The sequence below is a fragment of the Gambusia affinis genome, linkage group LG20 (genome assembly GCF_019740435.1).
Source record: "Gambusia affinis linkage group LG20, SWU_Gaff_1.0, whole genome shotgun sequence".
Taxonomy (NCBI): domain Eukaryota; kingdom Metazoa; phylum Chordata; class Actinopteri; order Cyprinodontiformes; family Poeciliidae; genus Gambusia; species Gambusia affinis.
In genome coordinates, this window is record NC_057887.1 from 2230635 (window position 1) to 2352530 (window position 121896).

The following is a 121896-nucleotide window of genomic DNA, read 5'->3' on the forward strand; positions in this document are numbered from 1 at the left end:
GAAGCGAATTTTGCATCAACCTAACTAAGACTGTGAACAGATGTGCCATTACAGTACTGCCTTGTAGTGTTGCTAACTTCTCCGGTCATAATGTTATGCCTGATCAGTGCAAAATGCATGGATAGAAAATTAGAAAGAAGCAACAGCATGTAGATAAATATTGATTGAGCTCAGACTGAAAGTAATGTGATTATGTCGTTAATATTTTAATTCACAGATAATGTCATTCAACAGCATTTACACACACATAAAAAAAAAACCCCATAACTGAACATGTTGAACTTATGAAGGGAAACAATGCACAGCCATGTGGAACACTCATCACAGCCCGTGGTTATGATTTACAGTCAGCTCGTATTACAGGAAGCCTTCTACTGGTTAAACTGGCAGCATCCTAACAGTTCACATGTGAGATCACAGAATTCTACCATTTATTCCCAGTTATGCTTGAAACCGCAGTGTGTACATCAAAAACGCTCCCTAAGTCCTCCGACCACAAACACGAGCAAACGCAGCGGAGCCTCTGTGTACCTTAATACGCCTTTGTCTCCGCTCGGCCACCGTGGTATCCCTTAATGTCTGCAGAGAACGCGGCTTTTTGGGACTGAAACGCTGCTGCTAATGCGCGTATTTGTTTTGCCGCCATAGTGACTAAAACCCAGGCGTAGGTGGGAACAAGACTAAGCAGGGGAAACAGGAACGAAGAGATTCAGGTGATCAGTTTGGAATTAGGAGCACTGGGGAATAAATGTCAGAACGTGGCACAGACTGTATGCGAATCCGTCAGCGGCGGCTCCGGAGCTGTTTGTTTTCCCCCCTCGCAGGTATCCGTCATTCCCATTCTCAGAGACACAACAGACTCACAGCCCTGCAGATGTATTACATTTCAAAGCCAGGCATGACATATAGACAGGCAAGAGCAAGTCTGAAGCAATATAAAGTTCAGTGGTGAGAAAGAAAAAAAAAAAAGCCAATAAAAGTCTTAAATCCGCATCAAAAGAGCTACCTATTGTGTTTGGTGCAGACTGGGAAAGATGTGTTTAATTAAATTTACTCTCTTGTGGCACCAGCTTTTTTTTTTTTTTTTTTTTTTCTGGCCTCTGCAGTCCCTGAATTACACACAGTCCTCGTAAAGCAGCCAGAAGTATATTTTCTTTTGCTGCTGGCCTGGCATGCCATCTATTTGGACCTGAGAGCCAGAGGGAAAAAGATGAGGAGATGATGTAGTTTAAGCGTCTGGGTGAAACTCCTCCACTCAGCTGGACGTGAGCTTGGGGAGTTCGGGCCAGGGGAACTGTGGAGGGAAGGTGGTTCAGCCTCCACCCTGACTGACTTCCAACCTCCCTCCCCACCACCCCGTTTTCTCCTCCCGGTAGAACCATAAACCCTCCGCTCTGCTCCACCTCCCCTCCACCCCTCGGTTCACTCCTGCAGGGGCCAACGCCAGATTCAACACAGCGTCCATGAAACAAACACAAACTCCCACTGCTCTCCTCTACGTGGCTCGCTGCGGTTGTGCAAGACGTTTTGGTCGAGAATCCTTGTTTATGTCGCAACCATAATACAGCAGAGCTACAAAGAGAAGCTGGAGCCCACGCTAGAACCACTCAAAACATTACTGACCAACTTCTAAACACTGAAATTGAGTCTCGCTGCGACGAGAAGGCCTGTTGGCAACGTGAGCATGTCAACCTGTGTACTTTCCTCGTTCAAACCGGAGTCTTACGCTGCGCTATGATCTAGGTGTGAGTCACCTTTCAGCATAAAGTCATGACATTTGAGTCTATAGATCAGGTTGGATGAGGCTCTGGAAGGCTGGTCCCTTCATGTCCCCCTCCATAAACCTCCAGCACGCCTCCCAGTCTAAGCACTGCCACTCTGTAATTGTGGGGAAACCACAGCACACAGCCCCATATATAAATACTCTATTCTCCTAGCCTTGTCAAAATAAAAGTTGTATGGAGAGGGGGTAGAAGGAAAGAGGACTTTTTAGGTGGCCCTCACCCCTACTTTGGAGCTATTTTGGAGCCAAGTAACTCTGCACCTATATGGGCGAAGCGCCACAGAACAAGTGTGACACACGGAGACACGCTGAAGGAGGTTCCTGCTCCTGACTGACTTTGTTTGAGCGCAGCGTCTAAAAATAAGGCCGCCACCTTCTCTTAGAGTTGTGAAATCTAAACCGAGTGACTAAAGGCGACTTGCTACAAGCACATATGTTGACACGTATTGTAGCACTACCGACCTGGCGCCTTTGTTCCAACACACTGACGTGACGAAGTCAAAAAGGCATGAAGGCAAAGACAGACACAGAGAGAGAGACAGGTTTGTGTACACAGGACAAGCCGCTCGATGAGCCGGCAGCTTTGATCTGCACTTCCAGGGAGAGGAGACTTCCTCGTCCACTTTACATCCCACTCACCTGTCTGCCCACAGCAGGACACGTTTCTTATAAGCTACTGAAAAAAAGCTGCAGTGATGATTCTTTGTTGATTCGTAAATACAAACACCATCAGTGTTATCTGACCAGGGCGACAGCAGCTGTGTTTGAATTGAAATTACAAAAATAAATCTGCTTTGCGGCAATTTCGGACAAAACTTCATTAAATGTTGTTGCTCCAGGGTGATCAACAGCAGTATGTTACTACTGGTGAAAATGAAGAAAAAGACGACAGGAAGTAGCACAAGGATGATATTTTGTTTTTGTTGTCCAGCTGTCTCCACCAGAGCTCTGACAGCATCACACAGTTCATAAAAAGTTGTGAGTCATTCCAACGTGTTGGATCAATAACCGTTCTGTAAAATCGTAGCGTACAATTTCCCCAAACCACAGCCACTCCCAAGTAGGCGGGGCTTGTCGCTGACCTTTAGTGACTTACAAGCTTATTCACGGGTGATTTCAATTTAATTTCGTTTTTAATGGAATTGCCTCAATTGCGGAATTGTGTTCTTTCGACTTTAGCAGAATATAGAGAAAGATTTGAGCTCGTTTGTAATGAAAACACAGATAGTGGCTCAATGAGGAGAGTAGTTGTCTTGGAATTGAAGAGATCAGCTTCTTCCCCTGACCCATGTAGTTTAATCACTAGTATGGAGCTACAATATACTTTGGACAAATTTCTAATTACTCAGTATCTGGATGTTATACATCTACCTTGTAGTATACTCATCATCATGATTAACATCTGGATGTTGTGTGCTCATTTTCTAGGCTACTAGATGGAATATAGTATGTAGAAGATAGATGTGATATTCTCAGCTTCTAGAAGTCACATTGAAAACACAGAACAGGCCTGAGCCTTCCCACAACACACCAACAAGTCATTCAGTATGTCACAAACGAACTTATTCAACATCTGAAGGTCTAGAGGCTCGGGTTAGATCAGTGTTCATTACTCAACAATAAGAAAGAGACAGACAGACAGGGCACAGGACAGAATCTGAGGATCAAACCCCTGCTGTCCGGAAAAACACAAAGAAACATTTTACACTGTCCAAAAACCTCCTACGTTCTCTGTGATGATGTGAAACCAAGTGCTCCTTTTAGATGTTAACTGTTTTGTGATAAACTTCTTCACAGCAATGTACCTACAGGACGAAACCTCAGTGAATTTACAAGGACTCCAGAAAAACAAAGAAGCTGTGATGTCGGTGATTTTGCCTGTCGGTGTGACACATCAAAACAGCTGAGTCATCAAAAGCTACTGATGTGGTTCATAAAAATAAAATAAAAAAAATCCATCCAACTGTAAAGGTAAGATAATGTTAGTTTGGTGTTATGAAGCTGCTGGGTGAGGTTATGAAGTGAAGAGTGATCACATTTCACAACCAAAACAACAAGAAGAAAACACAGAGTCACTTCTGAGGTCAGGTCTGCTGTCCAACACAATGACAGAGTTCTGCATTCTACATGCACTTCAATATTATCAGGTGTTTTAGAAGACAGAAAGAAAATCAAAAACTGAATTTAGTTCATTATTATTATTATTATTATTATTATTATTATTATTATTATTATTATTATTATTATTATTATTATTATTATTATTATTATTACTATAAATCCTGCTGTCTATAATATGTATGTTATATGGCCAATGTGGACAACTAGTACCTATTCAGTGCTTTTCTATATCGTATCTTCTAAACAGAGCGCTACCTTCGACCTTCATTAGATCCCTGAAAATAAAACTTCTCCAGCCATTCCAACAACATCTGTTCATTTTTCATTATGAGCCATAACTACTGAATGACTAATGCAGAAAGTTGGTAAGCTGCTTTGATTTTGCTTTATTCTGTATTAAAACATATAAATAAAATAGATGGAAAATTGTCAAAAGGAAACTACAGATTTGTAATTGCCTCTTTAACTGTTTATTATTAATTCTGCAGTGTGTATGTAAAAAATATATGTATTTTACATATTTGTTTAAACAGTCTCTATGTCTCGAGAATGTACTATGAGACAGAAAATCTGTGAAATAAAATGAGCTCCACCTCTTCCTCCTCCAACTTGGCTAGAAACAACCAATCAGAGCCAGGAGGCGGAGTCTTTGTGTTGTTGATTAAGCGTCATTCTAGTTGTTTGCTATGCTACAGCCATAGTTCCACACAACATAGCCTACCACAAATGCTAAGGCTAGTTAGAATGGCCAACAATGATGGCAGATAAACAGTTTTCCTGGAATGATAAGTTGTTTTTCCACCATTAACACATTGAGCAGTGCATACTTGAGGCTGATTGTCAGCACTAAGACCTTCCTCCTAGCTGTGATTGGTTGTTTCTGCAGATGGCAGCAGGAGCACTAGGAGGAGGAGGAGAAAAAGCTCCATCTTTTCTCAGATTCTCACGCTGTCACGACATGGTGAGATTTTTAACACATTTATATGAAACATATTTTTGCTAAAGTTACATAATGAAGCTGTAAAGAGTTGAATATAAACACAGTCAGGCCAAGCCACCAGCAAACGCTGCTGCTTTGGGTCCCTGAAAAGGGAAAAAGGAAGGAAACACAGACAGAAGTGAGGCCCCAGTGTTTGGTTGTCTATCAGTGACTTTAGGTAAACTGCTGTTGCCTCACTAGTTAAAGACACAATCACTTAAAAAAGTCTCAGCCTCATTGTGCCTTCAGGACGCAGATACTCCTAGGAACTGCAGTTTCCAAGCTTCTAAGCAGAGCAGTCCTCCTCATCCACTCCCCCACTCATCCCCCCAGACTAGCCAGCAGCAATTAGCAATTAGCTGAGCTCATTATAAGATCTTCTTAGTGTAACACTGGTAAAAACATTGTTAAAGGGTACATAGAGCAGCCATGCTGTGATGACTTCCTGAAGGCGGAGCTTCAGGCAGAGCAGGAGTTTTTGAAGAGTCAGTAGTTAATTTACAAATGTAAATATTTTGCAAGTCATATTTTACATTTAAAGCATTTCTATGACATTTGAAGGTAACATAGTTACTTGATTGTGCTATAAAATGGTGCTATGTGCCTGGAAAACATAATACTGGCCCTTTAAGGACTCATTCAAGGCTGGGATGGTTATTAGAAAATAATTGAATTCATATTTTTACACTGAGTTTTATAAATATAACATAATTCTGCATATAAAGAGAAGCCGTTTCATTACAGTCTTTGCTCCACTTCTAGGGGCTCCAGATGTTCCATCCATAAGGCCAGCATCCACAACATGAGCACATTCTGCCTGCGTCCCTTTAAAACCCACGAATGCACATCGCATCTTTCACACATCTCCTTTCCTTACTCTGCTTCCTCATACACATACAGGCAGGGGAGTCATGGGAGGAGGGAATGCGAGGAATGCTCCAAACCCCGGGCTGGTGTTCTGACTCGTCCCAGACTTCATGCCGTCACCGCCGGGGTCTGTGGCCAGACCTCCCTGTGCCAGACCCACTGGCTCCAACACCCGCCCAGGCCAGCCGAGCAGCAGCTCACGACCCATAATTAACCAGCAAGCCGCACTGTAGAGCACATCCCTCCCCCTCCCCATGCTAGTACAGCAGGGGCCCCTCAGAAATTCATAGGAAGACTGCATGGCCTTGCACTATGATCAGCTTCACATGTCAAAACCTTTTGCTATTCAGTGTTGCAAATTCCTTGGTTGCCATTTAATTACAGCTGGTGATCTCGATCAAAGTGACAGAGTTGAAAGTTTTTTGTTTTTTTTGAAGACCTTTAGATGACAGGAGAACGTTTGATTTTTGAAGTAATTGTGTTTGAGTCTCACTGTGTTCTGAAAGTAATGCCAGGGTACCTGTAATTCTCCCAGACTGGCATAATTACAGCCGAGACACGGAGGGCAGGCGGTGATCACCTTCATTCTTCTGACGGCTCCTCTCTCCTGTTCAGGCAGGAAGGACCTTCGTTCAAGGTGAGCCCTCCTCAGCTCAGTCTGGGGGAATCTCATGCCAACAAGGTCTGGTATGCACGAGGATTAACATCAAAGCACGGCAGAAACGGCAAACCAAAATGCAGCGTTTTCGTCACACGCAGTCAGTCAGAGTGATAGAAACGTCTCGCTGACTCTACCGGACACCAAGGGGAAAACTTCAACCCGAGCATCCTCTCTCCTGTCAGAACAGCATCCGTCCCGCTGAGGTGGGGTCATGGCTTGTAAATTTAACAGGGCTTCCTTGAGGAATACCTCATGCTTTGAAAGAGAAACAGGAAAATTGCATGGTAGACAGCCCACTCGGTTTTTCACCCCCTCTCTTGCACTGTAATTTGCTGCTGCAGCAGGTCGGCCTAAAATAACCTTAACCCAATATTCACAACATAAGACTACTTTGAGTGACGCTGGAGGTCTCCCCTTGGGTGGCGGCGGCGGACTCTCCTCATCCTGTGGGCGTTAAGAGATTCTTCACTCTTAAGGAGCATCAAGAAGCAAGCAGCAGAGCTAATTGTTTGATCTCCTGTCCATGAAGCATTCCCCTCATGTTAGTGCAGCCATAGCCCACACTGCAAAAACACAAAGTCTCACCAACTATATTTGGTCCAGTTTCTGCTGCAAATATCTTAATACACTTGAAATAAGGCATCACTAATTTACAGATTACCTTTCAGTTTGTTTTAATCATCTCTTAATATTCATGAAAAAATGCTATAGTTCCATTGGTATATCATTTCACTTATAACATGGGAAAATGTCTTCTTGCTAATATTTCTGTAAGACATTTTTAAGGGTCCTGCATAATTAAGTCCAAAATTTTTTAATCTGTACGTTGCAAAGGTTTTCATTGAGAGAAAGGTCAAGTTTTGATAGATTGTTGATGGGATTAATGACTTGGTGAGCCCACTGCCCTGGACTGGAGGAAACTCCACACATGAATGTTCTCAGGACAGCTGTGAGCAGGAGACATGACTCATGGCAGTGAAGCTTTTCCTTTCAAGACCTTTTTGCAGAAGGCCTAAATAATCTGAGGGATGCCCCGCTGGTTACAGCAGCTGAACATTTTTTTTCTTGCGTTGAAATGGTTTTGTTTCTGAGCTGCTTCACTCCAGACAACAGTCCACCATCCCCTGCCTCACTGTGCACGCAGACACACTCACACCTGCCGTTCCTCAGCAAGCTCTTGGCTTGCAAAATGATGATGAGTGTTGAAAAATTCAATTCAAATAACTTTATTCTAGAGGTGGGCCCTCAAGTCACATGACTTGGTCTTGAGTCAGACTCGACTCATTAATATTATGCTTCAGAATTGACTTGAAAGAAATGTCTTGAACTTGACTTTGACCTTTACACCAGTAACTTGGGACTTGAATTGGACTTGAACCTGTTTACTTGAAAAGACTTGATATTTTACCCAAAGTTATGACTTATAAAGGGGACCACATTACTTAATTCCACTCCTTCCGTATTAACAGACTTAGATCTCCTGTCTATCTTTCCATGCATTGCATGTGTGCACAAACTGCAGCACAACCAGTCAAATGAACAAGATTTAAAAATAAAAAAAAAATGGGGTAAAAACAAGAGATGAAGAAAGCACTCAAAGCAGATATGCTCCAAGTAGTAATTTCTTTTGGGTACATCAATTATGAAGTATTCAACACAAAACGGAGTGTAACAAGCAAAACCTGCAGGAAGAGGATCTCAGATGGAGATGCAACAACTTCCAACTTTGTTTGACATTTGAAGTTACACTAAGAAGGGAAGGCGGTACTTTTTTTTGCTGTGAGGTAGCTGACTTCATGTTGTTGGAGTCTACATACAGAATACAGGAGATTCACTTTGATAAACTCTGTGTTAAAACTGTATTTTGGGTTCTTGTAGCTGTCTCTGTCTCTGTCCCTCTGCCATGTTTTATCAAGATTTGAGATAAATACACATTTAAAAAAAGAACACATGGTCTATTAATTATATTTAACATATAAAGGACTTGAAATTCCAAGTTTCAGATTTGGGACTTGACTTGAATTTTGCCTGTCTTGACTTGAGACTTGTGGATAAAAACTTGAGACTTGCAAAACACTGACTTGGTCCCGCCTCTGCTTTATTTGTCACCGAGGGAAAATTTCAAGGCTCATGAGTACAAACAGACACAGGAGTGATGGCTCAGACAATAGAATTCATAAAATTCACACATACTAACAAATATATAAATATGTAGGTAGTAAACGGTGCAGTGTGATTTGTGACTGAGTGGCAAGAGTTCATGGTTGTGTCGGCAGGGCCAGCTGACCTCAGGTCAGTGATGGCTGAGTGCTCAGAAGAGCGAAGAACCCTCAGGACAAAACTAGCACCACTTCCTTCAAATGAAAAAATGAATCACTCTGATTCTTTTACTTGTGATCAACCAAACAATTCCCAGAGTTCAGAGTTTGCTTTGCCTCAGTAAAGCAGGGTGTTAAATATTAGGCTGCCAGAGCTTCTTCAAAGTTCTGGGAAATTTACACATGTTGCCTTCAGGGGCATGTGAGATGTCAGAGCCATGGAAAACTGAATGTTTTGGTTTGATTTCCTGTAATAGGGTTGGCATATTTCCCTTAGCCACTCTGCGTTGGCTGAGTGTGGAGGTGTTTGAGGCCTCAAGACGTTCAACCTTCATGAAACCAGGATCAAACGCCTTCAGATCAAAGATCTCTTTCACCACAGCGTCCCGACAGCAAGACAATTAAACATATCAACACCACATGTACATTAATATTTTTGATGAATATTCATCTGCACACCACTGTTTTTATTTCAGTCATTAAGACAGAGCATATCAGCTGCACTGTAAAAAAAGAAACAGTTCATTTTCATTAGCTTTACTTTGCAATGTGATCTCTACAGAAACCCAGACTTAATGCAAACGGTCACACAAAAAGCACACAAAGCAGATCAATTTGTGAAAAAACAACAACAACAAAAAAACAACAAGATTTTGCAAATCTTCAAACCTTTTAGTCATGACTGTGTGCATTAAGGGTGATGGAAGTCGCTGAAAAAGCATGATTGATTGTGAATGAATCCGCAGACCCATTTTGGGATATTTTTCAAGTCGGAACAAGAAAACCACTTATTCTGAGTGATGGGTATCAGAGCAGAGTGCCCATGATCTCACTGGAACCAAAGTTTCCAACAGGAAGGTTTCTCATCTCTCCTCTCCAGAACTTCACTGGATTTCCACCATCAGCAGTGACCAGAAATGTGTCTGGATCAGAACGTTTCTCTAGGGTTGGATTAACACATGACATGCTGGATTTCTGCTCCCCTCCTTAAATAACCCCAGTCAGGTAAAGCATAAATAAATAAATAAATAGATAAATAACATTGAAATGCGACACGTGACGCAGGTTTTTGTTTTTCTTAACCTGCATGTTAGTTGTGATATTGAGGTTTCTGACAAGTGAATCATTGGACTGGATTGAAGAATTTGTTGTTCAGTGCTTCAGGGGATTACAAACTTTAAAGGGGCAGTATAATGTGTTTTCCAGCCAGAGTTGATTTTAAAGCACAATGAAGTAGCTATGTTACCTTCAGTTGTTATAACAATGTTGCATATATCAAATATGCCATAAAAGCAATTACACTTAAACATCTTGAAATTGGGCTTCTGTCTCTTTAAAATCTCCTACTGTTTACAAAACTCCGCCTTTAGGAAGTCATCACTTCAGGAAGTCATGTGGGACAACTGAGGCTTTGTAGCTGTCTACTGATTGGAAGGTTGTAGGTTTAATTCCAGTTTCCTCCTGCCACATGTCGATGTACCCCTGGGCAAGGCACTTTGCCCCAAAAGCTTTAAACTGCAGCTTTGAGGAGTACCTGCATGTTGAGGGTCGTGCTAGGTCCACTCAGGTGTTTTGCACAGCTTAATGGTTGCCATGGAGAGTCAAGGATTTCTCAAACATTCATGAAAGAATCAAAGCAACACTCAATTTATGTTTTTGATGACATTACAACACCATGTAAAACTACAAAATTTTGATTTTACATAACACTGCCCCTTTGAAGTATTGTAGTTCCTGTTAATATCATCAATAAACCTTCAAATGTTCACGCATTTGTATGCCAGAATATACAACAACTGCCAGTAGAGTCACATTTTAAACCAGAAATCCCTCATAAAGTCATTTCTCATTCTCATACACACTGACTTACCTCACTCCCTCCCCATTCCACCCGCCCTGCAACCCCCAAAACTCACACACACCGCAGGCACCACACGCACACTGGTTCTCATATGGAATATCGTGGGTGGTGCTGGACCGGTAGAGGGCTCTGTAAATAGCTAGGGAGCAACCCCTCCATTTCAGCGACCCAAATTTCCTTTTCTGAGGTCGGCTGCCTGGGTTGGAAGTGCTGTGCAGCAAGCATCCAGTCGCCACGGCAAACCACAGCGGCCACGCTGACAGCACTTCACAGGGACCAAGGCATGGCAGGGTGACCAGATGGCCCTCCACACACATCCAACAGCATGAGCCGACTCGGCCGCCGCGCACACACACTCCATGCGTGAATTGTCTGCATGCTCGGCTGCGCCCAGCCATGCATTGCTGCACTCTCCTCACATGTGTGTACTCACAAAACTCGCGAGCCATGAATACAAAAGGCGTGCGGCGACGTTCTGCCTGAGACATGTCAGGAACAGAGACAGCGGGTGGGAAGATGGGAGGAAGTGGTGCGTGTTTGTTTTGTTTGCATCTGACTGGGAATGAGGAAAATCCTTTCAGCACTTACAAAACCAGGAACATGTAGGAGAAAACTTTACAGAGTAGAGATGAACAAAGAAACATCCATCCATCCATCCATCCAACCATCCTTACATTCATCTATCCATTCATCCATCCATCCATCCATCCATCCATCCATCCATCCATCCATCCATCCATCCATCCATCCAACCATCCATCCATCCATCCAACCATCCATCCATCCAACCATCCATCCATCCATCCAACCATCAATCCATCCATCCATCCATCCAACCATCCATCCATCCAACCATCCATCCATCCAACCATCCATTCATCCATCCAGTGAAGCAGTGCCAACCCCCAGCAGTCATTGCACAAGAAGCAGGATACATCCTTGCCAAATCACCATTCCATCAAAAGCCCAAAGACACAAAGGACAAACATCAAGGCATACACACACACGCACCCCCATCAACCTACACACACACGTAGAGAATAGGCCATTCTGACAGAGGATGGCAGCACCATGTGTGTTTTTAGGCTGTAGGAGGAATCCGCCTAAAGAAAACTTGTGCATGCACCGGCAGAACATGCAAACCCCATGCATGAAGACCTCAGGCTGCAACCTGAACACTGAAGCTTCGTGTTGCATGATAACAGAATGAACAACTGCACCACAATACAGTCTGAAGACAGAAACAGCATTTATGGCTTGACAAACAATCTGCAAGTGCAATGTACGGTTGTTGCATTTTTAAAAGGGAGTATTTTGTATTTTCCAGGCATATACTGCCATTTAATAGCTCAAATATCTTAAAGAAATTTAACTTTGCTTCAAAGCCTTGAAATTGACGTCTGTCTCTTTAAGAAGCTCCTATGCTTCAGCCCATCATGACAACAAGGCTTCTTCATGCCATCCTCTGATACCGTTTACTCCTTCATGTGGATATTGTTTTTAGTTCTAATAGGACTGAACAGAGGTGTATGATGTTGGTCTGATGAGCTCAGCAGATGCAGTTCCACCAGGTGTCTGCTAATTGCTGCTGCCGCTAGTCTGGAGGAGTTGGAAAAGTGGCTAGAGACTGCAGCTCAGAGGAGGAGCTATGGGGAAATGGGCGGAGCTTTGTGAGAGCAAAGTCTAGTCACCCCCAAAAGTTTGCCACGAGAGATTCAAGGATTTTTTAATTATAAAATAATCGAGGCAACACTCCAGGTATGTTTTTGCTGATGGAATAACATTATAACATGATACGAAGCAAAAAAACTTAATTCCTCCTATTTTTCTATCTACCGAGGTGAACACTAATAATATAATCCTGAAAAATTGGATACCATCCGTAGTATTACTTATAAACAACCCGACCGGCTGATCTCTGCCTCTCACCGATTAGCACTGGTTTGTTAATTTGCTTAGTTCAGTTTAGCCACTGCATTTAAAATGACAGTTTTCTTTTTCATCAAGTTCAGTTTTCTGTATCCTTCAAGAGAAGACAGTCTCTCATTTGCAATCTCAGTGTAGTTAAAAATCAGGGAGTGAAGCTAAGAGTTACTAAGACTTGGACACATTCAGAAAAACACGACCCCAAAAGAAGCTCAAACTCCAAACATAGCGAGAAGTTTCAGTAAAAGCTGCGTTTCCCAATAACTCTGTATGCACTGGGGCTGTAAACCTGTCATGACTAGTCTGTTCTTTTCTCTAATCCCAAAATAACATTTTTCAGTTTTAGAGAAGAAGTTCATGTGTTGCTAATCCTTAGAGAGAAATAGTAGAGCTTGTGGAAACAATGTTTAATTCATACTGAAAAGAGAATAAGTTGGAAGGAATTATATGAATGAAATAATTTTTTTCTTTTAAATAAAAAAACTATTTAGCGTTTACAAAGATATGCCAAATATAGAAATGCATCTAAAATTTTCCCTGTGATCAGAATCGGTTGATTTTCAATTGGAACGTCTTTGGACCTGCTGGTAATGGAAAAATCAGATGTACGGCACTCTTCTAGTACCTCAGTAGAGTCGCAGTCGCTATTTTAAATATTACTGAGATGAGAAGCAAAAAGCAGAAAGAAGTTATTTAAGCAGAAACAGGTTGTCCAGCACATGACTGCAGATAATTCAGCATCAAATTACTGCAAACGCTGGGGGAGCTGCAGAGTTACCACAGACCTCTGACAATCTGTTACCAAGGTGACTCACAGTCGGCCTTCAGAGTACTTTGGCAAGAGGAAAGAAAAGTCCTGTTGTAACACGGCAGACCGGCAGAATCACATGATGATCAAATAAACAAAAAACTGGTATGCTTAAAACATGAACAGCAATAAAATGGAGGAAAAACAAGTTATCCACAAGTTAGTAATTAACAAAAAAAAATGAGGGAGACAGTAAGAGAGAGAGAGAATAGTCAAAAGACTGTTCGGCTTCAGTCCCCATCTTGTCTGTCTGGAACTTTCTTTCCTCTTAGCCCCGCCCACATCACGTGACTAACATGAACATGCTAACGACTTCAAATCAGCAAAGTTCTATATGAAAAGCCCGTAACTTCAAAAATGCATACGGTCTTTACAAAATTTAATTTATCTGTGTTAATTTTTCAAAATCATATTTTCATCATATTATTCATGCATTTCTAAATGTTGCAGTTCCAAACTGAGTATTTAATTCACAAGCTAAATATGTAGTATACAAACTATTTAACTGAATATTTAGTTTGCAAACTTAGGCTATGACCAAAAGTCGAAAATTTAGAATTTTTCAAACTCAGAACTTCCCAATTTTTTTCCGGAATTTTTTTTGATGAATCTGAAATTTCGACGTTTTTTGGCAGACTTCTACTTCTCCTTCTATTTATTTTTTAAAATACGCTCCTTGTTTTCTAATATGCCATCGTTGAAACTAAATAATTATTTCCCAACTTAATATTGACTTTGCAAACTTATTTAGACTGCAACTAAATATTGGAATTCAATTTAAATATTTAGTTTGTCAACCAACTACTTTGTTCTAAAGTAAATATTTATTTTCTACCCTAAAAGTAAATATTTAGCTCGCTAACCAGATATTTTGCTAATATTTATGTTGAAAAATGGCTTGAAAATAAGTGGAAGTGGACTATCAAAATAAAACCTCGTCTCACTTTAAATCACTCATTGTGTGTTTGTAAGATGTTAAAACCAGAGTTGATTATTATGTGTTTTAAACTGATTGAAGAACAGCTAAGTGTCAGTAGAAATGCCTCTACAGTTTGAGGTTTGGTACTTCATACCCACCATGATCAGAATGTCTTCCAGGAAACAGGTCTTTTCTAAAAACACAGATGAATTACGAGAAACCATAAAAGACAAGAGCCTGGGCATCGAAGCAGCAAAAAAAAAAAGAAAACATCAGTGACTACCTCATGTCTGTCCTTCAAAGGCCTTTTGTTTGCAGTGGAGGAGCTGAATGTTGCCATTCACGTCCGACGTTTCTACCCGAGACAATATTTTATAAGCCCTTCAGAGAGAACCTTTAGCTTCCTTTTCCTGTGGTTTGGCCGAGGCTAAGCTGTCGGGCGAAGGGAACAGCCAAACCCAAATGTAGATGCTCAACTTGGCAGGCTCTGCTCAGAGCGTCCTGACCAGACAAAAGCAGGGAGAGGAATAAAGCCATTTATTTATATTCTCTGTGGTTTTGCGTGTTGGATACTAGACTTCCAGACCCTGAGTGAATACTCTGTCTGAAGACAAAGACAGATGGATGGCTTTCCGTCGACACACTTGAAGGAACTTTCTGGATTAATGTCAGATCCATATGTGTTAATGGTGTGTGAGCATTTGATGTGTGGTCCGCCTCCGTTTACCAACACCCCCCCTCCCCTCTTCCTTCCGTTTCGTTCTCGGCGCTGTAGGCCCGACTTTCACAGCATCATGATGTGGAGGACAGACACCTCCAGTGATGATCCACACCAGCAGCATTAGAGATCTAATGAAACCCGATCAGATCTTTTCTTTTTTTTTTTTCTTTTCTGATGGGATGACCTCACTGCTGTCAGCGAAGGTATGGAATCAATTTAAAGGAGCTCCCAAGAATCACTGGTGTGTTCAGATTTGTCAAACCCAACTACATCTGGGCCAACTTCCACTTCAGCTGCACACATACTGTACTGTTACAGAGACTGGGGGGAGGGGAGGGTGGGGGTTGTGACAAAAAGCGTATTCCACCAACGGAAACTGCTCTTATAGGTCTGTCTTACTCACACCCAAGCGCTATGTGGGAGAGCCCATAAATGAGTCAACCCTAGCTGTTTCTATACAGTCTTGGAAGCTGCAAGGGGAGTTGGGAAGGTGGTGGTGGTTGGGGGTGGTGGATGTGGAGGCCGGTGTGGGGAGGGGGGGGGGGTTATATATGTTCACACAAATCCGCACACACATATACGTTTGCTGTGGCTAACTCAACCTCTCTGGTCAGGAGAGGAAGCCAAGAGCAAGCAGAGCAGTGGAACACTGGGAGTCTTGTGCCTGATTTTGGAGCCTCTGGCTCTCTCCCGACCTCGCTTCAAAATACACTGCGGCTTCAAGGAACAGCACTCTCAGCAGTGGGGAGGCCAGGCATGGAAAATTCAAACACAACAAGAAAGAAGGGAAAGATGGGGGTGGGGGCGGACGGGGAGGGAGGCGAAATTTATGTGCTCATTCAGTTTCGTGGCGGTGAGCATTTTCCTAATGCTTTTAACACACTTTCTGTTCAAAGTGGGGCTTGCAGAGACAGTTTCCAAATCTGAAAGTGAAAGAGTTTAGAAAATGCAGCGTAATTGCAGTTGGTGACTATGGAAGTGATTCAGAAGTTAAAGCTGCAGGATGTCTTTTTTGTAATATTTGTTCAAACTGTGACACCTGTGAAAAACCAAACTCCTCTGCCTCATCCATGTGTTCCTGCAAAAACAGCCAATCAGGAGCCAGGAGGCAGGTCTTATCACTGTCAATCAATGTCAATCATCTTACTGTTTATCGTCATCAGTAGCCATGTTAACTAGCCTTAGCATTTACCCCCAGGCTCTGCTGTGAGAAAGGATATGTAGTGTAGCAGAGAGCAAAGGGCAGCGCATACCCTAGCATGACTGACAGAGCTAAGACCGTCCTCCTGGCTCTGATTAGCTGTCAATTTCTAACAAATATGTTAAAAACTTTTTTTAAAATATATGTTACCTTGTGCAATTTTAAAAGATTGGGATGTCTAACAATGGTTTTTAATAAATGACAATTAATATACCCTAAAAAAACAAATACTAGTCGAAACAATGAAATCCTCCAACTGTCCATTCAGAAAAGTTTGATCCTGCTCTGCTCTGTGAATGTATTTGAGCTCATGGCTTGTTGCTGCTGATCCAGTAATTAGAAGCATGACAGGTTGGTTTCTCTGACATCTCACCTGACTCCAAGCAGCATAATGACACCTTGTCGGGCTAATAGTGTGTGTTGCTGCTGCTGCTCCCTGTAATCGCTCCCCACTCTGACGCTGCTGGCTATGACTTCAAATATGAAACTGGCCATTGGTGACACAATCCACACAGGGACAAATACTGTGTTGTCCAGTGACAGAAACACACACACACACACACACACACACACACACACACACACGCATGCACACGCAGTTGTGTTTTCATCACTGGTGGGGATTTTACATTGACTTCCATTAATTTCTAGAGCCTAATCCTTGCCATAATCCTAACCCTAACCATCCCATACCAAACCCTTACCTTAACCTTTACCCTAAACCTATCCATCACAAACCAAACCACTAACCCAAAAACAACAATTTCTCTCATGGGGACCAAAAAAATGTCCCCACAAGGAGCAATGGTCCCCACATTGTAGACAGAAATAGGTTCCCATAAAGATATGAAAACCTGGTGTACACACGCACACGCCCATGCCCACAGACACACACACACACACACACACTCACACACACACAGATTATGCATCAGATGAGCTCAGCTGGAACTTTCGTCAGTCAACAAGTGACCAACTCTTTGTTGTTGACTTGTGTTATTGTGTTATTTTCAGTCAGTGTGTGTACATACACTCCAGTTAAGCCCAGAATGATTCACACGCTGAAAGATTTAGATTTAAAATGATTTTTTAAAAATTGAACCAAGAAGTTTTTTTATGAAGTGAGAGTATGACATGAGGCAGAAATCTGTCAAAGAATAATGGAATATCATCTCTGGAAAAAATGATTTTACATTTTATTGAAAAACAGCTTCAATAAAGCTGAAAAGATGTTAATTTTAATAAACTTTAGAAAAAAACTTGGAACTGTAAAGTTATGCAATAAAAACTAATTTTATTTGTTAACACCTCTTTGCTAAAGATTTGGAAACAAAATCAAACAAAAGTAATTCTTCAAGCTACAGAGAATGTGAGGCATTTGTGAGCAATTGAATATTCAAAATATTATCTAATATCTAAAGTTGATCAAACAGAAAAGTGTGTGAGGAAAAGAATGAGGAAAAATAAAACAACACGAAACCAACCGGGGTGTGTGACACCAGGAGCTCATTCCATATTCACTGGTGATTTCTTCTTCATGTCGATGAAAACCACAGCGAAGGTTTCTGCTGTCCTCTCATGGTTTTATTAGCGTGGCAGTGCGTATCTTGGGTTTCAGGCATAAAGCCAATAAAGGCCGACTCCTGCGACTCATCCAGCGGAGCATCTCTGGCCGGATGTTTGATCGTGTCTGTGTGGCCCCATCCTGTCTATCTCACTGCTAATCCCACTGCTTTGATACTCAATTAGAGAGCACAAAGTCAGCATTCCTCCAGCAGGAATAAAAACACATAAAGTAATGGGTTTGAGTTGGCTGCATGGATGTCTTAGCTAACAAACTAATTCTAAGCAGTTTATTTTATTTTGTTTGTGTTTGTTTTTTACAGTTTCATAAACCAAACTCAGACCTGATACTGCCTTGACCTGTAGAATTAATAAATCATTTAAACAGAACCTGTTTGATAGCTTGAAGTTTTCATCATGTCCCTATGAGGAGATGTTCTACAGGAGCTCAGATAATTCTCTGCTTGGAAAAAATAAACGACCCCATTACTGACATCACTTCCTCTTCAGCTAAACACCCCATAATCCTTCACTGCATCACTGTGACCAACAACCTCTGATACTGAAGACTTTGGACAAAATATTTAGTTGAAAAGACAAAAGTCTAAAAGAAAAACTAACACAGTTAGGAAGAAATCTTACTTACAGTAAAACTGTGAGGGAGGAAAGGAAAGAAGGAAGGAAGGTAGGAAGGTAGGAAGGTAGGAAGGAAGAAAAGAAGATAGGAAAGAAGGAAGGAAGGAAGGTAGGTAGGAAGAAAGGAAGGGAAGGAGGAGGGAAGGAAAGAAGGAAGGAAACAGCAGTATATAACTTTTCTAAATGTTTGTTTGTATGTCTTAACACTCTCACGATTTATTTACAGTATAACATGAGACAGATAATCTGTGAAAAATCAAGCTCCTCTGCTTTCTCCTGTGGTCCTACTGCCATCTACAGAAATTCACCAAAACAACCAATCAGAGCCAGGAGGAGGGGCTTAGTGCCGCCAATCACGCGCTGCTACTGGAAGTGCTAACAGGAAACAGGAAAACTGTTTACCCACTGCTATCTGTGGCTATGCTAACTATCCTTAGCATTCACAGCAGGCTCCACTGTGGGGAGTTAACTATAGTGTACCAGAGAGAAAGTGAAGTGAAATGAATTACATTTTTTCCACTTTAGTCACATGAATTGTTTGGACCTTATTGAACATGAATCACTGCTGCCTTCCAGGGAAAGCTGCACCCTGAACTAGTTTTAGTGATACTCTGCTTCCAGTGAGACCTGATATGGCATCTACCTATGGAAAAAAATCAAAAATGCTGCTGCTGCTGCTGCTGCTGCACTCTGCTCTCACGAACAGGATGAGTAATGCCCAAGGATCTGAAATCAAACATGTTTTGTCTGCAGCTCAGTCACAGTTTACACCTCAGCACACTTCAACGCAGAGTGAGTTATGATGCAGGGGCAGGCCTGTGGACGCCCAAGACTGACTGACTGACTGACTGACTGACTGACTGACTGACTGACTGACTGACTGACTGACTGACTGACTGACGAGCAGTGAGCGAGAGATGGAGAGAAAACGCAGTTTGGGAAATTCACACGACAGAAACAAGGAACAGACAGGAGAGAGAGAGAGAGAGAGAGAGAGAAAGAGGAGTGGAAGATGGGTTGGGGAGGAGGAAAAAAGGAGGGGGTATGACATGAGGGGCAAGTGAGTGAAGAGAGGATGAATGGAAGAAGGACGGAGGAGGGGAGTTGCTTCCTGTCGCCATTCCTGCCCACATACACAGGCGAAGAAAAGAGCGGCAGAGCGAGAGGATCTGGGCGGACTGCAGGCCACATGACATTCCCTCTCTGGGTCCCTCACTTTTCCCTCCGCACTGAGTGATGTGCACCCTCCCTCCTTCCCTTCCTCGTTCCCTCCCCCTTTCCCCTCCCTTCCTCAGCCCTTCAAAGCTTCGACATGTCATCTTCCACCACAAAAACAGAGGTGGGAAGACTTGCTGGCGCTACCGCTGCCTCAGGGTGTCTGGCACTAAAGCTGACTGCAAATACAGCAGGGAGAGGAGGATGAGAAGGAGGAGTGGGAGGAGTGAAGAGAGAGAGAGAGAGAGACATGAAGGGGGGAGAAGAAGATGGGAGACAGAAGACTCGGAAGAGAGACAGAGACTGGAGTAGCAAGCAGGACAGCGTGTATTACAGAAGACTCATAAAGCCCTGGGCGTCAGCGTGTGTGTGTGCGTGGATGTGTGTGTGCGCGTGCCCGAGTATGTGTGTGTAGCCAAGCTGTTATTAAGGTGGAGAGACAGAGATGAGTCCTGTCTGTTCAGTCTTTTTTTTTAAGGTGACACTGCTGTTCTGTCTCCGCTCTCTCACACAAACTGAGCCGTTTCCCTCACTGTGTGGCCCGTCGCCACAGTCACAGCCACAAGAGCACAATGATACCCAGAAAGGCCCAATCTCAACCAACGCTAATGGGAAATGTATGGAGACCGCAGGCATGTAATTGAATTTATCTTTCCTAATTCGTGGATCATTTCCTCCAGAATGCCGTCACATTTTCTGCGCCTCTAAGTGTGCGCCTGCGGACAGACGGTGCGAGTAAACTCTTCCAGGCCAGGCTGTTTGCGAGCCTGGATACCGCGAGATTTGCAGATTGATTTAAAGAGCAATTATGCACTTGGCTTTTGAACCTCTGAGGCTTTGGGAAAGAAATGGTGATTGGCTCCAAGACAAAGTAAGCATATCTGACCAGAAGGAGGCCTCGCCATGAGGAGAGAGTGCTGGAGAAGCCACAAGAGCCCAGCAAACAAGAACGTTGGTAACTGGGATAAGTACGGCCCTCAGGGGACCCCATGACCTCATAGCCAACAGATGAGCGCTGCAGAGAGGCTGGTAAACACCAGGCGTGATCACACTGAGGCAGCGGCGGCTAATGTACAGCTGAACCAGCAAGAAAGCCAAATTTAAACACTTTAGGCATTACTGCCATGAGCTAGAAGGAGGTTTAAATCGCGCTTATCCAGATGCTGCACATGAACCTGCATCACATGGACACAAAGGATGCTACATGCAGTAAATTCTTTAAATTGTTGATAACCATGTAAAAAAAACAATCCAGCAAATTGTGTGGATTAAAATTAACATTGAAATGTGACCATGACAAAAATGTATGATGGCCTATTAGGGCTGTTGTAGATTGAAGAAAAGAAAAGGAGGTGCGTGCTGTGGTGGCGCAGGGGGTTTGGAGGCCTTAGTCCTTGATGCAGATGTTGTGGGTTCGACTCCCGGTCCTGACAACCTTTGCTGCATGCCTTCCTCACTCTCTTTCCTGTCTGCCTACTGTCACAAAATACACAGGCCACTAGTGCCGCAAAGAAAAAAAAAAGGAGTATGATTTTCCCCTCCCAAAAAACTAAGATATTTTTTTAATTTGATAGAAAAAAAAACAAAATTCTGAGATTTATCTCAGAAATTTTCCATAAAAAAAACTACTTGGAATTTTCTTTGACTTTTGAAACTCTGACATCCTGAGGTAGGATGGAAACATGACATGACACAACGACCTGTTCCTCTTATCCATGCTAGTCAGATGTGTGCTGATTTTCATAAGTCAGGAGTTAAGGCACAAAAATAACTACCAGTCACATCTGCCCTATATTTACTTAAATGAATCTGATCAGCTGGAACTGAGACAAATGAGGCTGAAGGGAAACCAAAGTTCTTAAGAAAATAGCATTCCTAATCCTGACTCTGTTCAGGATGACATTACAACTCATTCAGATTTTTGCCGGTATCTGCACTCAATTTGCTTCTAACTTTCTATCATTCTGTTTTAGCAGAAAAAAAACCCAGAATGACTAAAACAAAATACCAAAAATAGTATCTTGTTGCTTTGATGTGTGATCTTTACTCAGTACTAGTCTATGTGATTAAAATTGATTTTTAGTTTCAGTTAAATACAGGTGTAAAACACGAATCAAAATTGGTTAAATTCATCATGCTAGCTTTGCAGTAACTGTGTTTCCATGGCACATGGAAACAGAGTCTTTCAGCTCTCTGGTGCAACCAGTCGGCCAGGCCTCACCGAACCGGATCTGTAGCATAACTAGAGAATTAGTGAGAGCATTTAGCTTTTACCTTGCTGTGGCTAATTTCCTGTCAATGGAAATTATGCATTTGTTTAAACAAAAGAAATCAATTACCAAACAGGAATCAGCTCTTGTCCAACACATAATCTACTGTCTCCATCTATCAGGTCTTGTGAATTGATACGTTTATTATTGTAACTATTGAAAATAGAAGATTTTCTCCTTTATCTTCTCACATATTTTCTGATAAAGCTCACAAACTAGATGGCATAACGATGCGGTCAGGCAGAATGTCATTGTTTAGATCCTCTCTCTGTAATCATTTGTACACAGCCAGCCGTCCCTAAATCACACTGGTTTGTGGCAGCTGACTGTCCAGCACTCAGACGTCATCTGTCCAGTCTGGTCTAACCAAGCTGCTCTGCTGCTGCCGGTGTTCAGGTTGTAGAGGCGTGGACGTGTTCTGTAAGTGTGACCGTGTCCAGATTGTTCCTCTTGTCACCCACTGTAAACAGTGCGTGTCATAGTTACGTTTACCTACAGCAATATCAATATCCACATTGTGTTCCAACCAAAAACTTGAATGAATTTTATTAGGCCTTCATGGGACAGACCGAAGGACAGTAGTGCGAACAGTAACTGGGAGGCCAAAGAAAAAGGAAGCCTGATTTTCAGCAACGCTACTGTTAAATCTGAAAAGTGTGGCATAGATTTGTGTTCAATTTGTAGTGTGTAACTTCCTTGTAGCTGCTTTAAAAACACATTCCCACAGCATGATTGTTCCACCACAATAAATCACCGTGGGAACGAGGTGTTCAGTGTTTTCTCCACAGCTCACACCGATGCAGCACGCCTGAATCAAATAACTGGGTCACTAGCACGATTCTAGACAACTTGTCTACAAATCTACATACTGATGAAGTGATTCAGTCATTTGATTCAGGTGTGCTGGACCAGGGCCACATCTAGAAAATGTAGGGCAGCGTCCTTACAGGACTGGAGTTGAACACCACTGAGACAGTGTTTTGCATTTAGGACATCATGTTTCATGTTCTAGTCTAACCAGAGAACCTTTTTCCACACGTCGTGTTCTCTATGTGACTTTTGGCAAACTGCTAATTTTCTTACCACTCTTTCTTAAATCCACTATACAGCACAACATAAACCTAGACAGCTACTCGGTTCATGTTGTCCAGGGAAATTATACCAACTACTTCTTTACAGGAAACGTTTTCAAGGAAGTGTCAACCTATTTCAATGAATGCTCTACGTGTATGAAGGGCAGCATGCCAGTTCATGCCAGTTCATGCCAGTCACTGCCAGTTACCAGTGAAAAATTTGCGGACGTAAACGAGAAAACACTGGCAGCAATTAACGAGAAATGCAACTGAGACAACCAATGGTGTAACTTAGTGGCAGAACTAATTTTGGAAGAATAAACTTAGCAAGAATTTTAAAAAAAAGGACAGTACATGTAACTATTTGATAAAGCTTTATCTCAAACTTCTTTAAAGAAAGACAACAAGTGTGTGTAGGAGGTGAAACGACTCTCAGATCTCCCCTCACCATTCAGCTGTCATATTTAAGAAGCAGCAGTTTCCTCCAGAGAGCCTTTCCACAGAGGAACTCCGGCGCTTGTTGGCAAAACGAGAAACATCCCATGCTCCTTGTGGCTGAGCTGATCCCATGACACCAGCCAGTCTCATGGATCTGTGGAGACAGAGCGGGCCACAGTACCAGCCCGAAGCCCCCAGTCTGAGCATGCAAGAGCAGACAGTGGTATTTCATCCTTGGAGAGCCTTGGGGAGCCGAATTTATGCCTCTCTGTGCAGAAACCACACTAAAGTGCCACAGGGCAGCAAATGGGAAAAACAACTTGAGGAACGAGCTAGCGAGGAGAATTTCAGAAGAAGTGCAAAACTGAAAACGCCAGACTTGATTTATGGTCGCTTTAAAAAAAAAAAAAAACAAGGTTGACTTTCACGGCTGTAAAGACGAAGAAGTCATTCTTTGTTCTGTTGGGAAGTCCTTCAGCACATCAGCCTGCAGCAGAAGTCTGTTAGTCTTCAAACTGCAAACACGGTAAACCCTAAGATCATTAATATTAGGGAACCTAGATAGGAATCATTTAAACATCATCACCGTCTTTGGTCAGTGGCATTTATCAAAATGATGTATCATTACTAAATGCCAGATTATTTATTACTTTCTTTAAATTCAGACGTTTACATACACTAAGACTTGTACAGCTTAAAGCACAAGACAGATTTATACTCTTCCGATCCACAACATCTGAATTAAATGTATCGTAGGACAACACCTCCAACACATTGTTTTCTTCTGTGACGTCGCAGCAAAAACAAAAATAATTCAGTTTAAATGATTCAGTCTGATTATTAAGCCTAATGAAGACGCTGCTCCTTTCCTCTCTGAAAAAGTGTTAACCAACCCCAGAACAAAAGCAAAAGATCTGAAGAAGACCAAAGAAGAGGCCATTATTACAAACAACAGCAGTTAAAATTCAAAACACAGTTTGCAAATGCAATGAGAAGCACAGATATTAGCTTCTGGAGTTGCATCCTGTGTTTGGCTTGGTCAAAATGACAACTGCAACATCTGAAAAGAAAAGGCAGAACATGCAAACCTGAGTACATTATTCTGACTCTCACGTTGTATTGCTGCTGGAGGGATTGGTGCACTTCACAAAATAGATGACATCAAGAGAAATGAACATTATGTTAAAGCAGCATCTCAGGACATCAGCCAGGAATTTAAAGCTTGGGACCAAATGATTCTAGATGGGCAATGACCCTCAGCGTACCACTGAGTTGGTTAAAAGTGGCTTAGGGACAACAAAGTCAATATTTTTGATTGGTCACCTTAAAGCCAAATGTGTGGTTAAAACAAAAAAGGTTGAAGAGCAAGACAGCGTACAAAACTGACATAGTTACCACAGGACTTTAAGGAGGAATGGGTCGAAATTCCAGGAAACTATAAACTGGTGGAAGGAAACCCAAAATGTTTGACCCAAGTCAAACAGTTTAAAGGCGACTCTACCAAACTGGGAGAAATGTTTCTTTTCCCAAGTATATAAAAACAACCACTAAAAGGTTATGCCTCGTTTTCCTACCATTTAACAAAAACTGATAATTGTGGTCATCTTAACTGGCGTAAAAAAAGAACAAATCTTGTTTAGCAAATAAAAGGTTGCATCTTTTACGACTATAAACCAGGACAAATAATAGACAGCGAAGATCGTGCAGCGTATATTTTAAACTATTACCAAAAGAGCTAAAAATGTGTTCAGAATTTATCTGTTATGTGGTTTTAGCTAATTTCACATTTCGCCACAATCATGTTTTCAGCTTTTAATAAGGGTTATTTAATGCCACTCAAGCAACATATAAACACATTTGTTTGAGGTGGCAAAATATTGCATGTTGGCACAAAGAGAGGAAAAAAAAAATGAACAAAAGGAGACCACAAAGATTAACCACAATTTGCAACATGTGTGACATCGATCAAAACAAAACAGGCATATTCTTTCATTTTCCTGCATGTCAGTCATGGAGACCAAACAAAACAAAACAGTTTTCAAACTTATAGAGCCTAATAAGGTGGTGGCAGGATTTTAGCTGTGTGACCAGAAACACGGAAGATGTTGAATGCATGTGTTGGGCAACACTGCCACCTGCTGAAAATAAATACTAACTGCAATCAGGAACATCTAGGTCGACACAGCGTCTCTATTAAACAATAATTCAACAAATTAGTTACATAGTTCAACTTTTATTTCACAAAAGAAAAGAACTTACAATTTTAGCCTGAAACACTTCAAAATGGACAGAAGGGGAAACATTTAAAACTTATAAATGTGACATACTAATCCTAATTCATTCATTCATTCAGGAACAATACTTTCACAATGCCTCAAAAAGACTGTTTACACTGGGACACACCAATGCAATAAATAGCAGTGGAAAATACAGAGTTACATAAGGTCAAATGAAGACCTGGTTTTTGGGATTTTCAGGTTTTGTTGTGATAGTTTCAAAATAAAGTGAATTATACAGGATTTCATCATCTACTGAATTATTATTCAATAACAGTTATTCACTGACATCCACATGTAATTCTACATATTTCTGATACATCCAGGTTTTTGTTTTGCTCTGCTGAAATACACTGTCTAGACATCATGGTTGCTGTTTTCGTGAAACGTTCCTTTATTAAATTTTTATTTTTTCATACACTTTAATCCTTGAAGTCTCCTACTTGACACATTACAAGCAAAAATTGTAGTATACTTTATGGTTATTTCAGAAGGTGGGCCAATACAAAGTGGAATATGATTCTGAAATAGAACATTTCAGAACACAATTTCAGTCTGTTGATGTGGAAAGTCGCTAGTAACAGATTCCAAAGGATTTGTCTTTGTGATCAAATTTGAAAATTCTTGATTTTTCTTTCCACTTCACTATTAGCCACTACTTTTTTACTCAATCACATAAAAGCTCTTTAAAATGCATTCTCTCTCATGGTGGCAGCATGTTGGAGTAGCTATATTAAATTAACTCTGATTTGTTCCTTTTGTTCATAACTCTTCTGGAGGCGTTGCATGTTTGAACAATTATTGGCTCTGGTTGGGAAGCTGTGCAACTGGAGAAATGTTTTTGCTCTTACTTTTTTTTTACTTAGGGACAATTGCTTTGATGGGTAACATAGCATAACTTATTTTATCACCCTAACCAACGTCAAAACAACAAGTTAATGGTGGGTAACTATGGCAACCAGTGACAGTTTAAAAGCCCACTGATCCTTACTGCAGTCATTTTGCACACATCATCTTACTAAAAACTCCATCAGACAAGCCCACTCTGAATATCAAACAAAACTGTGACATCACAATGTGACATCACAATTGGCCTCTCGCGATAAACGACATATCGATTAATCGTACGATAAATTAAAACTATCTACGTCATTTTAATTATCGGCGTTATCGTCTCTTCCAGCTTTTTTCTCTTTCTTTTGATAACGCTAAATGAAAAAAGGCTCAACTCCGGTGCTCTCCACTGACCCTCCCTTCCTCATTTCCTTAGTGTAATGCCCAGCGCACACCACAAATCTTAGTGCTGTTGGTCGATTGTCGGCCCATTTTCAAAATCTGAGACCACACATTAGCCGACAGAAATCCTAGGTATAATGGTTCGGGTTCGATGTGCCGTGTGGTGTCCAACAGTGGACACAACATAATGGCTACAAGTCCAGTTAACTAATTTTAAAACCAGGCATTAATCAATGCTTTACTACAATCTATCTGCAACGCATGTAGCTCTAGTGTCAGCATAACGTCCTGACTGAATGAAAATCATTATAATCGATTTATGTCACGTTAACGAAGAACAGCTGAAAAGTTACCGGGTTCATCAACGTAGCGATTTCGCTCCAACTCCTCCCCTCATCATTTCTATATTCTTTGTACGAAATGTTTTATAACCATTAATGTTGTTTCCACATATCATCTCCAACGTCCGCTGGACTTCGGGTTGCGCTGTGTCAGCTGTTTGGGTTTCCCCTCTGTAATTTCCCCTCAGAAAGCAGGAGGAGAATCCGGCTTTTTGATTGGCTACCTGTCACATTCAACAGGCTGCGTTAACTGTCCCAGTCGGGGGAAACCCCTGATTTAGATCGGAGCGGCCACAACGATCTAGCATAACACACCACACACTACAGGATGATCACAAGAGACAATCTTAGAACAATCACAGTTCTAAGATTGTCTTAAGGGGAAAATGTAGGTGTGAACTAACATGTAGTGTGAACTATTGCATCAGGTAGTCGGATGTGCCCATTTTCTCTATTTAAATCTAATGATTACTGAAGGGCAATATGGTAAACAGACTTTATAATCTGCACTCTTTTGGTTGAATGCAGTATTTATTTACACTTTGGCTTTATGTTATTTCGTTTTTATTCAAGTACATTTTTGTTAATGGAGACTGAGAATCAATTTTATTTTTATTTTTGGTTGTTTTGTTTATTTTGTTTATCAGTTCCAGTGTTGGGTGTTCTTTTAAAAATAAACTGTATCTATCTTTGGCAGGAAATCGCATGCATTATTACGTCATTTCCATTAAACCAGTGTAAAAAGGTCTTCAAACAATACTATCATCTATCGCAATAGTTTTTTGAGACAATTAATCGTTCAGCAAAATTTGCTAACGTGACAGGCCTACTCACAACCATCTATTTTCATCACAACCGTTTAGCAGCCGTTGATGGTACGTTTCTCTAGAGAATTTATTAGCAGTTCACAGCAAGATTTTCAGCTTTGTTTGGTTCACATTTCTTTGGAGATTGACATCAAACATAACGTGAAATCTTTACCAATTTATCTTAGAACCTGAGACAAATGAAGGTTACAATGCAGTCCAACCAGCATAGAGCAGAAGAGGTTTCATTTGACAAGATTGTCGAAAAGGAATTACAGCCACCCAAGCCACCAAAACGCAAGAAAAAGAAGGTATCATTTGCAGTCTGGTGGGAGCTGTACGCACCTGAGGAGCTAAAGGTTTCTGCAGAAAATATCGAACAGCAGGACGCTTCACTGATGGTTAAAAATTAATCAATTGCAAAATCACAGGAGACAGTGGATCATAAAGGGGACAGACCAACACCCGAGAATGAGTCCAATGTGAACCAGGTACCATTTCAAACCAGGTCGGAGGAACACGTCCCTGTTGACGAAGAGATTTCTGCAAGAAGTATTGAAAAGCAGCACGATTCACTGATCAGTGAAGAGTCCATCGCTAGAGAGGAGGAGACAATCGATATATCAGAGAAGGAACAGCCAACAAAGACCAGGCGCAAGAAGAAGAAGAAGATACCGTTTCACATCTGGTTGGAGAAACAAGCCCCTGCTGATCTAAGCATTTCAACTGAAAGTACTGGGATGGAAGACGCTTCACCAGTTACTGAAAAAGCATCGATCTCCATAGTACTCCGTACTAAGCAAGACACTTCTCTGCCTGAAAAAGAAGGTGATTAGGCAGAATCCTTGAAAAAGGAGATTTGCGGCGAGGAAACATCACTGATCACTGAACAAGATTTCATCTCCAAAACACAGGAGACTCTGGATCAGCAGGAGGAGAAACAGCCACCAAAGACCAGACGCATCAAGAAGAAGAAGATACCATTTCACATCTGGTTGGAGAAACAAGCCCCTGCTGATCTAAGTATTTCAACTGAAAGTACTGGACCGCAAGACACTACAATTGTTACAAAAGAGGAATCAATCTCAGTACTGCAGGAGACGCCAGAGAAGGAAGAGTCCTTTAAGTCTTGCACTGAAAATGTTGATAAGCAGGACTCTTCTCTGCCTGGAGAAGGTGATCAGGAAGAATCCTTGAAAAAGGAGATTTGCCCAGAGGAACCATCACTGATCATTGAACAGGATTTCATCTCCAAAACACAGGAGACTCTGGATCAGCAGGAGGAGGAACAGCCACCAAAGACCAGACGCATCAAGAAGAAGAAGATACCATTTCATGTCTGGTTGGAGAAACATGCCCCTGCTGATCTAAGGATTTCAGATGAAAGTACTGGACCACAAGACACTACAATTGTTAACAAAGAGGAATCAATCTCAGTACTGCAGGAGATGCCAGAGAAGGAAGAGTCCTTTGATTCTTGTGCTGAAAATGTTAACAAGCAGGAATCTTCTCTGCCTGGAGAAGGTGATCAGACAGAATCCTTGAAAAAGGAGATTTTCCCAGAAGGACCTTTGATATCTACAACACAGCTGGTCACCAAAAAGAAATCCATCTCCAAATCAGAGAAGAAAGTAGATCAAAAAGGGGAGAAACATTCATCAAAGAACAAGCGCATCAAGAAGACGCCGCTATTATGGAAATCTTTCCCCGAGCCAGACGCTTGTGTAGATCTAACATTTTTGACACAAAATAGTGACATCAATAACAATCCTCTGCTGGAAAATCCAAGTTATCAGGCAGCTTTGCCCAGCAGAAGAAAGAAGACGTTTTGGAAAGTGTTCCCTGAATCAGAATCTCACATTGACCTAAATTTTTTCGCTGAACATATCGAAGAGCAAGATGTTTCAGTTCCGGCAAAAGACGGTCAACAGGTAGCTTCCTTGGAAAAGCAGTGTTATTCCAAGCACACTTTGATTTCCACAACAAGTCAAGTAAACTGTACGTATCAGGCCAAATCTAAAGAACCTGAATTAGGAAATATAGAACTGCAGAAATACTTGATGAGACAGCTTGATGAAATGTTCGACATAAATCGAAAACTAAGTGCTAAACTCAAATACCAGAACGATCTGTTGAGGAAAGTTCTCTCAGAGCAAAGACAAAACAGGAAGTCAACTGGGTGGGGCCACGAGTGGGTTGAGTGATTGGTGGGAATTGGAAAAAGAGTTACTGTTGTTATTAATTGGACATTTTAGATAATATTAAAAAGCCAAGACATCAGTACTCATGTTCATCCATTGTAAGATCTTTATTTCTAACTCTAAACAGAAAATTAGACAACAAATTTATTAATTAAAGGGAGATTTAGAAAAAGAAAACATAAAAACGGGGAACAAAGAGTCTTTCATAAGTTTAAACCTATAAAATTGGTAAAAATTTGGAAAACAATTTATCTCTCTGGGAAAGATATATCTATATCTAAATTTATCTATCTAGCTATATAGATAGCTATCTATATATATATAAAACTGTCAATCTATATATATAAGTATATATACAGTACAGATAAAGGTTTGGATACACTTTCTCATTGAATTCAATGAGAAAGTGTATCCACACTTTTGGTCTGTATATATATATAGATATATACATATGTATATATATATATATACATATATATATATATATATATATATATATATATATATATATATATATATATATATATATGTAGATATGTAGATATGTATAAATCTATATGGATAGGTATCTATTGATCAATCGATATCAAACTATATATCGATCGATTGGTATATAGATATCGATATATATATATATATCAATGTAGATATTGATACATAGATGTAGATATGTAGACATGTACATATGTATCCGTCTGTCTGTCAATATCGGTATCTGTATAGACATATATCTATATAGATAGATATAGATCTATATCTATCTATATAGATATATGTCTGTCTATATATATAATCACTTTTAATGCACCATTCAAACTGTTCACTATCTGAGCTTTGATGATCTGTTAAACAGTGGAAGTTACTGGTAATGCTGCGGATCAATGAAGCAGAATGAATAAAGCAAAGCTCTTCTGGAGTCTTGTGACTTAAATACAGCTAAATACATCTAAAGCTATCACCTAATTCTACGACCTCATCTCAGTTCTGCTGCTTCCCATTAAAAAAAAAAGAAAACTGACTAACCACACGAGCTGAAAGAGCTAATTCTAAACATAAAATTAGACAACCACATTTATTAATTAAAGGGAGATTTAGAAAAAGAGAATATAAACAACGTGGAACAAAAAGAGCCTTTTAGAAATTTAAACCTATACAAACTGGGAAAAATTTGGAAACTGTTTATCTTTCTGGAAAAGATATATCTATATCAAAATTTATCTATCTAGCTATATATATATATGTATATAAACAGACATGTTATCTATCTATCTATATATATATAAACATGATATATATATATATATGTTTATCTACATATTGATATCAATCTATCTATACATCTATATATATAACATATAGATGTAGACATGTACATATATATATATATATATATATATATATATATATATATATATATATATATATATATATATATATATATGTGTGTGTGTGTGTGTGTGTGTGTGTTATATATATATATATATATATATATGTGTGTGTGTGTGTGGCTGTGGGGGGGGGGGGGGGGTGTACAGTGAGCCCTTGTTTTTCGCGGGAGTTGTGTTCCATAAAGAACCCGTGATAGGCGAAATTCTTGAAGTAGTTACCTTTATTATTTACCATTTTTATAAAGCATAATTAAATGCTCTATATTGAAACCACAGAACAAGACCTGTTTTCAGGCCCAATAATTTTTTTTATAAATCGAACGCTTTCTTACAAATAACTACAGTAAAATAATTATTTTAATCATCAATACGAAGTACAGTAGGACAAATTGTGACTGGCGTATTTCACTGTGCCTTTTACTTTGACGCTGTGGCCTGACTTCGCTTTGTAGTGTCTTTTTCTTCTAAAGCCTGTGGTGCAGGTATGTTTTTTCGAGTAGTTATCGGTAGTTGTTGTTGCTCTTTTTTCTTCTGGGCAAAAATATGTGGCAAAATTTGCCGAGCTGTATTTCGTATATCTAAATACCGTAACGTTATTTGCACGTTACGGTATTTAGAGAAGAAGCTCAGAGACTGTTTACCAGTCAGGACGCAGAACACAATGCACTGTGAAAAAAAAAATGCACAAAAAAAAAAAGCCGCAAAGCAGCGAGGCTGTGAAAGGTGAACCGCGATATAGCAGATGGATGGATGGATGGATGGATGGATAGATAGATAATCTCTTTAAATATACATATGTCTATATATGGGCTGCATAGTGGCAGTTGGTAGAGGTGTTGCCTTGCAGCAAGAAGGTCCTGGGTTCGATTCCCTGCCCGGGGTCTTTCTGCATGGAGTTTGCATGTTCTCCCTGTGCATGGTGGGTTCTCTCCGGGTTCTCCAGCTTCCTCCCACAGTCCAAAAACATGACTGTCAGGTTAATTGGTCTCTCTAAATTCTCCCTCGGTGAGAGTGTGTGTGTGAATGGTTGTGTGTTCTGTGACAGACTGGTGACCTGTCCAAGGTGTACCCCGCCTCTCGCCAAGAACGTAGCTGGAGATAGACACCAGCAACCCTCCTGACCCCATTAGGGACAAGGGTGAACAGAAAATGGATGGATGGATGGATGTCTATATAAATATACATATGTCTATATAGATCTATCTATCTATCTATCTATCTATCTATCTATCTATCTATCTATCTAAATACAATATGAATAATTTTGTAATTGACAGTGACCCATTTTCTTTAATTTCTATGAAAAAAAAAATTGTGGAGGGCTCCCTGTTGGTCAGGGGCCTATGGAATTGTCCTAATTTCTCTCCCTTATATGGTGCCCCCGACCGTGGCAACAGGCTATTGTTTATACAACTGGGAGTAGTTGATTAGCATCTGAAAAGCTCAAATTATACCTGAACAACAACCTCAAATCCCAGAGAGATTTAAAAGGAGGCTTCATGGATGCAGAGCAGGAACCAAAGAGCAGAGAGTGAAGGAGGCTCCAAACTCCAATGTCTGCTTGGCTTTCTAACCATATGGCAAGACAGAGGATTAAAGAAGAGAAGCAAAAGCAAACAAGACAGATTAGCAGAGCTTGCTAACAGCTGGTGGCGTCATCCAAGACAGTCTGAGGAGGAATCTCGTGTCTGCTGCCACTTGAGCTTTTAGGATGTCCTCAAAGTTTTGAGACTATCATACAGAAACAGTCTTCAGTCAGAGGCTTTTCTGATTTGTTACAAGACTGACTGCTATTGGAGATTCTTCCTGCCCACAGCATCACCTTCTACTAAAGATCCCTGGATGATAAGAGTTACCACATTAAATTTTCCTTTGGGATAAACTGAACCGAGTAAACTGAACTTTATCAAAACAGGTGAATATATCACATTAGCTCCAACATTGGCTTCATCCAACTTCACTGTCTGAGAACCGGGCCGGCCGGTTTCAGAGAAGCCCTGGTAAACAGAGAACATGGTGGCCTTTTGATGTCACAAACTCGTTGATGTAAAGCTGTAAACGACAGAAAAGACACTGGTTCTTATTAGTTCCAGCCTGAGAAAAACCATGCACAGATGTTTCATATTTTCATCTGTCATGTACAATTTCCTTTTCTGGTGATGATCAGCAAAACACAGTAGACTATGGGCTGAGTTGAACCAATACGACAAAAGCCTACAGAGCTGACTCACTGTCTGCATGTCAGAGGAAAAGGAGAGAAGAGATATATAGAAGCGGAACGGCATTTCTAATTGAAAGGAGAAACAGATGACTGGAGGGTTCAAAGCTAACCATTAAATCAACAGGGATTTATTTCAAAAAGGACAAGCAGTCATGGTAGAGACTGATTTACATTCAATTAGGATATGAACATGACTCGCATTCATTTTCGACAACCTAGCCCTAATCATAACATAATACTCCTAACCCTTAAGTTGAGCCTCAGCTCTGAGGAGAATCAGAATCGGGGGACATGGCCCCCCCGCTACCCCCTCTCACTGCGTCACATTGAATTGCGGCGTCCTGCCATTATAGGGCCTCTTTTGTGACTCAGCCATTTCATATGCAGATCCTGCGGATGGGATTTCTTTTGATTCACCTCTCCACGTCAAGACCCCCCACACACACACACGCATACGTGCGCACACACACAAGGGCTGTTCAGGTGTAATTGCCTTTCAGGCGTAATTGCTGCAGGCTTTTCTTGTATGTGGAAGCACCTGTGTGGGGATCAAAGCATTTGATGTTTGTTGTCAGCTTTGTTTCAAATGGGTGTCCTCACAGCACACACATCGTCACATAATTACCTCTCTAGAAATTTCTGTGGCTGCAGTAATAGACTTCCTTAAAGCAACAGTATTATATATCTTCTAGGCACATAGTGCCATTTTACAGCATAATTAAGTTACTATGTTACCTTCAGTTGTTATAAAAATTCTATGTATACCAACTATGACCAAAAAGAAATTTGACTTGGTAATTCAACACCTTGAAATTGGGCCTCCGTCACTTTAAAAAGTCCTGCTCTTTCTGACACTCCACCTCCAGAAGGTCATCACAACATGGCTCCTCTATTAACCATTTAACAACATTTTTACCAGCGTTGCTCTGAGAAGTAGCTCTTACAATCAGCTCGGCTGATGCTCAGTTCCAACAGGTGTTTGCTAATTTCTACTGGCTAGTTTGGGGGAGTTGGGAAGTTGCAGAGGGCTGTCAATCAAAACTCTGCCCCTGGCTCTGATTGGCTGTTTGGTTGGAGCGGTGCATTTCTTCAGATCATGTGTCTCAAGAAACTTTCTTCATTAAAAGTTACACACTGCAGCTTTAATTGTCATGTTTTTTTATGTTGGATTTGTTGTTGCCTCTCGGCCAGGAGTACCTCGAAAAAGAAAGCTTTAATCTTAATGGGTTTTGATCCTGGTAAAACAGTCAGTTAAAAATTATTTTTTAAAAACACGTGGTGTAAAAAAAACAAACTTTGAGCTACCTCGTTGCTGAAATGTGCCATTCAAATAAACTGACTTGTATTCGATCAGCAGCAGAATAACACTTCAGATCAAACGACATCAGTTGACCATGTCAGTCCATAGAACAATAAAATCTGTAAAGATAAATTATATAAACAGCCAAGCCGGGCGTCTGCCTGTCTCCATCAGATTTAAGTGAACACATGGAACCACTGGATATTTAACGTCAGGCAGTTCCAGATGTCTAATAAAACTGGAAATGAGCTTAAAAAGTAAATATTTGAGTTTGGAGATTTTTTTTTTTTCCTGCCGTTTATAAAGCTTTAAATGACACTGTCTGAAGCAGAATAAAATAACCTATAATACAACATGTTAAAGTTTTTCACCTTTACTAACTGTAAGGACTGAATGAAGAAAATCCAGACCTTATACAACTGAATCAATGTGACATTTATGAAACGTTACACGTCTAAAACGTGATGCGTGGATAATTATGATTAAAGGGGAGGGGTTGCAGAACAAGGGGGGGTTTGAGGACATAAATACAGCCTGGAGCAGAAGACTGGTTCATCAGTCATCGCTGCGTTTTATTTAAAACATCACTGAGAACCTGAGCGGAATCATTTCCTCCCTGACCAAAACATGGAGAGCTGGAAGATCCAGCTCGTCGTCGTGACTTTTTGCATGCTGGTGCAAACTTCCAAAGGATCGACAAGTGATGCCGAAGATGAGAGAAGGCTGCCCAGACACTGGCAGGTCAGGACGACAGGTTCATTTCAGTTATTTTAAAGATTCTTGCGTCATTAAGTTTAAGCCAATGCCTGATTTTCCTGGCAGTATGAGCCTGAGGACAGCAGCCCTGTGGACAGCCTGATGAAAAGATCCAAAGCCCTTCGATTCTACGGCCTGATGGGAAAAAGAGCAGGTAGCATCTGAACACTTCAACAAATCACATCCTGCAGCATCATTCAGATGATCTGGTTTGATTTCTTCACAGTGACGAAGAAATCGTTTCAAGTGAAGAGGCGTGAGTAATTTGAGCTCTTCTTTTTTATATAACGATTTTTTTTTAATGATCTTTTCCCCTCAATTTAAACTAAAAGAAAATTTGGGGGGCTGGGAGGGTTTGTGTAATGTAAAGTGACTTTTTTTCAAAAAGATTTTTAAATAATTTCTTGAAAAAAAAATCGTTTTTTAAAATAAAATATATATCTTTTTTTTCCAATTTGCAGGAAACAAGGGGGTTGCATTCATGGATCTGATGGGGCGAAGTGTTTCCAGTGAAGGTGAGCAACCGTTAAAAACACAAGTGAAGAAAAAGGTGAAAATATCAAGGCAGCTTTATTGGTAGAGACGGTTTTAAAAAGCGGATGAACACGTAGAAGCGACGCGGATCACCAAGCGCATGTGGTCCCGTTCAGATGCGTTCTGTTTGTTTCAGAGTCTGTGAGCGGAGTGAATCCTTCTGCAGCAACCAGAGAGACCCAGCATCCAGAGGAACCGGCCCAGCAGGGTATGACCGGAGCAGTACAAAAAACCTGAGCTTGGCTTACTTTCAATATCATATTTTTTTTCCCTCTCTAAGCAAATTAAAAATCTGATTTTTTTTTTCCCACTTATTTTGCAGATTCCCTAAAGGAATGGATACACTTCTTGTACTAATCAGACATATGGGGGGGAAAAAGAAAAACATCTATACAACATTTACACCAACCAAAGACTATAAAAAATATTTTTTTGTAAAAAAATTTCACCCTGCTTTTTTTTTTTTCCCAATCATGCCAAACAAGAAGAACTATCATTTTCATGATGCACATTATTTGAAAGAAATAGTAATAATAATAATAAAAAAAAAAGAAATCTGGAAATGCTGCCGAATGTCTTTATGTATTCAATTCATCTGTGAGCAAAGCGGAACATTCATGTCTCTTCACCAGACCAGGTCAACCCATCTAACATTCACAACAAAGTGAGACGAAGGCCCTTTAAAAACACAAAAACTCTTCCTCTAGCTGTAAATGCTTCAGCACATGATTCTGAGAATAGAAACGGACATAAAAAGATGCAGAGAAATGATCTGAATACACGAGTAAAAGAAAAGTAACACTGATCTTCACTGACGAGTCAAAGGTCTTAGGCTACTTGTGGTTTTGGAGGCTGGTAGTGGAGGTTCAGTAGCCTGAGGGTGTTGTGCTTTATGTCCCTTTGGGAGGCGTCCATTTTAGCGAGCTCGGGTCGATGGTTTTGTTGCTGTTACCTCGTTTGATCTCCTTCGCTTTCCACTCGTCGATCAGGTCCTGGGAGGAAACGGAGGCGGCGCTCAAACAGGTGGAATCACATTTACGACACAGAATCTGATCGTAACTGAACAGGAGATCGGTGTCACTCGGTGGAAACGAGTTGATCTCACCTGTCGTTTCAGTACTAAGTGCTTCCCCTTCCAATACTTGAGCATCTGGAGGGACTGCAGGGTGCTCACAATATCCACCGGATTCACTGCCGTCTCCTGACTGATCTCTGAACACACAATACAAGCTTACATCAGTGATTTAATTTAGAGACTTGTTGTATACATCCAGTGAGTTATAAGCCTGGCGGGCCACCAGACTTTATTTTGCCCCACCAGGCTAAGCATTGCTTATTTATTTATGTCTTTTTTCAAATGTTTGGATTTTTTATGACTTGATACTTGATGTTCAGGCATTAATCTTCCAGTTTTTTAACAACACATAATTATCAAGTGATATGTTCAAATTTCAACATTAAAACATGGTCTAACTGAAAAACCTGACGGGCTGGATGACCCACCGGACAGATTAGATTAGGGCTGAACCGATTAATCGGATTAAAATAATATACTAATTAAATAACTGATCACTAACTGGAGTATACAGACGTAAAATAATGCTGCTGAGAGAACAACAAGCTCAGAACAGTAACTAGAGCAAAAACTAGAAACATTTTGCATTTAAGAATTAATTTCGCCTGTCATGTTAAATTTATTTACAATAAAGACATTATTGCGATAAACTATACTTCCTTCACTTCACACACTCCTGACCCAAAGATGGCAGAACCTCAGAGTGTTTTACCAGATCAGAGGCTCAAAATTCTGTTATTGTTATTAAAATGACACTGTGAAACAAGGAGGTTATTGTTTATATTGACTATTGACTAAGAGGATTGGTTAAAATTCAGCCTGGGAAAAAAAGGAAATATAGAAACCGCTAAGGTGACTGGGGAGATTTGTGAAAACCTGTCATAATAAGAAATAAATGGATTCATCACAGGACAAAGAAAAATTAGCTCAATAATTTTCATTCTGATGATTAATATTTTTTCGAAAGGGCAATTATGTTTACATCATCCTTTTTATTGTTTCAGGTATCTGTGGCTTTCATCTCAGCTTTATTTATCCTTTTTGGCCGTTGCGTCAATATTTTTGGTTATTCAAAATATCTTCCATTTCCACTGTTAAATGTTTGTAAGAAAAGAAAGATTATTGATCTTTGAGCGAGTGCTTTATTATCACCATATTAGTTGAAAATGGTCTCAAAGCAACAATATTATCGTTTATCGCAGTAATTACTGGTGAAAACTTAAAAGTCTATGCAAGATGTGTGAACAATGAGAGGATTTGCATTCATAGTTGCAAATTAGAATACATTATATCATATACTTCTCAGCATGCTATAACAGTTCTGAATTAAGAATCGTTTTTTATGGTATAAGATCTCTGTGTGGAATCAATCTGTATTTCATGTCTGGACCTGAATGACTGGAGTGAACTCAGTTTTTAATGCTATTCTAATTCATTCAGATGTGCCGGCATAAACTGTTAGGACTTTATGGAGAAAGAATCCAAAACTGCCCAACACGTCACCTTTGATGGAGATCTCCTTGCCCTGAAAGTTGTGCATGTATCTGAGTAGCACTTCCTTCCAGTAGCTACGGTAGCTGATGAGGCCCAGGTCAGACAGAGGCCTCTCCGGTGAGCCCACCTTCTCCTCCACTTTGGACAGCAGGTAACCTGGACAGCACAGAGGCTCAGTCAGCGACACAGAAACAAGCAAAACAAAACCGCTTCACGGGTTATTCCCACTGTCTCCTATTGGAGCAACTGGTTCATGAATAATAAAGACCTAAAAGAAAAGCCCAGGTGCCTCTACATACTGAAATCAATGAGCATCTTGCCAAATCCCTGCCTCATGTACTGCGGCATGGTCAGGATACAGGAGACGTTGTAGTTCAGGAAGGAATTCTTCTCCTGGGAATTAAAACATCATCAAAGCAACAGCCCAGCATTTAATTAATGTGACCATACATCTTATATTTAAAGAATATTACAGGAAGTGGTTTTGTTTTACCTTAGAGAAGTAGCCCACTAGGTGGCAGCCCGTGTTGTCGGCCTCTGTCATCACGTAGAAGAGGAAAGGTTCCACGTCGTAGTAAAGGGTTTTGTGGTCCAAGAAGAGCTTGGCCAGTAAACACAGGTTCTGGCAGTAAATCTGGGCCGAACAGAACCAACACTGACAGTTAATGGAACACGTTCCCTCAGGGTTCCTATGCAGTCCTCATGTCATACGCTGAACTTTACCGGGATGGAATGTTGGGAGGCAGGAAGACGGGGCCAGATGGAAGTTTTCATTTTATTCTTTTTACAGTTGGAAGACTAAAGCAATATACAGAATAAACACCAGCTGATTTTAGTAAAACTTTGTAAGTAAGCCTACTTTCTATGGGGATTATTAGCTCTTGTTTTTCCAGTCTGATGTTCATAGAGAACCGCAGGAGTCTAGCAAACTAACAGAGCTTCATTAACAGGCTGTGTTTGGTCAGCTGTCACAGCAGACATGATGGACGCCACAAACACTTTTCAATCCTGCTGTTAATGTGTTGCAGGATGGAAGAGGATTAGAGGAAAACCTACTTCCTCTGAGCTGATACTTTAGCATCTTAGTCTTTGTACTTTAAAATAACGTTATATTAATGACAACAATGGCAGTGTTTATTCAGGGTTTAGTCACTCTAAGTTTCCGCACTATGTAAACAACAGCCATGTGTAGAACGGTGAGAGCAGGGAGGCTCTCCTCTCTGTCAGACCTGACGAGAATCACCTTATTCAGCATCTTTTAAAAGGAATATATAATATAACTTAAAATAAATTTAGCTTTGTAATTCAACACTTTGAAATTGGGCCTCTGGCTCTTTAAAAACCCGCTATAGTAAATGGATAAATAGACAGACAAATGGATGGATGACAGAAGGACAGACAGAAAAACTTTAAATTAAAATTTGACGTTATTCACCTTGTTTTTTTTGCCATCTACTTCAAACACAGATATAGAACCCTTTCTGTAGACCTCGTCTCCTGGAGGATGCTTCCACACACATTTGGCCTGGAAACACAGAGGATAGAGGAAGCCAGAGCGTTACTACAAAAAACTCTACATATACAGAAAGTGGTCAGCATATTCATCTAAGCTTTAGAGGCAGATTCAAGAATATTATGGCACCCTGTGTGAGAAACGCTCTGTTCTGTGTAGGTGGAAATCTCACCATGTGTCGCCTGAGAATGGTCTGGCTCTTCATGTACTTCAGGCAGAACTCGCAGACGTAGAGGCGGCCCAGGCGCGCGTACTCCTCAGGGTAGGGCGAGTGGTACCAGGTGTCTAACTCGTAGCGGCCAAACACGATGGTTTTGATCATGTTGCTGCCCTCTGTGATCTGACCCTGGATACGCAGCTTCTCCTGCAGAATGAAAAACACCAGAACAAACACAACTGTTAAAGGCTGTGTGTGTCTGTGTGTGTGTGTGATAATATAATCTGGGGCTGTACTGTGAATACTGGGGGTTGAATGTAGTGGTGAGTTAAAGGGGCAGTATTATGTATTTTTCACCACAATCATTTAACTACTAATTATACCAGATGTTTGCCAATTGCTGATGGCTAGTCTGAAGGAACTGAGTGAGGGAGGGCTGATCTGTGAAGCGAAAGCTCAGAAGCTTGGAAACTGCAGCTCTGAGGAGGAGCTGCGTCTGGAAGGCAGGGTTAATGCGAGAGGTAAGTAAAACGCCTGGGTTTTACACAGCTGAATGGTTGCCATGGGAGATTAAAGGCTTTCTCAAACATGCATGAAAGCATCAAAGCAACACTGCAGGTATGTTTTTATAAAGGAATAACATTATAAATGACGTAAAGCTCAAAAATGTGGATTTGACATGATACCGGCCCTTTAAGCAGACAGCGTTACCAGGTCTTCAGATGCGCGGGCCTGAGCTTTCCTGAACAGCTCCAGGTCGTAGTCGCTGGTGATGTTCTCCAGCAGAGGCTCTCTGGTGTTGCCGTACGTCTGCCGATGTTCCTGACGACGGAACAGGAAGTGAGGCGGCGGTTCCACAATAACGCTTTATAACGAAGCAGTGATCCCAGCTCTAAACACACAGGAGGTCGGACCGCATGTCGCCAACATACCATGTGCTTCTCCTTCTGTTCCTTCTGCAGCCCAGAGTTCCTACCCTTCCTCATCTCAGTGACCTGTTCCTTGTACCTGCTCTGTTTGGGCGTTGGCGTCTAGAAACCAGGAACAAAAACAAACATCACTTTTTCTGCGAGCATGGCAACCGCCTTGTGACAAACACTAAGCGACGCTGAATAATCCAGACTACCTGGTGGCGAGTCGCATGCCGTGAATTGCCCTCGTCCTGCGTCTTCATCTCCTCTTCCTGTTTCTCACGGCTGACGGCTTTCACCTGGCAAGAGAAGATGAAGATTTAAAGCTCGCTGGGATCACATGTGCTGCTTTACTCATTTAAACTATCAATTCTAACCAAGCTGCACGCAAGACACCATGTTGGTCATTAACCTCACCTTGCACTCGTCAGCAGAGAGGTTGTGGTAGAGAGGACACCCTGATATAGCAAAGTGACGCTCGTGTTTCCCAGTGAGGTGGCCTACGCAAAGAAACAGAGGCCGATGATTAGAATCAAACCAGGATGTGATGGTCCAGAAACGAACGGAACACAAAACATCTGAATCAGCAGCAGAGTACACACACAAAACGGTTCTACGGTTTCTGTCTAATATGAGAAATAATATCAGAGTCTTAAGAGAATAATAACATGTTGAGAAACAGAAGAAAATTTTATACTTTTGTCAAATTTTAAAGGACAGATTAAACCTGTATTTGTGAACTGCAAGCAATGTTAGTTCCTGGAGGTGAATGGAATATATTACACTATAGTTAATTATGTGTTTAACCTAAGATGACAGGTTGATTTTGTCATTTTATTTAATTCCTATAAATGGATTTAGTGATCAATGTAACTGTAACTACTGTAATTATTACAGTATTTGTTCTCTTCTCTTTAGTTGTAGCTAAACAGAGGGTAGCACAGCAGAGGGTCCAGGATTCTTCCTGGTCTGGAGATGATCCAAACCAGACCGGTCATAGATCTGTCTCTTAATGCTCCAAACTGGTGAAATGCAAGAGAGAAAACTCTGTGCTAGGTCTATAAGCAAAATAAGTTTGTGCAAAGAAATTGTTTTGGATTTTTTTGGCCACAACTATTAAAAGGCTTTATTCCAGTTGAGTTATTTTAAGGTTTTGCCCGTTTATGAAGGATTCCAATACTGACGCAGAGCGCTGTAAAAGATCCCCAAGTAGAAAAATGTGCATCAAGGTTGAACTCATACCAAGGGAATTACAGCCGGGCGTTGGGCACTTCATGTTGAAGTTGTATGTCTCATGGCAGCGCCGGCGCTTGGGTCGGTGGGACATGTCCTTATCCGAGTCCCTGTTGGCCTGATCTTTGGACTGGCTCTCATCATGAGACGCGTTGGGGCTGGAAATGTCCAGCTCGGACTCCGAGGACGGGGCGTTTCCTGTGGGTGTGAGCGGTGGCGATTCATCATGGTCGGCAGCACGCTTCAGATCCGGAGTGTCTGATGAGAGAGGGAGACGGAAACAAAGTCAAGCATCAGTTTTAATGGTCTAGTTTAAGACTTCTGTCTTCTAGAGATAGTTGCCCACCCTGAGAGCTCTGGCTGAGGCGGGTAGAAGCTCTGGTGAGGCGCTGTCTCTTGGGCATGTTTCCATCGCTCTCTGAGCTGTTGGTCTGCTCCCGTTCAGCCGAGGAGTCGGAGTCTTCCGTTCCATCAGACACACTCCCAGTCAAAGGCCTCTGCCAAGAGAAAGCAGCTCAAATGAGGCTAAAACGAGATGACGCAAACTATTTTTCTATCAATTATAGAGAAAATTATCCTCCAAAGAAACCCTGTTGAGTACTTTATTTCCTGCTCTATTCCTAAATTTGTTAATGCTACTGCTATTTGTGTTCTGAATGCTTGATTAATGTTTATGCTAATATGTTTATGAGCGATACGGCAGATTATAGGATGAAGTGCCTTAAACTCAACAGCATAAAAACCCACACTGTGAATGGAATATTGTATAATCTGAACTGCAGGAGTCGTCAATATGAACATTTTCCCTTTTTGATGATGGAGCTCCTCATTCATTTGAAAGCCAGGGTTCCAAACTTTCCAGACTGGCCATTCTTTACATACAATTTAAAAGACACAGCGAAGTTCACAAAGAAATAAGGACAGATATTACAACGATAGAGAGGCTGCAAAAATAGGAAGGACGGAGGAGAGAAAAACACAAGGAAGGGAAGAAGGGCAGAAGGGAGAAAAACAAAAAGGAAGTACACTAAGGAGGTAGGACAGAAAGAAAGAGAGGAATTATTAAGTCCTCATGAGGGAGGAAGGAAAAAAGTGATCACAATGACATCATAATTGTTTCCGCATTATAGTTTATCATGTAGTATTCTAATCTAAACAATGTCTCACGAGACAGGACTGAAACCATACATACAATACAGTTCAGACCGATAAGAATAAGCATTTAAAGACCTTGGTTTATGACAGCAATATAGAAAACCTTTATGTTGGTTAGCCAACTGCTGAGATCCTTTCATCACACTCATACAAACTTGATCTTTGCCACGCATTGTGTTGCCATGGAGCTGGTCAGGAACCATCAGCTGCTTGTTTGTTTGTTTAGGGATTCAAGCTGCAAATAATTGGCGATTTCCACAAAACTAAACAGTTGTTTCATTCATTCAAATTTCCCTGAAATGCGTCTCAGTGATTTACCAGACCAAGCGGTGAACAATGTTAGCTCCGCAACCCATTATTATGGTAGTTAGCCGTTAGCCCTACTGTGACGGACTGCTCTGACTAATACTGTATTTTACGTTTTACTCTTCAAAAACACAATATTAACGGCTTACAGTTAATAGGACTGTACAAGTTCACTTCGTACGTAGTCCACAGATAAGATCGGCATTAATCTAATCTAGATTCTTGTCTATATTTTGGTAGTACCAAACCCCAAATGTTACATATGGCTTTTCTGTTTATACCGCCCACAGAGGCTACACCATAGCACTATTGGTTGAAAACGTTGACAAAAGCTAAACATAACAACATGAAAGCAAATAAAATTGTTGTTTTGACGTTGTCTGGTTGAACGAGTAGCTAAAGTTTGTTTCAGGGTGGCAAATTACCGACTTACTACACGAAACACCGTGGAACCTTCTAGCTCTCCGCTTGGAGAATGAAGCACTCTGATGCTAACTCTGCTAATGCTAACCGTGTTTAGCAACCCGCTATATCTGTTTTCTTACCTGTCGTGTGCGCGGCATGTCTCCTTTGATTGACGCTTTTTCAACTGAGATTGGAGCAACAAACAGAAACTCCCTATTGGTTTACGATAAAACAAAGGACGGGAGACACTACTTAATGATTATTGTCATGAATTTGTTTGTGTTCGCCCGGGTAGTCTGGCGCCACATCCCTACCCAGACTGAGCAGGGAATTACATTTCCGGTGACGCCAGCAACAGGCCTCCATACCAGCAGCCAGGGTCTGTCAAGTTGCTCTCTCATAATATACATTTTTCTTATGGAATACACAAACTGCACATAGTTATGACCATAGATATGTTTTGTTTATGGTTATGAGACATCCAAACGTCACACATAAGTCGCAGGGTTAATTTTCTCCCACCTTTATATAGGACCAAATAATTCATGTTTGGTCTCATCTCACTAGGACCATGGAGTCCAGACCAAAGTGGACATTTACAGTCTTCAAACAATTTCTGATCTCAGAAAACATTATAGCAGTTCATCCAAAAGCATTTGTATGAAGAGAATATTAATTTGAAGTTAGGGGTAGGTTACTGAAAATAGAAACATGTGGAAAACAAAACATGTAACGTGTTTTCAGTCATGCCAAATGACTTCTACGAAAGCTAAGCAGTGTAAAAGGCAAAACACTTCAGCTGCAACTCAAAGTAAGTTGACACACAAGACGATTTTTTGTTGTACTGACATTACTCATTGAGCATAAACAATAATCTCAGCAAGTATGCAATAATTATGCTTCTACAGTCTGCTGACTCATTGGCAATAATTTTCAATGACACACTACTGACAAACTCCACAGTTGCACCTTTAGCTTCATACTTCAGCACAGACCTGGACAAACCATGCTGCCTTCTAAAAGTGTGTCATGTGTCACTGGGATAACTGAGAGGAGGAAAACAAAACTGAAACATTGCTTACACCTTGGAAGCTTTATGCAGTCCATTCAAATATGTATTTTGAAACAATAACACATCATTTTCAGTCAGTTTCCAACAAACACAAATTCTTCTTTCGAGGTTTAAACTCAAGACTCTAAAACTTGAGTTTTTGCGTGACTGGAAATGTTTTTCCTGTGTGCTCTTCTCAATATGTGTTTCACATGGTGATGACGCTTCATTTCCCATGTGAATAATCATTGGCCTCTTTGTAAATAACCACTAAATGCAAATCAGATGATGGTTTGAAGGTTCATAAAAGATCATTCATATGAACTGCTATGGCGTTTTTGGAATTGGAGTTAAAGATTTTAGCAAACCGCTTTTTGGCCTTTGGGTTTTTTTTGGTTCTCTGAAAAGCCACTTTCTTCATCCTCCAAAATCAAATAATCTGGATTTTTATCCAAATTAAGGTGGCAAGATAGTTTCATTTGTAGACTTTTAACTAGTACAATCATATGTCATATAACTATCAAGTGTACAATATCTTAACAAAAAAAAATCACTTTAGATGTTCTGAACAATCCTTTTAGCAACAAAAGTAAGGAAAAATGTAAGAGTTTAACAGTTTTTGTTATTTTTGGCCTAAATCTCCCAACCCCTCTGCCCAGTTGGGTGTTTCAGGGAGAAGTGGGGGATGACATGAGGGTTGAGTGAAGTGTTGCAGAACCCAGAAACTGCTTTTGCCTTCCGGACTGTTCCACAGGCAGCCTATAAAGGGCAGAGAGGGGGCTGTGGGCGTCTCACTCCCAGCAGCTGATATTGCTCTATTTATAGCTTCTTGAGCCTGGTCACTGTATTAGAGCGTACAGCGTGACACTAGAGAAAAGTAAAGCCTTTTACTTTTCTGTGATTTAAAGAAATAAAAGAAGTAGCTGCTCTTTTAATTTTTCCAGGAATCAGAATGAACAAACCAAAGATTGTAAGACCAGAAGTGAGGTAGGTGTTGGTTTTCTGTTAGTGTGCAGTAGGAAGAAGCTGCTCACATGTGAATCTTTGCTTTGAGCTTTCAGGTTTGAATCTTCACACCGATAAAACAAATCACCACTGACTCTGTGTCTCAACAGTCAGCCGGCACATGCGCTGTGGTTCGACAGGAAGAAATATGTCACCATCAACTTTGCTGTTCAAAAGCCGACAGGTGTCCAAGTGGACATCCAGCCAGACAAAATGATTTTGTGGTGGGTTTGTGTAATTTACTCTGCTGATAACTGCACACGGTTTTCGTCTGACTAAACTTCTATCTGTCAAACAGCTGCAAAAATGACACAGATGACGTCTTCTACAATGAACTACACTTTTATGACAAAGTCCAAATCCATGTAAGCATTCACCCGTTTGAAACTTCTCGTGTTTATTAACTTATGTGTGAAATATGACATTAAATGTAGACCTGGAAATGCTTTCAACACTTTCAAGGACTCCAGAGAGACAGTGCATGAACGCACCATCCACGTCTTGCTCAGAAAGATGAAACCAGACGTTGCATGGCCTCGTCTCCAGAAGGACCCCGCAAAGGTGGCGGCAGTAGAAAGCTCTCATCTCGCACAAATTTAATTGGTGGGACATTTTTGTATTGTTGAGTTGTGTTTTTAACAATACGTTGTTGCTCCTCCTGCAGCCCAGCTGGATTTCCGTAGACTTTGATAACTGGAGAGACTGGGAGCATGAGGAAGATGAGGGAAAGGCAGAGTACGACCAATACATGGATGTGAGTGGGCCCACACACTCTGCACTGCTTAAGCTGTTTTCACATTTTTCTGCGTTGCAACACAAAATCCTGTTGAAATTTCATTAGGTTTTTATGCAGCTGACCAGGCCTCTGCATCCTGCAGCTCTGGGGCCATGTGTATGTTTTTATCATTTTAGCCATAAATGTTACAGATCTAAGAAATATTCAAAGATATAAAGGCAAAAAAAAAAAAAAAAATTGTAGGAGAATATTTTGGGTATTTTTTTAAATATTTTGCTCCAAATTTTCCCAAAGAAATAGTGATACCAGGAATTTGTCGCATTTTTGTTTCTTTTTGTCTTTTAGTCGATAGGCTCCAAAAAGTTACACTTCAGTCAAGAAAACAGTTTTATTAAAGTTTGAAGTTGTTCTTTGTTATTAAAAGTTAGATTTACACTTTTATTTAATTAATTTAACTGTAAAACATAAGCTATTTGTATAGTAGCTGTCCATAAAACTGAATAAAGCCTCACATATGACTGCAGATCATTTTGTTTATTAAGAAAAAGCTCCAAACTTGCCCTGTGGGTTATAAAGGTTGCTGAAACCTACAATAGACCAGCAAAGAGTAGTACAGATTTCTAAAATGGAAGGAAACAACACATCATTTTCAATTACTTATTTACTTTTACATATCAAAATTTTGCATGTAGCATGTATTTAGAATCAGCCCAGGCATCTTTCAGAACCATATTCTGCAATTAGAACTGCAACTTCTAACTGGGTTAGTTCAAGCTCAGTTCGTCTGGAAAATCTGACATATGGACATGAAATTTCAAATCTTCTCCGATGGATGAATGTCTGAACTTAGACTAAGTCATGCTAATATGAGAATATGTTTAAACCTAACCCTTCTGTCTAGCTGTAGCTGCTTGTTTTTCCTGCTGGAAGGTGAATATCCACCCCAATCTCAACATACAGTAGCAACAGATTTTCGCCGTGTCTTTAGCTCCGTCTTCCCTCCACTCTGACCAGCTTCTCTGTCCCTGCAAAGAAAAAAACATAACCAAAGCATGAAGCCATCCCCACATTTTATTGAATAATAAAATAACATCAGAGAGGGATGTGATGCGTTTCCCTCTCACAGACTTTTCAATATGATTTTAAAATAATTTTCTCCTTAAAACGCTTCCATAAATGCAGAATTAAACATTCTGTCAACAATACTCTGAGTTGTGGATCTCTGCAGCACTCCTGTTACAATTCTTTGCTGCATCTGCGATCAATGTCCTGCTTGGTCAGACTCCCAGTTTATCTGACCAGTGCTCACATTTTCATCATACTGCAGTCACAAACTTTATGGTATTTCATTAGGATTCCAAAATAAAATCAGGAAGTTGTGGTGAATATTCAGCCTATTTACGTATAAAATATTTCTAAAACAACTTTTGAAAATTGTATCTTCCTTCCATTTCAGAGTTAGGCACTACATTGTGTTGCTCTGTCACATAAAATCCTGATGAAACAGTAAAGTTTCTATATGAAGTACACTGTAAAAAAAAAAACATCTCTAATTTACAGTAAAATGTTGTGGTGGCCAAAATTTGACTGTAATAATACAGTAACGTTTACAGCATTTTACAGTAAATTATAGATTTTTATTTTGTTAGTGCATGATGAAATGTGAAAAGATTCAAGGGTATGTTACAATTATACAACATATGCATGATTAAACTCCTGGATATGTTTTTTTTTCTTTGTCAGATGGTTCAAGAAATGGCCAGTGAAAACAAAGGAGCCATACCAGACATGGGGGACCTCAGTGATGTGAGCAGAGGAATTATTTCATTATGTAATGTGGTAAAATGATAATTATTCTAATTAATTTGTATTCAGATATATATCTATTTTCTTCTCTTGCAGTCTGACTAACACAGATGGCTCTTCAGGATGTTTTTTGGAGACAGATCTTCCTATACAGCCCTGGATTTTAAATACTGTGCTAATGCTTGTGAGAATTGTTGTGAGATGAAATTGTGTTACATGCTTTTTTTATATATATAAATCTATTCCACACGTGCTTATTTGTGTATTATGATGTATGATGTTAATGTTCTGTCTGTATTTTCGGTTATATTTTAAAAATGAACAGTCAGCAGATAAAGTTGACACGTTGAAAAACGTGACGGAGACAGATGGAAAAGCCTGGCATTCTTGTTAACTCCAGCAGGTGGCAGCATTGAAGGTATTCAGCATTAATGTTTTCAAGAGGGATATTTTTGCTTTATAAAGGATACCTGAAGAAAAAAACCCCATTTATAGTCAGATTTAATATTAAATAGAAACAATTTGCAATCAGTAGATATAGAAAGAAAGAAAAAACTATCACAAAACATGAAAAGATGATAACACTATATTTATTTATGAATCTTGACATACTGATATTGTGTTATCCTATATTGCATTTGGTTTGGTAGCTCGTAATATACGTTTTTGATGACAATGAGACCAAAATCTGATACTGAAAAACTGTCTCAGCAGCAGATCAGCAGCACAGGAGCACCACAGGGCACTGTACTTCCACTGTTCCTTTTCACTCTGGACAGATGTCCAATACAAGTCAGACTCCTTTCATCTACTGTAGATTTCAATAGAAACAGAGTTAGAGTGAATACTATTATCAATCGTGGTTGTTGTTGAGAAGTATAAATACCTTGGTGTTCACCTGGACAACAGACTGAACTTGACACCAGAGACAGAGCGGAGTTTGCCTTTTGAGGAATCCTTTTTTTTTTTTTAACCAGTTAAGTGATTGAGGTCATAGTTCTCATTTTCAACAGCAACCTGTTAACAAAATACTGCATATCTTCCCTAAATCTGTTATCTTTTCTAAAATCCTGTTGGGGCAGCAGTATCAGAACCAGGAACTTACAGCTCCAAAAGCTAATAAAGGAGGTTGGTTCTGTTCTGGGAACTATTGTGAAACATTTGGAGATGATGGTACAGAGAAATATTTTTTCAGATAAAATGAAGAACATTGAGGAAAAATAACATTAAATTATGTGATATTGGTTACTTTTTAATTTACCTCTGGGGTTATACAATACAAGTATTCCTGAATGTAACTGAACAGATAGACACTGATGTATTGTTTCGACCTAAGCAAATAGATAAGGGAAGAGTTCAACTGGGTGCCAGCCAATGATACGCATGGCTCCTGAGGGATGTCCGACGAAAGAGAAAAACTCAAAGTTGTTAATTTTGGACTACATTGCTACCCGTGCTTCACTGACATCTTTGCGTTGGATAAGTTCAAACGAGTCTGCACCACTTTTAGACTCAGGTTTCGCCTCTTAAACAGCCCAGAATGGCTTTCCAGTGTCAGAGAGACTGTTATATGAAAGAGGTACGAGTCTCTAAAGCGGAAACTAAACTAAGCATCCCGGAAACGTAACCTTTAAATCCTGCTGATCTACTAGCATGGCTGCTAAACTACTATAGCTAAAGCTAACTTCACTTTTATTTTCAAGAATTAAAGTTTTTGTCTGTTTTGTGCTTTGAATTGTGTGTTTATGTTCATTGTGCATAGCATTTACTCACCGTGTTGCTCTTAAATTAATTGCAACATTGCCATAAAATAAATAGAAAAGCATTGCTGGCTGACCCATTTCCATTCATTCGCCTCCAGTTTGTCACCGCTGTAGTATCCTGCTGTCCTGCGGAACTAAAACAAGAAGTGAATGGAAAGAAAGAAACCCTTAAAGGTTTTAATGTCCTGCTCCAAGATACAATCTTATTCCCTGAGGGAGGAGGCCAAGTAAGCGTGTTCATCATTAAGCTTGTTCCACCACCGAAAGTGTGTGTGAGTGTATGAGATGCTATTTTCTTAATGCTGTCACAGCCAGACGACCATGGTCTGATTGGAGAGGTTCCAGTCTTAAGAGTGACCAGGCAGGGACCGGATGCAGTTCACTTCGTGACCTCACCTGTGGAGGTGGGTCAGGAGGTGCGGGTGACGGTAGACTGGGAGAGGAGGTTTGATCACATGCAGCAACATTCAGGTGAGGAAGAGGAGGGTCAGACAGCAGTGTTTTAACTGGTACAAATGCTTTCCAGGAATGTTTGCACTCTTCTCGTTTTGTCACAATCACATACATCCAGGTGTGTTATTAGGGTGTTATGTAATAGGTCAACACCAAAATAGTGCGTGGATGTTAAATGGAAGGAAAATGACACGTGTGTAAGAGGCATGAGTTAGATTCATCATGTGAATGCAGCGTTGTCACTGGGCTGGTGGAAAGAATGGATGAGGAAGCTGGGCGTGACTGGATGTCAGATTTTCATGTTTGTTTATTTGTCCCTGAAGAAACACAGTGATTGTAACGTGAAAAAATAAAATGTTCTAAGATATAGTTTTCTTCTTCCTTAGGTCAGCATTTAATTACAGCTTTGGCAGACGCAATGTTTGGATACAAGACCACTTCCTGGTACATCATTGGATCAGTTTCACCGTCGATAGAGACCTGAGCATTTCCCTGGTTTGATGTCACTTCCTCCCTCCCTCTCTTCAGGGACTTGGGCCGTCACAGAAGCACAATCGAACTGGACACTCCATCAGTTAAAGCCGTGCAGCTTCAGGAACTGGAAGAGGCCGTGAATGAGAAGATTCGAGCTGGGATTCCCGTTGGTGTTCAACTCCTTGATTTAAGCGACCCTGCTGTGGAGAAAGTGCGCACACCCACACACACACACACACACACACATGCGCACGCACACACACACACACACACACAGGTTGTACCCAGTAGCTGTGTTTCCATTTACCATAAAATTGCACAAATTGTAATTACAAAAATGAATTTGCTTAATGGAAACATGCCAACACACATTTTTGTTAAGTTTTTGCACAAGGCTTAAGTGGTAAAGTGGTCATATCAAAATAGATGGATTTTACAAACTGCAATAGGAACACTTTTCACAACAACAGCCGGATGTTACTACTGGCAAAAACAATGAAGACGACAGGAAGTAGTAGTAGGATGATAGTTTTAGTTTTTTCAATGTTCAACTGGCTCCACCAGAGCTCTCACAGCATCACAGCTCATCAAAAGTTGTTGCTTATTTGAACGTGTTGAATACAAAACTCTCCTGTAAAATTGCTGACTATAATTTCTCCAAAACGCCACATACATAACCCCTCCCAAGCAGGCGGGGCTTGTCGCACCTTCGGCTGAATAAGACGCCAACGTCTCATCTGATGCCTGAAATATGAATGTATGCTACTGTTTATAAACCACAGCAGGGACTGACGTAATGGCTTATCGCACAAACAAGCTTATTCACGTGATTTTAATTTCATTTCTCATCTAATAAAAACACTGCAATTGTGAAATAGTTTTTTTTACAGTAGCGGAATACAAACAGATTTGTGCACGGTAGTAATTGAAACACAGCAGCAGATACCGAGCTCTGCGGTCAGTGATTGGAACGTGACCATGGTGTTTTGTGCGAGGCAGGTGAGGAGTCGGGGGCTGCCAGACGACCATGCAGGGCCTGTTCGAATCATCGACATGGAGGGCATTGATGCCAACATGTGCTGTGGAACCCATGTGACCAACCTCAGTCACTTACAGGTGACTCCCATCACTCAGACACAGACATCAGCTGAGGTGGTTACGATAAAAACAACTTCTTTCTCGATTTTTCATCTCAGGTCATAAAGCTGCTGGGAACAGAGAAGGGAAAGAAAAACAAAACCAACCTCATCTTCCTTACAGGGAACAGAGTCCTGAAGTACGTGGAGAAGAGCTACAGCACAGAGCGATCGCTGGTCTCTCTCCTGAAGTAGGTTCAAACTGACATGTCTGAAGAATTCCCACAATGCAAAGCTCAGAGATGAAAACATGGTCTTGGTCATGACTCCACAGGACGGGTCCAGACGAGCACGTCGAGGCCGTGGAGAAGATCCAGAAGTCTGTCAAGATGCTACAGAAGGTAGAAGAAGGAGTTCAGCTTCTATCTGAAGCTGCAGCGCTGAGTTTTTATCCAACCTATCAAAATCTGTTTCCAGAGCAACCTGAGTCTGCTGCGGGACATGGCCGTGCTTATTGCTCGGGACTTTAAGAACAACCCTCACAGAGGAAACTTCTTCAGCTTTCACAAGTAAGATAAGCGGTCAACGTAGAAAACTATTCATTACAATCAGAAAATACGGATTCATGGGGGGATTTTATGTGATGGACTCACTTAATATTGCATCACTGTGTAAAGTCGAAAAGAATAAAGAGAACTGGAAAAAAAAAGTTGAGGTTTGTAGTCGGGATGCAAGATATATCAGTATCCACGTCGGTATCGGCCTGATGAGTAGAACTGTGTTGATAACAACCTAACTTTATTAGCATCTTGTTGTTATTTATTTCAGGAGGGGGCGGGGCTTGTCCCTGTGTTTTAGCTCCAGCTCAGATGGAGGCCGCTCATAAGTTTTGCTGGACGATAAATTTGCAATAAATGATAATATTGGCATTTTGAGACCATTTTCAATTAATCTAATGCTAATGGCATAATGCAAGAACAGCCTCTCAAAGGTCAACAAACTGTAATTTCAAAGGTACCTTTAACACATTTTAAATATAGCAAAAACAATAAGTAAAATGGATTATTTCGTCCCTAAACAAAATTGACAAACTGCTTTGCAACCAAATGTTTGCAGCATTTTTCAAAATGGCAGCTTTCCAAAAAATATTAAAGGGCAATCACATTATTGCATTTATTACAATTTATCATGCAATCAAATTGCTGCTCTTTGCAACAGGCTGGCTCAGAAGCTTTGACAGTGGATTAATATTTCAATGTTAAAATGGCATAGAAATATCTCAGTAAATATCGGTTATCAGCCCATAATAGCAATGTTATTGACCCAATTGATCATTTTGAGGTTTTTTGTGTGTTTTTTATCAGTCCATCCGTAGTTTGCGGTTGTAACATGGAGAAATGTGCAAACTTTGGGGAATGAATACAAACCTTCAATTATAGAAATTTCAATAATTGAAGTCTTCCTCTAACTACAGAAAAGAAGGTGACAATGAGTTTATGAACATCATCGCCAATGAAATAAACACAGAGGTAAGACCTCCACCTGTCTGCTTTGGCCCTGCCTGATAATCCTGGAGTAAACGTTTTATTTCCCTGAAGGAAACTCTGGTCTTCCTCACTGTTGGAGAGGAAAAGGGAGCCGGTTTGTTTCTCCTCGCTGGGCCCAGTGGACAAGTCACAGAATTAGGCCCACGGTAGGAGGAGATTCTGACATGTTACCATTGTGTTATTATTAAAACCAAAAAAAAAAAAAAAGAGCTGTTGAAGTTTTCTGTTCTCTTCAGGATTTTGGAGTTGCTTCAGGGAAAAGGGGCGGGGAAGAGCGGGCGTTTCCAAGGCAAAGCCAACAGCCTGGCACGCAGAGAGGAGGTGGAGGCTTTCCTGAGACAGCGCTGCAAACATCACAGCTCAGAGGAAGAGTGAAGCCTGCAGCAGAGAGCGCCCCCTGGAGGGAACCGCAGCTCCCCAACGACCTTAAACCCCAGAAAAAGATGTGTACAGAACGTTAAAATAAAGTCACATTATTGCAGTGGCATGCTTAGTAGAACATTTAGAAAAGTCTGATCTTTATTTAGGAGCAAATTTATACATAAACAGTCTACAAAATAACTGGCACAACTTCTGACACCTGTTCTGTTGAAACATGTTTAGAGCCTACAGGGTGTGGCTAAAGCTACAGTTTAGCTTGGCATGGGGACATTTGTAATGTTAGGGGTTGCTACGGCGACCACAAGATGCCACAGCATGCTGCAGCTCTGTGACAGTTTGGGATTTTTTGTCACCATTTACACCCATAAAAACTAGAAATCATGAATTAGACATTTCTTGAAAAGTCAGAGAAATGAAATGTGTTGCATTTTTTGTATTAGTTATTTTGTTAAACATTTCTTATTGTGGACTTTCTTCCATGCTGAATAAATTTTGTCCAGTATTAGATTGTTTTCTAAACATTTTAGTGATATTCTGCAATATATGACTTTATATTAGAGGTCTGTACACATCTTTACCAGAGATGCCAGTTTGTCTATTTCTGTATGAACTATTTTGCTGAAATACTGGAGCACTTTTCTAATGATGTACATATTTGTATGTGGAATACTGACAGGTGGCTCGTATGCCCATGTGAAATACAGGATGATGATTCGGAATAGAAATGCAGCCTCCGTTTGAATTAAACTGTTTTTACAGTGCACTGTCTCAGCTGCTTTTTGCATATTTTACCTCCATGTGAAACATAGCATTAAAAAACGAGACCTGGTTTGCAGTGAGATATGAAGGGAACACAATATAACAAAAAAAAAAAAAACAACCTTATATCAGCCACATTTCTTAAACCTTTAAGCTGAAAGAGTATTTTAATAGTTTAGTTGAATTTCAATGACCATGCATCTTTGGGACTTTAAATTTGAAACTGTTTTTTTAACAGCCAGTTTCTTACTGAACTCCTTTATCAGTTTCCCATATCTGTCTACAGATATAATAAATCAGAGTTAAACAAGCTGCTTAATTTTACCATCATAGTAAACATGTCCATAACTGTTAGTGGTTGAAATCCTCTCCAGTGTTCAGCCTCAAATATTTCATCAAAATGTAATGAAAGAAATCCTGAAGAACAAACCTAATACTAATGGAAATTTCTCTTCTGTCATATTTGCACAATAAATCTAGATTTTATTTGAAACTTTGAGTCTTTACTGTATTTTACCTCTAACACTGTTTCCCATTCATGTGAAAGTGAAGCGCTACAGCAGCAAACACCACTGGTGACTCATTCAAACAAATCCTCTGGAAATATTTCACTTTAATGTAAAACATGTTTAATATTTCACTTATAAACTGGACAGACATGAAGGAATGGTTTGGCACAATAATGTTAAGGAGACAAATGAGGAAAGGGTGACTAGTGATGAACGTCTTAAATCCGTCTCAGTGACCGTGTGGATAAAATCGTCCCCATACCAACGTAGAACCAGAACCCGTGTTCAGACTGCATGACCTTACAAATGACATTAAATCGGTTCAACCACCTGTGGTTTTAGGCTGCATTGCAGCGTGAAACGTCAACAGTGTCCCATGGTTGTCACCTTGAAGCTGTCTACGTGAAACACACATTTATTATGGCAACAGTGCAAATATGCAAAAACACCCGCCTCAATAATAAAACACTGTCAGCTGTGAAAATAAAAACTAATCCTGTTTAGATTGGCTGAGTGTTCAGTCGGCGCGATCCGTTGTCACTGGAGCGGCTTCACGATCTTCATGGAGATGTAGTTCTGAAACAGAGAAGATGAGACGAGTCAGCGCTGCTCCGGGACCTGGACTATATTATTTGGAGCATTTTTCATAAAGACATGTAGAAAGACATTCAGATAGAATTAGATATCACTGTAACCTCACTGCAAACGCTGCTGCAGTGCTGATGCTGAATTGGATCAAATGTCCAAACTTTGTCATGAGGGTCAAAATTGCCAAGTCAAAAGTAACAGGCAGCCAGATTAAAGGAAAAACAGAAATGTCTGCAGTCATTAACGAACTAATCATGCTGTATTTTAATTGAAAAACTTTGCATATATTTTTACATGTTTGCCTTATTCTACGCTTATAATTTGATGTCTAAACTCAGTCATAACTATGTGGAAGCCTTTGCTGTATTTAGTTTAACAAATTATTAAAAACCGATTTGGTTTAACTAGTTTGGGTAAAACTCCCTGAATATAAACATCAAGTATAAAATTACCAAAAAAGCAAACAGTGTGGTTATTAAAGAACATCTACTTTCATGTTATGTAATTTGTTCTTACTGGTAAAGAGTACAGCAGGATGGCGATGAAGAGCACGACGATGATGAGGATGATGAGTCCAATGAACACCCACTTGAACCTTCTCCATACAATGAACTTCATGGTCTTGCAGGGATTAGTGAACCAGAAGAAAGAGGTTTCTGGACGGCTGATGAGGGGATAAAGAAGAGTTTGTTCAGCTGAACTGAAACCCATCCCGTTCTGTACAGTTTGATGCGGCGCCGTCTTACTTGGGAAAGACTAGCTTTGGGTTCATGTTGGGTTCGTCTCGTCCTTTTCCTGCAGGTCTCTCGTCTGCTTCTGCTTCACTCACAATCTCCAGAGTCATCTCCACTTTACCCTGCCGAGACCAAAAAGTGAACAAGTACTCAGTTTGAACCAGTCTGTCCACAGATTCTCATCAAAACTGCTCTACAAACCTTACTAGTCCTCTTTTGACCTGTATGGTTAGTTATACCTCAAGGATTTATCTTTATTCTTCAATCAAACTCCTCAGAAATTTGTCTTACAATGCAGTAAGGAAGAGTTTTGTTAAAAAAGAAACACTGTATGCTTACACCCAGTACTCTCTTCCCGTCCTGTTCAATGGAGCAAGGCCACCAGCCTCTGACTGACTGCTGAGCAAACAGAGACTTGGCACTCGTCAGTTTGCCTGGGGTTACTATTTCCAGATTGTCCATCATGTCTAGGGAGCATTTCTCTGGAGTTTTGGCAGGAGGGACCAGCTTGCATAAATCCAGCTCCACCATGCCTGAAAACAAGGGTCAACAAGTTTTGTAGTTTCCACAGTTATGAATGTAAAAACTGTGTGACACAAGGTGCAGTTTTGGGCCTTTACCCAAGTAATCGTCCAATGAGAACTTGTCGTTATCCCATATCTGAAGCATCAGCTTGGGAGGAATCCTGAACTCTGTATTGTCAAGACTCCAAAAGTGTTCCTGATGCAGAACGAATACACACATGGTTACATTCATTCAACAAAGCCAGTCCACTTTACGAAAACCTTAACCATGCCTTACCTTCTTGGAAACAAGGCAGAGCTGTTCAGCTGGCAGGTAGTCAAAGCCAAAGACAAACCGCCAGTTAAAGTTTCCGTCTCCATCCAGAGACCTGTAGTGGACGTCAGTCTTCTGTTTGTCCTCCTCCATGCCCGGCATCCAGCTGCCACAGAGAATGACAGAACTTTTACACTCATGAATGTCCTTTGACGCTTTGATTGGACAACAACAAACCCTTAGAGAAATACCACACAACCAGGCCAACAGGTTTGAATTTACCAAGGAAGTTTTTCTCATCCACAATTAAAGAATTGCGGATGAGAAAAACCACAAGCTTTCTGTTGCCATCAACAAGAGTCAATAGGGTTCATCGACATTCCCCTTCGTCAGACTCGATGTCAACCAAATCATTTTTGATCTACCAGGAAGAAGCTTTGGTCAGTTATGGTCACCACCAGGTGCTCGACCTTAACAAGTTGAAATTAATTCTGAAACCTTCAACATCCATTATTGGAAGACTTCAGTACATACTTCTGTGACTTGGTTCCATTTGTAAAGTCGCTTCTTGTTGTTGAAGAACTGACTGTAGCCTACCCTTTGACGTAGATATCGCTCATGTTCTCTCCCGTGATGCTGGTTTCATCCAGAGTGACGTCCGTGGTGTTCCAGATGACCGCTCGCAGGAAGAACCTGAACATCGTCACAGGTCGTAAGGTCAGGTCAACTCGGCGGCGTCTTTGTGCGTTCAACGGGGCAGAAACATCGCCAACTTACTTTTTGGGTTTGCGGGGTGTGATGTCAAAGGGAGGACCAGGGAGCCCGATGCTTTTGGGGAAGACATCTACCCACATCTGAAGCTTTCCCTTTAACCAACACATAATGTAATCAGTATAAACACTAATTTGACCATATATTCTGATTTTTTTTTTTGTCAAGGCAGTTAAACAAAAATAATCTTTCACATTTGTTACATGACCATGAATTTTAGTGTAGTTATTAGAACTATATGTAATAGACAAACACAAAGTAGTGAATAAGTAGTGGAAGGAAAACAATGGGATTTTGTAAAATGTACACACAAAAAAAAGTGACATCCATTTGTTAGTCTAAAAAAAAACAAAAAAAAACCATTCCCACCACAATTACCTCTTCAGGTGTTTTAGGAACATGTCTAGTTTTGCAAATGTAGAAACTGAAAATAAAACCTTCCTTTAAAAAATCCAATTGGACTCAGCTGATGTGTTATATTCATGATGGAGTTAACGGAATTTATGTTCAGACATTCTGTGTTTCTATTAGCCATGAAATTGTGCAATTTGAAGTTAAGAAAAGAAATTTGCTTAATGGAAAGATGCCAATTTGGAGAAGAAAAAACACTTTTTCAACAAAAAGTTTTTGCATAAAGATGAGGTGTTTTTTTTCAGCCATATTAAAACTGATGTTTCACAAAACTGCACCGGAAACATTTTTTTCCACATCACCAGTCACATGATCAACAACCGGATGTTACTACTGGCCAAAACGACAAAGATGACGACAGGAAGTGACAGAAGGATGATGGGTTGTTTATTCAACATTATATAGGATATAGACAACACATTTGTACATTGGTAATGGAAATGCAGCCACTGTAAGGCTGCACTGAATTTTTATTAAGGGGCTGAAAATGAATGGAATAAAAACCTGTCAGATTTTGACCTATCATGCATGGTTCAAAAGCCATGCATGTTTGGACGGCTGGATAACTGATGTCTAACCTGAGACAGATTTGGCTGGAAGGAGCTGTAGAGGGTCCTGGTCTCCACATGTTCAGGAACCAGTCCCTGTGTTCTGAGGACATGCAGATAGAGGCGTTCTAGCGGCGGGCCCAGGTGCTGGTGAATTTCCATGTTGCTTTCTTTACGACAAAACAGAGTTTCATATAACTTGGTTGAAACAAGCGACTCCTTCTTACATGGTTTTAATCTCTTACCAAACTGAGCCAACGTGTAATCTTTTCCGTTGAACGTAAGTGATGTGCCGTTGTCCTCCGTCCTGGGCTTGGACAGGCTTTTCAGTCGGGCCAGGTTCTCCAGGATCTGAGACGGCTTCAGCTGATCCCGCCACTGGTTGATGCCAGAGCTTTGATGACACAGAATCATATTTCATCCCTGTCCATAAAACCTCTTCAGACGTTTCACTGCATGTGGAGATGATAGAATCGAGCGGGCCGTCGGTTTGCTCACATGCAGTAGGTCTGAGGAAGGCCGCAGTAGGAGTTGTATCGAGACAGGAAGCGGTTCTCGAGGTCGATGACCGTCTCGCCGACCTTTTCGTCACGGGTCAGGAGATCGTAGTCGTACACGGAGATTTTCAGGTCCTTGTCTTGAGGCAGGAAACATGTCATCTCAAACATCCTGAACAAGAGGAAGGTTGGAAAATGCTCAGCGTGACACTGGGGGAACGATGAGCAACAAGGCCGAGTAGATTCACCTTCCAAACACGGGGTTTAGAGTGTTGGGCAGGTAGTTATCTCTGTCGTCCACTGTGTTTCTGCCCACTGATATTTTAATGTACGGGTCACACTGAAAAGACATAGCAAAAGCTAAAGCAGAGGAAATCATGAGCTTAATGAGGATTTTTTTTTTTTACTACAGCTCCATTCTCACTCTGCCGTTGTTGTCTTTAGGCTGCAGGTCAATTGCCCGAACCACATAAATCCTGACCAGACACTCCTGAGGTCCGCTTTCTGGCAGCTCTCGGAACTGCCGGGGCGGGGCAGCAACGCTGGGGTCATCTGGCAGGGGGTACATTTTGAACGCCCCCTAGTGGTGGGAACAGGGAAACACAAATGAGCTCCGGTAGCTTCCATAAAGCTAACCACCACCAGACAGTATTTATTATACAACACAGTATGAAATATATAGCAATAGTACATTTGTGAAAAAGAAAAAAATACTGTGGGTTAATGAATGAATATTGATGACAGTGTGTGTGCGTGGGCGGGTGTGTGTGTGTGTAAGCATTGGTGATTGATTCACTGAATTAACACTGACATTCTGAGTATGTAAAGAAATAAAAACATCAATCAAGTCACAATAGTGACAATAATAAATCAATAAGAGTCAGGTAATCAAACATGCAATGGATCAATTAATAGTTAAAAACTTCCTTGAAGTAGAGTTTGTTAGATTTTATACAGGAATTAGATGGGATGAGAAAGGAAGAGAAATAAAGACAAGAATAAGAAAGAAGAGAAAGAGGGGCAACACAAAATCAATAAAATTAATACATAAAATAATGATGTTGTTCATAATGTAAGTGAGAATGATATGGAATTTATACCAAATGTTATTTTCCATTGAAATGTGTTCAATATGTCAAACTGATACCGGTCCTTGTTTTACAATTCAGAACTGTCTTTTTGGCAATGTTTAACACTGAAAGTAATCGTTTAGGAGTGACATCGTTAAAAATGACTCAAGTGTCTCCTAATAAACCAAGACATTGTGATAATGAGATGAAACATCATCACAATGTCTCATCACAACGCCATTTGTTTTCAAGATGGTGGAAAGAGACGGAGTTACTTCTACCTGGAAAGCCTGAACTGGGTTGTAGAGCCACAAAACATGAAAATGTCTATCAGGTGTATTTTGTGAACAATTTCTACATATTTCACACTGAACCAGGTTCATTTGATGCCTTTTTTCAGCTTCGTATTGAATTTGGTGGAGTATTTCACTGGGTTACAAAAACTATTTTTTTGGAAGTTGTCTGTTTTTTCAATTGAGTTAGGACTATTTTGTTCCACTGAATGCAAAGATGACATCTATTTTTCTCAGTCAGGTCAGGTTTTTATTCTAATTTGATTTTTATTAATCTGATCTTCTGGCTAATTTGATGACATTTTTATGACATCATCAGTTCATAATTCTCATTCAAAAAAGGTTTTAGGAGAAAAAAAAAAGTTTTCTAACAGAGCGTATTACTTAAATGTTACAAACTTGGATTTCTGTAAATTGAATAATAAACACTAATAAGGCTAAGTTCATGTGAACATTACATCTCCGTCTCTTTCCTGTCCTGATGGAATCTCTCCTCCTGCTCATCACTCATTGATCAGATTCTCAGGAAACTGATCCAGATGTGAGAACAAGTCATGAATTTTGATGCTCATGTTGCTCCATAACTCAGAAAGTTGACCTGGTTGAGCAAAACCAATGTGATTTTTGGATTCAGCTCATCAACATGACCCTAAAACAGTTGAAAAATCCCTTACAATGTTTCGGCTGTTGACCAGCATTTTATTCTGAATATGTTTTGGTACCAAACTGACCTTGAACTCTCCGACCACGGTGGGGTCTTCGTCCCCGTTTTCGTTCTTGCCTCGCTGCAGTTTGAACGTGTTGCAGAAGTCGGTCAACCCTTTGAAATCGTCGATATTCTCCAACTCACGGTCATACACCTGAAAATTTGCACCAACATTTAAGACTTACAGAATTACAGAAACGTAATTCTGTTTGCCACATAAAGAGCAGTGAAGGATCAGGATCATTTCGTGTGGGAAGAAATCAAGTCTGCGTACTTTAAGGGTGTCGTAGCCTTTTCTGGTGTAAGGGCCGCATTTCTCCTGGTCTCCAACTGAGGCGTAGAATTTGCTCCACCAATCAACTGTTTCCTTTTCCTGAAGTGCGGTTGAGTCGCATGATTATCTCGGCAGAGTTAAATGTGCAATCAGAACTTGAAAGCTAGAAATGTTTGTCTTACCTTTTCAGCGTGCTTTGAAGACAGGATGAGAAAAAAGGTCAATAAATGAGTCAGTCATGACATCATCATCAGAGGACACGCATGGTGAAAGTGATGTGGCGAAGGATTAGTGAGCATTCCTGTTTTTATGACTGATGGTACAAGGGTGTAACAAGGAAGGCAGACGCACCTCTGAGAAAAGTCTTCCAGTTTTACTAGCTTTAACCAGTCAATGATTTAAAAAAAAAAATTCAAATTAGAGTTTAGATTTATAGCTGGAGCTGAACCAAAATTCAGACCAGGATGCACCAAAATTATCTGGTTGGTGATTCAGTTGATTCTCGCGCTTCTGTGGTGCATTTTTCAAAAAGCGTAGAGTACAAACAGCACAGAGAAAACTAAATGAAAACATGTGAAATAAAGGCATGTTAATCTACTTAGAGCAGATTAACATGGATTAATGTTACCCTGTTGAGGAAGGAAAGAACAGTGTATTCCTTAGCGCAGTGCATTAAACTACTAATGTAGACATGGTCCTACCCTGAACCACTCCAATCAAATGCCCCAGAGAATTTATGCTCCACTATATGAAAAAGTACATTTCCACCAAAAAAGAAAACCCAGAACTGGTTTTTTGACATCTCTGATTTTTTTTTTCTTTTTAGAAAAACAAATTAATATTTTGAGATGAATCTAATCTCAGAAGATTAATTTTTGAGGAAAAAAAAATTGAGTTTGAAAAGTTGCACATTTGCTAGAAAAAAAGCTAAACATTTTTTTGAATTAATCTTAAAAATTGTGCAGAAAAACTATACAAAACATAAAAACAAACAATGAAATTTGAGTTTCAAAAGTCAAAACTAAACCCTGTGTTTACTAGTGACAAAATAGAGGTGGAAGATATTGCACTACTTACTCAAATGGTGGTCTAGAAGCAAAACCAAAAAAAGCTTAATTAAAGTACTTCATGTTTACTTCAGGCTCTACTTAGAATTAATTAGTTGGGTTGTTTTTCTTTTTTTAGGTCCAACCTAAAAAAACATCAACAAATAAACAAATCAAATGTTCTCACTAATAAAATCTTAAAGTGCATTGCAACTCATTTACTTAGTAAAAGTGTAAATACATCAGTTCTATGAAGGCCTCAGTGGTTTGGTAAACCTGAGCCACAGCTCATGGACAGAGTGTCAACTGGATGATTTCTGACTGTTTTCTCCATAAATCTGGACGAACTGGAATCCCAACAGGGAGCCTTTGCTACATGTTACACCCTCGCTGTGATCAGAATGATTCAGTGTGTCGACTAAAGCTCTTCTAGATATGTTTGGTAAAATCAGCTGCGGTGTGGATTACAGCCATGTCACTGGTTTAGTGAAAGCCACAGGAAGTGATCATACATACAAACGGGACGGTTGGAGAAGCCAGTTTGTTGAAAGCTGCAGACATACTGTATAAACACTGCAAGCCAAAGCATTGAAATCTGTCAAAATTTGACACTTTAGGAGCCAAATTTTGTTTGTGTTTAAACTCAGTGCTGGGGGGGGGGTAAGATGCAAGGAGCTAGCATTAACCTGCGCCTCCAGCAGCGGTCGGCCCTCGTCCATCGTGATGGCAACGTCCTTACGGGGCGCAGTCATCATCAGAGCCACTGTTGGACAGACATGAGGAAAGATTTTCTCCCACGTCAGGAACAACTTGTCGACTTGAGGAACTGAAACTCACTCTTGGAGGCCCTGGCTCCCTCGGAAACGATGACGTACGGGTCGCACCTGAACTCCTCCAGAGAGGTGATGGTGCACTGACCAACCACAGGCTTCCTGCCAAACGGCCGGTGGTCGATCACCTTCACCACGATGGGAGGAGTGTACATCTCATCCTTTGGAAGGAGCTGAGAGGGAAAGAATAGGAAACAACCTGAAGCTTTAGGAAGAAGTTCAGGATTTTATATTTAACAACAAAACACACTGAGATGTCGAATGCTCCTCCAAGTCCTCTTACCACTTGTGTTTTATCCAAAAACTGATGTATTTTGATACAAAGTAGTGCACAACTAAGCTTCTTAAAGAGGTTTTATCTAAAAAAAAGTAAACACTGGACATAAAGACTAATTAAGGGTAAAGTCATGTGACTTTGTTGTGTGCTAAATGTTGCAGACATTTCCTGGTTGGAGTGTTTGGAAGAACACATCAACATATTTTAGATGTTTTTATGTCCAGTGCTTTATAGATTCAACCAATGCATGAAAAATGATTCGTTCTCTCTCTTTTTGGTCACAACTATTAAAATAAAAACATCACTTCATCTGTTTCTTTTTGAGTTTAATGCACAGTTTGATAAGAAGTGTTAATTGAAATGTAGCATTATATAAAAAAAATTCCCTTCTCACCCACCGCGGGTGGTGATTCTTCTTCCTCTTAGCTCGGGTCCTCTACCAGAGGCCTGGGAGCTTGAGGGTTCTGCGCAGTATCTTGGCTGTGCCTAGGACTGCACATTTCTGGACTGAGATGTCTGATGTTGTTCCTGGGATCTGTTGTAGCCACTGTTCCAGTTTGGGGGTGACTGCCCCGAGGGTCCCGATGACCACAGGCACCACTGTGGTCTTCACCTTCCAGGCCCTCTCCAGTTCCTCCCTTAGGCCCTGGTATTTCTCTAGTTTCTCATGCTCCTTTTTCCTGATGTTGCAGTCACTTGGTATTGCCACATCCACCACAACGGCTTTCCTCTGTTGTTTATCCACCACGACTATGTCTGGTTGGTTCGCCCTCACCATTTTGTCTGTCTGGATCTGGAAGTCCCACAGGATCTTAGCTCGGTCATTCTCCACTACCTTCGGGGGTGTTTCCCACTTTGATCTTGGGGGTTCCAGTCCATATTCTGCACAGATGTTTCTGTACACTATGCCTGCCACTTGGTTGTGTCGTTCCATGTATTCTTTCCCTGCCAGTACCTTGCACCCTGCTGTTATGTGTTGGACTGTCTCAGGGGCCTCCTTGCACAACCTACCTTGTCTTGTCTGGTAGATCTGGGCCTCAATTGCTCTGGTGTTTAGGGCCTGTTCCTGGGCGGCCATGATGAGGGCCTCTGTGCTGTCCTTCAGTCCAGCTTTTTCCAGCCATTGGTAGGATTTTTCTGATGTCAGCCACTTCGTTATTTGTCGGTGGTACATCCCATGCAGGGGCTTGTCCTCCCATGATGGTTCCTCCGCACCTCAGCTTCTGTTCCCCATTGTTTGAGACATTCACTGAGCACATTGTCTGTTGAGGCTTTGTCCCTGATGTATCTATGGATCTTGGATGTCTCTGCCTTGGATAGTGGTTCTCACACTCACTAGTCCTCTGCCTCCTTCTTTGCGGTTCGTGTAGAGTCTCAGGGTGCTGGATTTGGGGTGGAACCCTCCATGCATTGTTAGTAGTTTCCGGTCTTAACATCTGTGGCCTGTATCTCCTCCTTTGGCCAGCTAATTATTCCTGCAGGGTATCTGATTACTGGTAGGGCATAGCTGTTTATTGCACGGATCTTGTTCTTGCCATTGAGCTGGCTTCTCAGGACTTGTCTTATTCGTTGAAGGTATTTGGTTGTGGCTCTTTTTCTTGTGATCTCATCAAGGTTGCCATTTGCTTGTGATATTCCCAGGTATTTGTAACCTTCCTCTATGTCTGCTATTGTTCCTTCTGGGAGTGAGATCCCTTCTGTGCGGATGACCTTCCTCTCTTTGTAACCATCCGACCACACTTCTCTAGTCCGAATGACATCCCAATGTCCGTTGTATATCCTGGTGGTGTGGATCAGTGAGTCTATGTCTCGCCTTGGCACAGCTTGATGTCATCCATGTAGAGGAGGTGGCTGATGTTGGCTCCATTCTTGAGTCGGTATCCGTAGCCAGTCTTGTTGATGATTTGGCTGAGGGGTTCAGGCCTATGCAGAACAGTAGCGGGACAGCGATCTCCTTGGTATATGCCACATTTGATGGATACTTGTGCAAGTGGCTTGCAGTTGGCTTCAAGGGTGGTCTTCCACATCCGCATTGAGTTTGCAATGAAGGCTCTCAAGGTCCTGTTGATGTTGTACATCTCTAAGCATTCGATGATCCAAGTGTGTGGCATTGAGTCATAGTGTAATCAATCCAAGCCGTGCACAGGTTGGTGTGTCGGGTTTTGCAGTCTCTGGCAACTGTGTGGTCTACAAGGAGTTGGTGTTTGGCTCTGCTATTTACCCCGATGCCCTTCTGTGTCGTGGCTCATGTATTGATCCATGTGTTTGCTTATCTTAGCCGCTATGATGCCTGACATGAGCTTCCAGGTTGTGGAGAGACAGGTTATTGGTCGGTAGTTAGATGGGACCGGCCCTTTGTTGGATCCTTCTGGATCAGGATTGTGCGCCTTCAGTTAACCATTCAGGGTGGTTCCTGCTCTGTAGCAGCTGGTTCATTTGGTCTGCCAGTCGCTCATGTAGGGCAGTCAGTTTCTTTAGCCAGTAGGCATGGATCTTGTCTGGCCCTGGTGCTGTCCAGTTTTTTCATACCTGAGACTCTTTCTTGGACATCTGCCACAGTGATGGTTAATGGATTTTGCTCAGAGTTTGCTGTTTAGATTATATATATATATATATATATATATATATATATATATATATATATATATATAATGCTACATTTCAAATATTCCTGTCGACATCATCATTACCACTTTGATGAAGAGGACAGAGCCGGGGAAGTTGGGGCTCTTCTTCATGTTCTTGATCACAGCAGTCTCCACCCGCTGACCTCCACACTCCACCACCAGGCTGGGGGACGACACCGCCGCCAGCTGGTACGTCTTCATGTTCCTCAGACCCCACGCCAGAATCTGGAGGCCGAGAGGAGAGCTGGTTACACAGAGAGAAGGAGAGCATCGACGGACCGGCGTCTGCCGATGAGCCTCACCTCCACAGCTGTGAGCTGCACCACCGGCCGGATCCCCTGAGGGACCATGTAGAGGTTCTCGGCTCTTTTTGGGGGAACCAGGGGGAGATCCCCCACACCCGACTGCAAAAAGACAAACTCTCAATGTTTTGTTTGCAAGACTGACCGGAGAGAGACAAAAAGGGAAGAGGATGAAATACCAGTTTGAAAAATATAAAACTTCCTACTTGAGCACTGAATTCAGGGTTTGTACAAGTTTCGCATTTTAAAAAGTATTATTGTAAAAAATGTGTGGAAATAAAGTAATCAATTAACCGTTAACTGGAGTATAGACTCAAAAAAAGGCTGTTTCCTGAAAGAACATATTCGGAGCAGCAACTGAGCAAAAACTGCCCAAAAATATCTACATTTTATATTTAAGATTAAAATAAGTAAAATCTGTTCTACCCAGCTCTCCTCTAGTTTTGGCTTCACCTGGTTCAAATTCTGTAAAAACCTGCAAACCTCACATTAAGTGTCTTTTAGTATCCAGTCTTTAATTAGTTCATTTAAAAATTAATCAGCGAGTTCAGCCTGACAGTTCTGACGAGTCAAACCGAAGGAATGAGTTTCACTCAGGATGATTCTTTGAGCTGCAGTTGAATCGTTTGCTACCTGTAATGAACAGCATCATTTAGTTCATCACTGTTTTTGCATTCAAGGCAATATTCTCATCTAAGAAGAATTTGCATTTTTATGTTGCACAAAATACCTCTTAAGTGCAAGTTAAGAAGTTAAAATGAAAAAGTCGCAGTTATCTGGTTGAAAAGTTTTATTATCGGAGAAATCCTCAGAATAATTGATAGAATAATCGATTGCTACAGTAACAGCTGCAGCCTTGATGAAGAACAAAGATCAACATTCCTGCACTAGATTATCCCAACATTATGAGCTAATCTCATAATTTCATTCTGTTGCTCACAGAATGAAACAAAAAATCATTTTCCTGTTGTACTTTCCGCTCTCTTCCCAGCATTCCCCATTCCAGTCGCTCAGACTGACAGCTGTAAGAACACGTTGCCTCCAACCCTCTCAATTTAAAAACAGGAAGAAACAAAACTGTATAGAAACATTTGGTGTAGCAGGTAATCCAGTCCAAATGCAAAGCAGGAAGCAATGCTCCAGAATTTCTAAGAATGTAAAGCAACCCGTTTCCCAGAGATGTACAGATATATATATATATATATATATATATATATATATATATTTTTTTTTTTTTTTTTTCTTTTTTTGTGATAAATCAGACCTTGTCTTTAAGAATGAGTTCAGCAGCCACGAGTGCCTCCCCAGACCTCTGGCCCTTCTGGATGACGGGGTGCCACAGCAGCCTGGGCGTCTGATCCATCCCAGAGTTCAGCTTCACCAGCGGGACGCAAACGCTGCGGCCCAGCTGCTCGTCCTTCCCCTGCACACATCATCACATGCTTCACTTCCACAGAGTTCGGCTGGAATCCCCAACGGCAGAGAACCGAGGAGGACCTGAGAAAACTCCCGGAGGGAAACGGATTTATTCAGCCACAGTCACGCCCGTTAGGAAGGGAAGAGATGGACGTTGTTTTGCAAGGAAAGAAAAATCTGCAGAGAAGTTCTCTGGCATGAAAAAGAATGTTGTGTTCCATATAATAAAAGGCATGCTGAATCTTTCCTGAGGAAAATTAGGCATTGAAAAGTCAATTTTCTGCCCCAATAAAGTTCAGCATGTGAACATTTGAACATTTACAGTCTGAAACCATTTCATCTGTAAATGGGATCTTTCAAATCGTTGTAACACAGCACCACCATGCAGCCTACCACTTGGTCGCTGTCGTAGAACTCCAGCACCACGTCTGGAGGATTGGCGGCGACGTTCTTGGGGTCTCCGTAAATCTCCACGTCGTTGAAAATCAGAGTTTGGTCCCAGGTCGGGTTCAGCGTGGCTCGGAGCTTCTCAGTCGTCTTGCTAACGTGAAGGAAGGAAACGTGGGCGTACGGATCTGTAACGTGGGAAGAGATGATTTTACCTCCTCTTCATATCTTATTAAAAACACAAAGACTCGTCATGTTCAAGAGGGAGATCTGATGCTGAGCTGCTTTTCTCCAGGTCACTTTAAAAACGTGGTCTGAGATCAACATCAACCGACTAGCTTGTGACTGAAATATTTAGTTTTTGTTTTGTAGCTAAATATTTAGTTTACAAATATTATGTTTGCCAACTAAATATTTAGCTCCAATTGAGATATTTTCTTTAAATATTTAGCTCAGACCTAAAAATTTAGCCATCAAGCTGAATATTTAACTCAAGACTAAATATTTGTGTCAGAGATAAATATTTAGTTTACAAATTAAATCCTTAGTTTGTAAACTATATATTTAGTCTACAGACTAAATATTTAGCTTCAAATTTAATACTTAGCTTAACTTAACATTTGGCTTGTGAATTATATCTGGTTAGGGACTGCACACATGTATGAATGTATGAACATGATTAAAATTTAATTTTGAAAATTAACACTCGATCCTTTAAAAGGATTTCACTTTTTGAACTGAAATAAAATAATCATTTTGAAAACATTCTGATTTCCTGACATGGATCCAGTTTTTTCTTTTTCCCCACAGATAAAATCTTACCAGAGAAACTGTCTTTGTCCATAGACATCAGGTTCCTCGCCTGGTAGAGATAAACTCGGAGGTGGTACATGTACGACCCTACGGAGGAGTTGAGGAAAATGAAATAAATTCACATCTGACCCTTCTGGCCTGTATGTTTAGTTCTGATTGTCTGTGGCTCACTGTCAAAGGAGCAGGACACGGTGGGGGTGTTGGCACCAAACAGCTTGGTGGCGTCGCCCTTGGAGCCTTTCTCCTTGTCCTCCGTATCGACGCCCTGCAGGCCAGAGCAGAAACATCCTTAAGCGGCGTGCTCATGTGTCACACGGCAAATACAAGCCAAACTGCGCCCGAGGAGCCGGCCTTCATTGATCATGGGTAAATATTTGGTGACTCATTAAGCTCACAGTCAGTTCCTGCTTCCTCTGGATTACCAACAGGACTGTTTGCTGCTCTGAACGAGAATCTGTCTGTCTGTGAAGGTGGATCCAGTTTCACTCACTAATGCGCCCTCCAGCTGAAAGATGGCGCAGGCTCCGAGGCGATCTTCGGGCGCCATCTTTCTCCTCCAGCGCCGTCGACGGAACGAGTCAGAGGAGCGCTCGTTTCGATGGAATTTCCAGCCAATCAGGGAGGAGAATTCCCATCCCTCGGGGTCACCGTGGTCTCTCCTCTGTGCGTTTGAGAACAAACATCTCAAGGTGACAATTTTTCCTTAAATGGATAAATGTAGAAATGCATGTGGCAGCATTTCTGCACTAAGCCGCGGCATTGGGTGCCGACCTCCAGCGCCGCTCCGGCAGGAAGTGCCGCTCTCTTTCGGGGCCGGACCAGCCTCCTCCGCCGGTGGACGTGGTACATCTTCTCAGCAGGGACCCAGGACCGGGGCTTATCATCTGGAGGAATGGTCACCCCGTACTCCCAGCCTGTACAGAACACACACACACACAGAGTTGTATACTTTTATCGTTCATATTATCCATGCAGTATTTTGTTAGTTTTATGTTTCTTCTCATGTTATTTCAGTTTTTAACCCCCGAATCAACGGAGAGCACTTTAGTGCAGAGCTCACTGCTGTACAGCTCTACAGAAATAAATTTTTCCTGTAACTGTACGTTGTTCCTCTGCCATTACACAAGGTGATTGTCAGCACTAAGCCCCTCCTCCTGGCTCTGATTGGTTGTTTCTGACTGACCAGCTGTGTATTTCTGCAGCTGGCAGTGGGAGCATTGATTAGATCAAAGCACATCCATGAAAAGCTCAGTTTATGGAAGTAAAACGACACATTGTGAGTTTCTGCACCTTGATCGTCAACAGCTCTGTTGATGTCCACCGTCCAGCTGTCCTCCCACGTCCAGCCCGGAGGACAGTCGAACTCTTTAGGGTTTCGGCTTTTCTCTCCGTTCTGCCCAACACACGAATCAGGTCAGCTGCATTTTCATAATCATAATCTCTTTTTTTTATTTTTAAGCAACTGAGTAACAGAGAGATGATCCACAGGTTTAATTACTATTAGAACATCCAAATTTGTGTATTTTTGTCATAGAGATCCTGATGGTGTGTGTGTGTGTGTGTGCTCAGTGCCACGGCTCGCTGCTCTCACCACGTCTGTGTACGGCTCTGAGGCGGGCTTCCACTCTCCGCCGGGGAAACGGCTCTCGTTCTGGAACACCTCGTCCGTGAACTCTGTGTGTCCGGCGTCTGCCTCTGTTAGCAGGCTGAAAAAAAGCCAAACCATCTTTTAATCAAAAAATTTGAAAAGAAAATGCTAATATTCAGTGTAGTTGGGTTAAAATTAAATAAAGCCCTAAGGCAGAGGGCTCAAACTCATTATGGGCCACATATAAATCATGACTGTTCTCACGGGTATTGATAAAAACCCATTAGCAAATGAGTAAAATATAAATAACTAGCTGTGCCTACATTCCATAATTACTTCAACATTGAAATTCTTTTCACATTGATCAGTCCCTCCAGGATTTCATGCTTGTTTTTGTGTTTTTTCTTTGCAATCATAATCATATATTACTTTCAAAATCAAATATTTCAAAGGAACTTTGCAAATATTTGCACTTATGCCTGAGATTACATGTGACTGTTATACTCGCCACGTCAATCACAGACAATAACGTGACATGAGTGTAGCAGAACCAGGAAATACTGCCACCTGCAGGTGGGAGTTAGTTTTTTGCGGAAAATTTGCAATAAACTCACAATTCTGCATTAGCATAAAAAATGCGGGGTTCTGTTGATTTTGGCGCGAATTTCTACGATCATGGGATTCCAAAAAACTGGAACTGACTGTGTCTCTAGGCACCAAATTAAAAACAAGCTTGGGGGAAGCTTTAAAAACGGAAGCAGTTTCTACGGAAACGACCATGAGGGAGGCAGAAATGTTTGCCGTTTAGTTTGATTCCAGTTAGGATTAACTTAACAGGTTTTCAAAACGACACTTCCTCCTGACGCTTCCCCACAGCGCCGCCTCTTTCTGTTTAGTGCGACTAGTTAAAGGGGCGGGGCACAAGCTGCTAATGCCTCTCTGTTATCTTTTTAATGAGAACAGAGAGAACAGATAATTAAGTAATTATCTGACATGGAAGCCCATTTTTGTGTTTACATTCTGTCCTTAAAAAAAAAACACAACTTGTTGTATATCATAACGATGACTTGGCTATCGTAAGATATTGTTTTCTTCGACAAACCTGGTTCTTTGAAGTTTATTTGACATTATGGGATTGTTCAAAACTCCCAATATTACAAACATTACAACAGATCTTGAAGTACTGATCAGTGATGTTGGCAACATCCATTTCTTTCTATCAAGACAAACTTGTCTCATTCATCTCCTTAGAACGCCAGAGAGCCAATTCAAGCTAGCTCTGTTAGCCTAGTCATAGTAATGAGCTCATTTTGTTTTGGGGGGGATTTCATCAAACATCAAGACTGACTGTTGTGGAAACCAGAACGTCCAGCTCACTGGTACGTTCTGCTACAGACGTCAAGTCATTTTCTGTGGAATGAGAGAAATGTGAACAAAGCAGAGGAAGTGTGGCCCATTCAATTTAGTCCTGGTGAATAAAATACGTTTTTCTGTGATGAATTTACTAAATAAGCAAAGACTAGTTTAGACAAACTTGTCTCCCTTCATTAAACCCGTGTGTTCTCACGCTTTCTCCGGGTCGATGAACCAGTCGGACTCCCACTCCCATCCTTTGGGTGGCATGAAGTACTCCTGCTTCAGCTTCAGTTTTCCCGTCACATCGGAGAACTTGTGGCGGCCCACCAGTCCGGTGGTCCCCCAGTTCCCGAACACTTTAGCCTGGTTTTCATACTGCAACACAGCAGATGACACGGCGACTGAAAGCGACCGGACAGGCATGTACATCCTTAAACTTCTATCTAGTTTCTCTCTTATTACCATTTACTTTTATTTATTTTGTTGACATTTATGCGATTATGTTTGGATGACTGAACAAACCTCAGTTTTATATACCAACTCGGCTTTAAACGTTTGCCCAGATTACTAAGAAGAGGATCGTACTCTTAGGAAGTGAAACAAACTGAAGGAAGTTGGCTGCATATTTAGGAGCATCATAGTAAAGGGGGCTGAATACAATCGCATGCTTCTCAGAATTGACTTATGAAACAATCTTGAACTGTTCAAGTGTTAATAAAGTAACAGCTTCCACGCTGGATGAAAGTTTATATTGAGACCTTTATTTGGAACAAAAAGTAAATAAATTAATTCTCCATTAAAGCTCAGTTGTTGAAGTCTCCTACCAGTTCAGCAAACACACTGAAGGTTCCCTCTGAGAAGGCGTTGAACCTTTTCTCTTGTGCAGAGAGGCCCAGCCACATGTTGACCCTGACCTGAACCGGAACCTTCAGGCCTTTGGTTTTGTCCATGGGGTACTGAGGGCATGAACACCACAAAGCTTCAACAAGATGATGAAGAAAGTAGCAGTTCAGGAAATCTAACAGCAGAATTTGGTCTGGCATTCTCCCCCCAACCCCCACTGTGTACCTTCAGGAAGATGGTCCGAGTCTGACCACAGTGCTGGCCACAGGCCTGCTCGCTGTAGGTGGAGTAGAGGATTTGATGAGCCGGGATGCGGCTGTAGGCCACACGCTTCTCGCCGCGCAGCATCCAGATGATCACGTCAGGCATGCTGTTCTGGGGCTGCAGACGAGGAGAATGTTGGCAGAGAAAACTTTGGCCATATTAGGAGTTTTTGAAACAATCCCTGAACGCCAGCCGGAACCCAGCCTCAAACCTCTGGGCTTCCTGTGTGTGTGTGTGTGTGTGTGCTTCCTCTGTGTGTGTACCTCGTCGGCCAGCTGGTTGAGCTTGTCCACCCAGCTCTCTATGTCCGGCAGCGTGTCTGGGATTTCCCTGGCCTCCTCTCTCATGCGTCTCGCTGCCGACTTGATGAACGTCAGAGCACTGTCTCGTAGTTTCTTGATCTGGATGTCCAGAGATGTCAGGTTGGAGCGGCCCTCCAGGTCAGGGGTGGGGAAACTTCACGAGAACACACAGTCAGTCACAATCATTATCCACACGTCAATGCATTTTCTGGTCTTGTTCATTTGTGGATTTTCTGAACCTTTAACCTGACCTCCCTTTCATTGAAGCAGAGATGCACCAACAAAGACTCGACGCTAACCATTTCTAGCATTTTATAAAAGGTGTTTAGGCCTCATTTAAGAGTGAAATAAATAGGGCTTGGCGATATATATTTTAAATGATATCAATTTTTGATTTGAAACATTTCCACAGTCAATAATTTTCATAGCTAATAATTTATTCAGTCAAAAATCTGGATTTTTTTCTCCACCAATTCACTTCTTGGGTTTCCATAGTTAGGAGTGATGTCGGCGCACCCAAGACTCATTATCTTTCTAAATATTTTGAATTTGATTTCAGGTCAACTCAGCATCCAGGAAGGAAGAGATTATTGAAATAAAAGTCAAAAGTTTTTTGAAAATAATTTCTATCATTTGTAAAAAAAAATAAAAAAATAAAATAAAAAAATAAAAAATAATAATAATAATAATGAAATAAAATTTAAAAAAAGAAGTAAAGAAAGCGAAGGGGGGGAAATAAATGATTAAAATCAGGAATCAAATTGAGTTTGAAAAAATTTAATGTATTTTTGAGCCCTGCAACACACACGTTGTTTCTTCAATCTGGAAGAGAGCAAGGCTAAGTGGATAACAGGAAGGCTGAACAGAAGAACCACTGCTTAACTTTTTGCACTTTCAACATTTCATAAAACATAACGGATTTGGAAATGTTGGCAGCCATTCAGCAACACAAAGATGATTTGGTTTCACCTCAAGAGATTCACACATAAAATGTGAGAGTCACTCTCCTAATACAAAATGGAAATATAGTCACCTTTGTAAAATAGTGGCCCAAGTCCTTTTTTGGCAAAAGTGATTTTTTGTTGTTGTTGCCAAAATTACTTGGCAAAAAACAACAAAGGCCGTTATTTTAGGAAGGTGCCTTTATTGTGAATCCGGTTCTATTATGGTTCTGAAAGTGAAACTGGAATAAACCAAAACTGAAACTGAATGTGAAAATCTTTTACAAAAAGTCAAGATAAGAAATCTACAAAATGCTGTAGGGTGAATCTCCTGTTAGACAGGCAGGAAATAGACCCTTCCTCTGTTTACCTGTCCAAGTCTTCAATCAACTGATTGAGTAACTTCATCCACACCTCTACCAGCTGGCTGTCAGGAACTTTAGCCAATATGGCGATTTTAAAAGCATCCAGGTTGGATTGCTAAAACATGAAACACAGAACACTGATCAAGCAGCTCCCTCTCACATATTCTCAGATCAATTTTAAAGCTGCAGTGTGCAACTTTTATTTAAAAAAAAAAAAAAAAAGTTAGATTTTTACATATTTGTTAAAACTGTCACCATGTTGTAACGGTATGGGACAGATAATCTGTGAAAAATATTGTTTCACCTCTCTGTGCTTCTATAGTTGTCTGAAGAAATGCACCGCCTCCAGGTCAGAAACAACCAATCAGAGCCAGGAGGAGGGCCTTAGAGCTGTCAATCAACTTTGTGTTCTCATGTGCTAATGTGGATGCTAATGTGTTAACTCATAGTCACAGAAAAACCATTTATCAGTCAACAATGGTGGCTATGCTAACTAGGATTAGCATTCAGGACAGGTTCTGTTGACAGGGAGAAACTAGTGGTGGCAGAAAACAAGGGAAGGGGTTGGGGGACATGATTGACAGTGCTAAGCCCCGCCCCCTGGCTCTGATTGTTTCTAGTTGGATTTTTTTTTTCATCCGTCTGATCTTATGTTGCTACAACATAGTGACAGTTACATAAATATGCAAAATAATTTTTTTATAAAAGTTACATACAGCAGCTTTAACACATCAAGAAGTCCCAATAAAATAAATATGTTGCATCAGGCCTTTAGTTAGCAAAGAAAACACTGATGTTACCAAGCGATGAGTGATGTAGAGGATGATGTTGACAGATTCGAGGCGGTGACCAATGTCCTCCCAGAAGGACGTGACAACAACCACTGGCTTAGTGTTTGCCCAGGGCAGGTAGTAGTAATGGTTACCTGGGAAACAGAACCACAGGTGAGGTCGAGTGAAGCCTTGAAAGGTTTCGTTTAAAGCAGTGATGCTCAAGCCCAGTCCTTGAGAGCTACCATCCTGCAACGTTTAGAAGCCTCCTTACTCCAACAGACCAGGATCATCTCTGAACAGGTCTGGTAACCAGCCGCTCATTTAATTCAAGTGTGTTGGAGCAAGGATGCGTCTGAAAGTTGCAGGATGGTAGCTCTCGAGGACTGGATTTAAAGAGCTTTAGACTGTTGGTTTCATCAGTGACTGTAAAACAAAGAGCTTAATCACGTACCATCAAATACAGCACAGCTGTACTGGGTGGTGGAGGCCAGGGGTTTACAGGTGGTGTCCAGTTTGTTGCCGTAGTTACCAATGCTGACCTCAAACTGGATGGGTTCACCAGGTTCCTGAATCATGGAGGCGCTGTGGAAGACTGCGCACAGACAGTATTTTCTTCTTCGCTGGTACTTCTTAAGAATGGGGAAGAAAAAAAACAGTATGTTAACTTTTATACGTTAAAATGCTAGCTATGTTGTCGAAATGATGAATAAGTTTTAACAGTGATTGGAATGGGATGGTTTTCAGCTTGAAACTCAAATCTAATATTTTTTCCAGTCAATAAATGCATTAAAGCTAAGTGCTAATGTGCTATGCTAGGTATGCTAACAACCCTCTTCTTTGTGAAAGTTATTATTGTGGGAATACGTCTCCTGTTTCAGCAGTTGTCAGGAGGTGATTGAAAACTAAGAAGCACAAAATATGTTATAAGTTTTAAACTAAACTTTCCTGCCCAACAGGAATGTCACAATTCAGGGCATTTTTCCAGCTATCTTATGTTGTAAATATAAAAGCAGGGCTCTCCAGATCCAGTCCTCGAGGGCCGGGGTCCTGCATGGTTAAGATGTGTCCATGGTTCAACATACATCAGTCAAATAATCAGATCATTACCAGAACTGATTCACCAACATGCAGTCAACTTCCCCAGCCGTTTGATTCAGCCCTGGATCTGAAGACCTCTGTTCTGATTAAAGACCAGGATTTAGCCTGATCCAGGAGAGCAAAGCGATGTGCTGCTCTGTTCATGTGCAGCTCTATCCAGCTGAAGACAGAGTGGTGGAGCATGAAGGGCCTCAGGGCAGGATCAAAGCTTTGACCACGGCTGCAGATCACAAAGCTGCACCCGTGATCTGGTAATATCAGGGCCCAGGTCCCTGTTATTCATCATGTTGGTGCCCAGGGGAGAGGTCATGGTTGTAAAGTTGATGTTTTATTGCTTTTGAGTTTTTAACCTCCATCAGAGTTAAAGAGTTTACGTTCTGTAAGGAATGTGTTTACAGTTTACTGTCTGTCCTTAATCCTCTTATCTCTGTTAAAGACAAAGCGACTGTTGATACCCATTTTTCACACAGTGTGACATCACCTCTGAGCCCAACTGATTTGTAACAATACATTATGGTGCTCAAATTATAACATAAATATTTCTGTTAGTCATCACTCTTAAAGAGAAGCCACAATTATCTAAAATCAGTTTTCTACACAAGACAAGATATTGAAATAATGTCTGATTTTTTCCCACCAGAATAACCATTAGGAACTCCAAAAGAATGCTACAAGGTTATCAGACAAGAGAAAGGTTATCAGACCTTATAAAGTTTTTATAACTGTACTATAAAAACTCTAATTGGCAAATATAATTTCCTCCATAAACTCATTTCAGGCAACAAACTTTCAATTTAAAAGGAACAATATTATGTATTTTCCAGGCACATATTACTATCTTACAACACTATCAAGTAACTATGTTGCCTTCAGTTGTCATAAAATCAGCAGTTGCCAAAAGTTGTCAAATATGACTTTAAAGAAATTTGACGCCTTGAAATTGGGCCTCTGTCTCTTTAAAAACTCCTGCTCTTTCTGAAGCTCCGCCTCCAGCAAGTCGTCACAACATGGCTCCTCTATCACTTTAATAACGTTTTCAACAGCGTTGCACAGAGAAGTAGCTCCTCAGCTGACGTTCAGTTCCAGCAGGTGTTCGCTAATTGATGCTGACTAGTCTGAAGGAGCTGAGTGAGGAAGGGCTCGTCTGTGAGGTGGAAGCTGGTTGCCATGGAGATTAAAAAAATTTCTCAAACATACATGAACGAATCGAGGCAACACCCCAGGTATGTTTTGATGAGGGAATAACGGTATAACATGATAAAAGCTCAAAAAAGTCAATTTTACATGTTACTGTCCCTCTGAGATGAACAGCTGCAGTACCTGAACCACAAGGATGTCATCACTGTGGATACTGTCAACTGCTTTGTCTGCTTTCCCCTCCAGCTTCGTGGAGAGCTCCACCAGTACCCTGCCCCTGTACGCCACTCCTTCTCCCTGTAGTGAATTCAAATGATTAGGAACTCAAGATTATCGTACGAAAGAAAGGAAGGGCTAAAAGCAAAATGATACCGGTACCTCGCCAAGGTTCAGAGCCTCGTAGGGGTCCGGGAGGCCCGTGAACTCTCTGGGACTGCCGTACAGGTTGATGTAGCAGGGTCCAAACACAGGCAGGAAACCCACCTGAGACTCTCCTGAGTCAGCTGGGGAGACGGCAGCAGAGTTCATGTCTGGACAAATTTACATGAGCAAAGTTCTACTTGTTAGTAGGTCATGCTGGGAAAGCAGGCAGGAACAAACTGAAGTGACAGGGAGGTGTTAGGTCAACACGTAAAACTTATCGGGTCAAAACAGAGCAGCACTAACACTAAGCACAAACGGGGCTTGACCACAATTAGACATGGGCCGGTTAGCCAGTATCGAAATGTACTGAGGTTTCAAAACGTTTAGGTTTCACCAACAGCTATAAACAATGAAGTCTGACATTTTACCTTCCCCCCGGGTCTGGTAATTATGAATAGTTTATGCTACTATACACAACCTTCATTCAATATTTCATGAGCCCTTATTTTTTAATTTTTTTTATTTTTTAAGATCTGACCTGAGCTCAGTTCTTTCTTCGAATTAAACTCAGTTGTTTGCATAAATGTTTCAAACGCCTGCCAGTGACAATGTGGTCCTCATATGTCAAAAGGTTATGTTCTATTTGTAAAATAACTTCACTAGATGCTCAACATTCTTCATTTAGATTTAAGATTTATTTTGTGCTGGAGTTGTAAATTACTAATTCATTTTACTCATACTACCATTTCAATCTGGCAAAATGAGTTTATTCTTGCGCTACTTAAACTTTATTCTTATACAACTTTTCTCATTATTAAGACTTTATTCTCAACTGGGGGTTTTTCTAAGCCTGGCTCAAATTCTATTTCAGTCAAACTTTGTTAAAAAAAGAAAAAAGAAAAAGAACTGAACTGTTCAGGTTTGTCACAAACTCTGGCCGACCTTCATTATACTAATTTTGGATTCAGCATTGTATTATCTTGTACAATAAGCATTTAAACCATTAAAAATGCTTAAGTATTTTTGCTGTAGTCTATTAAGACTTATACACAACTGACAATCAAGTCTATTGTCTTAAATGAAAATAGATTTTGTTTTATTCTATGTGTAGTAGAAGCCTTGGCTTCAGCCTAGTCCTTCTTTGGTAAACTATTGATTTGTTAAAAAGTGTTTTATTTTGCCTTCTTTTTTAGGAATGTTGTAAATTTAACAAAATAAATCTCATTCAAGTCTGAATCAGTTACTGGGGAAGTGTAGCTTAGAGAGAGCTTCATACCGGCCCATGGCTAATCACAAGCGCTAGCATGCTCAATGCATAATCACATGCAACACAGAACAAAAAACGCAGGTGAACCTTCAAATGATGGCATTTCCCCATTATCTGCATGTGCCTCTAATCCGAAAGAAAAAAAAAGAACAATTTAAAAGTTCTGCTACTTGGATTAGAAAACTTCTCCAGTTTTTGCACTTTTCAGACATTGAACTCAAACAGAAGTCCTGTACCTTCCATGTCTCCACCAGAAGAGGCTATCTTGGTCAGGTTCAGGTATGTGGTGCCAACGGCATCATTTCCTGTCAGCCGATCCCTGCAGCCAAAGATCAGGTAAAGACAGTTCATTCTTCCCTGCATTTTCTAAAAATAACACAGTAAGTGAGTTATTATGGTTTCATTACTAAGAAGGCAAAATTAAAATGTTGTTTTTTTTTGTTGTTGCATTGAGCCTGGAAGTTTTTTTGCATGGTATCAAATTACACCGAGATTTAAATATGTTATCAACGCCTTTTCTCTAACCTTTTCCTCTTGAGCTTATTTCCCTTTGGACTTCCTGAACCTGAGTTATGCGAACACTTTTTTTGTTTGTTTTTTCAGATACTGTGATGAAAAATTAGCTCAGCGCAGCCAAACAGAACATGTTATTGAGGGAAAAGGGAAGGGCCACCACAGTCTGAGTCACTGCCCTGCATTATTCTTAAGTGGTTGTTGCTGGGCCATCCACACACACACACAAACGCGCATGCACACACACACACACAGAATGTCACTGACCACGTTGCAGAAACATGGAGGCACATTTTCCCAGCTGCGTTACACAGCTGCAGAACTCACCAGTCATACAACGTCAGCTTGATGCGCTCACACATGGACGGGAACTGCAGTGAAGACAAAAAAAAAATCATTTCCACTAAACTTTTCTAAACTTGATCGTCTTTTACAGGATCAGGACATCTTACTTTGACTTGAAGGTTCAAAACTTGGTTCCACTCCGGGTTGGCGTTCTTCTCAATGATCTGAGTGCACAACTGGAAACAGAAAAAAAACGTTATTAGATTTTTGACTCAGCAGTTAACATTTAAGCTTATTTATTAAAGGGCTTTGACTAGGACTGGACAAGAAACAAATAATAATATATCGTGATGAACACGTGATTAATATCAATAGATAACACGTCTAATATTCAATATAAAAACATTCACTGAAATCTGAGGGAGAAGCGCACAGCATTCTGGGAGATGTAGGCAAAGGAAAGGCTTTAGCTCCTCAACCTTTTACAGCTAGCCAAGCTAGCTGGATGGCATCAAGTAACTCACTCTTTGGTTACATAGCAACAACATGTTGAGTAACTTGCACAGCAGCAGTTTCAGGTTTTGCCAACGTTCCTCATAACTGCTTAAAAATAAACAACGATTTGGAGGGAAAACTGGATAAGTTTGGTTGTACTGCAAATATTTAAAACTAAAATCTAATAAATTATTAATATGTGATATTAATTAACGATATAAATAATCTGATATTGATATCAGTCGTACTTATCAGTCGATGGATGAACGATTTCAGCTGTGTCGTTCATCCCTAACTGACTGGATCCCTAACTGGAAAGACTGGATTGAGTTGAAACCTTTTTGCCAGCAAACCGCGCCTCTAGGAAAGGATCCACCAGGTTCTTCTTGTTTTCCTCTCCTCCAAAGATTCCTTTCAACGTCTGGACAAATGCATCGTCCACTGAAAACAAAAAAACCAACGCGTTATTTGTTTTATCAGCCAAAGATTTGTGATCCGATTGATTTGGTCTCGTCTTACTCTGGGGGACGTCCTCAGCCCTGAACACCTTTAAGCACAGCGTGGCCCTCCGCAGGGCGACTCCTGCTGGCAGCAGCAGGTTGCTCTCTATGTCATCCTGGTCGTCATTAGACTCCCTCTTCTCCATCTGAAGTCAGAACAGAATCCAACAATAATAAAATAAATGGAAAACGGGAGCAAATTCTGTATTTGAGGCACGTGTAGAATGAGCGACTACAAACCGGAGGCTCGTCTCCCGTCCCCACAACAAACAGGCTGACTTTGAGGTAGCCTTTCGCGCCAGAGCTGGAGTCGTCTGGGTCATTCAACAGGAGCCACTTCCTCATCACACAGTGGGCTGCAGAATGACCACCAATACAATCAGGACACGAGAATCACAGATTCCCCATCAACAAGCAGAGAAAGATTCAAGCATTCCTCTGTGGTTTTCAGTCCATACTGACGGGATTTCACAGTCACTGGAGTTTTATGGTGGAACGCTTCCATATAAATGTGCTGTGTTGGATTGAAGTCTGGTGACTGTTGAGGCCGTTGGGGGACAGTAGATTCATTGTCAAGTTCAGGAACCCATTTGAGATTTGTGACACAGCATGTTATCCTGCTGGACGATGGGATGGACATCAGCAGCAGAAACATGTTTAAATGTTGCTTAAAGGACCCTAAATGTGCCACAAAAAAAAAACCATCCTCCACAACACCAGGCTGAACTGTTGATACAAGGCAGGATGGATCCTTGCTTTTATGCTTAGGATAATGATGTGTCTGGAGCTAAAGGCAGCGATGTTCCAACCAATCATTATCTAGTTTTGGTCAGTCTGTGAGCTGCTGCCTGTTTCTTGTACCTCTCTGTCAGGAGTGGCCCCTAGTGTCAATGTCTGCTGCTACAGACCATTTGTTTCAACGCTGTGTTTTGTTCAGAGATGATATTCTGCAGTCATCCCTAAACTGTTTTCCATGTATTATGTTAAAATCAGTCGTTCTCCTCTGATAAGGATTTTTCATCTTCACCATTTTTCCCCCCTTCTGAATATTTTCTCCTTTTTGGACCAATCTGTAAAGAGTTTTGATTTGAAATTTCTGAAACTCCCAGCCTTCTTCTCTGTGTCCACCATGTTGACAAATGAACAGATATAGTGTGTATCTGATGAAGAGTGTATTGTACTGATGGACAGTTTTGGCTGTGTCGGTAATCCACAGCTTATACTTTATTAGAGATTTGATTAGTCGTCTGAGTTTACACGGTCAGATTAACAAATATGTAAAGGCAGCGTTAACACAATGAATGCCACTTTGCTCCTAGTCAAATGTCTTTTCAGAAACATACAGGAAGAGACGCCTGAACACAGCAGCAACCTGTTGTCACTAGAACCTTGTAGTTTAGGAGCTGATGTTGTTTGCCTGTGGTTTTTTTCAAGCCTTGCTCATTCAGAGGATAGAAGGCAAATACTGCAGAGTCTTTATGTTGTTTGTAGGTTTAGCCTCGTTTTGGTTTTATAAATATGCCGTCGCATGTGTTAGCTATTCGATTACATGTGCTTCTGGATGCCTTAGCCTGGGATTTATAGGTTGCTCCAAGTTGAAACTGCTTGCTGTAGTTAGTAAAACACTGCTTGTTTAAACCTGAACCGAAACAGGAGCTGTTCTGTATAGTGAACTCACCCATCTTTATAATTGTGAAGAGTTCGGAGATTATGACTGAAGAATCTTTTGAACTAAAGTCTGGTGTACTTTCTTTGAGTATTTCACATTTGCACTTTGAGTTTAGCAGAAAACAATTTCAAAATAACTGTCAAATTCAGACTGAAGAGGTTCAGACTTGAAATTATTGGGGTTCAAATGGAATTTCAACTGAAAACCAGGAACTTCTACAGCTGTTACAGCTAAATGCCTACAAAAGCCCAAAAATAACACATGACCATGAGGGCTTCGGACTGCGCTGACACGACTTTTACCAGGCAACAAGTAGTTTCTCTCTCCGAGAACTACTTCAGCATTTTTATAAGAAAAGAAACAACTAGATTAAGAAAAGCACTAAAAGCTACATATTAAAGATAAAAAGTTGGGTGGCACTTTATTTGACGTGATGTGCATAAGACTGACATGACGCCGTCATAAACGTGACATAACACCTGTCATGAACATGAAGGAGTCTTTATGAATGTTGTCATGAAGTGTTACTTGGTAAATAATGGAACTTTTAATGCAAAGTGGCTTTAAAAGTTGCATTAAAAGCCCATTATAAGTGTCAACTTTGCATTAAAGTGTCATTATTCACAAAATAATGCAAAGTTGGGACTTTTAATGGACTTTCAATGCATCTTTTAAAACCACTTTGCCTTAAAAGTGTCATTATTTACTTCATGACACTTCATGACAACGGTCATAGACATTCATAAAGACTCCTTCACGTTTATGACAGTGTCATGTCAGTCTTATGTACAGCCCGTCAAATAAAGTGTTACTGAAAGCTGTTTAAAAAAAAATCCTCTATAATCCTCTAAGAAGTGACAAAAAAAGAACAAAACTTTCAAAACAACATGGACTTGAAAAACAGCTAATGGCCTGAGTGAACGTACCTGGTTCATCATAAACATAACCAACGTCCAGCTGGGTGAAAAAAACAAGGAGAGGTCTGCTTGAGACATAAACACTTATTATAAAAATTAGTAAGTATGAGCAGTCGCCACTTAATGCTTACCATGAATTCCCCCATAAGGCTGTCTGCCCTCAGTGAATATGAATTATACACCTAGAAATAAAAAACAATCAGGTTTTATGCTGGAGCAGAAAACCACAACATTTCCATGAGCTGCACCAACCCTGAAGCTGATGTTCTGTTCAAACAAATCCGACGGCAGCATGTGAACGTTGTAGAAGAAGATCTGCAAGAAGCCAACAACCAATCACACGAGGATCCACGAGAGCCGGAGCAGAACAACCAGCAGGAACACTTAAACTTGTGTCGTCTACGGAAAAAAAAAGATGAAACCTCGTCGAAGAACGGGTTGTTTCCCTTCTTGATCCTCGTCCGGTGGGTTTGTCCACACACGTGGACCTTCACCACAGGCTTGATGTTGTTTCCAGACAGCTGACGGGCCTCCATGACCCGAACACGGATCTGGAGGACAGAGTGGATCAGTTCATGAGTGGACTGCATGTAAAGGAACAACAGGATTAGAGGGAAAACAGGTAACACAATATAGTCGTGTCGCCATGTAAATTCATCACCTAACAATTCAAGTTAGAATAATCTTAAATCACAAAACATTTTCATCTTGTTTGAGCAGAACTTGTTTATTATGGCTGAAAAAACCACCAACAACAAAAAAGCTGCCTTTCTGGAGCAGAATTCTTCAGATGTTTTCCCCTTATAAAGTGAAGGTCGAGATTCTGGGACAAAGAATTCAGACTTTTTCAAACCGTGTGATCTGTTGACCCAGGAAATGAGGAAATGAGAAAATATTTCAGGATTTTAAAAATGTGTATTATCTGAAGAATTTTAGGGTTACATTATTCATACAGATGATAAATGTGTTGACACACGCCAGCTGAAAATGTGTCAAACAAAAAACAACAACAAAAAAAACCACCTTTGAATTGAATTCTTCTGTTAATGCAGGAGGATCGTCTCACAAAAAAAGAAAACAAGTCAACATTAAATTGAAGTTGTTGTAAAAAAAGGTTCCAACAAAATCACAGATGCTAATCTTTATGTTCTGTTTTTCTAGTTTATCAGAGACACTAATTGGTTATTCATAACTTTCTGTATCCATGGAGCATAAACACACAGTCTCTCTTGGCTCCTGACCGCTGAGCTGGTCAGGAGCCAACCCAGATTTGTCTTTCCCAAAGTCAGAGTAATGGCCTCACGAATTGTTTGAAATACCAGATAAACCCACTGGGCTGGAATACAACCTGCTCTTCATCTGACTGTTCAGCAGGATCATCATCCACAACATGCAGAGAAATAAGTGATGCAAAAATGGCGTAGGAGATAGCACAACCCACGTTTGGAGGCCTAGAGTCCTCGACGCGGCTGTCACTAGTTTGATTCCCAGACCTGGCAACATTTGCCGCATGTCTTCCCTCCTCTCCTCCCCCTTTCCTGTCAGCCTACTGTCATATAAGGGACACTAGAGCCCACAAAAAACCCCTGGAGGGGAGAAAAAAAAAAAGATCCACCAGTGACTGTTAACAGTTCTTTCTTAACAGAGGATTTGCTCCACTCTTAATGAATTTAAGTTGAAATGTTTGATTTTTGTACATTCTTCAGTAATTAATTATTCTACTGCAATACAATTAGTTGATTTGAAGAAGCATATACATTTCAATTCTGAAGTCATCAAAAGTTATTACCAAAATGCCCATAAATAAAAACTACTGAACTGACCTGGAAGTCCTGGGGTTTATTGGCAAGTAGGTGGCGACTCTGCGCCCGGTTCAGCCTCTGGCGAAGAGCCCCAGCCTGGCCGGAGGATGAAGGGGCTCCAGCTGGGCCACTCTGGGGCCCGTCGGGAACAGTCTCATTCCCCTCCTCATCCCCACCTCCTCCTGCTGCTGCTAGGCAACAAAGATAGAAAAGAGCCGAGATTCAGCAAACTAAATCCAGTCGGCCAAAGTTTAGTGCATCAATGCTTCACTATGAAACAAACAGACCGGCGTCCACTGCAGCATTTCCATCTTGGGGGTCGTTGGGGTTCGGCATGGCATTGGCTGGAGGGTCGTAGGCGACCACCAGGTTTATCGTAGCCTGCAGGGAAACGAGAACCTGCTCAGCTCTGTTTTATTCGACTTGCTTATGTTAAAGTTACTTTTACAATACGACACTCACTCCGATGCCCTGCCCGTTGTCATTGACCAGAGGAACATTTTTGCACGGCAAAGATTTCGATTTTCCAGAGGCAAGGTCTCGCAGAGGAACCTTAGTGGACCCAAGGAATCTACAAATCAAAAACAGCAGACAGAATTGTTTCCACGTTGTAAGGTAAACGTCGGCACCCCAGTTTTGCTGATTTTATTACGCAACGTCCATTCTGCTGACCGGCTTGGCTGCAGTCGGTCAGGATGTCTTTGGTGACAGGGACAGTGGATGTGGTGATGTGTGCTCAGCTGAGGTCACATTCACAGAAAGAGCCCAGAGAGGGAAACCACCCAGAGCTAACAAGCCCTGCCTTCACAGACAAACAAAACTCACTACCAGGAATATCATTTCACTCTTCAATCTGTCTGCTCGGGTTTCTGAGAACTACCAGAGTAACTCGCTTCACCACCTGCTGTACGTGGAGGTGAGGCTGCAGCGTTGGGAGCTTATTGTAGGCAGAGCAGGACTGGTGGAGTGGGTCCAGTCATTCATGGACTCTCACATTTTCTTGGATTTATGTGACGCCGCCCTGCTGCTTACCAAGATGATTATCAGTAATGCTCTAAATTGTGATTGAGAAGCTTTTCATCAATCTTTTACAGCTACAGTATCTTAACTTTTAAAAAAGAAAAAAAAACCTATGTTTTTTACATATTTGCTGTGACTACTTGGCGTGAGAGAAAATCTGAAAAAAAAAACTGAACTCCTCTGTCTTCCCCCAGTGCTAACTAGAAGCAACCAATCAGAGCCAGGGGGCCGGCCCCTTGTTGTCTTCTACCGCTACAGCTTTTCCCTATCGACAGAGCCTGTTGTGAATGCTAATGCTAGTTATCAGAGCCACTTATGATGGCAGTTTTCCTCTGAAAGTGAGTTGTTTCTCCGCCATTAGCACAATTAGTAGGGAACATGACGTTGATTGACAGCGCTAAGCCCCTCCTCCTGACTCTGATTGGTTGTTTTTGGTGCATTTCTTCAGGGTGGAGCTGATCCATGTTTTCACAGATTGTCTAAAACTGTTACAACATGGTGAGAGTTTTTTTTTTTTTTTTTTTAAACATTTTTATAAAAGTTACACACTACACCTTTAATGGTTTTAAATCTTTCATGTGGGGTGCATTTGAATTTAGCCACCTTTCGCATCACCAATTAAAACACGATGCAGTCAACTGATTTTATAAGTCACCCAGTTAGGAAATTGAGCTTACAAAATGTCTAGACCTTAATCTCAGTATTAATCCAGCAGTTCAGTGAAGACATGAATGAACACGCAGCTTCTGTATTTTGTAGCGTCTCTACAAAACAGAATTTGTAGTTTTAGCATTAATAAATAAATACAGACACTTTAACAATGTACTGTAAGCCACTTTCCAGGAATGATTTCACACTATTTATCCCTTGTGATGAATTTCTGGTCCCACCCTGTCACTCAGCCAAAACCTGCATAGCTTAGTTTGCTCCGTTTATATTTAATAAAAAAAATAGTTTTGCCTTGTACAAAGCAGAAAAGTCAAAACACAGAACTGACAAAGAGCTAAAAGTCGACCTGGAGAGAAAAACCATCTCAACCAGTTCGCTAGTGGGTGGAATGTAATCTACTGAGCCATGTCCAGAATAAACTATCAAAGTCTGTGTATAAATCATATAGTATCTTGTTTGGTCAGGCTGAGTAACTTTAAACTTTGGCTGGTCTCCTGGTAGGAGGAATGTTTGGAGTCCACAGTCACACACAGCTGAGTAGAAATTACAACAGCAGGCTCCTACGGTACCATCTGAAGAAACACACCAACTACAACAATTTACTGAAGGAAACATTCTAGTTTGGGTTAGATTTTATATGAAATAAAATTACCAAGGAGGACAAGAAGAAAATAATGATGTGTTTTATTGGGTAGATCATACTGCAACATGACATCACAGATGCAAGATCCAGCCCTCTGGTGGAGGGAAAAAAGCTGCTCGCCGACCAAAACAACCACTGATTCTAGCCGTCAACCTGCTAAATCTTAAATGTATGCCTGATATATAAAAGGAAAGGGCATGAAGTGTTTTGCTGCTAACTGTCAACACTAATTACTACTACTAATTGACAACTACATAAGACACTACACAACGGTTGTTCTGCATGATTATTCCAAAGTGAGTGCAACCGTTTGGTTTAAAAAACAAAAAAGAAGAAAAAAAAATTTTTTTAAAAAAGGTTTCACTTTTGTAAACTTTGAAGGGGGGGAAGAAAAAAATACTCAGAGATCCTTTTAAAATTGAATCGTATCAAGAGGATTTAATAAAGGAGGAGCTTCGGGAGATAAAGCTCTTGCATTGCTCCGTCACCAGTTTCCCCTTCAGAGAAAAAACCTGGATCATCTGCTGAATGGAGCAGTTCTGGATTCTAACTTGTTCAGTTCAATGATTTCCTGCTGCAGCACTTTCTGCTATAAAGAGTTCACTTATTAAGAGAACAAGTTGTACATTACACCTGTATCCACCTATGATTAACAAACACCAGCATTGAGATGAGGGCACATTACTACAATTTCCTTCTAAACAGACAGTGAACATAGAGGACATGCTGGGACTATGAACTTCCTTTGTAAATATCTAGTGGCTAAATCAGGCTGAGTCTTTAGTTGAGCTGTGATGAGTCAGAGAGAAATATGAACAGGATATAATCCTTTGTATCACTCAATGGCTGAAGGTAAACAGTTCTTCCTTTATCAACAAGCCGACTTATTCGTATTCAGGTGACAGCAGTGCCACTTATCCTTGTGGCCATAACAAAAGATTCATTTGGCTTCTTGTTCTCAGCAGAAATGAAAAAAACACTTGACACAAAAATGGCTCCAGTGTGTTTAGCTTTGGTTTAATTGAGAACAGACCAGATTCCAATTAACTAATTTCTGTTTACTCTCTAAAACCTCTAATCACATAGTTAGAACGAGCTAGATAATAGATTCCCAAGTCCAAGACGAAGGATCACGTCCTCAGTGAGGAAAGCAGCAGCAGCAGCAGCAGTCTGAACACATGCAGTCTTTTGAACAGTTTTCTCTGTCAGAACAGAAGAACTTCACACATCCTTCAAACCCCGCCTCTCTACACACACCCCTCTGCAACATTAGTCTGCTGCTGGTGTGACATCCATATGTAGGACATAACAGCCCACTAATACATCTACAACACTAGCCCTCTTTTTTCAAGAAGCAGTCACAACACATTTAGTAAAGGAACAAGAATACTGGGTTTTCTATTGAGCACAGAAGAAAGTTATGTAGAGTTATAGTTCTTTTGATTCATATTTTCCTCAGCTCTTAAATGAGTGGACCTCTCTCCCCAGCATTAGCATGTTTGGTCAGAAACCATTGCTAAAGCTCTGGGTCATGGTCCTGGAGAGGATATGCAGTTCTAAACTGAACACAATTCATTTTTGTCCAGATCTTGATCTTCAAAGTGGATCCAATCCAGGTGCTGTTGCTAGGTAACAAATTACAACATGTACTTGTGAAGGTCACTTCCAGAGGTGACTTTGCCTTCTGGTGCTTGTAACTGCTTGTTTCATCTAGATGCCAAAACTGTAGGAGGTTATGACAAACGTACATGACTTTTGTTTGTATAAAACCAGCTTCTAAGGACGAGTTACAACTTGCAAGATCCTCCCAGTGAGGTCACTGTGGATGTAGAGCGGTTGTTTTGCAATCCAAAAAACTGAAGATCTGAATCCAGTTTAGAGCCTGAGGGATTTCCTCAAGTTGCCAAATAATCTGTGCATATATGTGTGTGAGTTAATGAGTGTAATTGGGGCTCTGATTGGTTGATGTGACTGGAAAAGTTCAATACAAATTTGTTGGTTTTTTTTTTTTAACCATTCAGTAGATGACCTCTGACCTGAAGTTCAACTTCAGTTTTCCTCAGTGCCAGGCTTTCAGTCACAAACCATTCCGCTGCTTCTTTCCAGCGATGAACTATAGAAAACCTCTTATCTTCTTTCTGTTCTGCTGCATGCAGTTCAGTGGTTACTGTAAACATCAGCCTCCACTTGTTTCCGTTTCTCTGTTTTCTTTCCAACCTGTTGCACGGAAATATGTCTGATCGCCAGTGGAAGCACACAGTCACCAATCCAATCAGACCCACTGTGCTGTGTGACAGTGAACGCATCCTATACATGGAGGCTCTGTCAGTTTGTCTAGTTTTTATAAGTGATAGTTTCTTGACCCTTCAGTTGCTCACCTTGATCTGCATTTGCACATCAACAGTCAGAGTGACCTTCAATGTAAAATTCATACCAGCATGGTTCTTTAAACCAAAGAGCCAGTTGTGTTCAGGATTTTTGGAAATAAAAGAGTCAGGTTGGACTTCTGTGGCCTACCCAACGGAGAAACGTTCCGCCCAGAAGGAAGTGAAGGTATTCTTGTGCATTTGGCAATGGGTAGCAGCCCTGTTTTGCTTCTGCTGTTAGCTTTTTAGTCACACACACTTAACGAGGAAAGACCACAGCTCTCAGCTGCTTCCTTCACCTCAAGGCCAGAAAAAGAAGGAAAACCTGAGCAGAGCGAAAAAACTGAGGGGACAACCCTGAAATAATTTAATGTCCTGTTATGGATTCTGTCTTTTTCTCCATCTCTTTTAGTCTCGCTCATCTGCTTACACGCACACACTGCAGCTTACATAACCATATTTATGTGCGACTGCCCTGTCCAGCTCAAAATGACTTCTCTTAAAAAGAAAGGATTAAGAAAATGAGAGCTTTGACCTTGAACAGAGGAGAAGTTAGAGAAATATCAGTGAAAATGACTGGAATGTCACAAAGAAGTTATGTTTTAGAAAACAGTCCAAAAATGTGGAAAAAGACAATTTCCTGATGACTTCCTATACAGGTCAGCGTGTCAGCAGGTCACTTCCACAATTATTCCTGAGATGGATCCTAACCATGGTCGAGTGTGTGAGCCATCTGGAAAAAGAAACCTGCTGCAGAGCCCTGACTTACAGGATAAGAAGGTCGTTGGTTTCTTCTTTACAGGATCGGTTTTGGCAAGATATCTGCTTTAAAACATGATTTTCTTCTGATCTGCTAATGCGAGTACAGTTGCTGCATTCTTCAAGCCACCACAGAAACAATCTGGGTTGTCCATTTTCATGCCAATGCTCAGATCCCAATGGGGTAATTAAAGGAATTCCATCCTCATGTTTAAAACGCTCTGGATTCAGAGCCCTGATCAAAGACATGCTAACAATTACACATACAAGACTCTGCACCACAATGCTCTTTAAAAAAAAAGTTATCAAGACCAACTTGTTGCCATGATAACAGGAAATAACCCATTAGCAGCTGGAAAACTATTTCAGAGAGAGCACAGCTCCCCACTGCCAGCACTGTTTAAATCTTCTGGGAGTGTGTCAGACAGGACAGAGTGGAAAACTGAGCTAATGCTCTGGAAACGCACCTCCCTCCGTATGACTGCCCAGGCACAAGGGAAACTTTTACTCAGCAAAGCACATGCACAGAAACTTTGGATACAGCTTTACATATTCTATATTTATAAAAACAATTCTCTGACTCTGCGAGGTTCTTTCGATATCAGACGAGGCTGTCGCAGCGACTAGTGATGGTCAACCAGGATGGAAACATTCTTCTGTGGTTGGCACAGATTGGGCCCACATGTTTCTTTAATTAAAAGGCAACATCTTGTTTACGGTGGTAGTAGTTCACAGTGATCGAATTTCCTCTTGTTTGCAGCAGGAATTTTCAATGTTCTGTAGACAAAGCCTACTCTGAGACAGAAAACTAATGGAGGCATTGTTACTCAGTCAAATTCTGTCATCCCACACAGTCCAGCAAGTCTCAGCATGGTGAGGTGGGTGTGACCGGGTGGAGATAACTCCATTTCTCTGAAATTTTCTAATTTTCCTTCAATACTATATATTGGTCTCATTAATGTGTTTGATTCGCTCTGTGCTGCAGAGAGAATGAAAGGTTTCCTAGAGACTCAGATTGTACAACGGCAATTTTAAGGTTTCATCAAAGGAAAGACTTGATGCCGACTACCTCATTACTGAAATCCCTTTGTTGTGTAAAACCAACAGCAAGTCCAAGAAGCCTCCAGGCTGTATTTAACTCACTTATCTTTCCCAATCGTCTCGTAGTCTTTCACAACCACGTCTAGCTGGGAGCCGGAGTCCAGTGGAACGCCTTTTAGATCAAACTCCAGCACCTGAAGGAACACGAAGAGTAAATACTGCTGTACTGGGACAATCTCATGATGATAGTAAACAATTGATTGGTGCTGCTTTACAGTGAGGGGTCACAGTAATGATGTGCTGAGTTGGAGGAACAATGTGTGTTTCTGCAGATTACCTCATTCCAGACAGGGTTCACTTCATTGTCAATTGATTTGGTTTTCTTCTTCTCATCTGGAAGAGAAACATCTCATGAATACAGGAAAGTCGTCATCCGTTGACGGATGATGATGAATTTGGGAGGAGTGCCTGAACCCAGGAAGCATCCTGTAACACTTGTTGATTGACATCAACTTTAGCTCAACTACAATTATCAGGATTTTTACGTTTGTATCAAACATATAAATGTTTCTGCTACAGTTACAGTAATTTTGTATCTTCAGGATCATTTTCCCAGAATTTCCAACTTAGTCATCACAATCGTGTGTGTGTGTGTGTGTGTGTGTGTGTGTGTGTGTGTGTTCCTGTGGATCCAGGATCAGCCACTCCCCAGGAAGAACTTTTTAAGTTTTTGTTTTAAACAATATAGGATGCCGTTTAGGTCAAATTACCCACATGTATATCTTCTATTTAGCATTAATGAAATGTATACATACAGCATCTAAAATTGTACATCAATCATGATCAAGTTTTAAATAAATAGTTGTATTCCCCCTCTTTAAATTTCACCTAACTTTTTAGAAAAACAAAATATTGGCTTGCAAATCAGTCTGAACATGAAACATTTTCCTTGAAATGAGACTTACCTTTGAAAGTGACAGAAACGATTGGGTCAGGACTGCCGAGTTTCTTTTTGGGGAGACCCGTGGCAGACTCTACTATGACCCGCAGCATGGCAGCGAACAGGTAGGACAAAAAAGTAAGTTAGAAAGAAAAGTAAAAGGTCGTAGAAAAGGGAAAAGTTCTACAGGAAGTCCAGTTTCGGCATCCTTATTGCTCCATCACCGAGAAGAACACGAATGAACACATTATTTGCAAGAGTAGTTAGAGGAGGTTGGGGGGGGAGTGAGAGGGCGGATCACGAGAGTCTAATTATCCAGACTACATGAGCTGCTGCAGCGGTGGGGGTCCGAGGAGGAGGAGAAACAACGTGTCCGAGGAACTGCCTTTTTAAATATCTTATTAATTAATTAAAATGTCATTTTTATGGTTGTTAAATCCAAGATTACACAAAGACTAACCAGTTAACTCGCTCACTTAAATGTGTTATTTGGCTCCATCTAGCGGTCAAATTGGAAAACGTAAGACTTGAAAAATGTTATACGGTGTTATTTTTTAAATACAATGTTATATTAAGACAAAAAATTGTAACGTTAGAACTTCTTATCAATACCAGCAGAGGATCTAGAAGAATAATGACAAATGGATAATTTAGACATCACCACAGGAATTCAAGATTTTAATTAAATAGATATTTATTGTTCTAGGTCACTGAGCTGCTGTTCATGCCTGAGCGAACTTCAACTTAACTGGTGTTTAATTTGGGTTTTTGGAAGATGGCGGTGTTGGTAGAGCCCAGAAAAACTCACCTGACACATCAGCAGCAGCTGGGGTGAACATTACTAATGATGCTCTATTCTAACCCCAAACACAGACCTGAGTTCTTCTCAGTCTCTTACTGCTGGTGTAAAGGATTGGACCACTATTCCAATTGAAAGCTCTCACTTACATCAGCATTTCCTGTTCTGAAAGGGCGGTTCTGCCTTCCAAGGCAGCTAATAAGGTAATGCACAACACCTTGCTGCCCCTATGTTCCACTAAACCAGGGGTGGGCAACTCCTGGTCCTGGAGGGCCGGTCTCCTGCAACTTTTAGATGTATCTCTCCTTCAACACAGTTGAGTCAACTAGGGGTTGAACCAATTAGTCGACCAGTCGACTAGTCGACTCTTGGACGTCTCGCGCGTTTTTACAATATTTGCCGTGAAAATAGCTAATAAAGCCTCCAAGTAGTTGTGAAGGATTTTTGCACTTACGTCACTATGACGTCACCGCGACTAGTCGACATCGACTCGACTATTATCATGATGTAGTCCACCTTAAAAAATATGTAGTCGTTCAACCCCTAGAGTCAACTAATGAGGTCATTAGCAGGACTCTGGAGAACCTGACTGCACTTGGGAGGTGATTCAGCTGTTGGATTCAGGTGTGTTGGACCAGGGAGACTCTAAGAGTTGCAGGACATCGGCCCTCGAGGACCAGGAGTGCCCACCCCTGCACTAAAGCCAAGTGGGTAGGAACGTTTGGGGGCCTTTCAAAATAAGAGAATAGCTGAAGTGGAACAAGATTCGCCAGCAGGCATTTTGTCCATCTTTTACATTTTTACAAACTCTGTGTTTTGGAAATGGAATAAACTCTAATCAGACGCTTTGGATAAACAGTGCCTTCATTGCATGTTCCCCACTGGAAACATTTGACCATTTTATTCCCCAGTAACTTTTCACCAAATCTCTGTGACCGCAATAATGATATCTTAACTTTGTCTGAGGTACAGTTCTTCCAATTAAGGGGGGTTCCCTTCGGGACAAATCGCGACCGCTGATTGGTCAGTTGCTGATAAACCTGCTGAATTGATTGGCATGTGACATCTTCTCCATTCTCTCTTTTTAAAGCTAACTGGTGAAATACATTTACATTTCGATAATATCTGCATTTATTGAGATTCATTTGTTTAGATTCTTAAGGACCTGAGCAGCAGATCCTTTCAAAAAATGTCAGCCCTTTACTTTATTGTACTGCGTGCAGAACTACCACATGGGGGCGCTGCCTTCTCGCGACAAGGCATCGCTTGTGCCTTAAAGGTTTAAAAACAGACATTGTTTGTAAAACATTTGGAAAGCTTAAAATGTTTTAATTGGTTGACATCAATAGGTCAACGTTATTTTACATTTTAACATTTGATATGGATATGTTTCAGTCTGATCACCTTTACTGTTTAAGCTGTTTCACTATGCTGACCTTTGACTTTGCAGATTAGACAGTGAGGTAAGGAAAAGAGTCTATATATAGACATATATGTATATTTATATGGAAAGATATGAAGAGAGATATATCTCTATAGATAGATATCTATATGTCTCTCTCTATATCTAAATATATACACAGAGACAGAGCGACACATAAATATTAGTGTAAAACTTGTTACTAATGTGTTGGATTTGTGCTTTGGCAGCTTCTGAGGTTCACAGTAAAAGTAATTTCCTTTTGCAGAAGACGTTCAGAGTCACAGAAAGTCTGACACAGTTATTAGCTGTCTTAACTCCAACCATTGCTCATCATTTCCTTTTAAATTGTGCCCGGAAATATATATATATATATATATATATATATATATATATATATATATATATATATATATATATATATATATGCAGATATAAATAATATATATTATATATATCTGTATGTATCTCTCTCTCTATCCCTGTGTATATATTTAGATATAGATGTATGTATGTATGTATGTATATATATATATCTTCTGGGCAATATCTGTATGTCTATATATATGAGAGAAATATATATAGATAGATATCTATGTACATGTCTACATATCTACATCTATATATCAATATCTATCTATATATAGAAATCTACACATAGATTTATATCTATGTATAGAGGTATATACATACATATATGGATGTATAGATTTAGAAATCTTAATATCTAAATAGATATATCTATATCTCTATATAAAGATATACATATAGATATAGATCTATATTTATATATAGATCTATATCTATATATCTATATAGACCTTTCCTCTCCTAAGTGAAATTAAAGCTGCAGTATGTAACTTTTTAAAAATATGTTTTATTAAAACTGTCATCATGTTGTGACATTGTGTAGAATAATCTGTGAATAATCTGTGAATAATCTGTGAATAATCTATTTCCTCTGCCTTCTTTCAGTACTTTCTAGAAACAACCAATCAGAGGCAGGAGAGTTTTACTGCTGTCAATCACAATCTCATGTGGCTGCTCCCTCCCCTTGCTCTGTGCTATACTGTAGCTTTGCTCTGTTTTGAATGCTCAGTCTGGTTAGCATAGTTACCAATGATGGCAGATAGAGATTTTTCCTGTAATGATAAGTTGTTTTTCCACCATTAGCATATTTAGCAGTGAGTGAATGAGATTGATTGACAGCGCTAAGACCGTCCCACTGGTTCTGATTGGTTGTTTTGGCCGGAACGTTGCATTTCTTTAGCCAGCAATAGTAGTTCAGGTGGAGGAGATTGATTGTTTTCACAGATTATCTGACATGATGACAGATTTAACAAATATGGAGAAAACATATTTTTTTATTAAAGTTATTTACTGCAGCTTGAATAAAATGCAACTTCATAGCATTTTTTGAGAAGTCTGGATTGCTTTATGTATATTTTGCATGTTGCCTGTGACTGTTGCTCATGGACATTTCAGTAATAGAAAAAATGTAAGCAACCTACTTGTATAGTGTATGTGAACTGCTGTATATATAATTCATGAGCAGTAAATATTGTCCTAGTATCAGTATTGGACCAAAGAAAGCAAAGCAGTTGGAAGCCTTTAAAATTGTGAAGCTTTTGATGGGTCAAATAGACTAAAAAAATTAAAACAGCAGTTACATGGGGGGGCCTAATCAAATTTTTTGTCATGGGGCCCAAGATTCCTGGCGGTCCCCCTGTGTAGTTCTCCTGTAATCAGTCTCAGTGTTGGAGTTTTCTCACAGTTTTCAAATGTTTTTGAACCACCAGCTTCATTGTTTTGTTCCTCCTGCTGCTGAGGATCCTGGGTGATGAGAACAGGAGGAATGTTTGTTTTGACACATCATCTTCATTTCGCTTTGGACTAAAATGTAGTTTAGTCAAATTTGAATGAACTTGAATTTATTTATTTTTTTGGTATATTTGTTCTATATTCTTCTCAGATTGTCACCATGTTTTTGAATAAGTGGAGAAAAGTTTCCATTCACTGCTGGTGGTTTTCCAAAGAGATCCACTCAGGCCTCATGGAGAAATGTGTGACAGCAAACTAACCAATACACTATAGGATATAATTGGCTAATTTTCTATTTACCTCCACCTTTGCATGCTTCCAAAAATTAATCTGAATGGCTTTAATTTCCTTGCAATATTTACTTCTTATTTGTTTTAGTTGTTACAATTGTATTTGTTGATGAAACTGTAATCTTTTATACTTCCAGTCATTATGCTCAAGTTTTCAGGGTTGTTTACGAAAACCTTCAGTCAGTTCCGCCTATTAATCATTAACCTGCACATCAGAAAAGGCCAACCACTGGACAGCTGGAGGTCAGGGTGACTCTGACCTGACATGTAGAAAAGTTATTTCAACCAGCCTCAAATGTTGTTGCGATTTTACAGAGCATATCTTGATTTAATTCTGTCTTCAAGAAGAACTAAAGAGAATTAGCTGAGTTTTCTGAAACATTTAGGTGGATGGTAGGGCAGACATCTTGGTAGGCAGTGAGTGAAGACATCACTACACTGGGTGGTGAAGCAGCTTTTTTCATGGAGTGCAACAAGTTTAGAATTAAGGCTAAAGCTTCTAATCTAAATATTTATTTTTGTTATCAAAATAAATGTGAAAAAACATGTGAAGCTCAGTATTCCTGTTAAAAATGTTGGCAGCCTGAACGTGCCAAAGATCACTAGATTAACTACTTTTGGTTAAACCTCACCTGTCCTTTATTTATTTTATTTTATTTATTTATTTGCTCTTTTTCTTTCAAACTCACAGAAATAAACCCACAAATGTGCATGTTCAGACACTGATCCTCATTTTGCAAATATGCAAACATCTGTGAGTTCAGTCTGTAATTTTCATAGTTTAAATTCCTCTTTAACTTTTGAAACTTGTTACTTCAGTTCGGCTTGTGGTTTGGCTTTATTCCTTTATGCGCTGAAGAACAGTAGTAGCATTCATTATTTTATGCTTCTCAGCCACATTCTTGTTTCGGTTATAAAAAAGACGCACGCGCGCACATGCACACACACACACACACGCACACGCACGACTGTGCTTGTTTTACATCCAGAAATCTGAAGAAATGGCATGAAGTCAGCAAATAGTTGAAATTACAAATACATTTAGTGGTGCAGCTGCTGAGATCAGAAACATGTGTGGACGGATTTCTGACCGTTCACCTGCTGAGCCTCCAGATGGACTGAGATTACAAGCTCACCGCAGCATGAGAGCCCAGAGGAGGAAGTGGACTTTCTTTCCAAAAGCCGTAAAAAGCGGTATATGTTCATTCAGAACATTTCTATACGGCAGCAGAAGCACCAGATAAATTCTGCTCTATCTTGGCTGCTACAGTGCATACAGTGAACAAAGCCGTTCAGTCCATTTTGGTCATATTTCCAAATATTGAGCTATTAAAGACGGAGTTTATGAGAGCATCTGGGTTTCCATTAGAAATGTGCATAAATCTTTGTCAACGTAATTTCACAATTGCGCTGCTTCCATCAATTAAGAAATGAAGTTGAAATCACACGTGAATACGTTTGTTCTCGTGATAAGTCATTAAAAATTACGGCAGCAATGCATGTAAACAGTTACATGAGATATATTCATAATTCAGCCATGGTGCTAGCGCTCATCTATTAGCCAATCAGAAGAGATGTCGGTGTCTTATTCAGGCGTTGGAGCTACAAGTCCCGCCTACTTGGGAGCGACCACTTATGAGGCATTTTGGGTAAATTGTAGTCAACCAATTTACAGAAGAGTTATGGATTCAATACTGGAATGACACACAACTTTTTATAAACTGTGATGAAGTGAGAGCTCTGGAGGAGTCAACTGCTAACTGTCAAACCGTCATCCTGCTACCACTTCCTGGTCTCTTCTTCATTGTTTCTGTCAGTAGTAACATAAATCTGTGTTGGCTGTTGATCATGTGACTGGTGTGATTTGAGAAAACGTTTCCATTACAGTTTTGCTAAATTCGTTTATTTCAATACAACCCATAAGCCACCTCATCCTAGTACAAAATCTTTTTTAAATTGACGTGTTTCCATTAAGCAAATTTATTTTTGAAATTTCAATTTGTGCAGTTCTAAGGTTAATGGAAACTCAGCTGTTGTATTCCTGGTAAAGATGTTGTTCGGTTCAGGACTTTTCTCTTTGTTTCTGTCTAAGTTCTTCCCCCGTTCACAGCGTTCGCTCCCTTCATGGTGGAGCTGCTGCGTTACATCCAGTACGGTCAGATGTTAGAAGTTGGGTAAAATCAGATCCAGTCATTTCAAACTTAAACTTCACGTTTGAACAGTTGTACCCAGCACAGTACAAAACAAGGGACTGGTTTTTACCAGCCTACTGCTGAACTTGCGTGTTCACATTTTAGAATCTTCAAAACATATTCTTATCTTCCTTCTCTCTCTGAATTCACAGAGACTCTGTTGCTGAGTGTTATGTTCTTTCTGTGTTGAGCTGCAATAAATCAGCTGGGAATCAAAGACATCCTGGTGTCATCACCAGGCTGGTCGTTCTGGAAGGAAGACTTGAGACAAGAAAGTTTAAAGGAAAAAACAAAATTACACGCCAAGATCCATTTGAAATAAACCTACACTGGCTGACAAGCGGGTGTGTGAGCTGAAGTGATCCTCCTGCTGTACGGCTGGTTAACACAAAGCAGCAGTTCAGGCTGAACTGTTGACTTGGCCTCCAGCCGGTCCGATTCTTGGCTGGCCACAACTATGTCTCTTTCCAGATCCCATCTGTGTTTAGCGGTGAGGGATTCAAACGCTGCAACCGCTGCATATGTGTGCGAGCTTGCATGGGAGGATTTACATGTGTGTGTGTGTTTGTGTGTCAGTGGACCAGGGCAGCGTTGTCTATCTGTACAGGTTTGATTTATTTATTTATTTTTTTCATTCAAACAGAGAGTGGATTGAAATGAAAGACTTCAGGAAAACTGAAGCAAAATAAAATGCTTTCAAAGGATTAAATACAATAATCATGCACATGAATGTCATATAAAATTTTGGGGGGTTTTATTGATGTATTGGAGTCTCTCTTTTTCCAATGCGAGATTCAGTTCAATTCAGTGGAAAAATACTTTATTTATTACAAAGAGAAATAAAATGTTGTCCAAAGGCCTTCAAACTCATGACTGTTATAATATGCAGCATGCATTCAGCAGAGATATTTTACATCAGCATGTCCTGGTTGACACCATCAGTTGTTTTTGAACTCGAGTCAGAAAACAGTCTTGCAAACCTAAAATAACTTGGTAAGTTTAGTTTAGTTGTACATAAATCAAAAAGCAGAGACATCTTGACATTATGCGTTACATGTAAATAAGATGTTTGGTCAAAACTTTTCTATGGTTAACGATATTCTTCAGTTGATCTGACATGTTATTCTCAGCTAGTTTCTTTTTTTTTCTGCCAGTATTTAACCGTATTATGAAAAGAGAAGAATAAGAATGCTTCACATTCTTCCTGCTCTGAAATTTGGAGCTCTGCTCTGGAAATTTTGGGCAACGCTCTGCTTCACAAGCAAAGAAAAGTGCTTTTTTTTTTTTTTTTAAACTGCGCATATTTTCTTTTGTGTGTGCGTGTGTGTGTGTGTGTGTGAGTGTGAGCACAAGTGCATCTGTAAGATCTTCCCTTCACATTTCCCCTCGCTGTCTGCCTGCTTCTCACAACTTAGCCAAAATAACCAATCAGCTTTGGTTTTGTCCACAAGGTTTTCATAAATAACCAAACCTAACAAAATGACGACAATTGAAACTGAGAAAACATTTTAATTAGCTGAAATAAATAAAAACAGTAATTAATGAGGAAAACATCTAACTGATTGGAACTGACTGTTTATAAAACTAACTCTAATATACTGAAATTATTGATCTAGTATCCTTCATTGTGTGTTTATGGATCTATTTTGAATTGATCTGAAATGTTTCTTTTTTCCACACACCAGCAGTTGCTGGCCGATAACACCAGTCTGCTAAATGGTGTTAGCAAAAGTTGGGAGAAAACACCAGTCAGTCGTTGTTCAACAATAACTGAATAAATTATTTTTAAAACTGCATCTCCCATTGAGTATTCATTACCCAATCCATGTGCAACACTTTACCGTTTTTTTTTGTTTTTTTTTTAATTCTGCACCAAAAAATTAACCGAAGTATGAAAAAAACCCTACAACTTACAAAAACTAAACAATCTTTAGTTAATTGAAACAAGCAAACACACTCTTGAAAACTAATTAAAACAAACCGATTTAGACAAAGAAACAAAAAACAAAATTACAACACAATAAAACTAAACTACTGTGAAAACCCTCCAAAACTATGAGGTCTGCCTCTCCTCCAGCCTGAAACCATGGTAACCTGCAAACAGGAAAACAAGCAGGCGACAACCAGTAAACACTTCAGCTTGTCATTCTCTCCTCTTTCTGTTTTCAGCCGTCCCTGAATGTGTCTGTAGATCCTGACCAGGCTGGAGGTCAGCTCAGCAAGACCAGATGAGCCGATTAGATCCTGACATGCTACGAGTAAGCTTACTTTATACTAAAAATGAGGCACTATGAACCATATATGATAAGGAAACTTAACTTGACTTATAAAAGTATACTAAGACATAATTTAATACTAAGGTTTATATTTATACACTGGTATATGTCGCCTATTACTTATTTCAGACATAAAGTTCTGATTCTTATTATATATTGATCCAAGTCCAGAAAAAGCTTAAGTCATTGACTCTTGCTTACATTTAATATGCTCATGTGTTCTAAATTGTATTATTTTTATGTACCTTATAAACAAACAGGAACATTGAGACATTTTTCTGCTTTGATTTCTTATTGTCACAATATTTCACTTTCAGTTTATCCTTTCATTTTGCTCAGTGTTTGAGGTTTGTATTTGTTTTTGCCTTTGGTATGATCTTCTCCTTCTGGTTCAGGCTTTCTGTGAGTTCAGTTTTGGATGTCGGCTTTATGTTTGTTTGGTTTGCTGTTTGTTTCTGTTTAGCTTTTCTTCCTGCTACTTTCATCTGTTGTCTTAGTCACTTCCCAGCTGCTAGTCATTTTCTCATCCAGTCTCACTCGCTGCCCTCCCAGCTGCAGCGACTTACCTCTGATTACTTCCTTTGCCATCTTCCCTCCCTCCTCTGCATATCTACCTCTCATACTCATTACTCTTCACTGGTTGCACACTCCATGTTTCTAGTTAGTTTGTTTTAGAAGTTCTTCTTCCATTTCTGACAATAAATCTCCCTTTTGCATTAAATTGAATGTGCTGCCTCCTTTAGTCTCCGTTTTGGTCCACACTAATTGTTTTCATGACCCTTCCAGACCTCTCAGATCTTCTGATTCTGGGGATGCAGAGCCAGAACCAAACATGGAGCACCACACATCTGGAACAAACTTCCAAAAAACTATAAAACAGCCGAAACAGAAAAGTCCAATGCAAGACACTGACATTTGTGGTCGCAGTATAATAGTTCAAGGGGTGTGAATACTTTGCGAAGGTAGCATACATCTGCCTTATCTACAGCTGACGTCTTGTTTTCTTCTTCTTGATCTATGCTGCCATCACGCCAAGACCTAGAGCTCTCCTGGCCTCAGAGCCTCCTTCTGTCTTATTTTGTAATATGTCGTTTTTATTCCACCTACAGAAGTTCGTTACTGGCTGCAGAAAAACCCTGGCGAGATTCTGCTGCAAGGCCTGGTGGACTCTGAAGGAACCGACTGGAGCAAAATCACTTCAGTGTTCCCAGAGCCGTGGCAGCTTCACCCCACAGTCAGGCCAGAGTTAAGATTAATGTCGAGGGATTAGGAGAACGGAGTGAAAGAATGAATAACACTGAACTGGTTTAAGAGCAACTGCTATTCCTCCTGTTATGTCTTTACATCTGTGGCTCCTTCTGATAGCAGAGCTTGCTAACTCCTTCCCTATCCCTCCCAACCTCATCTGTTTATTTTGTGTGTTTATTGCTTCAGAGCTCAGTTGTGGACCAGACAAGGAGGAGAACCTTTCTATAAAAGCCCATTTATATGGCCACTTAGGATTTACAGGGGAAAAAACTTCTTCCTTTTTCTCTCTTGTGGCTGTAGAACGTGAAATCCCCTACTATTGTGTCCTGTGGTCTTAAGATTTCTATAAACTTGTTCCTTTTCCAAAAGTCCAGTAAAAATGTTTGATGTTCTGCAGTATTTATCCAGAATGCATCAACCGGGCGTGGCATCAATCTGTGACTGACATCAACAGCCTGGAATTGGGAAGTGAATTTCCAAAACAAAATGTTACAGAATACTTATTATTCTTCAGATTCTCCTTATTATTTCTTCGTTGTCTAAGCTTTTGTTATTTTGAACAAAGAGTTTTGTGATACTTGTCATTCAGATCTTTAGCTTTTTATTTTTTTAAGTGAAAATGCCACAAAATATTTCCTAATATCACAGTCTTGATATTTTTAGGAAATATTCTTGGGTTGGTGATGATTTAACTGAGAAACTAAAATAAACTCTCCAAATGGGTCTTGCATATTTATCTATTTATTAAATTTTTTTATTTTTTGCTAATCTGATCTTCTTTGGGAGACGTTTGGGGAAAACATCTCATTGTTGTGTCATAGGGGGGTTTATGACTGTGAGGCATTAAAAAAGGAACAGCCATGTTCCTGCTGTGTTTTTGAGGTTACAAGGAAAACCAGTGGTCATCTTTAGTTACTGTTTACCCTTGTGAAAGCGTAGCAGGACATGACACATTTTGCTGCCTCTTGAAGTTGCATAGACATTTTTCTCCCACAAATAAACAAAATGTGTTTTAAAAATTCACCTATTCGCTCACTCTTAGGTTTAAATCCCAGGCTGTGCTGTGGCCTTTGTGTGTGGAGTCCGCATATTTGCTCAGTGATGCATTACTTTGGTTTTATCCCGTAGTCCAAAAACATTTATGTTCGCTGGAAATATCACATACAGTTAGTAGCAGTAAAAGCTAATGGCTATGTCAAGAAGACGGACTGGGTTAACACTGACAGACAGGGACAAGTGTATCACTGTGCTTGTGGGAACAGAGGTCAATGTTACTGACCACTTACTGAAGTAAGTTGTCTGATAATTGTTTTTTCGTAAGAGAACCGTTCATTGATTTGGGGCTACTTGTAGCAAAGTTGTGGTTAGCTAAAAAATTAGACAAATGTTAGCTCCGCCCATTAGCCATTTCCCAATCATTTAGTTGTCAGAAAAATGAAGGTTGGTAGAGCGCCTGTAGAACATTCCTCCAATGCGTTTTGTTCTTTCTTAAGCTAATTTGCAGTGACTTTAAGCAAACCTTCCCTAAATTTTCCTGCAAAGCCCACCTATCTTCCTCTGTTTCCCCAGTCAGCCGCAGCCATCGGCATTGGCAAAAGCACGCTGTTCCCGGCTAAAAGCATCAGTTTTTACTTTTATAATGAAAGCCTGTAGTAAATATAATTACTTTCAGGCAACAGTTTTTTCTTCTTCTTCTTTCCTTGGTTTCGTTTTTAGTAATAGTCTTCAAAATAGCTGGAATGGCACTAACCCAGTTTCCCTTTGGGTGGAGAGACCCATCACAGATTCTGTCACCTTCCGCTAATTTCCCTCATTAACAATGTCAGCCTGTTTTATCTTGAGAGGGTAAAACACCCCGAAGCGCTGCTTCCAGAAACTGACACGTAATTCTGTCACAGTTCACACACGCACAACAGATGTTCTAAAATACCACAATAACAACAGAGGCAGGCTATGAAATCCCCTTTGAGAGTTTGATTGCTTCACCACATAAGTTTTCATAGAGCTTTTTAGAGAGGAGACGGCAAACAAGGAGCTATAAGGTTTCGGGAGCTGTATGTGATTACATCAAGGAGGCGCAGACAAAACAGAGGGAGGGTTTATTTTAAACCGTGTTCTCCTGCTTGAAAGTTTTGCCAGCGCAATTGTTTCGTTCCAGAGCTGAAAGCGAGCTGCGCTGTGGCTCGGCGTGAAAAGTGAGGGGAAGTGATGTGTGAGAACTGCAGCAGGGAAGGAGAATGCAGCTGGGAATTTTGCCTGGAGCGCGGCAGGCTGGAGATCTGTGGCTAGAAGTAAAAAAGAAGCATAAGGAAGAGATGAGGAGAGAGCAAGGGGGACTGAAGTTTGAAGCTGGGATGGTGTGAAGGATGAGGTTGGAGGAGGTGGGTGATGAGTAAGAGTGGACTTTAAAAAAAAGGAGGAGACAGGAAGATGACAGAAGGAGAGAGCTTTGCCTTATAGGGAAAACAGAAAGGATCAACAGAGCGTTTCACAAGTTTCTACACAACAGTTTGCAGATATGCGAACTCGACACTCTCAATCTCACGTTAAAACGACGCTTCAGACTGGATGTGTATCTGCTGCTGTTAAAAAGACTTCAGAGGAAAACCCTTCCAGCTTTGGCTCCAGCGTCACTCTGCCTGGGATCTGCGTCTCGGCACCTTTGCTGCACCCTCTGCCTCGATCTGCTGACCTGTGATTTGATGTGTGCGTGCTCACACCCACAATGTTGCAACACTAGACAGTCACAAAAGCAGCTCCTCCTCATAAGCAGCAGGTCCCTGGAAGCAGCCGAGCTGTCAGTGACTTGCTGCACGCCTGCTCTCGGCCCCGAGCTCTCCGCTCTTTTCTCTTTTCTTTTTCTTTTCTAAAGTTCCTGCCAAGGAAGGAGGAGGATGGAAAGTGTGGCTGGAGGGAAGAGACAGAAAGCAGAGCGAGAACGCTGAGGAACTGAGAGGTTAGGACAATCTGACAGCTCCCATCTGGCTCGGTGGACTGGAGGATCCCTACAAGTGATCCCCTGCTTTTGGGTCAATCCGGACCTTTTGGTGTTCTCTTAAACTGTTTCATTTCCTCTCTCTTCTTTTGCCTCCACCATGCGAAGAGACCGCTTCCTGCTGGCTGCAACCCTTGGAGCCCTTTTCTCTGCAGATTTTTACTTCATCCTTCTGCCAAAGCTGCAGAGCAGGAGACATAGAGCGGCAAACAGTTGCTCGTGTAGTCCCGACTCCAACCTCAGCCTCCCCAGGTTGGAGGCTCTTGCCACACCACACCTCTCCAACTGGACTCACACACCTCAGTCAAGTGCTGCGTCTACTTCTGAACTGGATGATGGAGGCTCCAAGCTGCAGCGGTTGTTCTCCCACCCTCTCTACAACATCCAGACTCCGGAGCTGAAGCCAGAGGAGAAGCTGCTGCAGGCGAAGCAGCTGATGGAGTACTACAGGAGGAAGGTGTCGCACTGGGAAAGGTCAGGTTCTAAAGCAACTTCACTCAGGGCATTGATGAAAATCCAACTTTATTTTCGTCAGTGCATCTTGTGTTTGTGCCGATGGAAGGCCAGAAGTCTTCAACTCGGAGAGCACGCGTTGTGGCATGAGAGGCAAGGTCAGAGTCAGAACAGTCAGAACGGTGAGAGCGGTCAGAGTGGTCAGAACGGTCAGACCTCTCCAGGGCGCTTTGGAGCACACAAACAGAAGTGCTCTCTTTTTCCAAGACGCATACTCACTTTGGAGGTGCAGACGTCCAAACACACGTCACTCTGACAGCCTGTGTCTGCTGGTCAACAAGGAATCTAACGTTGCTGAAGCTTTTGCTAAATAATTTTCTGGAAGATTAATCCGTCTTTCAAAGTTTGTTTGTTCCAAATCTGTCAGTGCGATTCAGATTTTGGATTTTGTGATGAAAATTACAATGAAGAACCAGCGCCAACCTCGAACTTTTGCACAATTTGTCATGTTTGTCACATTGTGATGCTTATAATAATTGTTGTAGAACTGTAAAGTCAAAGGATTGTTTGCCATTCTAACAGATGAACCACGTCAGGCGGTCTGTTTAGGGTCAGCGTCCTCCCCAGTGCCAACCTCTGATGCTGCTGCCTCAGCAGATGATGTCAGAAGAGATTCCATTCTTAGAGAAGATGTCCAACATCTTGCTGAATGACGCACGTTTTCCCTTCTTGATCCTGCTGCGTCTCAAACCACCTGTTACCCAGGTGAACACCTCGTTTCTTCTCCTCAACCACTTCCACTTCTTCTGCGATGATGGAAACGGGGCTCGATGTATTTCTGTTTCGCTCTCATTCAACACCATGCCACACAGCGGCCCACCAGCTCTCTCTCATTTACTGAGTTACAGGATGAAGAGGAGCTGAAAGAGTAAACTTGGTTAAAGGTTTCAGCTGAGCTGTCCTCAGGAAATGGTTTTCTTCTAATATCTCTTTGGCTCAATGAACCAGTAAAACTTTCCCAGTTGACAGAAAAGTGGTCAAATTGGGCAACACGGCATTACAGGGACTGTAGTAACAGCTACTTGTCTCCAAAGAGATCAGTAAAGACACAAAGCAAATACAACTCAAAAAGGACCAAATTAAAAAAGAAAAAATTGGATTGAGAACGACGACGATGGAAAGATGAATTTCAGTTAAAGCTGTCAGTTCATGGGAGAAACTCGATCCACGATTTGGATCATGACAAAAGCATGATTCAAATCTTTTTCTCCATTTAAAAGAAATGTGAAAATTATTATGATGAAGCGATTTGGTGTTGAATAAACTGATGTTTAGTTGTTTATTTTTTCCAGAGCTCCGTTCACAGAGCTCATTTAGTCTTCTGTGAATGGAGAGAGGGGGGATATTAAGTTTATACTTCTTTCTGCTCCTTTTCATTCGTGATTCCTTTTCATACCTTCATTCATACTTATGATTGAGTAAAAATAATGAAATGAAAAGAGTGAAAGACAAAGTCTTTCCAGCAGCACAGCATCCCGACGCCACAGGCTGCAGTTCTTCCAACGTTCCCCTGCATATGATTCCCCAGTATGATGCTGTCACTACCAGGTATCAGTCTGCACATGGTAGTTTTTTTTTTGTTTGTTTGTTTTGCAGCTTTTGTTTTCTGTCACCGGCAGCATTTTATACGTAGGGCAAAAACTTCAAACTGGATGTGGTTTACCCAGAGCGCTGTCGTCTAGATAAAAAAACGTTATTCTAGTATTTATTGTTCCAGTATGTTTCAGCTGCATCTCAACTCTGCTGCAAGCACACATTTTGTCCACGCTCTTCCCAGCTGTCTTGTTTACCCTTCAGGTTGCTAGGTGACCGGGTGGCTAGCCTGACGTGCAAACAAACATGAACTTTATCCCTTTGCTCCGTTATCTGGGTTTGTTTGTAGCCTGTGATGGAGTTTGTTTGAATGTCCAGCTGGCTGGACGGTTTGGACCGGGTTCTGTCCCTCTGACTCCTGCTTTCAGATTACTACTGCCTCATGCTGGAGCTAAAAAAAACAAACAAACAAACAAAAAAAATAGCAAAAAATTGAGGAAATTTTGTCCTATTCCCACAAAATCTGCCATTTTATAGAAATGGCAGATTTGTTTGAATGCACTAAAATTAAAAAGATAAGATGTTTTGTGATTGGAAGGTTTTAGGTTCGATTCCAGCTTCCTCCTGCCACATGGCGGTTTGCCCCACTGAGCCCCAAACTGCCTACTGATCTGTGTATCAGTGTATAAATGTGTGAGTGCGAATGAGTGAATGTGACTCTAGTGTAAAGAGCCTTGAGTGGTCAGAATAATTGGAAAAGCTCTATCTAAGTTCAGTCCATTTACTTATCCTGCAGGCTCTTATTAATCCCTTTCCATTGTCTGCCTCTCTGCAGACGAAAGAAGCTCTACGAAGAGGCAGCTACTTTGACCAACATCTCGTTGATGGAGCAAAAGATGACTTATGATCCGAACGCCAGCTGGCTGAGGTTCCACCTGGGAATCGACCGCTACGCCCTGTACGCCCGGGACGACCCCGCCATCCTCCAGCTTCTCACCGACATGCAGAACATGACCATCGTTAGCGCAGGTGACGGGAAATAAAAATGGCCCTTTCACTGGCAGGGACACAAGATTTCACTTGTTTAACAAAAGAGGAGAGAGGATGAGGAAGCAGAGGGATCAGGTGACCTTCATCTAAACTGGCTCAGGAAGATGAAGAGAGCGGCGTTGTTAAATCAAATGGAAGTCTAGATTAGATCTGACTGAATTTTTCAGCGTGTTTTGGTAGGCTCTTTTTTAAAAAAATAAAAAAAACAAATAGGTGAATGGGATTAAAAATAGTTTGTAAAGTGGAATGATTAAAAGAGCTAGAGAGGATCTAAAGTGGGAGGTGGAGGATGAGTGGGTTAGAAAGGGACCAGAAATAGAGACAGGCAGACGAGTGGGTCACTAAAAAGACAGGAAGTAGAGATGAGGTCAGCATGAACGGATGAGTGGGAGGGAGCCGTCTATCACTGGTTCTGAGTTTGAGTTTAACTTTATTCAACGTAGTGTAATAGTGTTTTAATGGAGAGAGTAGAAATATGAATTCATTTTTACTCCTCCCCTCCTCTCTTCATCCAATACATTACTGTTCACTCAGTTACGACATTCTTTCTTAGTATTTCTTATATTCATATTTATATGCATGTAAATACATTCTTATTTGAATGCCATTATGAGCGAGCATCAGACATTGTTTACATGTTAAAATTCTACGTCAGCATACCATAAAGCATTAACTGATGACAACTCTTTGCACTACGGCCTAATTAAAATCGTCAACATAATTCATGTTCCAGATTAGAAGTTGTTATTTTTTTTCTCGTGTATATGAATCTTGTTTTACACCAAACAGAAAAATTTGAGTTTTATTCTTTTTCTTTCTTCCAGATTACACCCAGGATGAGAAAGCTCTTAAAGGAGCATGTGACTGCACTCAAGGTTTGTTCAACCAGTCGCTGGTGTTGACCCAGAGCATGTCGGGTCGGCTGAGTTATGTAGCTAAAACATAAAATCTGAACTTTTCATACAAAATGCAATTTCTGATTCAGAACATTTTTAGACTTTCTGCTTTTATTCAGTTGACCTGAACATAAAGTCCAAATGAATACAAACTCTAAAATGCATTAGTTCAGCTCGTCCTTGGTGGGCTGACATCACAAGGAAATATGGAAACCCAAGGAGTGCATTGATGAAAAAAATAAATCCAGATTTTCCAAAAGTTAAATCATAAATAAAGAAGTTGAATTAATGAATCAAGTGGAGTTATCGCCCAGCCTGGTCCTGGGCTCTTTATTCCTGCATGTTAGGTTTTTCAGCTCTACAGTTCATCCACATTGTCCTCATTGTTTCCCGTTTGTTTCTCGTCGTCTCGTTGCTGTTAGGCACCATCTCACACTAACACACTGACACACAAGTGTCTTTGTATTCGTCCGCGTGGCTTTTCTTTTGACAGAAAAGGGTTCAGGTTGGTAGTTTTGTATCGGATGCTCAGCGCAGGGCAAAAACACCAAAACGTTGATTTGTTTCAGAAGCAGAGATTAGCCTCCACCCAGCGTTTCATCTGCTACCTTTCCTCGAAGATATATAAAAAATTGTTAGAGCTTCAGTATGTAACTTTTACAAAAAATGTTTGTTCAAACTGCCACCTTGTAGAAGAGACAGTATAATATGAGGCCGATAATCTGTGAAAAGATGGATCTCCTCCACTTCCTCCCTGAGCTGCTATTGCCATCTGAAGAAACGCACCAATAAGAGCCAGGAGGCGGGGCTTAGCGCTGTCAATCAACCTTGTAAAAACGTTGCTCAATGTGCTAATGGTGGAGAAACAACTCACCGTTATAGGAAAAACCTTTATCCACCGTCATCGGTGGCCATGCTATCGAGCGTTAGCATTGGTAGCATGCTATGTTGTGGGGAACCTGGTGTAGTGTGGCAGAGAGCAAAGGGAAGAGGATGAACATGAGAGTGACTGAAAGCGCTAAGACCCGCCTCCTGGCTCTGATTGGTTGTTTTTGACTGAGTGGGAGAAGACAGAAGAGCTGGATTTTTTTCACAGGTTATCTCTTACATTATACTGTCGCACATAATAATTTTAACAAATATGTAAAAAACACATTTTTAGAAAAAGTTACACACTGCAGCTTTAAGGCAAAGATAGATAGTGATCTTGAGGTACTATTCCATTCCATTCAGCTGGAAATATGAGAATGACGTAAAAAAACAAAACATCTATTCTCAGTGTTTTTGTCCCATTTGTGCCACACCAGTATCCCTGCACAATAAAGCGGGTGACCACACGAACCCGACTCCCTGCCAGAGAGAAATAAACACCAGAACAATCTGCAGATTCTGTTTAAATTTAGGCTGCAGTCCAGGCTCTTGTTATTTCAGGCGCAAATAGCGACGCAGTTCATCAACTGCAGCTGCTCTTAGAAAATGGCGAGCCTCTGACTCCGCTCCAGAACGGTTTTGAAAGTAACCTCTGAATGATTGTTAACTAATAATACCCTGGAGCTCGGTGGAGCGCAGCGTGTGGTTTGTCGGGCCGTGCTGCTGGCGCTGGGATGTACGGGCTCAACAGAGCGGCTGGATGGCCAAACACCGACTCACTTTATCACACAGAGAGCGAAGAACGACGGTGATTTACAGACATTGAGTTCAGGCTCACCAAGCCAAAAGCTTAAATACAGTCCCTATAAAAAGTATTCACCCTGTTGGATGTTTTACCCTTTTATTAGTTTTGGAAATCAATCATAATCAAAAGAATTTTGATTGTTCGACAAAAATCACCTTCAGTGTCAAAATGAAATCTGAGTCTCCTCTGATGGAGAAAAAGCTGAATTTTCTTCTTCGTTACCATGGAGTCTTTTCCCACGTGTCTTTCCAACAGCTAGTATCTGTGTCTGCATTACAAATGTTCACAAATCTTTGTCTGTATTCTACTGATATAGAAAAAACACAATTTCACAATTGCACTGTTTCCATTAAATAAGAAATGAAGTTAAACTCATGCATGAGATATATTGAGAATTCAGCCTTGGCTGCTGTACCTTGTAACTCCTTCAGCGTTGTCATGGTGACCTGGTGCGTTCTTCCTGATCTCAGGTTGTGATGTCAGGTTGTGATCTAGGAATAGATCAGCCTGTTGCATTACTCATGTTGCATTTTCCTTCCACTTTTTGATGAATGATTTAACGGAACTCTGGGGGATGTTCAGGACCTTAGAATTTTTTTGTGTCCATCCCCTGACTTCTACCTTTCGATAAACTTTTCTCTGATTGGTTGGGAGTATTCTTTAGTTTTCATACCAGAAATACTGATGAACTTTCCAGACACAGCTGTCTTTATGCTACAATCACTGGAGACAAACTCACTGCACTCAGCTGGACTCCAGTCCACTCAATGTGAGACGACTGGTACCAGTTGGCTGGACCTCTGTTGAATTAGGTCAGTCACTTTAATGGGGGTGAATGTTTATGTAATTTCTGATTTCATGTTACACATTTTTATTTCATCATGTCATTCATTTGGAGAACTCAGTTTTCACTTTGACGTTAAAAGTTGTTTTTTTGCAATTCATTTCTGTCAAGAAAGCCAAACTATGAAGTAAAAGTAATAATAAACAAGGGGATGAATGTTTTTAAAGGCTCTGTACTAACTTGGTGACTTGCCTGAAGGTTTTTTGTTTTCAAAGTAAACTAAAATGTGAGGGTAAATCTGTTTTCTCTAGTTCATATTAAAATCTCAAAACTCAAACAAATTGAAATTTTTCTGCCAATGTTTTTATCGTCCCAGTTCATGTTGACACATACAGTGATGTGATTTTTTTTTTTCCTGCACATTAAGCGAATCACATTTAAACACTTAAAAGACAAAGAGTGAGCCAAAGCAGAGGACAATTCCTTTTTTTAGAAGGTCTGGTTGGTTTGGATAGCTCTTTTTCTCATAAGAAACTATCTGAAAGCTGCTGTTTGATATGAAGTTTTATTAAATTATCTGAAGCATGAAAAAAACAAAAGACAAACAAACAGAAGGAGTAAATCACCTTCTTCCCGTCTGTCTTGCAGTGGTGAAACCGAGCGGCCATCACCTGAAGCTGGCTCTGAAGATGAGCAACTTTGGCAAAGCGATGTTTAAACCGATGAGGTGAGGCGATGAGTGACGTGGTTCTTTCTCCATGATGCCCGGCAAGAGAAAACAGATTCAGAGGCGTTCAGGGTTTGTTTGGTCTGCGACAAAAATCTAATAAATCACAGCAAACACTGTGACGCCATGTTCTGTCTTAATTTATATCTGGTTAAATTATCCAGTAGGCTGGGGAAATTACAGTATTTGTCTTGTTGATTACACACTGCAGACTAATGTGAGTGACATCTTTATTGGTGTGTGTGTGTGTGTGTGTGTGTGTGTGTGTGTGCGTGTGTGTGTGTGTGTTGCAGGCAGCAGAGAGATGAGGAAACTCCAGGGGACTTCTTCTACTTTGTGGACTTCCAGAGACACAACGCAGAGATCGCAGCCTTCCACCTGGACAGGTGAAGCCACAGTGTCTGGTCTCCGTCCTCTGGCATTTCACACAGTGTGTATAACAAGAACTACACCCCTTGTGTAGTTTACCCTTTATGTTGTTTTTGCAAATCATGCTCCTTTTTGACACCAAAAGACAAAACGAAAAGAAAAACGAAAAGAAAACCCTTCAACTGATTTCCACAAAATATCGACTAAAATCTAAATGTGTAACCAGGGTGTGAACTTTAAAGAGTCTCCAGAGTGATTGACCTAATTTAACTGAGGTCCTAACATTTGGTGTGGGTAATCTCACATTAGCTGTGTTTCTGTGATTGCCCAAATTCATCTGGTTCATCAGTATTGCTGCTACCATGACAACACAAAGACGAAGGAATGTTAGAACCAATCAGGGAAAAGGTTACTGAAAAGTAGTAGTCAGGAGATGGAGATTAAGAAAAAAAAAATATCTCTGAAAAATATTCTCCCCCACATTTACTGTCAAATTTCAAAGTGTGAAATATATGTATAATTCATACCAACTTAGATTTGTATCTAAAAAGAACTGAAGGATTTTTCTTCTGTCTTGTTTCATTTTGTGGCATTTAAGTTTCATAAACCTCAGACGATGTTTAAGAAAACACAAAGGAGTATCAGTGAGCCTGCTGGGGCCCGTCTGGCTGACTGTTTGAGTTTGAGGGGTTTTTTAAGGTGACGATGCTTCCCCCTGTAGCGATGCCGCCCTGGGTGGTGAGCGGCAGTGGCCATATAAATAAATAAACCAGATTTCTCCTGAGAGTTGCCAGTATTTCACCTGATCCATGTGGAGGTGGTAGACGTGTTTGTGTTCCGTTGAGAGGTAAAAAGCAGAAACATTATCAGGTGTTCTGAAGCTGCATGGCCAGCAGGCTTTAACTGTACACATGATAGCTTTAAACTAGTGGAGCTGGTTTTCCAGTTTGACTAAAATAACCCAGTTTTTATGGGTCCTGTGTGAAGTCCTGTAAACAGAAACCAGGAGGAGTCGTCAGAAAGCTGATATCTGTGTTTAAGCCAAAGCTCAGCTGATCCCACAGCAGACGTGGCTCCTCCCACCAACCGCGTCTGTGGCATTCAGAAAAGATTGCAACGTTTCTCCACAGCCCAGGATTTCCCAACTTGCTGATCAGTATAAACCACAGAGTTTGTTTGCATACTTGAGACACACACACACACACATCTTTAAATGGTTGCACTGTGAGCTGAGGTGAGATGATTCACTCACCAAAAATACAGTCATCTGTGTGAGACGGTGTGATTAAGGAGCCATAAGTGGTGACAGACGATCAGATGGAGCAGGAGGAGCGGCTCAAACAATAACTATAAATGTTGCTGATATGTTCAGACATGTGAAAGTCTAGAGGAGGACGGTCTGCACCTTCTGCAGTGCGCCGCGCCTTGTTGTGTCTGACTCGGCTGTCGGCTCTCGTCGTCATCGCTGGCAATGAGGGGTTGAGGAACACCGGCAATTTTAGAAGCAGCAATTCAACCTCACATTTTGGATTGCTTGATTACTGTTTGTGAAACTTGAGTGAAATACGGGCTCTGCAGGGATTCCAAGCGCTTGTGTGCGGGTGTGTGTGTGTGTATGTGTGTGTGTGGGCGGGAGGAGGGGGGAAGGGGCTGCAGTTCTGATGAGAATCAGTGAGATGAAAAGATAAGACAGAACTGAGGTGAATCTGCTGATACATGCATGGAAAAATACAATTTGTTTCGTTCCAAAATGTTACAGAGGACAGTGTGAAATGAATTGAAATGAATTCCTGCTTTTTAACATCTTTTTACAAATAAGAAACCTAAAAAGTGTGGCAGGCGTTTGTATTTTGCTCCCCTGTGTCAGAACCTTTATGCCCAGATTTTGCAGCAGTCTGTATCATCTCTACTGTTTACGACTTGAACCAGTTTACTGTCACTTTTGGGTTTATAAGGATGTACGTTTTAAAATAGTTAAAGTTCAGCTGTATGGGATAGAGAGCATTCATCTGCATTAAACCTAGAGTTTTTCACATGTTTTCGATTTCAGGTCTGGACTTTGACTGGGCCAGATCATTTTATTAGTCTTGCTAATTATTACTTAAGCAAAACTGATAAGACATGCTGTGATAAATTGTGGATTGTGTTCATTTTAGTCAGAATAGAGCAGACTAAACATAAACGTATGGAATCATTTTCAGGTTTTGATTTGAAGAACACCCATCATTTTCCTTCCACTTCACTTTGAGTTGGTTTAGCATAAAACCTGACTAATTTAATTGATCAGTTTGTGCTTCCAAGATGACAAAATTAGAAATACTTCAATGGGTGTGAATACTTTAGTAAGAGACTTTATCTGATTTAGTTTTTCTTTGGACTCTCCTGGTTCCTTCAGGATCCTGGACTTCCGGAGGGTTCCGCCGGTGGCCGGCAGGCGAGTCAACGTGAGTGGAGAAGTCCTCCATGTTGCCCACAACGAAGACCTGCGGGCCGTGTTCTTCACCTCACCAGGTCAGCCGGGGTCAGGGTTTGCTGACTGGATCTGGGTGTTGCAGTTCTATATTAACGGAGGGGGAAACACGAAAGTTGTCGTTATAAGCTTCTTTTAACTCAGATGTTTCACCACGTAGAGTGTGATTGTGATGTAACATAACAGATATGGAGTATTCTACATTTTTAGGAATAGCAATAAAAGCAGATTTGCTTCATGGAAACAGGCTACTTTTGAAAAACTTTTTTGATATAAAGTTTTTGCACTGGGATGAGGTGGTTGTTCAGCCGCATCAAAATGGGTTTATTAGGCAAAACTGCAACTGAAACACATTTTTCACATCAGACGAGTCACATGATCAACAGCAGGATGTTACTACTGGAGGAAATGACAAAGAAGACAACAGGAAGGATGATGCTGCGGTGTTTTTTTTTTTTTAATGACTCATCATGTGAATAAACGTACTCATGTGTGATTTTGACTGTTTCTTATTTAACGGAAACACCACAATTGGGAAATTGTGTTCTGTCAACATTAGCAGAATATAGACAAAGACTTACTCACATTTGTACTGGAAATGCAGCTGCAGTTCAATCCGTTACCTACAATGCTTACAATATATATATATATTTAGTTATTTAAGAAAATATATATTTTAAAAACTTATTTACAAAAAAACATTGTTCTAATTTACATTTGGGAACTGGTTTGCATTTGTCTGGCACATAAAAAAAACTCACTGGGTGTGAATATTTTTAAGACACTGCACAAGAAGATGTTAAAATACTATCTCATAGATCAAACTCTGAAGTCTGGGTTTTTCATGAATGAAACCATAAAGCAATAAAACTATTATAAACAATAACTCAATATAACACAGTAAACAGTTTTGCCTCAGCAGGGTTCATGTTTCTGATCTCTGGTGATTTTTCACTCTGGTTCTTCTTCTCCAAACAGCAAACAACACGTGTTTCTTCGCCAAGTGCCTGTATGTGTGTAAGACGGAGTACGCCGTGTGCGGGGGCCCCGACCTGCTGGAGGGCTCCCTGTCTGCCTACCTGCCGGGCCTCACCGTGGCTCCTCGCCTCTCCATCCCGAATCCATGGAAACGCTCCTACACCTTCTCCGGACGAGAGGAGTAAGAATCCAGCTGTAAAGCACTGGAGCTCATAACGTTCATGTTTAGAAACAGAACATCTAGCAGCACATTAAATGTTCTACATCAATATTAATAACATGTTTTCTAGGAAAGATATTCCAAGGAATTAAACTCAGAAATCTCCATGTTTTATGCACAGATTCTTCTCATGTCTGCATTTCTTTGCAGGTGGGAGGTAAATCCTTTCTACTGTGACTCCGTTAAACAGGCGTATCCTTATAACTCTGGCAACAGGTTGCTCAACATTATAGACATGTCCATCTTTGACTTCCTGATAGGTGAGTCATCAGTGCATCAACTGTTTCTGTCTTTGTCTAGTTTTTAATCAAATTCGTTCCTGTTTTTTGTTGTTTCTTTTCAAATCAGGTAACATGGACAGACACCACTATGAGATTTTTACCAAGTTTGGAGATGAAGGTTTTCTTCTGCACTTGGACAACGCCAGAGGGTGAGGATCGGGTTCAGAACCGGGCCCAGACCGTTTTGGTCCCAACTTTGATTTGAGGGTCCAATTCCAGCTTGGAACATTTTCTTACTCACTGAGTTCATTCCAGACTCAGTGTGCGACTGTCAGCAGTCTCATAGTTGTCACATTTTAAGGCGTTAAATTACAAAATTAAATTTCCTTTAAGTCACATTTGTCACAGTAAGTCTTCTATCATATGACATATGATAAAATTTAATATTTCTTCCCTGAACAAAAATGAATTAAATCATAATTTGAGATCCATGAATATTTTATTCTAATTGCACAAACACAAACAGGAGCATTTCTGCTGCGTTTTGCTTAGCAGAGGAGTCCAGTTAGTCAATATTCACAAGAAAAGACTATATAGACTGGTCAATATGACCGGGTGAATAGACATATTAATGTCTGTATACAGGAGTGTTGCTCTGCTCACACAAGAACTGCTTTGTCGGATCTTTTAAATGCTAATAAACTTGTTTTTATGTATATAATATGTAGAAACTCTCAGATAAAAATATAGAAGGGGCTGCTGAGGTGGTGCAGGGGTTAAGCACCACCCACACAAAGAGGCCTTAGTCCTTGATGCGGCCGTCGCAGGTTTGAATCCCGGCTTGGTGACCTTTGCCGCATGTCTTCCCTCTCTCATTTCCTGTCCTAGCACCTTCAAATAAAGGCCACCAGAGAAATTTTGAGATGAATACTCTTAATGAGAAGTCAAGCACTAATTGGGCTCCCCCTGGTGGCCCTAAGCAGCAGCTAAGTTTGCTTCTGCCTCAGGCCGGCTCTGAGCGTTGCTTTGTGGTTCCACTGTATGACGCCACATGTTGTTCCCAGGTTTGGGAAGCATTCCCATGATGAGATGTCCATCCTGGCTCCACTGTCTCAGTGCTGCATGTGAGTTCTGCAGATCAGACGAGCAAAACGTTCCTGTCGACTTTGATTAACCCAAACCTCGTGGATTTTTCTCCTCTTCTTTTTAGGATAAAGCGTTCCACGCTGCTGAGACTCCAGCTCTTGGCTCGACCACGCTTCAGACTCAGCGATGTGATGAGAGAGTCTCTGGACGGGGATCCTTTAAGGCCGGTGCTGACCGAGCCCCACCTGTTGGCGCTGGACCGCAGGCTGCAGAAGGTCCTGCGGGCGGTGCAGCGCTGCGTCCGGCGGCTCGGCCAGGACCAGGTCATCACTAAGGACTTCACAAGACCCACAGAGAATCCTCAGAGCGCAACGCAGAGGGAACACAACAGGTAGCTGAGGACTGAGCTGCTTTTGGTCAACAGAGGCTGCCTGGGAGACGTTAGTGATGACCTGCAGTCACCATGGAAACCGAGGAGGATCAGACTGGAGCTGAGGAACAAGATGTCAGGAGATCCTTAATGAGAACTTGGACAAAGAAAGAACCACTACAGGACCGAGCAAAGTTCGAAACTTTTCATCATTTAAATTAAGCTAAGCTAAAACCGCTGTCACACACACACACACACGCGCACACACGCACGCGCACACACGCACACACACACACACACACACACCGTCATAAGCAACAAAGATACAAAATCCTCATCATACTGGCGCCTCTGGAAAAGATGAGTGAAAAGTCTTAAAATGCAGTAGACCTGTTTTTTCTTGCAGTAGCAGATTTTACATCAACACAGTTTGAAAATTCTACCTTTAATATTAATCCATTTATGCTTGTGGAAAAAAAAGAGATCCTATTTTGACAAATTATGAATTTTTAACTGAATCCTCAAACCAATTCTGTACAAACAAGAAACTAAATCTGTTTTTAAGTGTTGTTAGCCACATAGCATAATAGGACTTAAGCAATTATGCTATTAAGTTAACGATTAGTTTTCCTTAATTGCTCAAAAATCTTTTAATTAGTAAATTATGACTTCCTGTTTTCCATGGAGCTGTTTGGCTACAATAACTGGTATTAACATGGACACACAGTTTCGGAGTCCATTAAAAATCTTAAACAAGCAGAAACTTAGTTTGTGTCTGAACAAGAACATGTGTTGATCATGAGGCTGTGCACAGCGAGCTAACACTTCCTGAAAGGTCACAGAGAACCTGAGGTCACCAAGCCTCTAGAAGAACAATAAGACGCCGTCTCCATGCCAACCAGATGTCATAATTCAACTCCTTCTCCACTTATTAAGTGCACTGAAATTAAAGGTTTCAATTTTCATTATGTTTTAGTGTGAGTTTATGCTACTGTAATAAAATCTGAATGTATGTTGAGGTTTTTCCCACACCTCAGCCAGCGGTTCTGGTTCTGGGGGAGAGAGAAGTCATACACTGGATACGTTGTTGGTCAAGTTTGGGGCCGTGGAAACGACAGATGTTTTTAAATTCTAAAATAAAATTATTTTTAAATAAAGACATGTGTTTCTGAGACGCTTTCTTCCCTTAAAATGACAGAAGTGTGAGTTAGGGAGGGGAACCGTGAGTGGGAGAAAAGGCAATTTAGCAGACGTTTGAATTCACTCCACCCTGTTTTCCAGACTTGTAATCCCGTTTCATCAGTGACTAAATGCCTTTTACAACATCTTTGTCCCAGGCAAGCTGGGACAAAGAAAGAAAGAAAGAAATCGACAAGCATGATCCTCAGGGCCAATGAAAATGAGAGAAACTCATTTTATTAGGTTTCTTGCTTCTTTATCCTTCCATCACAC

At 40.8% G+C, this 121896-nt stretch overlaps 6 protein-coding genes across 18 annotated transcripts; 4 read left to right on the forward strand and 2 right to left on the reverse strand.

Annotated features, from left to right (window-relative positions):
• The first annotated feature begins 32897 nt into the window (after nt 1–32897).
• Nucleotides 32898–36656, forward strand: si:ch211-131k2.2. Its single transcript, XM_044103576.1, has 5 exons — nt 32898–35870; nt 35952–36039; nt 36112–36141; nt 36347–36400; nt 36556–36656. Exons 1-5 carry the CDS (start codon nt 35757–35759, stop codon nt 36654–36656), a joined length of 387 nt encoding a protein of 128 aa, XP_043959511.1. The 5' UTR covers nt 32898–35756.
• kat7b (K(lysine) acetyltransferase 7b) lies at nt 36437–45042 on the reverse strand. The gene is made up of 14 exons (XM_044103575.1): nt 44809–45042; nt 43149–43299; nt 42812–43060; nt 41987–42069; nt 41785–41868; nt 41591–41689; nt 41370–41480; nt 40674–40865; nt 40424–40513; nt 39482–39622; nt 39288–39381; nt 38998–39144; nt 37525–37631; nt 36437–37411 (listed from the first exon to the last, which is right to left on the reverse strand). The coding sequence occupies exons 1-14, from the start codon at nt 44824–44826 to the stop codon at nt 37310–37312; spliced, it is 1668 nt and encodes a 555-aa protein (XP_043959510.1). The 5' UTR covers nt 44827–45042; the 3' UTR covers nt 36437–37309.
• Nucleotides 45043–46533: 1491 nt separating this feature from the next.
• ptges3l (prostaglandin E synthase 3 like) lies at nt 46534–50484 on the forward strand. The gene is made up of 7 exons (XM_044103594.1): nt 46534–46706; nt 46835–46948; nt 47023–47089; nt 47187–47285; nt 47389–47478; nt 49204–49266; nt 49363–50484. Exons 1-7 carry the CDS (start codon nt 46672–46674, stop codon nt 49369–49371), a joined length of 477 nt encoding a protein of 158 aa, XP_043959529.1. The 5' UTR covers nt 46534–46671; the 3' UTR covers nt 49372–50484.
• Nucleotides 50485–50667: 183 nt separating this feature from the next.
• aarsd1 (alanyl-tRNA synthetase domain containing 1) lies at nt 50668–55723 on the forward strand. The gene is made up of 12 exons (XM_044103593.1): nt 50668–50845; nt 51128–51256; nt 51341–51500; nt 51869–51926; nt 52011–52167; nt 52956–53072; nt 53153–53283; nt 53367–53433; nt 53510–53601; nt 54507–54561; nt 54631–54725; nt 54816–55723. Exons 1-12 carry the CDS (start codon nt 50807–50809, stop codon nt 54952–54954), a joined length of 1239 nt encoding a protein of 412 aa, XP_043959528.1. The 5' UTR covers nt 50668–50806; the 3' UTR covers nt 54955–55723.
• Nucleotides 55724–56312: 589 nt separating this feature from the next.
• On the reverse strand, nt 56313–95459 carry LOC122823690 (myoferlin-like). Of its 7 annotated transcripts, none has more exons than XM_044103580.1 (56): nt 95320–95459; nt 94537–94605; nt 93909–93964; nt 93674–93765; nt 87536–87644; nt 87361–87454; nt 87095–87264; nt 85694–85822; nt 85524–85586; nt 85403–85453; nt 85281–85311; nt 82926–83041; nt 82705–82831; nt 82523–82626; nt 81858–81926; nt 81733–81776; nt 81129–81211; nt 80980–81018; nt 79641–79765; nt 79446–79559; nt 77479–77656; nt 77055–77179; nt 76260–76369; nt 74910–75102; nt 74608–74763; nt 74364–74495; nt 73751–73914; nt 72187–72301; nt 71886–71988; nt 71367–71509; nt 71086–71256; nt 70767–70860; nt 70605–70682; nt 69789–69970; nt 69244–69402; nt 67980–68081; nt 67741–67902; nt 64781–64946; nt 64630–64706; nt 64460–64516; nt 63080–63091; nt 62898–62996; nt 62649–62777; nt 60979–61134; nt 60803–60894; nt 60556–60726; nt 60303–60451; nt 60088–60227; nt 59105–59193; nt 58925–59020; nt 58352–58493; nt 58171–58270; nt 57890–58083; nt 57563–57672; nt 57333–57480; nt 56313–56804 (listed from the first exon to the last, which is right to left on the reverse strand). In XM_044103580.1, the coding sequence occupies exons 1-56, from the start codon at nt 95348–95350 to the stop codon at nt 56766–56768; spliced, it is 6249 nt and encodes a 2082-aa protein (XP_043959515.1). In that variant the 5' UTR covers nt 95351–95459; the 3' UTR covers nt 56313–56765. The 7 variants fall into 7 exon arrangements, with proteins under 7 accessions (XP_043959515.1, XP_043959514.1, XP_043959513.1 ...); XM_044103579.1 differs by having other exon boundaries at nt 87095–87261; nt 94537–94608; nt 95320–95409; XM_044103578.1 differs by having other exon boundaries at nt 94537–94608; nt 95320–95409.
• On the forward strand, nt 95396–121601 carry fam20a (FAM20A golgi associated secretory pathway pseudokinase). 7 transcript variants are annotated; one of them, XM_044103588.1, is made up of 14 exons: nt 95425–95513; nt 103203–103291; nt 104096–104271; nt 104419–105847; nt 110434–110627; nt 111473–111523; nt 114652–114730; nt 115024–115116; nt 117495–117610; nt 118548–118728; nt 118918–119027; nt 119116–119197; nt 120053–120112; nt 120199–121601. In XM_044103588.1, exons 4-14 carry the CDS (start codon nt 105744–105746, stop codon nt 120467–120469), a joined length of 1341 nt encoding a protein of 446 aa, XP_043959523.1. In that variant the 5' UTR covers nt 95425–95513; nt 103203–103291; nt 104096–104271; nt 104419–105743; the 3' UTR covers nt 120470–121601. The 7 variants fall into 7 exon arrangements, with proteins under 7 accessions (XP_043959527.1, XP_043959523.1, XP_043959521.1 ...); XM_044103586.1 differs by lacking the exon at nt 104096–104271; XM_044103585.1 differs by lacking the exons at nt 104096–104271; nt 104419–105847 and adding an exon at nt 107430–108026.
• Nucleotides 121602–121896: the final 295 nt, after the last annotated feature.

Excerpts from the sequence above, each read along its gene's own strand:
- si:ch211-131k2.2 (XM_044103576.1), top strand. The coding sequence starts at position 35,757 with ATGGAGAGCTGGAAGATCCAGCTCGTCGTCGTGACTTTTTGCATGCTG. Across the intron at positions 35,871-35,951 it reads GGCTGCCCAGACACTGGCAG|TATGAGCCTGAGGACAGCAG; the intron begins GTCAGGACGACA and ends TTTTCCTGGCAG. Across the intron at positions 36,401-36,555 it reads GCGAAGTGTTTCCAGTGAAG|AGTCTGTGAGCGGAGTGAAT; the intron begins GTGAGCAACCGT and ends TGTTTGTTTCAG.
- kat7b (XM_044103575.1), bottom strand. Across the intron at positions 43,061-43,148 it reads CCTCAGCCAGAGCTCTCAGG|ACACTCCGGATCTGAAGCGT; the intron begins GTGGGCAACTAT and ends CTCTCTCATCAG. Across the intron at positions 41,481-41,590 it reads AACAGAAGGAGAAGCACATG|GAACATCGGCAGACGTACGG; the intron begins GTATGTTGGCGA and ends TTCCGTCGTCAG.
- ptges3l (XM_044103594.1), top strand. The coding sequence starts at position 46,672 with ATGAACAAACCAAAGATTGTAAGACCAGAAGTGAG. Across the intron at positions 46,707-46,834 it reads ATTGTAAGACCAGAAGTGAG|TCAGCCGGCACATGCGCTGT; the intron begins GTAGGTGTTGGT and ends GTGTCTCAACAG. Across the intron at positions 47,479-49,203 it reads AGTACGACCAATACATGGAT|ATGGTTCAAGAAATGGCCAG; the intron begins GTGAGTGGGCCC and ends TTTCTTTGTCAG.
- aarsd1 (XM_044103593.1), top strand. The coding sequence starts at position 50,807 with ATGGCTTTCCAGTGTCAGAGAGACTGTTATATGAAAGAG. Across the intron at positions 51,927-52,010 it reads GGATACAAGACCACTTCCTG|GGACTTGGGCCGTCACAGAA; the intron begins GTACATCATTGG and ends CCCTCTCTTCAG. Across the intron at positions 53,434-53,509 it reads CTGTCAAGATGCTACAGAAG|AGCAACCTGAGTCTGCTGCG; the intron begins GTAGAAGAAGGA and ends ATCTGTTTCCAG.
- LOC122823690 (XM_044103578.1), bottom strand. The coding sequence starts at position 95,350 with ATGTTCACCCCAGCTGCTGCTGATGTGTCAG. Across the intron at positions 68,082-69,243 it reads AACTCATTCTTAAAGACAAG|TCGGGTGTGGGGGATCTCCC; the intron begins GTCTGATTTATC and ends GTCTTTTTGCAG. Across the intron at positions 56,805-57,332 it reads TCCTGCTGTACTCTTTACCA|AACTACATCTCCATGAAGAT; the intron begins GTAAGAACAAAT and ends TCTCTGTTTCAG.
- fam20a (XM_044103585.1), top strand. The coding sequence starts at position 107,653 with ATGCGAAGAGACCGCTTCCTGCTGGCTGCAACCCTTGGAGCCCTTTTC. Across the intron at positions 114,731-115,023 it reads GCGATGTTTAAACCGATGAG|GCAGCAGAGAGATGAGGAAA; the intron begins GTGAGGCGATGA and ends TGTGTGTTGCAG. Across the intron at positions 115,117-117,494 it reads GCAGCCTTCCACCTGGACAG|GATCCTGGACTTCCGGAGGG; the intron begins GTGAAGCCACAG and ends TGGTTCCTTCAG.